At 40.0% G+C, this 143309-nt stretch overlaps 14 protein-coding genes, 1 long non-coding RNA gene and 1 pseudogene across 16 annotated transcripts; 12 read left to right on the top strand and 4 right to left on the bottom strand.

The window, feature by feature from the left end:
* LOC18780592 (cation/H(+) antiporter 15) lies at positions 9378 to 10400 on the top strand. The gene has a single exon (XM_020562474.1). The coding sequence runs from the start codon at positions 9378 to 9380 to the stop codon at positions 10398 to 10400; it is 1023 nt and encodes a 340-aa protein (XP_020418063.1).
* Positions 21087 to 22167, bottom strand: LOC109948760 (lysine-rich arabinogalactan protein 19-like). The gene is made up of 2 exons (XM_020562473.1): positions 21952 to 22167; positions 21087 to 21332 (listed from the first exon to the last, which is right to left on the bottom strand). Exons 1-2 carry the CDS (start codon positions 22165 to 22167, stop codon positions 21087 to 21089), a joined length of 462 nt encoding a protein of 153 aa, XP_020418062.1.
* Positions 30182 to 35165, top strand: LOC18779678 (annotated as a pseudogene).
* On the top strand, positions 35346 to 37642 carry LOC18778448 (putative disease resistance protein RGA3). The gene is made up of 2 exons (XM_020562472.1): positions 35346 to 37328; positions 37631 to 37642. Exons 1-2 carry the CDS (start codon positions 35346 to 35348, stop codon positions 37640 to 37642), a joined length of 1995 nt encoding a protein of 664 aa, XP_020418061.1.
* LOC18779230 (ammonium transporter 3 member 1) lies at positions 40549 to 43556 on the bottom strand. Its single transcript, XM_007211597.2, has 3 exons — positions 43427 to 43556; positions 42144 to 42425; positions 40549 to 41127 (listed from the first exon to the last, which is right to left on the bottom strand). Exons 1-3 carry the CDS (start codon positions 43554 to 43556, stop codon positions 40601 to 40603), a joined length of 939 nt encoding a protein of 312 aa, XP_007211659.1. The 3' UTR covers positions 40549 to 40600.
* Positions 63203 to 63832, top strand: LOC109948759. The gene has a single exon (XM_020562471.1). It carries the CDS (start codon positions 63203 to 63205, stop codon positions 63830 to 63832), a length of 630 nt encoding a protein of 209 aa, XP_020418060.1.
* Positions 72232 to 74837, top strand: LOC18779515 (putative disease resistance protein RGA3; the record flags this gene model as incomplete). Its single annotated transcript, XM_007214247.2, has 1 exon — positions 72232 to 74837. A coding segment is annotated over exon 1 (2496 nt), but the record flags the coding sequence as incomplete, so codon positions are not given.
* LOC109948989 lies at positions 74882 to 75754 on the top strand. Its single transcript, XR_002271482.1, has 2 exons — positions 74882 to 75216; positions 75458 to 75754. It is a non-coding gene; the product is annotated as an uncharacterized LOC109948989 (long non-coding RNA).
* LOC109948986 lies at positions 79643 to 81272 on the top strand. 2 transcript variants are annotated; one of them, XM_020563128.1, is made up of 4 exons: positions 79643 to 80184; positions 80257 to 80358; positions 80458 to 80864; positions 80960 to 81272. In XM_020563128.1, the coding sequence occupies exons 1-4, from the start codon at positions 80107 to 80109 to the stop codon at positions 81102 to 81104; spliced, it is 732 nt and encodes a 243-aa protein (XP_020418717.1). In that variant the 5' UTR covers positions 79643 to 80106; the 3' UTR covers positions 81105 to 81272. The 2 variants fall into 2 exon arrangements, with proteins under 2 accessions (XP_020418717.1, XP_020418716.1); XM_020563127.1 differs by having other exon boundaries at positions 79643 to 80358.
* Positions 89593 to 91393, bottom strand: LOC109948758 (protein FAR1-RELATED SEQUENCE 5-like). Its single transcript, XM_020562469.1, has 2 exons — positions 89775 to 91393; positions 89593 to 89691 (listed from the first exon to the last, which is right to left on the bottom strand). The coding sequence occupies exons 1-2, from the start codon at positions 91391 to 91393 to the stop codon at positions 89598 to 89600; spliced, it is 1713 nt and encodes a 570-aa protein (XP_020418058.1). The 3' UTR covers positions 89593 to 89597.
* LOC18779035 (ammonium transporter 3 member 1) lies at positions 101412 to 105950 on the bottom strand. Its single transcript, XM_007212703.2, has 5 exons — positions 105817 to 105950; positions 104330 to 104585; positions 102933 to 103218; positions 101713 to 101907; positions 101412 to 101657 (listed from the first exon to the last, which is right to left on the bottom strand). Exons 1-5 carry the CDS (start codon positions 105948 to 105950, stop codon positions 101464 to 101466), a joined length of 1065 nt encoding a protein of 354 aa, XP_007212765.1. The 3' UTR covers positions 101412 to 101463.
* On the top strand, positions 106010 to 106934 carry LOC109948757 (cation/H(+) antiporter 15-like). Its single transcript, XM_020562468.1, has 2 exons — positions 106010 to 106055; positions 106189 to 106934. The coding sequence occupies exons 1-2, from the start codon at positions 106010 to 106012 to the stop codon at positions 106932 to 106934; spliced, it is 792 nt and encodes a 263-aa protein (XP_020418057.1).
* Positions 111927 to 113144, top strand: LOC18780823 (cation/H(+) antiporter 15). Its single transcript, XM_007214186.2, has one exon. It carries the CDS (start codon positions 111927 to 111929, stop codon positions 113142 to 113144), a length of 1218 nt encoding a protein of 405 aa, XP_007214248.2.
* On the top strand, positions 115749 to 130523 carry LOC18780880 (probable LRR receptor-like serine/threonine-protein kinase At5g63710). Its single transcript, XM_020562467.1, has 8 exons — positions 115749 to 115814; positions 116156 to 116299; positions 116521 to 116592; positions 116721 to 116786; positions 117692 to 117762; positions 128583 to 128726; positions 129005 to 129346; positions 130036 to 130523. Exons 2-8 carry the CDS (start codon positions 116208 to 116210, stop codon positions 130521 to 130523), a joined length of 1275 nt encoding a protein of 424 aa, XP_020418056.1. The 5' UTR covers positions 115749 to 115814; positions 116156 to 116207.
* Positions 131798 to 135356, top strand: LOC18780129 (putative disease resistance protein RGA3). Its single transcript, XM_007214087.2, has 3 exons — positions 131798 to 134720; positions 134806 to 134901; positions 135014 to 135356. The coding sequence occupies exons 1-2, from the start codon at positions 131902 to 131904 to the stop codon at positions 134861 to 134863; spliced, it is 2877 nt and encodes a 958-aa protein (XP_007214149.2). The 5' UTR covers positions 131798 to 131901; the 3' UTR covers positions 134864 to 134901; positions 135014 to 135356.
* LOC109948987 lies at positions 138477 to 138995 on the top strand. The gene is made up of 2 exons (XM_020563129.1): positions 138477 to 138749; positions 138833 to 138995. Exons 1-2 carry the CDS (start codon positions 138478 to 138480, stop codon positions 138924 to 138926), a joined length of 366 nt encoding a protein of 121 aa, XP_020418718.1. The 5' UTR covers position 138477; the 3' UTR covers positions 138927 to 138995.

Below are 143309 nucleotides of genomic sequence, written 5' to 3'. Positions count from 1 at the left end.
TGGTTTGCCGAGCCGTCGACGTGTAGAATCCATACGGGAGTTGAGGCGTCGAAGCGTTCGGCATCTATTTCCTTCCGCATTCCGATTTCGGTTACCGGCTCGGGTGTCAGCTGTGCTGTTGATGGGGTGAGCTCGGAGATGAAATCGGCAATGGCTTGACCCTTTTCGGCAGGCCTTGGCATGAATTGTATATCGAACTCTCCGAGTTCGATCGCCCACTTGATCAATCGGCCAGAAGTCTCTGGTTTTTGGAGCACTTGCCGAAGCGGTTAGTTAGTCAGAACTTTGATCCCGTGTGCTTGGAAGTATGGCCGAAGTCTTCGTGCCGAGACCACCAGGGCTAGTGCAAGCTGCTCTAATGGGGGATACCGAAGTTCAGCACTCTGGAGTGCCTTACTGACATAGAAAATCGGTAGCTCTGCCTTCTCTGGTTTTCGAATCAATACCGAACTGACGGCAGTGCTAGATACCGAAAGGTATAGGGAGAGAATCTCCCCAGGTAGTGGTTTTGACAAAAGGGGTGCTTTGCCCATGTAGTCCTTTAAGTCTTGAAACACTTTATCACACTCGGCAGTCCATATGATACTCTGTTTGCCCCCTTTCGAGGCTTTAAAGAATGGTACACATTTGTCGGTAGCCTTGGATATGAAGCGAGTCAAGGCCGCCACGCGTCCGGTAAGGCTTTGAATGTCCTTTGTCGTCTTCGGCCTTTCCATATCGATGATTGCCTTTATTTTTTCTGGATTCGCTTCGATACCCCTGTGACTAATCATGAATCCAAGGAATTTCCCGGAAGATACGCCGAAGGCGCATTTCATCGGGTTCAGCCTCATCCGGTAGTCTTTCAGTATGCCGAACATGATTGACAAATTGTGCAGGTGTTCTTCGGCGGTTCTGCTCTTTACTAACATGTCGTCAACGTAAACCTCCATGATGCTGCCGATGTATTTGGCAAAAATTCTGTTGACGAGCCTTTGATATGTAACAGTACAACCCTCTGTCCGTTATGAAGGCGGTGTGTTCGCTGTCAGAAGAGTGCATGAATATCTGATTGTATCCCGAATAGGCGTCCATGAAGCTGAGTAGTTCGTGTCCGGCGGTGGCGTCCACGAGCTGGTCTATCCGTGGCAAGGGAAAGCTGTCCTTCGGGCCGGCCTTGTTCAGATCGGTATAGTCTTGGCACATTCGCCAACCGCCTGCACCCTTCCGGACCATCACCGAATTCGCCAGCCATACCGGATACGTAGCCTCACTGATGAAGCCGATGGTTTGAAGTTTGTCAACCTCTGTGCGCATCGCTTCGTATCGTTCGGCATCATACGAACGGCGCTTCTGTCTTACAGGCTTATAAGAGGGGGAAATGCTGAGTTTATGGCTGATGATCTCAGGGTCTATGCCGGGCATATCTTCGTAGGACCACGCGAACACTTCCGAATGGTGCCGTAAGAAGTCTATGAACTGCGTTCGGAGGGCAGGGGTGAGTCTGGTGCCGATTCTAACCCGACGATCGGGCTGCTCCTCGCTCAGGGTTATCGTTTCCAGTTCTTCGGCAGGTTGTGTGTGAGGAGTCGGGGACTCATCCCTTGGGTTGTCAACGGGTCCCGTACCGTTCGGTATGCCCTGTACAGACATGGTCTCGTCAGAGATTTTGAAAGAGGTTGACTTGATGGCCGTGGCGTAGCAAGTCCGCGCGCTTAGCTGATTTCCCCTGACAGCTCCTATGCCGTTGGGGGTCGGGAACTTCATCAATAGCATGTGGGGGGAAAGATGTGCCTTGACCCTGGTGAGTGCCGTTCGCCCAACTATGATGTTGTACGCTGTCGGGCAGTCAACGATGAGGAACTGATCGTATACCGTCGTTCTCCTTGGCCCGGTGCCGAAGGTAATTGGCAGTTTTACACTACCGACCGGTTGGACCAGGTCCCCAGAGAAACTTAACAAAGGTGTCAACTGCCGGTTCACCTGGCTGTCCTTTATTCCCATCTCTCGGAAAGCTTCGGTAAAAATCACGTTCACCGAGCTCCCGGTATCGATCAGTACCCGTCCTACATCGTAGTCGGCAATTTCTGCTCGGATGATCATCAGGTCGTCATGGGGATAGAGGATGCCCTCTTCCTCTTCTTCGCAAAATGTGATTGGTTCCCAATGAACTTTCGGTATTTCATGGTGCCGATTCACCTCTATGCCGAATACCTGAGGAAATTGTGCGGCGCGTACGTATTGCTTCATTGAACGGTTGCTCATTCCTGCGATGGTGGGGCCACCGCTGATAGTGCTTATCATGTTTATCTGCCGAGTTGTGTTCGGCACCGGCGCCGGTGGCTGCCGGGCGAATACTGGTCTAGCTTCCCCTCTCTGATCAACCGTTCGACAATTTTTCTCAAGCTTATACAGTCTTCCGTATTATGGCTGTTGTGCTGATGGTATCGGCAGAATTTACCGGTATCCCGGTTGTCTTGCCGATTGGGTCTTCGAAGATTCGGCTTTGGTATTATTTCTTGTTCGTTCATCAGGACGGCCTCGTAGGTAGTGTTCAATAGGGTGAAGACTTCATTGCCGTGGTCACGATTCGGCAGCGGCGCTCGGTGGTCGTTGCGACCATACCTCCCTTTTCCCTTCTTCGAGTGTTCTCTTCGATCGGCACGGTCGTCTTTCCTCTTATGACCTACCAAATATGGGTCGACTCTCTCGTAGGGTGGCGCCTTTACCGGATAAGCACTTGGTTCGGCATCTCCTCGCGATGCCGAAATCGCGGGTTTCGAGTTGAAGTATTCGGCTTTGGCGTGGATCGCTGCCTGCTTCATCAGTTCGTCGTACGTGCGCCAGTTGCTGCTGTGTACTAGGTATTGGAAATGCGAGGACCGAAGGCCACTCTTGAAGGCGCCGTAGGCTGCCCTATCGTCTGTTTCCGGACACCTTGAGTACTCGTGACTGAAGCGCGCCGCGTATTCTCTCAACGGTTCGTCCTCTCTTTGCCGAATCGTGTACAGATCATCGGCAGAGTAAAGACGGTCCGTTTGGATCATGAAGTGATTGAGGAAAATCTGCTTCAGCTCGTCGAAGGAGTCTACCGTTTCCGGCTCCAACCGGTAGAACCAGTTGAGGGCTGCCCCAGTAAGACGGGAATAGCAGGCACTGCCCTTCATCGCTCAGGCCCTTGCATCCAATGGCGGACTGAAATGAGTGGAGGTGTGTTAAGGGGTCTTCCGTTCCCGTATAGAACGGTATACGCAGTTGCTGCCCTTCCCTATCCTGCCGAGAGTCTCAGATGCGCCTGGTAAATGGTCCGGGCCGAAGCTTTCCCCACTCCGGTCCTTGGGAGCGGGCGTTGTCGTTTTCCATTTTCTGGACTTTCTGAAAAAGGAGTCGGACAACGGGGTCTCGACTAGGGATTTCCTCGGAACCGTAATCTTCCGATCGCCTTTGTAGGTCTAATGGATTAACCCCCGAGTACCGTGAAGGCGTTGCTAAACGGTAGGTGGAAGTTTGCGTCCCGGACGGGATATACTCGGATTCCGACTCCTCTGCGGAGTCCAGCCCTCTGACTTTCCGAATAGGCGACTTGTCTCCTAGGACTTTCATCCGTGAGTCCCTTAGTCGAGCGCTAATCCTGATCGGAGACCTCTGTCTCTCTGCCTCCCGATCGTTATTCCGATGTTCACGGTCGTTAATCCGATGTCGGCAATCGGAGTAGACTTTCTTGGGGATGTGCGGCTGATCCCTGGGTGCCGGAACTACCAACTGTTTGGAAGGTGCGGGCGTTGCCTTCGCTACCTTCTCGCGTTTCTTCTTCCTATGGGGGGTCTGCAAGCTCTCGGAAGAGCGAGTTGTCTGGATGTTCTGCGTGTGCTGCTGGTGGAGCAGCTACTGGGTTTCGTCCACTTTGGACGAAAGAAAGTTGTTGTGCTCCTGAAGCCTCGCCATGTCCTTCCGTAGGGACGCGATTTGGACTGCCAGCTCGGCTTCGGCGGTTGTTTGGGTTGCGGGGGTGTTTCCGAAGGGAGTGCATGGGGGTAGTGCTGGGCTAGTTCCGCTCTGCCTTCCGAACGGTACCCCTTCTTCTGATAAGAACGCGGGTACTGAAGTGGTCCCCATGAGTTTTGGAGATAGTGGGTTGATGATTTTTCTGAACGTTTCCCACAGACGGCGCCAAACTGTTGATGCGAAGAAGTGGTTCAGCACGTATTTCGTCAACTTAGTGATATTATCCCTTCGGTAGGTGACTGTCTTCGGAAGATGTTCTACTTCGGAAATGTAAGTACCTACAAAAGGACTGAACATGGAGGCCTTGGGAGGTGTGCACTGTGCTCATATTTCCGATATGGGACTCTGAACATGGATTGTGAGCATGACACGTGTCCGATGGTAAAAATGGCCAAGATAGACGGCTTCGGTAGGAAGCATGCCTGTTGAACGGAAAATTTTCACAAAAGCAATTAGCCAAGAGTTTGACTTGGGTTAGAATTGAATTTGTTTTGTCCCTGCAATCTTATCAAGAAAAACATTTAAAAATAAAATAGATGTATTTCAGTGGTTTTGAAACACCAAGAGATAAGTATCTCGGTTGAGAAGTGGTCATCAGCTGGAATTCAAACTCATCATAAGATAGCCTCTATAAGAGGCATGACACGAGGGGAGGGAAAACAGAAAAGAGAGGAGAACGGCAGGAGGACAGAAAAAGAGCAGAAAGGAGAACAGTCATAGCAAGAAGAAAAATTAGCAAGCAGACTTGAGAATGGAAAGAGCCATTTCAAGGTAAAAAGATTAGTTTCATGGCACAATTTTCTGATTTTTTGCTCAAGATTTCAGTTTCCATTCAACTCAAGGGTTCCTAGCCATGATGATTTCTATCATCATAAAAAGGGTCAGTAATCTCTCTAAGGGACAGCTCCGCTCAAGTAACTCCGAGGATACGATCCGCACCCAGCAGTTTGTTTGATCAATCCACAGAAATTCTTGGCTATGATGATTGAAATCATCATAACCAAGGTTAAGAATCTCTCCAAGGCTTGGCTCCGCTAAGATAATTCCATCGATGTTTTCAGTCCACCACCAATAGGGAAGATTGTCTTCCATGATGATTTCAATCATCATATTTCCAACAGGCAACTCCGGTTAAATGCTTCCAAATGCAGGGGATGTCTCAAATCATGGAGAGTTAAGGAGGATATGGGGTCACTATGGAATCAAAATCAAAGAAGGAGGGCGTGTAAAAACCTCTATATGGAGCATTTAAAAATAAAAGGGTCTCACGGCAATTGAATTGCCTCCCTATGGGCAGCTGCCGCCAGCAAGTCAACGAAGAAAAAAAAAAAGACAAAAAAAGAGAAGGAGAAGAGAGCCAGCGGAGGAAGAGATAATGGAGCAAAAGAAAAATGGTGGGTTTGCTTCTTGTGTTTTGTTGCAAAGAAACAAAACAAAGAGGAGTTGAAAAAAACAATAAAAGGGGGCTGTGACGCACAACCCTCCCTCCCTTTGTTGGTCTGCTTTGATTGGAAAAAAAGGAGTAAGGAAGAAGAAATAATGGAGTAAAAAATGGTGGCTGACTTTGTTCTTGTGTTTTGTTTGCAAAGAGACAAAATAAGGGGCAACGTAGTAAAAAAAAAAAGAAGGTAATGAAAAAAAAGGGGGGCTGTATCGCACAGCCCCTCCTCCCTCTCTTGAATATTTCTTTGGTTTATTATGACTGGGAAAAAGAAAAGGACATGGACAATGGTACAACAACAGCAAACACAAAAAAAAAAGGAGCTGGCAAGGCATGTACCACAAGTTCTCTCTTGGGTTTCTGAAGCAAAATGACAGGTGGTTTCCTCCACCAAACTCCAAAGCCTTCAAGCTGGCAGCACAGTCTCTACATACAAAGGAGAAGACAAGAGGTCAGAAGCATGGAAACAGACAAAAAAAAAATCAAAGGAAAAGAGGAGTTCAAGGGGGGGGATTACCACGTGAAAGGCAAGAGGATTTCTTGAGTTATTGACCTTGGGAAAGTTACAGCACACAAAGGACAATAAGAGAGTTTGTCTCTTTTGGTTCCAAGTCAGCCCAGAAGCATCCAATTAATTGGAGGGTCTTCTATTGCTACTGCTATTGCTGTCCATGCAGACAAAAGTCCTAGTTAGTTCAATCAATAAATAAAATAAAAGAGAAGAACTAAGGAATGGCATGTGGGTTACCACGTGAAATCCGCTTTCGTTTGATGGTGCAACAGGTGGCTTGAGCAAAGCTATGTGCTGGTCTGGAGAAGCAAACGAAGAATAATGTTAAGACTTTCGTTTTGTGGCTGTTTGCTGGTGCACACATGTTTTCTTTTTTATAAGGAAGACAACCCAATCCTATGTGGACAAGAAGTTTACTTCACTGGATGATCCACCAGTTCCAAATCAATAAGGAGTTTAATCCACACTTCACTTCGAGAAGGATTTCTATCCTTTGGGTGTCTTAATCAAATTGAAAGACACCTGTTAATGGCACCAATACGTGAGGGATCCAGCTGGAGCAAAGCAAGGCCTTTGGTTTACTATGTTTTGCTGAATGTAAACAGAAGAAAAAAAAGAATAAAAGCTTGTGGAGGTGAACCCTCCACGTGATGACTTTTGGCTTTGAATCAAAAGCAAAGCCTTCAATCAAAATTCAGAACAATGAAGAAAGCTTTGCTCTTCTTCAGGTCAGAATCAAATTCACATGAAGTCAATTGCTGGGGCTATGACACTACATAAGCAAAACGAAATGAAGAGTAAATGTGTTGGTGAACCCACCACTTGTGAATTCAAAAGGAAGAGGACTTCTTCCTCTTTGACTTGCAGCAGAGTAAGAAAAAAAGAAGTCTTGGACTTCACGGACTTGCATATCCAAAGTGAATCCAAGATTATGAAAAAGGGATGGGCTGCAACTCTACATGCAGCAAAACAAGGAATTTGAATTATGAGTCCAAATTCTATTGCATGAAGCTTATGATAAAAAAAAAATGGTGTTGCTGTGGGGCTGGCGCTGTACAACACGTTTCTCAAGACCAATTCAAGATGGCTGGTTGGCTACCAAAGAAAATTTGATATTGGGTTCTCTTTGATTGCAACAAGGAGAAACATAAAAAAAAGGGTTTGATGCAAGATGTGTTTTGCCAAATTCTTATCTCCTCCAATAAGTCGTATGCAAGAGACCAGAGAAGAAAGAATTGGCAAGTTTGACAAAAGCTAACAAACCCAAAGCTGCCAGCTGCATCAAATCTGAACACACAAAGTTTGAGTCCAGACTCATGCGAACCAATCCAAAGGAAGTGCAGATTTCTCTAAGTTCATCCCCCACAGTTCAAGTTACCAAGCTTCTAAATAGGAAGGAGCAGAACTATGAAAAAAATAAGATAAATCAAGGAGATACAATACTTTTCTTTTGCTTCATGAAGAAGCAAAAGGCCCCATGCCAATGACAAACGGAAGGGAAAATCAAGCCACAAGAGTAGCTGGCTTGTACCGACGTCAAGAAGTCAAAGACGATAGAAAAATAGTCAGAGGCGTGATTGTTTGAGAGGGCCCATTCTTTGTAAATGTCCACTAAGCTCAGCAATATGCTTTACAATATAAAACAAGCATTGAGCTTCACGCAGATAGAAGACAAAGTGAAGGTTTGAAACCAAGGCCTTTTAAAGTCCCTCACATTACTTTTGGTTACTGCAACAAATGAAAACAAAGTGTCCAGGCACTTGTGCTCCTTTATATTCCAAGGGACGAAGATGTGAGTTCACTACTTGCAGTACCAAGCTATGCAAGCAAGTGCACAAAAGTGTCAGCAAGGGTTCACGATAACTAAATCAATTGACGGTCAAGAAGGCTCAATAAAATGCTTACGGCATTCGGGTCTATCTACCTCAATTCTCAAATGCAAGATGGCTACCAAACATGCCCACAAAATCTCAACAAGAAATATGGGAATCAATCACTGTGGCAAAGAAGCTATTCAGAAAGGAGTGCCAAGCGACTCAATCATACTGTGTCGATGACTCCATTCCAAATAAATGATTGGTCGTGCTACGAGCATTGAGCTCACTCCCAAAAGATACCAAAGGAGCATCAATATGGATTAACAGGCTTGTCAACCACAAAAGCCCATTAATCTCAAATCCTCCAAATCATGCATGGATACAAATGCAAATGTCAATTGTAGAGAATTAGTGGGTTCATCAAAATTGCTCATTATTTTTCTTGGACATTGACAAAAAGAAAAATGGTATAAAACCATCCAATTTTCCCCATGGGTCATCTACCCATGCAAATTCCAAATGAGATTAAATTCAAATATTTCAAACACAAATTCTTAATTAGTGGGCCACACTTACCCATTAATTTCCAATTTTTCCCATAGGTCATCTACCTATGAAAATCTCCAAATTGTCCCAAAGACACAAATTCTCAATTAGTGGGCCACAGTTACCCATTAACTTCCAAAATTTGGAACTACGTCGGTTTGATCCCGTCAAGGGTACGTAGGCAGTCTAACATCCCAATAGACGCAACCGCAATCAAATTTAAATATCTGGTTTATCTTAACCAAATTTTGCCAAAACACTTTCCCAAACGCAATTGTCAATGTTTAGGAAAAATTAATGGGATAATTAAAATTACTCATTATTTTTCTTGGACATTGACAACAACGAAAGTGGTACAAAACCATCCAATTTTCCATGGGTCATCTACCCATGAAAACTCTAATGAGATTAAATCCAAGTCTCTCAAACAGAAATTCTCAATTAGTGGGCCACACTTACCCGTTAATTTCCAAATTCCGAACTACGTTGGTTTGATCCCTTTGAAAGGGTACGTAGGCAATCTAGAGATTCAATCTAGATACAACCATCCCAAATGCAATTCCATATCGAATCCCTGGTTTATTCAGCTAAATTCACTCAAACACTTCTCAATACAATTCAAATCAAATTTCCCTCGCAATGAGTCATTTATTCATTGCGATTCTTTGAACTACGAGTGGCTTGATTCCCGCAAGGGATACGTAGGCATCCTGAGGTTGGACTTGGGAGCAGTTGCAAAATCAAACACACACGTTCTGTTTCTTTATGATGGAATCAAAGGGTGTTCCCTTGAAGCAAGGGATTGTAATTAAGAGACTTGCGTCTCGAATGGGTCGAACGTAAAATAATAAAACCCCGTTATTTAATTCGTGGTGGTGAAATTATATTAGGAGGATCACATTTTCCTTCAACAATGCCGAAGGGGTTCTGTGATCAGTATCGATCCTGTCCACGTGTTCGGTGGTCATAGGCCGTTTATTTCGGTATAAACAGAATCCTTACTTGCTTCCATTCAACAAGCAATGTTTCAAGCGTCATCAATCTGTTGGAGATTTCCAATCCCACCAAACAATCCCCGATGTTCGTCTTTGCGGTCCATTTGGTGGAGCTCAGTGGCCATGCTTCTGCCATGCTCATAGTCCACGACACATGCAGCAATATTCGTAAGACAAGTAAAATTACAGCCAAAAATCAAAAGCACTCTTCGCCTTCTGACCAAATTGTCGCCGCCTTTGAAAAACTTGAGACCGAAAGTGAAGAAAGCAGCTTGTTCGTGGAGGCACTAACTGTTGTGTCCTCTCACGCCTCCATGCATGAGGACATTTGCAACCTTGCGGACGACAAGAGTGCAGACCTCATAATCATTCCTTTCCACAAGCAATCCACCATTGACGGGGGAATGGACAACGGAAACCCCTCTTTTAGAGGCATTAACAAGAACCTTCTAGAGAACGCTTCTTGTTCGGTGGCCATCTTCGTGGATCGTGGACTCACCGATTCATCTAACATTAAAAATGAAGATGGCCATGGCTGCTGCCGCTGTGCCATGCTCTTCATTAGTGGGTCAGATGACCGCGAGGCATTGGCATATGCATGGAGGATAGCCAGCAATCCTAACCCTAAACCTAATATCAGCTTAACCGTGGTTCGTTTCATCGTCAGTAAAGATGCGGCAGTTCATTCAGATCTCCCTCCCAACAATCCTAATAATAATGATCACGATCATGATGAGGACGAAAAGAAGAATATTTTAGAGGTGATAGAGGAAAATGAGAAGGAGAAACAACTAGACGACCAATATATAGAGAGCTTTGTGCTCAATACTAGGGACCAACCTTCCATAAAATTAATTCACGAGGTGTTGAACAATGGAGAAGAAACTCTCAAATTGATAAGCGCCATGGGAAATGACTATGATCTTTATATCGTGGGCAGAGGGCAAACAGGTTCCTCACCACTCACGTTCGGGCTATCCGAGTGGGGTGACTGCCTGGAGCTCGGACCCTTGGGAGATGCATTGGCATCGTCCAACATTGTGGCCAGCGCCTCGATTCTCATAGTGCATCAAGGTCGTGCTGTTGGCAAGTCCTTATTTAGTTAGGATTTTGGTTCCTTATTTTATTAGAATTTTGGTTACTTACCAATTATTATTTAGTCATATTGTAATAGAGATTTACTTCCTATTGTAATTTAGATATATTTCCTATTTTATTTAGGGTTAACACAGCTTTGTACTTGTATAAATACCTCCATATTGGAGAAGAATAACAATATGAGCATATCTGAGCATAATTGAATATTTACCCTACTTTGTTTGACATGGTATCAGAGCCTAGTTTCTAACATGTGATAACCTCTGTCAAATTGAGAGTCGTTGGCACTCCTCATTCCTAACCCATCATGGGTCTTCATCTTGTATAGTCATCTTCTTTTGATCAATCCTCTCATATGTGTTTTCACCACACCTAGCCTTCACATGCTTTTTTGCTATTGTTCCAAATTTTTTTATTTTTAATCTTTGTATGCCAGATGGTCTTTCTTGATGTCCCAGCTTCTTTATCTTTGAAACTTCATAACAGGTCTTTTTACTCCGTGAGCCTTGTCACCGCTTACCGTGCCGTTGCTTTCCTCCGCGAGCCTTGTCACCACTCACCGAGCCTTTCCTTTGACTGTTCTGCCGATCTCTGTCTTCTTCGGCTGTTCTCTTGAGTTGCCTTTCCGCTTCTCAGTTTTGAGCACCCTTTCTTTGTTTCTCTCTTTGCTCTATTTAGCTCTCTTTTATTTATGTTTATCTCTTTTGTTTGTCTATGCCCAATGGCTGGTGTTTGTTGTGTTCTTTCCCCACGCCATCTCTCCAGCTTTGTCACTCTAGCCTTTCCCGTTGGGTATTTATTATTTATTTTTCTATCTCCTTCCTTTTTACCCTTATGCTTATTTCTTTCTACCTTTGGCCTCTTTCCAATATTCATCCCTTTCTCTGTCTATCTATTTCCTCACAGATACCTTCCTTTGTCATTATTTTCCTTCAATCACAGCATTATTCTATCCTTTTTTCGGTTCTAGCACCTCACTTTCTTCCACTAGTTTTTTTTTAAAAATTGTCACATGCAATTTCCCATGCTTTACTTTTTAAATATCTTTAGTTTCTTCCTCTTTGATCTATGGATGTGGTTTCCCCTGCTATGCAACCAAACTCTTTTCAGGTCCTCTCTATTTCTCATCTTTCTTTTACCAACCTTTTCCATTTTGTTGTTTTCTCACTGCATTATCTCTCGCTTTCACAACTCCCTTATATAATATTGCTTCCCTTTGATGGGCACTCTATCTATTCCTATTCCACACATGAAAGGTTTCCTTTTTTCGGTGCCCTTTGCTCTAATTCCTGTTTGAGCACCTTATCTTTGTCTTTGTCTCTGTTCATGATTTGTTGGGTTTCCTCCCTTACTATTCTCTTTTTATAAAGTTTTTTCTACATGGGACAGCCGTATGCTACCACTTTCCCCTCTTGCATTTGTTTCTACCACGAGACTGGCATGTTTGAGTCTCTTTACTATTATTTCAATTTATCTTCTTCCAAATCTCGACCCTTTACCAGTGTCAGATTTGATGGAGAAATAGATGCAACTTTATTTTTCGGTGTTGCTTTCTCCAAATCTCGACTCTCATACATCGTCGATGATGTCTGTTATGTCCCTGCCTTAATACTCTTGCTGGTGCCAGTGCCTTGTATTGCTGTTGTTCGGTACCAGTATTGTTGCTCATGCATGTTATGGTGCCAGTATTGTTGCTCATGTCTTTGCTGGTGTGTTTCTGTTGTGGTCGATGTTGCCGCCGTTGATGTTGTCTTTGCTTGCTTTGCTTTCCGTTGATGTGGTCATTGTCGTTGTTGTTGCTGTGGCCTTGCCCTTTGTCTTTGCTTCTGCCTTATCTACTGTCGTGCTCACAGGATTTCTGTGTTCTACCTTATCTACTGCCTTGCTCACATGGTTTCTGTGTTCTACCTTACCTAAGTCCAAGAATTTTTCATTTTTCATTTATCAGAATTGTAATATAAACAAAAGTTCTTTTCACCAGCCATCTATGGTTCTACATACAATTTCGTTCTTCACTTACGATAATGTGCAGGTGAAGCATTGATCGATTTGCTTAGGGCACTGAATGATTCCAGTGGCCGAATAACAGATTGGAATAATAATCTCGTTAGCCCCTGTTTTAGCCGGTCTCATGTCACTTGTAGAAATGAAAATGTCATATCCCTGTAAGTTAAACTAAATTTTATGATCATGAAAAATATATATTTTATTAATATCGCCATCTTTGAAAATCATTTATCATTGCAGTACATTTAGTTTGTGAATGTACTACTTTGCAGGAGCCTGGCATCAAATGGATTTTCTGGAACGCTTTCTCCTTCGATTACTAAACTGAAATTTTTGGCTAGCCTGTAAGTCAACTTCTTGATGCATTAGTATTCTGGGGCTGATGGTGTCAGAAAATGTAACATAACTATTTCCATTGGCTGAAACCTGATTTGGATCCTAGTTTATGCTCTGGTACCTACCGAGAGAGAGAGAGAGAGAGAGGGAGAATTTAAATTTTCCCTTTATCATTGTAACTTTACATACTGTCAACTGAGTCATAGAAAAAAGTGGAATATAATACCAATGCCTTCAATTGTAGTTCTTGTTTGTTTAATTCTGAAGAATATATTTTTTTGCATCCAGTCATGAATTTTGATAAAATAACTTTATTTATGCAGGGACTTCCAGGATAATAGTCTAACGGGCCTGTTACCCATTTATCTTGCCAACATGACACATCTACAGAATCTAAATCTTGCAAACAATAATTTCAGAGGTCCTATACCCAATACCTGGGGTCAACTGTCCAATTTAAAGCATTTGTAAGGCTGCATTTCCCTTCCTAAAAGATTCCAACTTTCTTATTTGTCTATATATGTAAAATGTGTTCTTGTATTTATTGGGGAATTGCCTTGATCTGTAGCAGTTACTTATGCAGTTGTCTTATCTGAGTGTTCTACAACTGTTTATATTGGAAAGTACTATCTTGTGAACACTTTCCTGTTCTCCAGAAAAGAAAAATTAATCATCTCACTTGTGCTTCAGGGTATTGAGGGGGGTTAAAATGTAAACTGCCTAGCTAATTTCTGATTAGTTAGTAAGTACTTAGTCAGTTTATATTCAGTCCATTTAAGTCATCTGTGAGTTGAGCACCTTGAGCTCATATGCCAAGTGTAAGGCTTAGGATTGTCTCTCTTATTTCAGCGGTTGTAAAGCTTTGTAAAGCCATGTGTCATATTCACATTGGTTTATCCTTCACAACGGTTAGATTGTATTTGCTGATGTAAGAACACATTTTGGGTATGAATATAGTCTGCTCTGCTGCAACGGATAAGCAGAGGAGTAGTGGTCATAACCATATTGATTCCTTCTTACTCAAGCTCTCTCTCCCTCTCTCAGTCTTTTGCTCTCTAGCTCCCTTGACAATCCAAATCTCAACATGGTATCAGCAGTGAAGGTTGGATCTGGATAGTGGGCGTTGAAGCTGTGTGTGGGCTGAGCTTGGAAATCCAACGAGAAATTTCCGACTCAGTTCATTGATTTTGTCTCAGATGGCTGGGTCAGGTGGGAGTGATCTCAGAGCTCCAATATTCAATGGGGACAACTATGAGTTTTGGAAGATTCGAATGAGAACGATTTTCAAATCTCATGGAATCTGGGATTTAGTTGAAAATGGGCTTCAAATTCCAGATTCAAAGGGGAAGAAGGTGGATGATGCTGGGTCATCGGATTCTGAGAAGGAAGCTCTGTTAATGAAGGATGCTAAGACACTTGGGATTATCCAAGGGGCTGTCTCAGAAGACATTTCCCTAGGATTTCGAATGAAGAAACCTCAAAGGGTGCATGGGATATTTTACATCAGGAATTTCATGGTGATAAGCAGGTCAGATCCATCAAATTGCAGGGTTTGCGTCGTGATTTTGAGTACACAAGGATGAGGGATGATGAGACCTTGTCTGGATACCTCACTCGCCTACTTGAGCTTGTGAATTAGATGAAGGGATATGGGGAAGACCTATCCAAAGGAAGGTTAGTTCAAAAACTACTTATAAGCCTGACTAAGGAGTTTGATCCTGTCTGTTATGTAATTGAACAAACTAAGGATATTGAAATGATTGAGGTGCAAGAGGTGATTGCTGCATTGAGGGGTTTTGCTCAGCACCTTGATAGGCATGCTGAGAACACCACTAAGAAAGCCTTCAGCAGCATGAGCATAAATCAAAAGGGATCTCAGTCCAATCCTGGTTTTGGTAATAATAAATCAAAGAAGAGCTGGAAATCGAAGGGTAAGAAATGGGATTCAAAACCTCAAAATAGTGGCAACCAAGGAGGAAAGCATGAACCAGGGGAAAAATCAGATCAAGCAAAAGGGAAATGCAAGCACTGTGATAAGCTTCACTATGGAGAATGCTGGTTTAAAGGAAAGCCAAAGTGCTATGGGTGCAATCGTTTTGGGCATCTCATTAAAGACTGTGAACAATCAAATAAGACTGAGAAACTTGTGAACTTGGCTAGCAAGGTAACAGAACTTGCTACTATGTTCTATGCTTGTCATTCAGCTTCTATTGAAAAAAATATGAATGTTTGGTATGTGGACAGTGCTTGTAGTAATCATATGACTGCTCATGAGTCCTTACTTATTGATATAGATAGAAATGTGAACTGTAAAGTTAAGATGGGCACTGGTGATTTAGTACAATCAATAGGCAAAGGTACTTTGGCTATAGATGTGCAAGGGGTTACTAGATTCATTAGAGAAGTCATGATTGTACCTGGTTTGGATGAGAATCTGTTGAGCGTAGGACAGATGATAGAGCATGGGCATTGGTTGGTGTTTGGTGATAATAAGGTTGACATTTATGAAGATAAGCAATTGCAAGAGCTGATTGCAAGAGTTCAAATGAAAGAGAACATATGTTTTCCCTTAGATCTCAAATATGTCAATCTTCCTGTGGCAAATAGAGCAACATTTGGAGAACCATCTTGCTTGTGGCACAGAAGATTTGGGCATCTAAACTACTGTAGTTTGAGACTCTTACAAGAGAAAGACATGGTTCAGGGTCTACCTAAGTTACAAGAATCTGAGAAGATTTGCTCGGGTTGTGCTATAGGCAAGAGTCACAGAAGTTCATTTGATAAGGAAATAGCTTGGAGAGCCTCACAATCACTAGAACTGATTCACTCAGATATCTGTGGTCCAATGCAGTCTATCACTCTTGGAAGGAATAGATACCTTCTCACCTTCATTGATGATCACACTAGAATGTGTTGGGTGTTTTTCTTGCAGCATAAGTCTCAAGCATTCAACATATTCAAAAGGTTCAAAAACATGGTTGAGCTGCAAAGTGGTTATCAAATTAAGAAGCTAAGAAGTGATAGAGGTGGAGAATATACATCTTTGGAATTTTCAAAGTTTTGTGAAGAGATGGGATTAGAAAGGCAACTAACTATAGCCTACTCTCCGCAACATAATGGAGTTGCAGAGAGAAAGAATTGTACTGTGATGGAAATGGCAAGAACAATGATGCATGAGAAGAAAATCCCTTTGAAATTTTGGGCAGAAGCTGTCAATACAGCTGTATACCTGCAAAATAGAAGTCCAACAAGTGCTCTGGATAATACAACTCCATTCGAGAAGTTCAGCGGGAGAAAACCAGGTGTCAAGCACTTGAGAATATTTGGTTCACTGAGCATTATCTTTGATGAGAAAGCAATGTGGAATTGGGAGTTGAATGAAGAAGTACAAGTGACTATTCCATGGCATGAAGAAGAAAGTTCAAGAATATCAGAAATTGATTCATATTCAAATGAATCACTTCAGTCTAGTCAATCTCCTCAGAGACCACAAGTGGCTAATGATCTGCAAACCACTCTAGAATCAGCTACACATGATTCATTAGTTTCAATCTCTGAAACTTTTGATCATACTCCACAAAAATGGAAGAACTTAAGTGAGGTCTATGCTCAATGTAAACTGAGCATTATTGAACCAGAGAGTTTCCATGAAGCAGCCAAAGATGAAGCTTGGAATAAGGCTATGACTGAAGAGATATCAATGATAGAGAAGAATTCCACTTGGAAATTGGTTGATAGACCAGGCAGCAAACCAATTGTGGGAGTGAAGTGGATATATAAAACTAAACTAAACCTTGATGGCTCCATTCAAAAACACAAGGCAAGACTTGTAGCCAAGGGTTACACACAAAAACCAGGGATTGATTTCAATGAAACCTTTGCTCCAGTAGCAAGGTTAGACACTATTAGAACTCTCATTGCACTAGCTGTACAGAAAGGCTGGAAATTATGGCAATTGGATGTCAAATCAGCTTTCTTAAATGGTGTTCTTGAAGAGGAAGTCTATGTGGATCAACCGGAAGGCTTTGTGATTAAAGGAGCTGAGGATAAGATGTACAGACTAAGAAAAGCTCTCTATGGACTAAAGCAGGCTCCAAGGGCATGGTACAGTGAAATCGACACTTACTTATATAAGTGTGGTTTTCACAGAAGTCCAAGTGAAGCAACTCTCTATGTGAGAACCAAGGAAGGTGTGGGAACATTAATTATATCAATCTATGCAGATGACATAGTATATACTGGAAGCAGTGATGAAATGGTGAAAGAATTCAAGGCTGAGATGATGTGCAAGTATGAAATGTCTGACTTGGGTTTACTCCATCATTTTCTTGGTATGGGAGTAACACAAATTGAAGGGAGCATTTTCATCCATCAAAAGAAGTATGCACTCACTCTCCTAGATAAGTTTGGACTCAAGGATTGCAAATCAATGAGCACTCCATTAGTTGCCACTAATAAATTGCAAAGAGAAGATGGAAGTGAAGCAGCAGATGAAAGCTTGTACAGAAAAATTGTAGGACGCTTGCTATATCTAACTGCAACCAGACCTGATATCATGTTTTCAGCTAGCCTGCTTGTAAGATTCATGCACACTCCTTCTAAGATGCACTATGGAGCAGCCAAAAGAGTTCTAAGGTACATACAAGGCACAATTGATTATGGAATTGAGTATGTGACTGGAAAGTCTGCACTTCTAGTAGGATATTGTGATAGTGACTGGAGTGGATCAGAGGAAGATATGAAAAGCACTTCCGGATATGCATTTTCATTTGGAAGTGGTGCATTTTCGTGGGCATCAGTCAAACAACATAGTGTGGCCCTTTCAACAACAGAAGCAGAGTATGTGAGTGCAGCAGAAGCTACATCACAAGCCATTTGGCTCAGGTTTGTTCTTGAAGACTTTGGGGAAGAACAGACTGCTGCAACAACTGTGTTCTGTGACAACACTTCAGCAATAGCAATGGCTAAAAATCCTGTATTTCATCAGAGGAGCAAGCACATTAAGAGGAAGTTCCATTTTATTAGGGAAGCAATCCAAGAAGGACTGATTGAACTGCTCTACTGCAAAGGAGAAGAGCAAATTGCTGACATCTTCACCAAGGCACTTCCCAAAGACAAGTTCAGCTATTTGAGGAATATGCTTGGAGTGAAATCAGCTAGCACTTTAGAAGGGAGTGTTAAAATGTAAACTGCCTAGCTAATTTCTGATTAGTTAGTAGGTACTTAGTCAGTTTATATTCAGTCCATTTAAGTCATCTGTGAGCTGAGCACCTTGAGCTCATATGGCAAGTGTAAGGCTTAGGATTGTCTCTCTTATTTCAGCGGTTGTAAAGCTTTGCAAAGCCATGTGTCATATTCACATTGGTTTATCCTTCACAACGGTTAGATTGTATTTGCTGATGTAAGAACACATTTTGGGTATGAATATAGTCTGCTCTGCTGCAACGGATAAGCAGAGGAGTAGTGGTCATAACCATATTGATTCCTTCTTGCTCAGGCTCTCTCCCTCTCTCAGTCTTTTGCTCTCTAGCTCCCTTGACAATCCAAATCTCAACAGTAACCACATATCTGGACATATTCCGGATTCACTTTCAAACATTAGCGGGTTGACTGAACTGTAAGCAATTCCTTTTTTTCGAAATCCTGCTGTTTGACTTATTGCCTAAATATAATTGCATGCCCATCTGAGCTTGCACACTGTGTGATATTCTTTACCATTTATAAATTCCTTTTTTTTTTGGGCAGGGATCTTTCATCGAATGAGTTAACCGGAAGAGTTCCAATGCAATTCTTTACAATTCCAAAATTCAAGTAAATCCCATTAAACTCTGATTCTCATTTCCTTTTATATTCCCTTGTATTGATGTATTGGCATCAGCAATAATTACGAATTCTTATTGTAAGAGAGTTAATGGGGATTACTTATATATATCCGTGTTTCTATAATATGGTTAACCACACACTACTACATTTTACTCTTTGCGCGACGAACAACAAAACGTCGCGCAAAATCTTATTTAGTCGCACTAAATTAAGCGCGACAAAATATTCGTCGCGCATATTCCGTCGCGCGAAGATCGTAAAGAAAGCCTTTGCGCGACGACGAATAACCCGTCGTCGCGCAAAACTGTGCGACGAGTAAACCATCGTTGCACCAACGGTGTGGAGACGAAATAACGGTTCGTCGCATAAATATTTGCGCGACGACAACGTATTCGGCGCGCGTATATTTGAGCGACGACAAAACGGTTCGTCGCATAATATTTGCGCGACGACAAAGTATTCGGCGCACGTAATTTACGCGACGACAGGGATAGCGCGACGAAATATAATTCGTCGCGCAAAACTTGTTCGGGAGACGTATATGTTCGTCGCAGAACCATTCGCGCGATGAGAAAGGTTTCGTCGCTCATACCTTTGCGCGACGCAAATATCTGTCGTCGCGCGACGAAATATTGCGACGCGCAAAGAGACGTATGTATTCGTCGCGCAAGAATTAAAAGTAATAAAAAAGTTGATTTTTTATTTTTTTGACATGTGGGTTTGCGCGACGAAATATAATTCCGTCGCGCAAAAATAATATTACAATTTTTTTTTTTTTTTTTTTTTTTGTCAATAAAATTGGTTTTTTTTTATTGATTAAATGAAATTGCAATAAAAATAAATTAGAATAAAATTTTGTTATAAAATAAAATAAATGTATTACAAATAAAATAAATGTTTATGATGAAAATAAAGACACTAATCAAATAATGAAGCAAAATCAACCGGGTCGTCGCCAGTATGCGGCTCGGAGGTCTGGGCGTCCACCGGGGCAGTGGTCTGGTGGGCATGCTCGGGGTGGACGGGCTGGGAGGTCGGCACATCAAAATGCGGGACTGGAATGCCGGACTGTGCGAGGGACTGCAGAATGACCGACATCTGGCTCTGAAGAGTGGCCACCTGTGCTGTCAAAGCAGTGACCTGACTGTTTGACTGCGCTGATGAACGGGGTCTGGGTTCCCTCATCCTGGCATTCCCCATCCCTCTACAATATGTCCCCGGTCTCCTCCCTAGAGTCTGATCCAATGTCTCCGTCAAGATCTGAAACCCAGCATCCTGTGGAGGATCCACAGACTCGATCGGAGTATCGGGAGGAAGTTGGGAGGCAGACTCCTGAAGAACCAACTGGCTCCTCTCCACCATCGTCGTCTGTTTAGCATAACATAAAATATAAATTCAAACATTCATATAATAACCTTTAAAGTTGAATGCGCAACATAAGAATTAAAATTAAATAATACTTACATGAAGGGACTCGGCCAATTCATTCCCAGGTCAAACATAAACGTCGCCAAAGACGTCGATCTCTGGGAATTTGGACCCCCCCTAAATTGAACACAAGAAGAAAAATATTAGAACGAAAAAATAAATTAAGAATAATGAAAAAGTAAAAATTAAATAAAAATTATTTTATTATTACCTGACGCCGGGCATCCATCCTATAGGAGAAGGGCCTGGAACCCGAATGATGGAGAAGAGTCTTCTTCGTCCTATTGCCCTTATTGACTTTGGCTTTGTTCTGTTATACAAAAAATAAAATGTATTAGTCGAAATTGAAATTAAATATAAAAAATTAAATAAACAATAGTAAGAAAATAAAAATAAATATAACAAATTACCACAAAAGCGGGCGCCTGAAAATGAGCGCAGAGCCACGCCCAACTATCCTCCCGCCCCTCAAGCTCTTTCGGGCAACCCTCTTGAAGAGCAACTTGCGGATCATCGAACGCCTCAAAATGGTGGTGCAAGTCGCTCTTCCACTGCTTGTACCTCTCAGAGAAGAGTCTGTTGACGTACGCCAACGACTCTTCATCAAGGTCCTCCAAGTTGTAGTTCGTCTGCAATAAATTAATTACATACATTTAAATAATATAAATATAACGTTTGAAAGAAAAAGAATGAAAAGGCCTACATACCGACAACTGGCCGCGAACCTGAGTCTTGGTCTCGTCAGGCATCACCTTCCAAGACTTCCATTGCATCGGGCAATAGCTCCGAATGACATGACCAATGTCGTGGGCCAAGGAGCTATGCAACTCCGCCGTCGGTGCAGCCCGATGTCGCTCGTCGTATTCGATGTTGATACGACTGTTGGTCACCCGGGTGACCTTCGCCGTCTTCAACTGCCGACACGGCCCTCGGGTGTTCCTCTTGGCTGCAAAGAAAGATGACATGAATGTTAAATAAATAACAAATTTAACAATCAAATACACACACACACACACACACACACACACACAAAACAAGAAATAAAAAATAAAATTAACTGGAGAAAAAGGAAAGCTATACCTGGCTGTGACCCCGACGCATCAGTGGATGTGGTCTCGGTGGTGCTGGAGGGGCCGTTGACGCCGCCTGGCACTAACAGGCTGCGCCACTGATGACGCGGATGAGGCAGGCCCCTGGGACCCCGCAGGTCCAACTGCCAAGTGGTCCATCAGTGCCGGCGCAGTGGCAGGAGATGCTGGAGCAGTGGCAGCAGATGTCGGCTGAGTCGGGGGCGCCGTACTCTGCGTGGTCGTCACCGCCCTACGACGTGTAATCAGGTCTGACATCTGCACATTTTCATTAATACACATACAAATTAATAAAATATACGAATATTTGAAAACACATACAATTTCATTCACATTATTGACCTAGGGTTTGCGAGTTCGGAGTATTCGGGACTCCGATCCACGATCCGTCGAATCGTAGACGATCCCAGAAATACAAGGTACACCATACGTGAGTTTGAGTTTGATCCAACGGTCCGAACATAACAACCTCGGAAATCGCACAATAGGCAAAATCCATTCGAGGCGCAAACGGTAACCAAATTCTAATCCGAAAACACCTATGCGCTCTGACAACTACAGGAATGCACTAGGACCGAATTCGGGTTGCTACAGGAACCCACGCGCCGCCCCACGCGCCGGCAGCGCGCGGGTGTCCAAAGCGATACCAATCGCCGGAAAATGCTTAAAACTAAGGGGCAAGGTTCCTATCCTAGGTTCAAAACATCAATTGGAGCCACTTTTGTTCTCGGACATACCCCGAAAAATGGCCGGAAGTGGCTGGAATTGAAAATCAAAATCCGGCCGAAACTTAGGGTTTCAAATTAAGTGCCCTAGTGCAACAAATTCAGAAATCCTACCCAACCATCAGCTAAAGCGTTAAAAATAGGATAGAAACCATACCTGAGTTGTCGGAATTGGTCGCCGGAGGAGGGAGAACACGGCGGAGCCGATTCGGTGAAAACCGAAGAAATCGCAGCGGCTGGCTTGACGGCGACGGCGGGGGAGCTCTGGGGTACCACCAACGTCGCGGGCGCGGTCCAAATCCACCGGGGTAGGAGGCTGAGCTGACGGCGGGGAGAAATTTCAGAAATCTGGGGAAGAAGGAGGCCATCGCGTGGTTTCTGAAATTTTATTCGTTTTTGCGCGACGAAGCCAAAGTAACGTCGCGCAAGAAATTTTAAATGGCTATTGCGCGACGAAAAACAATTAAGTTCGTCGCGCAAAGTCATTCATCCGCCAAAATTTGGTGAAAGTGTCGTTTTTGCGCGACGCACAAATGTGAGTGTTCGTCGCGCAATGTTGGCAGTCCGCCAAAATTTGGGATTTAGGGTTTAGCGGGCGAATTTTTATTCTTGCGCGACGCACAAGCATATGTTTCGTCGCGCAAAGATGGCGGCCGCCAAAATTTGGGATTTAGGGTTTAGCGGGCGAGATTGAAATCTTGCGCGACGTACATTAATATGTTTCGTCGCGCAATGTTGCGAATAGCCTGAATTTGGGTACTAGGGTTTGCGCGATGCATACCAGAGCGTCGCGCAAAAACTCGCAAAAAAAATGACATGATGTCTGTCCAATGAGACAGGGCTGGCTGAGATTGCGCGACTTACTACTAGCGTCGCGCAAAATCTCAAAAATGTCAAAGTCTGGCTGATATTGCGCGACGACGTTAAGAGGTTTCGTCGCGCAATACCTCGCAAGAAAATTTCTGCTAAGTGTCCAGGGAGGAAGACAGTCAAATGTGAAATGTGAAATATTGGCTGATATGGCGTGACGAAGGGAATCTAATGCGTCGCGCAAGACCTCGCAAAAAAATTTCCGCTAAGTGTCCAACGAGGGACAGAGTGAAATGTGAAAGTTATGGCTGGTATGGCGCGACGAACTGACTTGTATTCGTCGCGCAATTCAGTCCTTGGCAGGCCTTGCGGGACCAAATAAGTTTATTCGTCGCGCAAACCCTTTACCCTAAACCCTAAACCGCAGAAACCCTCAACCCGAAACTAGTTTTCATGATCCAACCAGCAAACTTGCTTTTTTACACTTCGAGATCTTATATGCCAAAAATCGACAAAAACAAAGTTTAAGAGATCGAGTAACAGGACGAAACTTATCGACGGTTGTAAATGAAAAGTCATGATTTAACGGTTATTTTAGCTCTGATTTGTATAATTTTTTGCAGCTACTTTTCTTTACCCTATTTGAATACAATTAGTGAATTTGATCTTCAATTTCAGATGTTTACACTAGGGTGATATGACATAAGGTGATGTTATATTTAACGAACGTATACGTAAACTATTTATTGTTTGTGAATATATGGTTGATATGGCAAACGCATTCTACAAAATTAGTTTCAGCAATCCAGCCGTCAAACTCGTTTATTTGTACTTCGAGATCTTACACCCCAAAAATCGAAAAAATAAAACATTCAGAGATCAAGTAACGGGACAAAACTTTTGAACGGTTATAAATGAAAACTGATGATTTAACGGTTATTTTAACTCCGATTTTGATGAATTTTTACACCTACACTCCATGACCCTATATGAATACAATACTCTAACTCGATCGTCAATTTCAAATATATATGTGTATATGTAATATATATTATAAAATGATATATATTTGCGCGACGAACATAGTTTTATCGTCGCGCAAACCTTTGCGCGTGACGGAAGACACGTTGTCGCGCAATGTTTTAACTTCACGCGACTAGTGTATTTTGGGACGCGAAGACTTTGCACGACGAGGTTTTCTTCGTCGCGCAAAAATAGCACGACGAGGTCCACTTCGTCGCGCAAGGGTGTTATGTTTTGCAAAATGTTTATTGTCAATAGTTTTCAAACTCTATATAAAAATGTTTATTGATCAATGTTTTATAACAAATTTTGTATCATTTTCATTTTATAAATTTGTTTTGTCAAAAACAAAAATTAAAAATGATTATTAAAAGGGTTTGGATATATTGATTTACCAATGTTTTATAACTAAATTTATTTGAATAAAGTGTCAGTTTTCCACATATATAAGGTTTGGATATTTGTACTATATATATTCAAACATTTGTATTACACAAAGTCTGTACAGTAACATAATAAAATTACAACAAATTTAATTATTCATCATCTGAACTATAATAACTTTCGTTATCGTCGCTATCATCACTTTCGGTCTCCCAATCCTCCTCCTCCTCGTCTACTATAACTACATCATCTTCGCTGCTCATGCCCACTGCAACATCGAATCTTGGAAGATCCCCGAGGTCAATTGTAATTGACTGAATCGGTATTTCGATTGAAGACACTCCTTGGATTTGAAACGGTTCTTGTATAACATGTGTATCTCGAAGTGTTTCCGCATCATTTTCCATTGATGATTCTAAACGTTGGTCAGCCACATTGTCGACGTCGTTGTCAGTTAGGTCTAGTTCTGGTATAGCATACACGTTCCTATGATCCATCTTCTGAACAACTTTCCAACTGCTGCCGGCTTTAGGGTCATCTAGATACACAATTTGTGTTGCCATGTTCGCCAAAATGTAAGGGTCGTCATCATACCAAGTTCTGTTAATGTTCACAGATAGTAAGCCATGGTCGATTTTAACACTTCCCGGCCTATTTGGGTTGCTATCAAACCATCGACACTTAAACATGATCACTTGGTATCGATCTTTGTAAAGCAATTGAACGACATTTGTGAGTTTGCCATAGAAATCAATGTTCGTACTTTCGCCTCCACCTGGGACATGGACACCGCTGTTTTGCGTACACAACTTGTCATCTCGTGCAGCCCCCAAAAATTTAACGCCGTTAATATAACAACCCGAAAACAATTCAGCGCGAATCGGGCCGAAGGCCAAGTTATATAACTCATCACTGTAAGTGGGGGAATTCGATGATTTCAACTTATTCACCTAATATAATAGAAAATCATTCACATGTTAGTCTAATGAAATTAAATACTACAATTTATATTTGTCAAATACAAAACACTTATAACTTACAGATTCCAAAAACCATTGTGGAAATAATTCACGTTGTTTCTAGGCAACTAAATGTGATGGATGTTCTCGCTTCATCATCTCTTCATGCTCATCTAAGTATGCCATTATCTCATCACAATTGTTCAGTACGAACCAATGCGCTACTTCCATGTCATTTCTAGAAAATGACTCCCCTCGTCCAGGATCTCCAAAGGGCCGTGCGCTTTGGGCAAAAACAGAAAGTTTTTCCTTTCTCATACCTCCGTCGTTATTACGCTGAGGACGATTGAAAGCCGTCTCCACATCTTTTAAATACATTCCACAGAAAGTAAGCGACTCATATTGAACCCAAGCCTCTATAATTGATCCTTCGGGCTTCGCCCTGTTGCGTACACTTTTTTTCAGCTCTCCGAGAAGCCTGTCAAAATAAAAAGATATGATACAAATTAGCAAGCCTGTGATAATGATGCATACACAAACGAAAATGATTATATACCTTTCTATTGGATACATCCAGCGATAGTTGACAGGACCAGCAAGCAATGCCTCTTCTGGCAAGTGAACCATCACGTGCATCATACTTGTGAAGAAAGCTGGAGGAAATATCATCTCAAACTTGCATAGGACTTGGACAATGTCATGGCGCAACTGAAACATGTTCGTCCTTCGCAATGTTTTTGCCGTCAGTTGGGAAAAAAATCTGGATAACAAGATGATTGGCTTCACCACATCTTCCGGCAGTAGGTGTCGAATACCCACAGGAAGTAGGCGTTGCATAAACACATGGCAGTCATGGCTCTTAAGTCCAGTAAATTTACCCCCATCGACATTCACGCAACGTGCGATATTAGAAGCATACCCATCGGGAAATTTGACAGACGATACAAACTTTAGAAACTCTTTTTTGTCATTCGGTTTCATAGAGAAGAATGCAAGATCCCTTCTAGCTTTATCACTGTCCCTATTCATCCATAAACCCCTTCGTATGCCCATTCTTTCCAAATCAAGACGAGCTTTGATCGTATCCATCGTCTTCCCCTCGATATCTAGAATCGTGCCCACCAATGTGTCGAATACATTTTTCTCAACATGCATCACATCTAGATTGTGCCTCAATTTCAGTTTCGACCAATATGGGACCTCAAAAAACATAGGCTTGTGCGTCCAGTTCAAATGTGTAGAAGGTCTGGTCCGACTAACTGTTTTCCCGAACGGAGCAAAATCCAAACGGTTCAGCTGTTCCAAGATCTCATCACCGGACCATTCTCTAGGTCTGAGGCGACGCTCTGTGTTCCCGTCGAACTCTTTATCTTTTTCTCGCCACTCGTAGTCCCATGGCAACCATCTCCGATGACCAAGGTAACAAACTTTTCCCGCGTGCCAACTAGAAGTTACATCTTCCTTGCATACAGGACATGCCATATAACCCTTTGTGCTCCACCCAGAAACCATTGCATATGCTGGAAAATCATTCACAGTCCACATAACTGCTGCTCGCAAAGTGAACATCCTCCCAGTTGATTTATCGTACGTGCGAACACCGTTTGTCCATAAATCCTTCAGCTCATCAACCAGAGGCCTTAAGTACACATCAATTGACCTGCCAGGATCCTCAGTTATCAAAACAGTCATCATCATGTATTCTTTTTTCATGCATTTCCAAGGCGGCAAATTATATGGGAATGCGAAAATCGGCCAAGTGCTGTGGTGTTGGTTTAGAACCCCATACGGATTGAATCCGTCAATGGCAAGTCCCAATCTAACATTTCGGGGATCAGCAGCAAACTCGGGGAACGTTCGATCAAACTCTTTCCATGCCTCCCCATCTGCAGGATGCCGCATCACATCATCGTCTACCCGTTTTTCCTTATGCCATCTCATGTCTGTGGCAGTATGCATCGACATATACAATCGCTGCAACCTAGGTTTAAGGGGCAGATAACGCATGACTTTTTGTGGTATCTTAGTCGTTCAATTCTGGGATGTCATTTTGAACCTCGACTCATTACATATAGGGCATGTATCCAACGTTTCATGCTCTTTGTAGAATAACATGCAATTGTTTTTGCAAGCGTGGATTTTTTCATAACCCAATCCAAGACCATGCAACACCTTCTGTGCATGTTTATGATCTTTCGGCAAACAATTGTCCGTCGGAAGCATTCTCTTGAAAACCCCCAAAAAGTAATCGAAACACAAGTTCGACATACGATACTTTATTTTTCCGTGCATTAGCTCCACAATGGCAGTGAGAACGGAAAAGCTCTCACACCCCGGGTATAACTCTTGGTTGGCATTTTTTAACAGTTTTTCATACTGTTCAAACTCCGCACTGTCTATTGCTGTAGGCACGTCATCTTCCCCTTCCTGATTGATGTTGGTCGATGCGAATGGAAAAGCATCCTGTATAATACCCATGACTTGATCATTAGGATCCACAATAGGTTCAACATTGTCCACTCTTGGGGCATTTGAAGACGAAGCATGGTCTACTTGTTCGCCGTGAAGATTCCAAATGCTATATGTTTCAATCATTCCATTCCTTACTAAATGAAATCCAACATTTTCAATTGTCTCCCACAACGTGTTGTTACACCTCCTACAAGGGCAACGGATTCTAGTTGCACCCGGGTTGTGTCTACGTGCAAACTCAATAAAATCCTCGATTCCATCCAAGTATTCGTCTGCGCATCTATTCGGGTTCTGTATCCACCTTCTGCTCATAATTCCTGAAACCACAATCACGACACAACAATCACAACAACTTCATACGAAGTTATAATGTCACCTTATGCCTCCGGTAAGGGCCCTATCCCATTCGGGAATGCATAGTCCTGTCACGTAACCTACGGCTACATGAGATTAGATTTCGACGTGGATTAATTTCGGCAGCATCTCGACACAGTTCTTGAAGTGGGCATAGGTATAAATACCTACGTACCACCCGAAGAACGTACCGAGATGACACCGAAATCTCCACAATCGAAACCTAATCCTGTAGCCGAAGATTATGTGACAACACTATGCATTACCAAACTGTCCAAATAATGGGACAATTCAAGAATTAATTGGACCGCAGTCATGCCTTACGCATCCATGCACGAAATCCAACTAATCTCGAACGGGAAACTACGTGTTACTAAACATAAAAATAAAAGTACGAAGTTAATTTCAATTAACTTCGTACATCACAAATACATTGTGCTACGTCACGCACAATTTCACAACATTATACACATATAACTTCACAAAAAAATTACAAACTTAACAAACAAACTTTTACTCATGACATACCTTCTCAATCGTTCTCCACTAATCACAGATATCCCTAACGAGAACAAAATTAATAGTGTTAGTACGAATTTACATTAATACATTTAAACTAATGACAAAAAATACATACCCAATTAACGTACTGAATTCACAGCAGAGCAGCGGCAGGAGGAGTGAGAGAGAGGAGAGAGAGGCAGAATGCAATTTCTGCATTCTGCCTCTGCAATGGCAGATACTAATATGAAGAAGAAGGACTTTGCGCGACGAACAGTTGAATTCGTCGCGCAAAAAAGCCGTCGCAAAAGGGCACTTTTTCGTCGCACAAAACAACATTTCCGTCGCGCAAATACGTGCCGACATCTGCTTTTTTGCGCGACGAAAAACACTATGCGTCGCACAAAATTCGTCGCGCAAATTATATTTTTCGTCGCGCAAAATTTTAATTTCGTCGCGCAACATGTTAATTTCGTCGCGCAAGAACTCACCGGCATTCAACTTTTCGCGACGAAGAAAATCCGTCGCGCAAAAAAACATTTTATCCGCCTTTCATTTTGGCGCCAAAAAGAAGTATCCCTCGTTTTCTTACGCGACGGTACATTTTTTCGTCGCGCTAAGTTGTCTTTTGAGACGAAAACTCTCGTCGCGCAAATGTTTTACCCGCCAAAAAAGGAGCCAATTTTCTGTCCATCTTTACGCGACGAATCTTTTATTTGTCGCGCAATATTGTCATGCGCGACGATTTTTGTCGTCGCGCAAGATTTTGGTGCCAACAAAAAAAAACCATTTTTTTTTCTATTACCTTTGCGCGACGAAATGAATTTAGGTCGCGCATACACTTTTTGCGCGACGATTATTTTTGTCGCGCTAGTTTTCTGTTGTTTGCGCGACGGAAATTTTTTTTCGTCGCAATAGTGTTGTTTGCGCGACGGAAACTTCTTCGTCGCGCAAACTTTCGTCGCGCAAATAGTAAATCGTACTAGTGACATTAGTGGATAACCAGATTTTGCACGGCCAGTTTACCAACATGCACTGGCCGGGCTACCTTGGTTATCCGCAAGTACGGTTAACCCTGTTATAGAAAATTGGATATATTTATATCATACTCATATAATATATATTATTTTTAAATACATCCTTGTTTTGTGTTTGTCTGCATGCTAAAGGAGTTATGCGAAGGATTTCTTTGTTTAATTCCTTCACTGGAGAGATAGGTTTATGTGGCTAGAGCTAGGGGAAAAAGATGATTTTATAGGAGGGATACGGGTGGAATTAATAAAAAGAGTGGGAATTGATTCGGTTATGTTCTCTCGTTCCTGAGGGAATTGAAACCACCAGCTGCACTGAGCTGGGTTTTGAACCGTATGACCTTAATTTTTGTCAAAATCCTAACCAAACCAGCTGGTTCGGTCTGGTTCAGTCTGGTTTCGCCCACCCCTACTGTTGGTGTAGGACTGGGCTGACTAAGAGGTTTGAGAGAGTTCCAGCACTAAAGCTGTATGATAATGTCTTTATCATGAAATGGTGCTATGGTCATTAAGAGACGAGTTTAGTTCTTCTTCTATTACAGTAAGTTCGAGGTATAGGATCTGACTTCTGGACTGCCATTTATAATAGTTTCATTTTGGATGTATGTATATTATTTTTCAAATGCTTAAATTCCTACTTATTATAATAAAAAATGGCGTAAACTCCTTTGGTTCCAATGTTGTGTAATTTGGTTCTAGATGACCTTTCCGTTATTATAATATTTTCCTTCAGCATTGCGTCTACATTCTATAATTTGCAACTTACTGTATACTTGTCCAGTATACAGTAAATAATCACTTACCAAGTTTGATTTATGTATTCGTTTAATCTGTATTCAAAAGTCCAAATGTCTAAAGTCGCATCACGAGCTACACAATCTTGTCAAACTAACATCTACTCCACCCCCTTTTCTTATTTTAATGTAATTTTAGGTGAAGATGAGTGCAAAATTTCCTTTGGCCAGTTAAGAAGATTTTCTTGGCGTGAAATTCAGCTTGCTACGGATAACTTCGATGAAAGCAACATAATTGGACAAGGGGGCTTTGGAAGAGTTTACAAAGGTGTCCTCTCAGACAATGTAAAGGTTGCAGTGAAACGCCTTACAGATTATAACAGTCCTGGTGGAGAGGCTGCATTCTTGAGAGAAGTACAACTCATTAGCGTTGCAGTTCACAAGAATCTTTTACGGTTGATTGGATTTTGTACAACTTCATCCGAGAGAATCCTTGTTTATCCATTCATGAAAAATCTTAGTGTTGCGTATCGCTTGAGAGGTATGTCCTAAAAGAGCATTGCTTGAGTTTACTTTTCTATTTCCCCTCTGCATTTTTTCAGTGTGAGTGGCTCTGAACACAAGCATGTTTTACAACCATGGTTTGAACTTCTTTTTGTGCTTGGTAAGTGATTAGAAGCCCTAATTCAGTGTTCAGTCCCAAAAGAAAGAAGAAAAAATCATTGCTGTTGCCAAGTTCTGTTCCATTTGAGAGCCTGTAATTTTACTTCTGTTTTCGTGGTTTAATTTAGCAATAGAATTCTGCAACATATTATGACATGAGGTACCATCCTTGAAATTTTTTCTGAGATGCTCCCTAATCCTTACTTCCTTTGTTGTTTTTCTTGGTAATTTTACTTACACCCATATTAGGTATCGTACGGTCAACCTCACCTTCGAGCCCATACTTATGGAGGAGGTCTTTCATCGCACGTATTGATATATAACCACCATTTTGTGATTCAAATTCCCAAATACAAATTTCTATTTTCTTCAACCAACTCAATATTCAAGTAAGGACATCCTGAACACCCCCCTCCCTACTTCTTAAGGGGGGAGATAGGATTTACATCATTTGTATTTTATGCTTGTTCATTTGAAGGTTAATCATCACTTAATTCTTTGGAATGGCATATCACGATTCTCATATATCTACTGTTCAATATTTTTAATTCATAACATTTTCTTCCTGATATATGTGTTAGATTTAAAACCTGGTGAGAAAGGCTTGGACTGGTCAACAAGGAAACGCATCGCTTTTGGTGCAGCCCATGGCTTAGAGTATTTACATGAGCATTGTAATCCTAAGATTATACACCGTGACTGAAAGGCTGCAAACATTCTTCTAGATGATAATTTTGAGCCCGTTCTTGGAGATTTTGGGCTAGCAAAGCTGGTTGATACAAAATCAACTCACGTTACCACTCAAGTGTGTGAACAAACATATTCAGAGAGGAGTGAAGACGATATCTAAAGAAGAAGAAGAGGAAGGAAATAGAAACAGAGAGAAAATTGTAAATTCTGATTTCTGTATTGCTTAACCACATTCACCAGCACTGTTACACTTTATATCAGTTTATGCAAAGCTTACCCGTATAACTAATCTAACTGTGTAACTAATTCTACTAACAACCCACGTGCCTTGCACACCTGATTTACTAACTGTTTAATATCACAGTTAACATTTTCCCTACCCTGTTACATCCCCTAATCGAAGATGACTACAATGTCTTGAGAATATAGGACTATGTAATCCTTTTGTGAATACATCTGCCACTTGTTCTTCTGTAGGGACATACTGTACCAGTAAGTCTTTCTTCTGAACTTTCTCTCGCACAAAATGATAGTCAATGTCCAGATGTTTGATCTTGGAATGGTAGACAGGATTGGAGCTAAGTGCTAAGGCAGATAGATTGTCACAATACATTACAGGAGGATTAGGTAGAAAGAATTTCACATCCTGCAACACCTGTCTGATCCAAGCAATATCTGCAGCAGTGTTTGCCAAGGCTCTATACTCTGCCTCTGTGGAGCTCCTGGAGACTGATCCCTGCTTTTTGGACTGCCAAGAGATGGGATTAGGTCCTAAAAACACTACAAAACCTGTGGTAGATCTCCTTGTGTTGATGTCCCCAGCCCAGTCAGCATCACTATATGCTGACAACTGCCATGGATCACTTACTCTAGTACTGCTACTCGTAAAATTGATGCCAAAGCTCAGAGTACCTTGAACATATCTTAAGATTCTTTTGACTAGCAACCAATGAACATCAGTAGGATTATTCATATATTGACAGACTGTGTTTACTGCATAGGCCAAGTCAGGTCTTGTGAATGTCAAATACTGTAAAGCCCCAACAACACTTCTAAACATGGTGGGATCAGATAACGGTTCACCACAATCTGTCAAAATTTGATTATGTGGTTTACATGGAGTTGAACAGGCTCTGCACGACTGCATTCCAGCTTTATGCAACAGGTCCTTAGCATATTTCGTTTGACTCACAAACAAACCTCCTGAGGCAGGATATGCAATTTGCAATCCTAAGAAATAAGCAAGGCGACCCATATCTTTCATTTCAAAAACTGAACTCAGGTTATCAACCACACTTTGTACCAAATCTGCATTAGAGCCAGTTAATATAATATCATCGACATATAGCAGCAACACGATCACATCTAAACCTTCGTGTTTCACAAACAGACTCGGATCAGAGTGGGATATTTTGAACCCCAGTGCTGGCAGATATCCTGTGAATTTAGCATTCCAAACCCTTGGAGCTTGCTTTAGACCATATAATGATTTCTTGAGCTTACACACATACTCTGGATGAGCAGGATCTTCATACCCTTGTGGTTGACGCATAAACACCTCCTCCTCTAAATCTCCGTGAAGGAAGGCATTTTTCACATCGAGTTGCCTTAGTGACCACTGATTCATAGCAGCAAGACTTAATACCAACCGAACTGTGGTATGTCTGACGACAGGGCTAAATGTTTCCCCAAAGTCTAAACCAGGTTGTTGACTAAATCCCTGAGCAACCAGCCTAGCTTTGTACCTTGCAACAGATCCATCTGAGTTCTTCTTTATTTTATATAGCCATTTACTTCCAACTATATTTTTGTTGCCTGGATTAGGCTCTAAACTCCAAGTACCTTGGGATTGAAGAGCCTCAATTTCCTCCTGCATAGCCTGCCGCCATTCAGCTGAGTACGAGGCCACCTTATAACTACACGGTTCATCGAGCTCAACACCAGCAGTTAAACAGGTGAAATAGCCTTGATAATCTTGAAACTGTTTCAGCTTAACAATACCCGACTTGGATCTAGTCTGCATTGCATGAGTGTTTACTGGTTCTGGGTTAGGAGGAAGTGGAAGAGGGGAAGAGGCGTCATAAGGTAGGATAGCCTGTAGTTGCTGGTCACTAAAGGCATGCTGATCATTCTCAAACTGTTCAGAGGGAGATGCAGCTGATATAGGTCCAATTCTAGGAATAGAATGAGCAGGTATAAAGCTGGAGCTTACGGAGACCCCACCCACAGATATATCAGGACCTGCAGAATCAGACTCTAACTGAGATGGAAGAGAAATTATAATTGGAGATGTGTTCATACCAGAAGATGAAGTAGAGGACTGCTGTGGAGTGATGGGAGGCACAAAAGGATACACAGACTCATCATGGATGACATCCCTAGAAATCACACATTTTGCATTTGCATAATTATATCCAATAACCCCTTTATATCCAGTAGCATATCCTAGAAATACACACTTAGTTGTGCGAGGTTGTAGCTTGTGTACATTATAATGACGAAGATAAGGATATACCGCCGTACCAAAAACCCTCAATGAGTGAATACTAGGATCCTTTCCAAACAACCGAAAATACGGAGCTTGATTATCCAAGGTAGAACTTGGCATTCGATTTATTAAATAGGCAGCATGAGCAGTCGCATGAAACCAAAACTTTCCTGGTAAAGAAGCTTCAGTCAACATAGTAATAGCAGTTTCGATAATATGCCTATTCTTTCTCTCGGCCATTCCATTTTGTTGAGGTGTGTATGGGCAGGACACTTGATGAAGAATACCTTTGGATGACAGAAACTTAGAAAACAAGTGGCTACTATATTCACCACCCCCATCACTCTGCAGACATTGAATGGTTGCCTTAAACTGATTCTGAACATATGCAGTGAAATGAAGAAACTTAGAAAACACCTCTGATTTATTGAATAGTGGAAAAAGCCACAAGTAACCAGTACACTCATCCAGAAAAGATACAAAGTACCTATAGCCATCTAGAGACTTGAAATGGGAAGGTCCCCATACATCACTATGGATTCTTGGACATCTACTGTGATATTAAACAGTTAGTAAATCAGGTGTGCAAGGCACGTGGGTTGTTAGTAGAATTAGTTAGACAGTTAGATTAGTTATACGGGTAAGCTTTGCATAAACTGATATAAAGTGTAACAGTGCTGGTGAATGTGGTTAAGCAATACAGAAATCAGAATTTACAATTTTCTCTCTGTTTCTATTTCCTTCCTCTTCTTCTTCTTTAGATATCGTCTTCACTCCTCTCTGAATATGTTTGTTCACATGGTATCAGAGCGGGATATTTTGAACCCCAGTGCTGGCAGATATCCTGTGAATTTAGCATTCCAAGCCCTTGGAGCTTGCTTTAGACCATATAATGATTTCTTGAGCTTACACACATACTCTGGATGAGCAGGATCTTCATACCCTTGTGGTTGACGCATAAACACCTCCTCCTCTAAATCTCCGTGAAGGAAGGCATTTTTCACATCGAGTTGCCTTAGTGACCACTGATTCATAGCAGCAAGACTTAATAAAGTGCGTGGTACCATGGGTCATATTGCCCCAGAATATTTGTCCACTGGAAAATCGTCAGAAAAGACTGATGTTTTTGGATATGGTATCACACTTCTCGAACTTGTCACTGGTCAGCGTGCTATAGATTTTGCTCGGCTTGAAGAAGAGGAGGATGTTCTTCTGCTTGATCATGTAAGATTTATAGTCTCCTATATGACTTCCTGAACTCTTTGGACATATCTAGGAGGAGGGGTGAACCTTGTTTTGAACATTAAGGAAGATGTTAAGAAATTCACTCGGACTCTCCGAGTTATTCAAGCTGAGCTTGAGGATGCAGAGCAACGCCAACTGACGGATCCAGCTGTCAAAATCTGGTTGGATGAGCTGAAAGATGTATCCTACCAGATGGTGGATGTGCTGGATGAGTGGAACACAAACATTCTCAAACAACAAGTTGAGAAGCAAGAAAGAGAAGGTGATCCAAATGCTCATGTTACAAAGAAGGTACGTTTCTCTAGTTTCCCCCGTTTCTTTTGTGTTGGCAAAGTCAGTGACATTGCTCCGAAAATAAAAGATCTGAATGATAAGTTAACTGAGATTTATGAGGAAAGAAAAAAGTACCAGTTTCTAAGCAAAGAATTAGGCATTCAACAACCTCAACAACCTCAACGACCTCAAACTGCATCTTTTGTCGATATATCTGGGATATTTGGTCGAGAAAATGAAAAAGAGGTTTTGATAAAACACTTGTTGAGTGATAGTACTGCGGAAGGGAAGGGGCTCCCTATCATCCCTATTGTCGGGATGGGAGGCATGGGAAAAACAACTTTAACCCAACTAGCCTATAATGATGACCGAGTCAAAACCCATTTTGAGTTGAGGAAATGGGTTTGTGTTTCAGACCCTTTTGATGAGATTAAGATTGCCAAAGCCATTATTGGTAAAAACGCCCCAAATTCAAATGAGTTGGATGAGGTCTTGGAATGTATGTCTACATCCATCCAGGGCAAAAGGTTTCTCCTTGTCCTGGATGATGTATGGACCGATGATCCTAAAAAGTGGGAACAATTAAAGGTACCATTAATCCAAAATGGTGCTAAAGGCAACAGAATATTGGTGACCACAAGAAAACATGAGGTTGCTGACATGATGAGAGCAACAAGAAACAAGATCAATCTGGGAGAGTTGAATGATGAATGTTGTTTGTCAATCTTCAATCACATGGCCTTTTGGGATAGGGATGTACATGAGTTTGGAGATATTAGTAAGGAAATTGTAAAGAAGTGTAAAGGTTTGCCTCTTGCTGCAAAGACTTTGGGTAGTCTCATGCAGAATAAGACAAAAATTGGAGAATGGAAAGAAGTTTTGCATAGTAAGATATGGGATCTAGAGAAGGTCGAGCAAGAAGTTTTCCAACCCCTATTCCTAAGTTATAATGATTTGGCCCCAACAATTAAATGTTGCCTTTTATATTGTGCTACTTTTCTAAAAGATCACAAGTTTGAACGAGATGATTTGATTAAACTTTGGATGGCACAAGACTACGTTATTTCGAAAGGGAATAAAGAAAAGGGAACAACGGGTGATGCAGTTTTTGACAACTTAGTGGCACGGTCATTTTTCCAAGATTTTGAGAAAGATCCTGACACCGGTACCATTATAGGTTGCAAAATGCATGATATTGTGCATGACTTTGTACAATTTCTCACCAAGAATGAGTGTTTGATTATCGATCATGGTGAGGAAATTACCAGTGAATCAAAGGTATTTGGTGATAAGGTTCGTCATTTAACCTTGAGATATATTCCTGAAGGTCCACTTCCACTTTTTATCTCATCTTACAATTGCAAAAATCTTCGCACGCTCGCAACTTTTGATTCAAGAATTACTACCATAGACCCAAATTTAATTTTACAATTGAAATGTCTTAGGACATTAAATTTGAATCGTAATTCCATCGAAGAACTCCCGAAGCAGATTGGTGAATTGATACATTTGAGGCATATTGATTTGTCTTCCAATCATATACTGAAGAAATTACCAGACACTATTTGTGGTTTGTACAATTTGTCAACCTTGCGCCTTGTGCTCTGCTCTAACCTTACAAAACTGCCTGAAAACATGGGAAACTTGATTAACTTAAAGCATCTTTATGTTGAGTATTGTGGTCTTCTGGAGTCGTTCCCCAAAGTGATAGGGAGATTAACAAGTTTGCAAACACTAGATGTGTGTTCGTGTAATGGCGACAAAGATGAAGCATTCCAAATTGGGGATCTGAGAAACTTGAACCTTGAGGGAAGTCTGGAAATACAACTTGGGGGGGATGCGACAGATAAGAGCGAGGTTGAGAAAGCACAATTGTGGGACAAAAAGCTATTTAATCTCACTGTTAATTTTGCAGGGCGGACGAACAGTAGTAGTAGTAGTAGTGTAGAAATACTGAATGCCTTACGACCGCACCCAGGGGGAAGAGAGAAGTTTTTTTTTCATAATTTTTTATTTTTATTTTTAATTATTTACAAGATATATAATTTTTTTATAATGAATTTTCTATTTTTAAAATACCATTGAAAATAAAAAGACTAAATTACCCTTCAAAATAGATGGAAAATTGGATGATGTTAAAGTCAAGTGACAAATGATAGATTTTGAAAAATTCAGGTGACATTTCTCTTAAATTTTTTTTTCAGGTGACAAATTGAAACTAAGGTATAAGTTCATGTGACATTTCTACAAATATCCCAATTATAAATCCAAAAAATAAACTATAAATAACCATAATGTATATAAATTTATAAATAATCATAATCAATATAAATTTAAACAAATTTAATCATCTCCACTCCGTTAATTGCTTAAATTGATATTAGAAATTTAATAGCAGTTGTAAATTTGTAAAAGACAAAATTGGGCCTTCAAAGAATATACCCAATTGCAGTCCCAGACACACACAGATTTCAAACATTACAAAAACCCAGGAAATGTAAAAGAGAAAATGAAAAAAAATCCAATATTGTATGTCAAATATTTATAGAAAAAATGAAAATTTTCCGCTGAATTCAAGCTTTATCCTAACCTATAAACTACTCAAATATTGTCAAATAATCAAAACTCACATACAATCTAACAAAAACACAAGATGTTGAGAATCTCAATGATGAAATGATCACTTATGATGAAGAAGTTCATAGGAGAAATATGATCAGTGATGAAATGGTTTGGGCAAGAGATGGGTGGGTTTTGCTGGAAATTGCTCAAGTTTGTCGGAGATGGTTGAGTTATCGTCGAGGTGATGGAGGCTCAACATTGGGGATGAAGATTGGAGGAGACGACTGCAACCTAATCTGTCAGGGTTGGGTTGCACTCGATTGTAGCATATCCGAGTTTATCCCTTTGTTTTTGTTAGGGGTGAGCACGATCTGGTACTCACCCCAAACCGGAACTAGCACTATTTATTTGGTTTGGTTTGGTTTGATTTTGATTAAAAAAAATAAAAAAATTATTCATTCCAGTGCGGTCTGATTTGCCCATAAGTTGGTTTTGGACTGAAATTTTTGTTTTTTGGGTATACTAGTGATTTGCCCCCAGAACTTGTACTTTGGTTTCAATTGACCCCCTATCCTGTTTTTTTTATATAGAAAATTAAGAATATGAACTTCTTTTTTTCGCCAATTTCCCCCCTGCCATCTAAATCTGCAATATTTCATCCAATTTGCCTTAAATATGAGGGCAAAATGGTCATTTTATATGTTAAAATAATTAAATACACAAATACATTAATATGAAATCTAAAATGAAAGAAAACATATTTTAATAAGAGAGAGGCACATCCAACCAATCACTCTCTCCCTCACCCCCACCCTCTCCATCTATTTTTTCTGGCCCCTCTACTCTCCCTCTCTCCATATGACTTCGAATGGCCCTTCCACCCCACCCCAACCCTCCCTTCTGTTTTTTCTTCTTCCTCACAACCTCCCACCCCAAATGCTATCCGGTGGCATGGACTTACACTCTATTAGATTTTATCTGATTTTGATCTTCATTTTCCAAATCCAAGTGGTTAAGATTGAATTTTTTGATATAGTGATTGATGGGCCATGTGCGTATCTGAAAAAAGCTTGAGGTGGGAGGGTATTGAAAAGGATGGATCGACAGAAATCTTTTCGAGTGTGGAGGTATTGAAATTGACAGATGGGGTGGGAAATTGAGGGAGTGTGTGTGTGGGGAGAGAGAGAGAGAGAGAGAGAGAGAGAGAGAGAGAGAGAGAGAGAGAGAGAGAGAGAGAGAGAGAAAGAGAGAGAGAGAGGAGGCGGCGACGGCGGAAAGGGAGGAAGGTCTGTTGGGGATGATGGTGATGAGTCTGTGGTTGAAAGAACAAAAAGGGAGAGGAGGAGGGAGGGGTCTGTGGATTGAAGGGTGTGGGGGTGGGGGATTGGTCTGGGAGTAAAGGATGGTGGTCATGGGAGAATGGGAGGAGAAAGGGAGGAGATGGAAGGGGTTGGCATTAGGTTTACTCTTTTTCTTCAATTTTTTCAAAAAAAGTAATTTTTTAAAAATGATTTAACTGAAAATTGGATGAAATGTTGAGAATTTAGACGATAGGGGGGAAATTGGCGGAAAAAAAAAGTTCATATCCTTAATTTTCGAAAAAAAAAGGATAGGGGGTTAATCGAAAATTAGGTACAAGTTCAGGGGCAAATCACTAGTATACCCTTGTTTTTTAAATATTTTTTTTTTGAATTTTGAATTTTAAAAATTCACAAGTGACCTAATTTAATGCAAAGGGAGGTGATTGGGCCTAAAAAATATAGGTGATTTAGAGAAAGATTAGTTATAGGCTTACAAATTTAGTAATGGGGTTAAATATTTATTAAAATTTTAAAAAATACATGGTTGGTCTGGTTTGACCCAGTCAAGCTTTTTCACTACAAGAATCATAACTAAAACTGTACAAAATTGCGGTTTTTTGTCGGCGCAATTTTTCGGTTTTCCAGTTTGAATGTCCATCCCTAGTTTTGGGGGGATTCCTAATCCTACTAAAATTGAGTTTGACAGGAATAGAATTTAGAACTAATCCAATCCAAGTGGACTTGGGCCACTAAACACAGGAGTATGATTATGGATCCAATCCAGTGTTTTTATCCATCCACCAAATGCAAAAAACAAATTTCTTGTAACGAGGATATCATTGTTTAGCTATTCTCGGTCAATAATGCAATGACACGTGGAAGAATTATCCCGCATGTTATTGCTCTATTGATCGAAGATAACAAAAAGTGTTATTTCTGTTGCATGAAAGTCTCTCTCCACCAAATGGAGCCTTTGTAGTTACTAATAAAGATCCAAGTACTAATGCTAGGGTTCAAGTAAAGGTAACACTATTCGAGAGGGCTCTAGTGATTATATTTTGTAAATTAAAAAAAGGGGCTAATAATCTTAAACATGTTAAAAATGGTTTGGTGTTCCAAATTTCCCTGAATAAGTACCGGAGGCAATAGGCAGTTTACATAAAACATTGAAAAGATCACCAGAAAATAAGATAATAATTGACAATAACACCTATTTTTCGTACTTCGTTTTTTCCTCTTTTCATTTTTGGCCTTTTTTTTCTTTTTTCTTTTTGGAACAGATTATTAACATAAATAATATATAACTTTGAGTTAGACCACCTGAGTGGCACCACTGGATGGATATTTTTGAGCGTGTGACGTATCGTCGGAGTAAAGCTCATGCCTAGTAACATCATACTTCTCCCCATCACCCCACAATGCATATGCCTCTTCTCCATGCACTGCGTCATCCCCAATCAGTAACTGTTCCTCCGGCATGCGCAACGGAACTATACACCGTAAGACTAGGCAAATAATGGAGGTGACCACAATATTCCATCCAATGATAAATAGGGCTCCCACAATTTGTTTGAGGATTTGCATTAATCCTGAGCCTCCGTACACGCCTCCGCGCGAGTTTGTGACGGGCAAAAAGAGTGCACATAGTTCAGGCTCAGCGAAAAGCCCCGTTAAAACGCCGCCAAGAAACCCGGCCACGGCGTGGGTGTGAACTACACCAAGGGTGTCGTCAACTGCAGATAGCAGTTTCCACCTCTTGTCCACTATCATCATGGTGAACCATGGCACACTGCCTGACATAACTCCCATCACTATAGCGGCCCATCCTTGAACCAGACCTAAATAATTTACATATTTAAACAATAATATTGTATCAGTCTATGAACAAACAAAAGTAAAATAAAAGCTAGCTAGTTAATATGGTTAATTAAATGACTGTGCATGGTCAACACAACATGCCATGAGTCACCTCTCCTGTTAAAAACTGGCTAAATAATATATATAAAGAGATGCAAATATATTTAGAGAAAACGTTAGAGAACCATATGAGAATTTTTTTAAAGGAAATTGGCCTTGTTTGGTATCCTACTCAAAAAAAAAAAAAAAAAAAAAATTCAAAAACTATGATTCTTTTTTAAAATATGAGTTTTCAAATGGTGATTTTAAGATTCAAAAACTTTTTTGGTATTGAACTCCAAACTATTTTTAAGATCTAAAAAAATTGAAATTAAAATCAGAAACCCTAAATTCTCAAATTGAAACCTCCAAAATAAAAGGAGAGAGAGAGAGAGAGAGAGAGAGAGAGAGAAGTGGAAGGAGAGAGAAAGAGACAGGGAGAGGGAGGAGAGAGAAAAAAACTATAAAACCTCTTCTTCTTTTTTTTTTTAATAAAGGGGTGCTTTTGAATTTTTCTTGAGTTTGAGTTTTTAAAAAGGGGCATATCAAACGAGTTTTTGTGGTTTTAAACTTCAAAATTTGTTTTTGAGTTTATAAAATTGAATCCAAGTAGGATACCAAATAGAACTAGAACGTGGTCTGTGAGGGAACGTAAATATGAATAGTCAAAAGTCAAATAAACTTATTTTTTCTGGATTAATTAATGGAAGGCAATGCGTTTTGTGACGAGTAAGTAAGTATATTAATTTTGTTTTTATTAATTGGGATGATAAATATAAGTCAACTTTGCTTTGTTTTTTTTTGGGTCAAGGTTTGAAAAGGAGGGGAGTTTTCTCACATATACTCTTATTGTTTTGCAAATCAAGTTCCTTTTTCACTAGATTAAACCCATAGGCATATAATTCAACTTTACTCAACTCTGGAAAAAAGTCAACTTGAGAACTTACGTAATACGTACCTGCAGCAGGAGTAATGCAGACGAGGCCAGTGATCATTCCTTGGACAGCTCCAATGACGGAAGGCTTCTCAAAGAAGATGACATCGAGCCAAGTCCAAACCAAGAAGCTCGTGGCGGCGCAGATGTTGGTGTTGAGGACGGCCATGGATGAGTCCGTGTTTGCCACGTACGGGTCTCCCCCGTTGAAACCTGCCCATCCCATCCACAGCAACCCGGCTCCTGCTAACACCAGAAGTACGTTGTTTGGTGGAAATCTCTCCCTGTCCTTCTTCACCCTTGGTCCTACCTATTCATCATCACCATTTCATTTTCATGAATTAACAAGCAATAATAACTAATTAATACTCTCTTTTGTATATATATAATTTTGCAATATAAGCGATAATATAAACTACAAAAGAGAGGGAGTTTTTCACACACACCATCAAGGTGTTATGAGGATTTGACTCTGAGACCACTGATCTGTAAGTTAATACTCTTTTCCACTAGACTAGACCCATTAACCTTTTCGTATGTTAAAATAACTTAAAATAATTTAGACTATGATTTCCGTAAGATGCTATTAGAAAAACTGAAAATGAAACACCACGTCCGTCACATTTCATATATTTGTTTTTGTTTTTATTTTTGATGTCCACATCTATATATGGTCCACCCTTGTCAATGCATCCACGCTTCATTAATTCTTTAAGCTCCTAGTCATATCAACATTTTGTCGTTTCCTAACCTGAACTATACATATTGATAAATATTGTGATCCATATACATATAAAATAAAACTATTTGTAGGTCATCATCGTTAATATTATAACTTTGTAACCCAATTAAAATAATAATATTCCAACCTAGTAGACTTTACTCTAAAAGATAGTTTGCGAATAGAAAATATGTGATCACTATGCACGAAGTCTTAAGGCATGAAATGTGAAGTCTAAGTAGTCTGCATTGATTCATCCACAGATACTTTTGAATAATTAAGAAGCCAGTTTTAATTCAAGTAACCTAAGGGAGGACTTTTTGTTTCTTCTTCCACCTTTTCAGGGGATCTTGTAATTGAATCTCAACAATTTGATCCTATTAATTCTTTAAAGAATATATATATATATATTCGATCCTATTGATTCTAGTGTAACGGTGATTTGGAAAGATTCTGATCCTATTGATTCTAGTGTAACGGTGGTTTTGAGTTTAGCCACTGTTAAATCCAAAGAAAAAAACGAAAGAACTTAAAGCCACTATTTTATAATTACAAGGAATTAATGCACTATTTAGTCAATAATTACCAGGCCAGTAGACGTTGACTAATGGAGAGAAAGAAAACGAGCAATAGTGACGCAGCACAAGCAAATCAAGTTCCTTTATCCAGATCCCGCTACGTCCTTTTTCTAGCTCAACCGCGATAAAATCTGCCATCTGTTCTACATCAGTGCAGCAGATTTTGTCACAGTTTCAGGAATTACTTTCTGAAAAATTGCCAAACGAGCTGCCACCTATGCGGGACATACAACACCGAATTGACTTGGTGCCTGGAGCTAGCCTTCTGAATCTGCCCCATTATCGGATGAGCCCCAAGGAGAATGACATCTTAAGAGAGCAGATTGAAGAATTACTGCAGAAGGGATTTATCAGGGAGAGTTTGAGTCCCTGCGCAGTTCCTGTTTTGCTGGTTCCGAAGAAAGACAAGACTTGGCGAATGTGTGTTGATAGCCGAGCAATCAACAAGATAACAGTCAAGTACAGGTTTCCCATTCCACGGTTGGAGGATATGCTGGATGTTCTTAGCGGCTCAAGGGTGTTTTCCAAGATAGATTTGCAAAGCGGTTACCACCAGATTCGCATCAGACCTGGCGACGAATGGAAAACAACGTTCAAGAGCAAAGACGGATTATTTGAATGGTTGGTGATGCCATTCGGATTGTCAAATGCGCCTAGCACTTTCATGAGACTCATGAATCAGGTTCTTCGACCATTTATTGGCTCTTTTGTCGTAGTTTATTTCGATGACATCTTAATTTACAGTACCACAAAAGAGGAACATCTTGTGCATTTGAGACAAGTTTTAGATGTTTTGAGAGAAAATAAACTGTATGTGAACCTAAAAAAATGTACTTTCTGCACAAATAAGCTACTGTTCTTGGGTTTTGTTGTTGGTGAGAATGGTATCCAGGTAGATGACGAGAAGATCAAGGCAATCCTTGACTGGCCAGCTCCAAAAACAGTTTCTGAAGTTCAAAGTTTCCATGGTTTGGCCACCTTTTACAGAAGATTTGTGAGACATTTCAGCTCCATCGCTGCACCTATCACATAGTGTTTGAAGAAGGGCCGGTTCAGCTGGGGAGAGGAGCAAGAGAAAAGCTTTGCAAATATAAAAGAAAAGCTTTGCACCGCGCCGGTTCTAGCCCTTCCAAACTTTGAGAAAGTTTTCGAAGTTGAATGTGATGCCAGCGGTGTGGGAGTCGGAGCTGTGCTTTCACAAGACAAGCGGCCAGTTGCGTTCTTCTCTGAAAAGTTGAGGGATGCATGTCAAAAGTGGAGTACTTATGACCAAGAGTTCTATGCGGTTGTTCGAGCTTTGAAGCAATGGGAGCACTATCTTATCCAGAAGGAATTTGTTCTGTTTACAGATCATCAAGCGTTGAAGTATATTAACAGCCAGAAAAATATTGATAAGATGCATGCTAGATGGGTGACTTTTTTGCAGAAATTTTCGTTCGTTATCAAGCATAATTCCGGCAAGACAAATCGTGTGGCGGATGCGCTGAGTCGAAGAGCTTCATTGTTAGTCACGCTGACTCAAGAAGTTGTGGGGTTTGAATGTCTGAAGGAATTATATGAAGGTGATGATGATTTTCGGGAAATTTGGACTAAGTGCACCAATCAAGAGCCGATGGCAGATTACTTCCTTAATGAAGGTTATTTGTTCAAAGGCAACCAGTTATGTATTCCAGTTTCCTCCTTAAGGGAGAAGCTCATTCGGGACTTGCATGGTGGAGGGTTGAGTGGCCACCTAGGCCATGATAAAACAATTGCAGGGATGGAGGAGAGATTTTACTGGCCACAGCTCAAACGAGATGTTGGAACTATTGTGCGCAAGTGCTACACTTGTCAAACTTCGAAGGTGCAGGTACAAAACACTGGATTATATATGCCATTACCAGTTCCTAACGATATTTGGCAGGATCTTGCTATGGATTTTGTCCTCGGATTGCCCCGAACACAAAGGGGAGTGGACTCTGTATTTGTGGTGGTTGATCGGTTCTCAAAAATGGCGCATTTCATAGCCTGCAAAAAGACTGCTGATGCATCAAATATAGCCAAACTGTTTTTCAGGGAGGTTGTTCGCTTGCATGGGGTTCCTACATCCATTACATCCGATCGTGACACCAAGTTCTTGAGCCATTTTTGGATCACCTTGTGGAGGCTGTTTGGGACTACTTTGAATCGTAGCAGCACTGCCCATCCCCAAACCGATGGCCAGACTGAGGTTACAAACCGGACATTGGGCAATATGGTACGCAGCGTCTGTGGAGAGAAGCCAAAACAATGGGATTATGCACTACCGCAGGTGGAGTTTGCATATAACAGTGCAGTCCATAGTGCCACTGGGAAGTCTCCATTTTCCATTGTTTATACTGCTATACCTAATCATGTTGTAGATTTGGTGAAACTGCCTAGGGGCCAGCAAACCAGTGTGGCAACAAAAAATTTGGCAGAGGAAGTAGTTGCCGTTCGAGATGAAGTCAAGCAGAAACTTGAGCAAACTAATGCAAAGTACAAAGCTGCTGCAGATAGGCATAGGTGAGTTAAAGTGTTTCGGGAAGGCGATTCTGTGATGATATTTCTGAGGAAGGAGAGGTTTCCAGTTGGCACATATAGCAAGCTTAAACCAAAAAAATATGGTCCTTACAAAGTGCTCAAACGGATCAATGATAATGCCTATGTTATTGAGTTACCAGATTCCATGGGAATTTCCAATATTTTTAATGTTGCAGATTTATATGAGTTCTGTGAAGATGAGGTCCTTTATCCAGATCATAACTCGGGGTCGAGTTCTTCAGCGGTGGAGGGGACTGATGTAGAACAGATGGCAGATTTTATCGCGGTTGAGCTAAAAAAAGGACGTAGCGGGAATTTGCAGATTTGTCGTCCGAGCTCAGATTAGGACGCAAAATACCATTTCGAAAAGGGAACGACGCCACGAGTCAAACTCACAGCCTAGCTGTGATGTATGATGGATTTTGGCATTCTGAGGTCGTTTGGCCTTCCAAAACTGCTTTCAAATTTCGTAGTTAATTATCCGAATAAATTCTGTTTTCAGTTTCGGAGTTACGTAGTTAAGCCTCCGAATTAATTCTGTTTTTTTAGTTTTAATGTAATAACTCCCCTGGCAGTTCAAGGGTTGAGAATTGTGTATTTAGACTGGTTTGTCTGTCGTTTTTCATTATCTCAGATTTTAATACAATTATCCCAATAAAATTCCTCTTAATTTTTGGTGGAATCCAGATATCTTGTTACTTAAGGTTTCGCTTGAAACCTTTGTTGCTTGTGCTACGTCGCCTTCTTCTTTTTGATTCTTGGGATGAGAACGCATGTCGTTGTTGTCTTTCGCAGTACAAGCCTTCTAATTGTCATGTCAATTGTTGCCCTGGCTTTCCTCGCTAAATTTGTTGCGACTTTTGTCGCTGCCATCATCAACAAAATGTCGGTGAGGGACAGTTTGGCTTTCGGACTAGTCATGAACACCAAAGGCCTGCTGGCTATAATAATCCTCAATTCTGGGCGGGACTTACATGTATGTATATACTATTATGTACAACTATTTCATTATTGCATGTGCAGTTGCCTCTTCCACACCCACATACACACAATATTCCATGATTAATTAATCAAGTTGGGGATAATATTGGTGTTGCTGGTAATGGACCGCTGGCCCGTCTCTCCGAAATTTAACACAATGATACCAAGTGTTCTCCTAAATAATAGTACACATAGATTACATCTAAGAAATATATATCTTAAAACCATGTGTTAAATTCCTGATTTTATATTGTTTTAATTGGCAAATATATATATATATATATATAAATGCAGGTTTTGGACCACAATACTTTTTCAGTAATGATGCTTGCAATTTTGATAATGACGGCAGCGGTTGGACCCATTTTGGCTTTGATTTACAAGTCGAATGTGCCATCTAAGCAGCACACGCACAGAAGCATAAGAAGCATACAAGCCAACTCAGAGTTTCGAATCCTTACTTGCTTCCATTGAACAAGCAATGTTTCAAGCGTCATCAATCTGTTGGAGATTTCCAATCCCACCAAACAATCCCCGATGTTCGTCTTTGCGGTCCATCTGGTGGAGCTCAGTGGCCATGCTTCTGCCATGCTCATAGTCCACGACACATGCAGCAATATTCGTAAGACAAGTAAAATTACAGCCAAAAATCAAAAGCATTCTTCGCCTTCTGACCAAATTGTCGCTGCCTTTGAAAAACTTGAGACCGAAAGTGAAGAAAGCAGCTTGTTCGTGGACGCACTAACTGTTGTGTCCTCTTACGCCTCCATGCATGAGGACATTTGCAACCTTGCGGACGACAAGAGTGCAGACCTCATAATCATTCCTTTCCACAAGCAATCCACCATTGACGGGGGAATGGACAACGGAAACCCCTCTTTTAGAGGCATTAACAAGAACCTTCTAGAGAACTCTTCTTGTTCGGTGGCCATCTTCGTGGATCGTGGACTCACCGATTCATCTAACATTAAAAATGAAGATGGCCATGGCTGCTGCCGCTGTGCCATGCTCTTCATTAGTGGGTCAGATGACCGCGAGGCATTGGCATATGCATGGAGGATGGCCAGCAATCCTAACCCTAAACCTAATATCAGCTTAACTGTGGTTCGTTTCATTGTCAGTAAAGATGCGGCAGTTCATTCAGATCTCCCTCCCAACAATCCTAATAATAATGATCACGATCATGATGAGGACGAAAAGAAGAATATTTTAGAGATGATAGAGGAAAATGAGAAGGAGAAACAACTAGACGACCAATATATAGAGAGCTTTGTGCTCAATGCTAGGAACCAACCTTCCATAAAATTAATTCACGAGGTGTTGAACAATGGAGAAGAAACTCTCAAATTGATAAGCGCCATGGGAAATGACTATGATCTTTATATCGTGGGAATAGGGCAAACAGGTTCCTCACCACTCACGTTCGGGCTATCCGAGTGGGGTGACTGCCCGGAGCTCGGACCCTTGGGAGATGCATTGGCATCGTCCAACATTGTGGCCAGCGCCTCGATTCTCATAGTGCATCAAGGTCGTGCTGTTGGCAAGTCCTTATTTAGTTAGGATTTTGGTTCCTTCCTTAGTTAGGATTTTGGTTTCTTATTTTATTAGAATTTTGGTTACTTACCAATTATTATTTAGTCCTATTGTAATAGAGATTTACTTCCTATTGTAATTTAGATATATTTCCTATTTTATTTAGGGTTAACACAGCTTTGTACTTGTATAAATACCTCCATATTGGAGAAGAATAAAAATATGAGCGTATCTGAGCATAATTGAATATTTACCCTACTTTGTTTGACATAGTATCAGAGCCTAGTTTCTAACATGTGATCACCTCTGTCAAATTGAGAGTCGTTGGCACTCCTCATTCCTAACCCATCATGGGTCTTCATCTTGTATAGTCATCTTCTTTTGATCAATCCTCTCATATGTGTTTTCACCACACCTAGCCTTCACATGCTTCTTTGCTATTGTTCCAAATTTTTTAATTTTTAATCTTTGTATGCCTGATGGTCTTTCTTGATGTCCCAGCTTCTTTATCTTTGAAACTTCATAACAGGTCTTTTTACTCCGTGAGCCTCGTCACCGCTCACCGAGCCGTTGCTTTCCTCCGCGAGCCTTGTCACCACTCACCGAGCCTTTCCTTTGATTGTTCTGCCGATCTCTGTCATCTTCGGCTGTTCTCCTGAGTTGCCTTTCCGCTTCTCAGTTTTGAGCACCCTTTCTTTGTTTCTCTTTTTGCTCTATTTAGCTCTCTTTTGTTTATGTTTATCTCTTTTGTTTGTCTATGCCCAATGGCTGGTGTTTGTTGTGTTCTTTCCCCACGCCATCTCTCCAGCTTTGTCACTCTAGCCTTTCCCGTTGGGTGTTTATTATTTATTTTTCTATCTCCTTCCCTTTTACCCTTATGCTTATTTCTTTCTACCTTTGGCCTCTTTCCAATATTCATCCCTTTCTCTGTTTGTCTATTTCCTCACAGATACCTTCCTTTGTCATTATTTTCCTTCAATCACAGCATTATTCTATCCTTTTTTCGGTTCTAGCACCTCACTTTCTTCCACTAGTTTCTTTTTAAAAATTGTCACATGCAATTTCCCATGCTTTACTTTTTAAATATCTTTAGTTTCTTCCTCTTTGATCTATCGATGTGGTTTCCCCTGCTATGCAACCAAACTCTTTTCAGGTCCTCTCTATTTCTCATCTCTCTTTTACCAACCTCTTTCATTTTGTTGTTTTCTCACTGCATTATCTCTCGCTTTCACAACTCCCTTATATAATATTGCTTCCCTTTGATGGGCACTCTATCTATTCCTATTCCACACATGAAAGGTTTCCTTTTTTCGGTGTCCTTTGCTCTAATTCCTGTTTGAGCACCTTATCTTTGTCTTTGTCTCTGTTCATGATTTGTTGGGTTTCCTCCCTTACTATTCTCTTTTTCTAAAGTTTTTTCTACATGGGACAGCTTTATGCTACCACCTTCCCCTCTTGCATTTGTTTCTGCCACGAGACTGGCATGTTTGAGTCTCTTTACTATTATTTCAATTTATCATCTTCCAAATCTCGACCTTTTACCAGTGTCAGATTTGATGGGGAAATAGATGCAACTTTATTTGGGTGCTGCAACTTTATTTTTCGGTGTTGCTTTCTCCAAATCTCGACTCTCATACATCGTCGGATTTGAGGGGGAGTGACATCGCTGCTTATCTATTCCACTGCAATTTAGCTACCTATCTGCCATGACTGATTCTTCTACATTTGAGCGTAAGTCAGCTTCTGTTTCTTAAGTGCCACTTCTCTTATGGTTCTGATGACCCGTTCTCTTCAGGGGAAGAGGGGGAGTGAAGATAAGTTGTTTGTGCGATAATGGAAGTATTTGTCATTGTTATTGCTGCTAACTACTATGTCCTTTGCTGGTGCCAGTACCGTTGCTCATCCCTGTTATGTCTCTTGTTGGGGACAATATTATTGCTCCTGCCTATTATGACTCTTGTTGGGGACAATGTTGATTACTGTTGATGATGCCTATTATGTCCCGGCCTTAATGCTCTTGCTGGTGCCAGTGCCTTATATTGCTGTTGTTCGGTACCAGTATTGTTGCTCATGCATGTTATGGTGCCAGTATTGTTGCTCATGCCTTTGCTGGTGTGTTTCTGTTGTGGTCGATGTTGCCGCCGTTGATGTTGTCTTTGCTTGCTTTGCTTTCCATTGATGTGGTCATTGTCGTTGTTGTTGCTGTGGCCTTGCCCCTTGTCTTTGCTTCTGCCTTATTTACTGTCGTACTCACAGGCTTTATGTGTTCTACCTTATCTACTGCCGTGCTCACATGGTTTGTGTGTTCTGCCTTACCTAAGTCCAAGAATTTTTCATTTTTCATTTATCAGAATTGTAATATAAACAAAAGTTCTTTTCACCAGCCATTTATGGTTCTACATACAATTTTGTTCTTCACTTACGATAATGTGCAGGTGAAGCATTGATCGATTTGCTTAGGGCACTGAATGATTCCAGTGGCCGAATAACAGATTGGAATAATAATCTCGTTAGCCCCTATTTTAGCTGGTCTCATGTCACTTGTAGAAATGGAAATGTCATATCCCTGTAAGTTAAACTAAATTTTATGATCATGAAAAATATATATTTTATTAATATCGCCATCTTTGAAAATCATTTATCATTGCAGTACATTTAGTTTGTGAATGTACTACTTTGCAGGAGCCTGGCATCAAATGGATTTTCTGGAACGCTTTCTCCTTCGATTACTAAACTGAAATGTTTGGCTAGCCTGTAAGTCAACTTCTTGATGCATTAGTATTCTGTGGCTGATGGTGTCAGAAAATGTAACATAATCCATTGGCTGAAACCTGATTTGGATCACTAGTCTGTGCTCTGGTACCAAGAGAGAGAGAGAGTGACAGGACCCGCCCCGGAATTTTCCGAAAACCGAAGTGGACCCCGTCTTTATTCTGACATCTTTCCGATGCCGGGCCCACTTACTAAGAAACCGAGACTTTCTACTAAAAATTTGGCAGAGTCTCCCCTGTAATTAAGCAATCCCAACAAAAACTATTCAACCTGCAACATACATAAAATAAAAATCCCAACCAGCAGCATGCTTTCTTAATTCTACAAGTCATACTAGAGTGGCCTCCGGCCTCACAAGTAAAATCTACCATGGGCAATACAGAGCATCTACTGAATTTAAATTATAAGAACAGTTGAGTAGAAGAAATTACTCAGTTCCTAACTAGAAAGATTCACAGTTCGAGCCTCGTACACCACTTGCACGCTTCCTGGAGCGACTACTAGCTGGGGGCGCAAAACAGAAAATATGTGAGTGGACAAAAACCAGATTTGCAGTTAAAAAATATATAGTAACCCCACCATGTAAAAATAATGCTCAAGTCATGCAGGTTCACAATTCAATAAATAATTACTCAAAACAACATTCATTAAAACTCTTCTAAAACACCAGTTATCTCCTTCAAAAAGAATCCCATTCTCTCAATCTTACAACTCCTGTCAAACCACCGAAAAACTCTAATTCTTCACTCACTCAACTATACGTATACATAAAAATATACATATATATATAACTATAAATAGCTATACGATATACTCATCACATCACCTAGGTACCGGGGAAACAATCCAACTGGGGGATCGTTTGACTAGTCCGCAGGATTTCCAGGTGCTATCCTACGTCTAGGGATGAGCGGTCCAACTAGGGGACGAAACTCCAAAGCTCCCACACCGGAACATCTAACGCCATGTGTAGCTCCCAAACTATGTCTTACGCGCGCAGACTGGATCATCACACACCGGAACATCCAACGCCATGGTGATGACCCAAAACACTACACAAAGTCTTTCCATACGCCGGAATATCCAACGCCGCATATGGAAAGTGTCTCACATGCCGGAACATCCAACGCCGCGAGTGATACTGATAACTGGGGAAGGTACTTACATAGTGTAATCATACAACTTCTCTCAAAAATCAAATTCTTCCACAACACCCTTCAACAACCCAAGTATTTCGTCTATAGATAATATATAAATATACTTCCCCACAACCATATAAAATGCACTCTCAAAACCCACAATGCCAAACTCACAATATATTGCCAAGCGCTATACAACCAACATAATCAACTCATGAATATAATATATATTCAATAAGCCATTAAAACATTATGCAAAAATCTTTCATCAATTAAAACCATGCATATGATTGAAAACAAAGTCCACTCACAAGTATTCCCACGCTGCCTGACCACGTGAGGGTCCTGCCTGCTGAGTACGTGTAGTCGAAACACCTATTTCGAGATACGAACCGTTACTTAATATAAAATTACGTCGAAGCGGAAATCACAAATTGAATGCTTAAATCCCAAATTCCCCATACGTGCACGTTGAAGAAGGTATCCTAAGGTCCGATTACAGGTTTAGGAATCGTTCGCGATTTTACAGTTATCGCTAACCCGCAAACTTTGCATTATTGAATCGGAACATCCGGGGCTCCGATTCATAATTCGTAAAGTCCCATATGGTCCTAGAAATACCTAGAACAACATATTTTAATTCGGGAAAGATCTAACGGTCGGAACCTATCGAACCCGGATAACGCACAATATGCGAAAATCCGTTCGATAGCCAAACTACATCCGAATTGAGATCCGCGAATTCCTATGCGCTCGTGACAACCTGAGGATCTCATTGGATTAATTTACAACCGCACCAGCCTCGCCCACGCGCCGCCACAAGCGCCGGTAGCGCGTGGGTGTGTAGAGTAATTCCGGGAACGAAAAAACTCCACAGCCGAGCTCACCTTTCCTACCCTAGCTTCTACTCAAGGTCAAGATCACTTCATTCAACTACGGGAAGGTCCAATTCGGGCGGCAACTGGCCGAAATTTCATTTTGAAATCCGGCCAAAACCTAGATTTTCTAATCGATTTCCTAGACAATGAATCGGTCCAAACCTATACAACAGTCAGCTAGGACTCGAAAAATGGATGAGAAACCATACCTCACTCACCGGGTTTGGGGGGCGGAGGAGGCGGCGCGACGGCGGGAAAGCTCCGGTTCAAAACAGTCGAGCTCGCGGTTTGAGTTCGTGGTTTTCGACGGGGAAAACGGGCAGGTGTTGATCGGGACGTCAAGGTGGATCAATCGGGACCGGTCTCGTGTCCTGCCGTCGCCGGAGCTGAGAGAACCGAGGAGAGAGAGAGTCGGTGTCGGGGAGAGAGAGAGACTGAGGAGAAAGAGAGTGTCGAGCGCGCGCGAGGAGAGAGAGAGAGAGAGCTGAGGTGAAAAATCTGATTTTTACCAAACTTTTTGAAATGTTTACAGTTTTGCCACTGATAGTGTTTTTCCCGTAACTTTTTCGTTACAATTCCGATTCAAGCCTACCGCGTGTCTACGAATTCGTCTCAGTACTACCTACTCAGAAATACTATCCGTGGTCCCAAAATCCTTCTGATTAAGAAAGTGACCAATTTACCCCTACCCCAAGGGTAAATTCGTAATTTAATATAAATAGGTTAAAATAGACATTTAATTTGGAGTCGGGGTGTTACAGAGAGAGAGAGAGAGAGAGAGAGAGAGAGAGAGAGAGAGGGAGAATTTAAGTTTTCCCTTTATCATTGTAACTTTACATACTGTCAACTGAGTCATAGAAAAAAGTGGAATATAATACCAACGCCTTCATTATTGTACTTGTTTGTTTAATTCTGAAGAATATATTTTTTTGCATCCAGTCATGAATTTTGATAAAATAACTTTATTTATGCAGGGACTTCCAGGATAATAGTCTAACAGGCCTGTTACCCATTTATCTTGCCAACATGACACATCTACAGAATCTAAATCTTGCAAACAATAATTTCAGAGGTCCTATACCCAATACCTGGGGTCAACTGTCCAATTTAAAGCATTTGTAAGGCTGCATTTCCCTTCCTAAAATATTCCAACTTTCTTTTTTGTCTATAAATGTAAAATGTTCTTGTATTTATTGGGGAATTGCCTTGATATGTAGCAGTTACTTATGCTGTTGTCTTATCTGAGTGTTCTACAACTGTTTATATTGGAAAGTACTATCTTGTGAACACTTTCCTGTTCTCTAGAAAAGAAAAATTAATCATCTCACCTGTGCTGCAGGGTATTGAGGGGTGTTAAAATGTAAACTGCCTAGCTAATTTCTGATTAGTTAGTAAGTACTTAGTCAGTTTATATTCAGTCCATTTAAGTCATCTGTGAGCTGAGCACCTTGAGCTCATATGCCAAGTGTAAGGCTTAGGATTGTCTCTCTTATTTCAACGGTTGTAAAGCTTTGTAAAGCCATGTGTCATATTCACATTGGTTTATCCTTCACAACGGTTAGATTGTATTTGCTGATGTAAGAACACATTTTGGGTATGAATATAGTCTGCTCTGCTGCAACGGATAAGCAGAGGAGTAGTGGTCACAACCATATTGATTCCTTCTTGCTCAGGCTCTCTCTCCCTCTCTCAGTCTTTTGCTCTCTAGCTCCCTTTGACAATCCAAATCTCAACATGGTATCAACAGTGAAGGTTGGATCTGGATAGTGGGCGTTGAAGCTGTGTGTGGGCTGAGCTTGGAAATCCGAGGAGAAATTTCCGACTCAGTTCATTGATTCTGTCTTAGATGGCTGGGTCAGGTGGGAGTGATCTCAGAGCTCCAATATTCAATGGGGACAACTATGATTTTGGAAGATTCGAATGAGAACGATTTTCAAATCTCATGGAATCTGGGATTTAGTTGAAAATGGGCTTCAAATTCCAGATTCAAAGGGGAAGAAGGTGGATGATGCTGGGTCATCGGATTCTGAGAAGGAAGCTCTATTAATGAAGGATGCTAAGGCACTTGGGATTATCCAAGAGGCTGTCTCAGAAGACATTTTCCCTAGGATTTCGAATGAAGAAACCTCAAAGGGTGCATGGGATATTTTACATCAGGAATTTCATGGTGATAAGCAGGTCAGATCCATCAAATTGCAGGGTTTGCGTCGTGATTTTGAGTACACAAGGATGAGGGATGATGAGACCTTGTCTGGATACCTCACTCGCCTACTTGAGCTTGTGAATCAGATGAAGGGATATGGGGAAGACCTATCCAAAGGAAGGTTAGTTCAAAAACTACTTATAAGCCTGACTAAGGAGTTTGATCCTGCCTGTTATGTAATTGAACAAACTAAGGATATTGAAATGATTGAGGTGCAAGAGGTGATTGCTGCATTGAGGGGTTTTGCTCAGCGCCTTGATAGGCATGCTGAGAACACCACTGAGAAAGCCTTCAGCAGCATGAGCATAAATCAAAAGGGATCTCAGTCCAATTCTGGTTTTGGTAATAATAAATCAAAGAAGAGCTGGAAATCGAAGGGTAAGAAATGGGATTCAAAACCTCAAAATAGTGGCAACCAAGGAGGAAAGCATGAACCAGGGGAAAAATCAGATCAAGCAAAAGGGAAATGCAAGCACTGTGATAAGCTTCACTATGGAGAATGCTGGTTTAAAGGAAAGCCAAAGTGCTATGGGTACAATCGTTTTGGGCATCCCATTAAAGACTATGAACAATCAAATAAGACTGAGAAACTTGCGAACTTGGCTAGCAAGGTAACAGAACCTGCTACTATGTTCTATGCTTGTCATTCAGCTTCTATTGAAAAAAATATGAATGTTTGGTATGTGGACAGTGCTTGTAGTAATCATATGACTGCTTATGAGTCCTTACTTATTGATATAGATAGAAATGTGAATTGTAAAGTTAAGATGGGCACTGGTGATTTAGTACAATCAATAGGCAAAGGTACTTTGGCTATAGATGTGCAAGGGGTTACTAGATTTATTAGAGAAGTCATGATTGTACCTGGTTTGGATGAGAATCTGTTGAGCGTAGGACAGATGATAGAGCATGGGCATTGGTTGGTGTTTGGTGATAATGAGGTTGACATTTATGAAGATAAGCAATTGCAAGAGCTGATTGCAAGAGTTCAAATGAAAGGGAACAGATGTTTTCCCTTAGATCTCAAATATGTCAATCCTCCTGTGGCAAATAGAGCAACATTTGGAGAACCATCTTGCTTGTGGCACAGAAGATTTGGGCATCTAAACTACTGTAGTTTGAGACTCTTACAAGAGAAAGACATGGTTCAGGGTCTACCTAAGTTACAAGAATCTGAGAAGATTTGCTCGGGTTGTGCTATAGGCAAGAGTCACAGAAGTTCATTTGATAAGGAAATAGCTTGGAGAGCCTCACAACCACTAGAACTGATTCACTCAGATATCTATGGTCCAATGCAGTCTATCACTCTTGGAAGGAATAGATACTTTCTCACCTTCATTGATGATCACACTAGAATGTGTTGGGTGTTTTTCTTGCAGCATAAGTCTCAAGCATTCAACATATTCAAAAGGTTCAAAAACATGGTTGAGTTGCAAAGTGGTTATCAAATTAAGAAGCTAAGAAGTGATAGAGGTGGAGAATATACATCTTTGGAATTTTCAAAGTTTTGTGAAGAGATGGGATTAGAAAGGCAACTAACTATAGCCTACTCTCCGCAACAGAATGGAGTTGCAGAGAGAAAGAATCGTACTGTGATGGAAATGGCAAGAACAATGATGCATGAGAAGAAAATCCTTTTGAAATTTTGGGTAGAAGCTATCAATACAGCTGTATACCTGCAAAATAGAAGTCCAACAAGTGCTTAGGATAATACAACTCCATTCGAGAAGTTCAGTGGGAGAAAACCAGGTGTCAAGCACTTGAGAATATTTGGTTCACTGTGCTATATCCATATTCCTTCTCAGAAAAGACACAAGCTGGAAGAAACTGGAATGAAGGGAGTATTTCTCAGATATGGGATTTGTGAGAAAGGGTATAGAGTCTTTAATCTAGAAACTAAAAAGATTGAACTCTCAAGGAGCATTATCTTTGATGAGATAGCAATGTGGAATTAGGAGTTGAATGAAGAAGTACAAGTGACTATTCCATGGCATGAAGAAGAAAGTTCAAGAATATCAGAAATTGATTCATATTCAAATGAATCACTTCAGTCTAGTCAATCTCCTCAGAGACCACAAGTGGCTAATGATCTGCAAACCACTCTAGAATCAGCTACACATGATTCATTAGTTTCAATCTCTGAAACTTTTGATCATACTTCACAAAAATGGAAGAACTTAAGTGAGGTCTATGCTCAATGTAAACTGAGCATTATTGAACCAGAGAGTTTCCATGAAGCAGCCAAAGATGAAGCTTGGAATAAGGCTATGACTGAAGAGATATCAATGATAGAGAAGAATTCCACTTGGAAATTGGTTGATAGACCAGGCAGCAAACCAATTGTGGGAGTGAAGTGGATATATAAAACTAAACTAAACCTTGATGGCTCCATTCAAAAACACAAGGCAAGACTTGTAGCCAAGGGTTACACACAAAAACCAGGGATTGATTTCAATGAAACCTTTGCTCCAGTAGCAAGGTTAGACACTATTAGAACTCTCATTGCACTAGCTGCACAGAAAGCTGGAAATTATGGCAATTGGATGTCAAATCAGCTTTCTTAAATGGTGTTCTTGAAGAGGAAGTCTATGTGGATCAACCTGAAGGCTTTGTGATTAAAGGAGCTGAGGATAAGGTGTACAGACTAAGAAAAGCTCTCTATGGACTAAATCAGGCTCCAAGGGCCTGGTACAGTGAAATCGACACTTACTTATATCAGTGTGGTTTTCACAGAAGTCCAAGTGAAGCAACTCTCTATGTGAGAACCAAGGAAGGTGTGGGAACATTAATTATATCAATCTATGTAGATGACATAGTATATACTGGAAGCAGTGATGAAATGGTGAAAGAATTCAAGGTTGAGATGATGTGCAAGTATGAAATGTCTGACTTGGGTTTACTCCATCATTTTCTTGGTATGGGAGTAACACAAACTGAAGGGAGCATTTTCATCCATCAAAAGAAGTATGCACTCACTCTCCTAGATAAGTTTGGACTCAAGGATTGCAAATTAGTGAGCACTCCATTAGTTGCCACTGATAAATTGCAAAGAGAAGATGGAAGTGAAGCAGCAGATGAAAGCTTGTACAGAAAAATTGTAGGAAGCTTGCTATATCTAACTGCAACCAAACCTGATATCATGTTTTCAGCTAGCCTGCTTGCAAGATTCATGCACACTCCCTCTAAGATGCACTATGGGGCAGCCAAAAGAGTTCTAAGGTACATACAAGGCACAATTGATTATGGAATTGAGTATGTGACTGGAAAGTCTGCACTTCTAGTAGGATATTGTGATAGTGACTGGAGTGGATCAGAGGAAGATATGAAAAGCACTTCCGGATATGCATTTTCATTTAGAAGTGGTGCATTTTCGTGGGCATCAGTCAAACAACATAGTGTGGCCCTTTCAACAGCAGAAGCAGAGTATGTGAGTGCAGCAGAAGCTACATCACAAGCCATTTGGCTTAGGTTTGTTCTTGAAGACTTTGGGGAAGAACAGACTGCTGCAAAAACTGTGTTCCGTGACAACACTTCAGCAATAGCAATGGCTAAAAATCCTGTATTTCATCAAAGGAGCAAGCATATTAAGAGGAAGTTCCATTTTATTAGAGAAGCAATCCAAGAAGGAGTGATTGAGCTGCTCTACTGCAAAGGAGAAGAGCAAATTGCTGACATCTTCACCAAGGCACTTCCCAAAGACAGGTTCAGCTATTTGAGGAATATGCTTGGAGTGAAATCAGCTAGCACTTTAGAAAGGGAGTGTTAAAATGTAAACTGCCTAGCTATTTCTGATTAGTTAGTAAGTACTTAGTCAGTTTATATTCAGTCCATTTAAGTCATCTGTGAGCTGAGCACCTTGAGCTCATATGCCAAGTGTAAGGCTTAGGATTGTCTCTCTTATTTCAGCGGTTGTAAAGCTTGTAAAGCCATGTGTCATATTCACATTGGTTTATCCTTCACAACGGTTAGATTGTATTTGCTGATGTAAGAACACATTTTGGGTATGAATATAGTCTGCTCTGCTGCAACGGATAAGCAGAGGAGTAGTGGTCATAACCATATTGATTCCTTCTTGCTCAGGCTCTCTCTCCCTCTCTTAGTCTTTTGCTCTCTAGCTCCCTTGACAATCCAAATCTCAACAGTAACCACATATCTGGACATATTCCGGATTCACTTTCAAACATTAGCGGGTTGACTGAACTGTAAGCAATTCCTTTTTTTCGAAATCCTGCTGTTTGACTTATTGCCTAAATATAATTGCATGCCCATCTGAGCTTGCACACTGTGTGATATTCTTTACCATTTATAAATTCCTTTTTTTTTTGGGCAGGGATCTTTCATCGAATGAGTTAACCGGAAGAGTTCCAATGCAATTCTTTACAATTCCAAAATTCAAGTAAATCCCATTAAACTCTGATTCTCATTTCCTTTTATATTCCCTTGTATTGATGTATTGGCATCAGCAATAAGTACGAATTCTTATTGTAAGAGAGTTAATGGGGATTACTTATATATATCCGTGTTTCTATAATATGGTTAACCACACTAGTGGATAATCAGATTTTGCACGGCCAGTTTACCAACATGCACTGGCCGGGCGACCTTGATTATCCTCAAGTACGGTTAACCTGTTATAGAAAATTGGATATATATATATCATACTAAAATATATATATATATATATATCATACTCATATAATATATATTATTTTTAAATACATCCTTGTTTTGTGTTTGTCTGCATGCTAAAGGAGTTATGCGAAGGATGTCTTTGTTTACTTCCTTCACTGGAGAGATAGGTTTATGTGGCTAGAGCTAGGGGAAAAAGATGATTTTATAGGAGGGATACGGGCGGAATTAATAAAAAGAGTGGGAAATGATTCGGTTATGTTCTCTCGTTCCTGAGGGAATTGAAACCACCAGCTGAACTGAGCTGGGTTTTGAACCGTATGACCTTAATTTTTGTCAAAATCCTAATCAAACTAGCCGGTTCGGTCTGGTTCAATCTGGTTTCGCCCACCCCTACTGTTGGTGTAGGACTGGGCTGACCAGCCCATTAAAAATTTAGAATTCTAACTAAGAGGTTTGAGAGAGTTCCAGCACTAAAGCTGTATGATAATGTCTTTATCATGAAATGGTGCTATGGTCATTAGATTGCTGCAGGGAGTGGATCTAGCAGAGAGATGGGCAGAGTGGGAGCAGCTTGAGGATGTAAGGAATCGCGAATTCTCACTCCTGTCTCATCACCAGTTTGCCTGGGCTGAAGAGTCTACACATGATCAAGAAGCTATACAATTGTCCAAGGCAAGATAGTAGTTGTTTCCTACATTCCCTAATTTAGAATTAACCCAAATATTACTAATTATTGTACCATATATAGTATAAATGTATATGTGTGTGAAAAGATAAGAGAAGAGAGGAAAAGAAAGTTGTGGGATATCATATAGCCAAAGATAAGTTTTCATTTCATATAACCACTACGTTTGCGTGGGTGGATATGTATGTGGTCTATGAGACATTTGTGGGAGCATATATTTTCGTCTCCAATCAGGGCACGCCACGTGGAAAAGAAGATTATCTCTTAAATTAATTAATTAAACCAGTTTATCTGGCTAATTAATTAATTGGGATAAATATCTTAATTAATATGATATTATCTTTATTTAAAGAGATAATATCATTAATTCAGATATTATCCTAATAAAGAGAAGATAACATCATTTAATTCAGATATTATCTTCTTAAGAGATAATATCATTAATTTGGATATTATCAAGTCCGACTCGATCCCTACGAAACCTACCCCCGAGGCTCCTATAAATAGACGACCTCATTCATCATTCAAGGTACATCTAAACCTACTCCTAATACCCGAGAAAAATACCTGAAGCTCTCTCTCCCTCTCCACTCTCCATATTTTCTCCACACGGCTCCGGCCACCACACATGGCTCCGGCCGCCCGGTTCACACTATACATACAACTCCGTACCCTTTGCTTAGCTATTGTTTTCCTACAAACACTCGAACTAACTTAGGCATCGGAGGGCCTTTGGCCAACACCCCCGGGTGTGGTCTATTTACTCCAATCTTTTTTACAGGAAACGAGGAAGAGAGAGAAGGAAGGTCGAAGGTGGAGGGATCTAGAAGCGAATATTCTCCCGTGAGATTATTTGCACAAACATTTGGTGCTCTCGTTGAGAGCACGAGTTATACTCAACACGTGCTCAAGGAATCCGTTCCTCCTATTTTCCAATCCACCGAAGCCTTCCAAACAACCATGGTTGGAAGCAAGTGCATGAAGAGTAAGACCGCCGCGATGGCTCAATCCGTGACGGCCCAAAGCTACTCTTCCCACGATCGCACAATCGACATGGCGGCTCCACCACCTCTCGCCACCATGAACCCTCAGCAGCCACCCCGTGTGACTGGAATCATCGTGCCACCTGCCAGACTCGCAGCGAGGGCCACCGCACCGGCCTCTGCCGCCGTCGTACCATCTCAAGGCCCCGTGGCCGGATCTAGCCACCTTCATAGCACCGCCGTTGAGCATGGTGGAACCTCGCATCAAGGTGGGCTCACTACCACCGCCGACTTTGGCCCAATCTTGGAGCAACTTCAAGCATTCCCTCCATTGCCTCCACGCTCGACACGCGCACCCACGTACACATGTAATGAAACCCTAGCCCGTGTGCAATTAGGCTCCACACATTTCTTTCCTCCCGATCCACGAAGTCAAGTAGACCTTAATCTGAGAGTTGACCAGCTAACTCAGAGAATGGACGACCAAAACAATTTAATGAGGCAATTCCTCAATCAAATAAACTTGGCTCAAAACCTTGGCGTTGGACAACAGGGCGAAGAGAGAAGGATGAACGAACGCACCGATAGGCAGTTCGGTGGGAACCAAGCAGGTCGAGCAAGAGTAAGCAGACAAGGAAATGCAAAACAACGCAATCAGCTCGCCAACATGTCGCAAGCATCCGCAAGCCACACTCAGAGCAGACGAAGTCTGCCATCCAGATTGAATTTAAGGACCAACGTGCACAATATGTTAGGCCCACAACTTGGCATCCATGCCCACCTAGGCCCCCAAGGAGGTCAAACTGATAATCATCACAATGAGAACAGTGAAGAAATGCGCTTTACTACTTTCTCTCGAAGAACCACTTCTCGTCGCCAAGTTACAGAAAATTCCTCACAAACGTAGTCCACCAACACGCCGTCTAGGCAGCGCAACCGAGAAAGTCGACCCTTGCAAACCAACGAGGAAGTTAATCAGCCTCGCCCAAATCGTAAAGGTCATCAACGTGGCCGACCAGCCATGTGTGCAGAAGACGTTGAGAAGCTTGTGAATAACCGACTTCAAGACTTAAAGATTGGAGAAAATTTCGAAGATGCACTACGCATGGAGGTAGACCAAGCAAACTCCTCACCTTTCACCACCGAAATCGAGCAAGCTGCTCCCCCGAAACGATTCTCAACGCCCTCTTTCACATGCTTCGAAGGGGATTCCGATCCCGAAAGCCATCTGAAGCATTTCAAGAGCCTTATGATCCTACAAAAAACTAAAGATGCGCTAATGAGCAAGGTTTTTGCAATGACTTTGCGAGGAGCAGCTCAGGACTAGTTTCACACCCTGCTATCCGAGTCGATCAGCAGCTTCAAGGAGCTTGCATATGTCTTCACCAAAGAGTACACTTCTTATCGGACGATCAAGAAGAACCCTGACCATCTAACATGCACAAGAAGTCCGATGAATCCCTCCGAGACTACATCAAGAGGTTCAAAGCGGAGAGGGCAAACATTGTAGGATGTGATGGCCAAATTGCGTCCTCCGCCTTCAAGAGGGGGTTGCCAATTGAATGTGAGCTGTATCGCGAGCTGACCATCTCTCCCCGCCAAACATTGATAGAAGTCTTTGCTACAGCAGAGCGCTACACACTATGGGACGACGACCAGATTGTCGCGAAGAAGGCTGATCAAGCAAATAAGCAGGCAAGCAAAGAGAACGGCAAGCACAGATCACAGCCTCAGGAATGTGCTCTAGCAACAGAGAGCTACACCAAGTTCACTATCCCGATACACCAGATCCTAGCCCAAGTAAAGGACATGCCTTGGTTGAAGAAACCATCACCTTTAAAGGGAAACCTAACCGAGAAGGATACTAGTAGATATTGCAGATTCCATGAAGGGTACGGTCATTACACAAACGACTGCTTCGCTCGAAAAAGGCACCTCGAAGATCTAGTCAGAGACGGCCATTGCATGGAATTCATCTCAAGGGGGGCTATCCAGCAAATCAAGGATTGTGACGCAACTAACAATGAGCCTCCACGAAAAAAGCCATATGGATCAACACGATCCTAGCTGACTCCAAGAGCCCGGGCTGACCACCAGGGGGCAGAAGAGAAAGATCAAGCAGGCAACTTTCGTCTTCCAAGCGGTCACTAGCTACCAAATTATGGAAGAAAAACCTTTCATCATCTTTCAATGGGAAGGAAGTTCCAAGGCAATGTAATGCCCATCACCTCCAAGGGGACTATCCATAAAACTCTTCACCTATCAGCTGGGCTCTAAGCAGGCACCCAAGCCTCCCTCACCGACACGTCTCCGGACGTTGGCCAAACAGGCCACACTCAACGACATGTCTCTGGACGTAGGCCAAACGGGTCACACTCATCGACACGTCTCCGGGCGTAGGCCAAACGGGCCACTCTCATTGACACGTCTCCTGACGTAGGCCAAACGGGCCACTCAACGACACGTCTCAGGACGTAGGCCACACGGGCCACTCTCAACGACACGTCTCCGGATGTAGGCCAAACGAGTCATACTCATCGACACGTTTCCAAACGTAGGCCAAACGGGCCACTGTCTCATCGATACGTCTCCTGACGTAGGCCAAACAGGCCACACTCATCAACACGTCTCCTGACGTAGGCCAAACGGGCTACTCTCATCGACACGTCTCCTGACGTAGGCCAAACGGGCCACACTTATCGACACGTCTCTGGACGTAAGCCAAACGGGCCACACTCATCAACACGTCTACTGACGAGACGTAGGCCAAACAGGCCACACTCATCGAACGTCTCCGGACGTAGGCCAAACAGGCCACACTCATCGACACGTCTCTGGGCGTAGGCCAAACGGGCCACTCTCACCGACACGTTTCCTGACGTAGGCCAAACGGGCCACTATCATCGACACGTCTCCGGACGTAGGCCAAACGGGTCATACACATCGACACGTCTCTAGACGTAAACGAGTTATACACATTGACACGTCTCCGGACGTAGGCCAAACATGCCACTATTATCGACACGTCTCCTGATGTAAGTCAAACAGGCCACTCTCATCGACACGTCTCTAGACGTAGGCTAAACATGCCACAACTCAGAAACACTCAAGCAATTCACAAGACATTATGCGAATTGAAGTTATTCAACAAAAAAAAACTGAAATTTCCATAGCAAAGTGATCAACCGGCCAAGTTCAACAAAAAGAAGATGGTCAAACAAGACCGATTATTCTAAACAGAGAGCAGACTACAAAAGCTGAAAAGAAATAAATGAGTCTTCATCTACTCCGAGACGCTAGCAAGAGATCCTTGATCTGCAGTCTCTTCCACATCCGTCTGATCAGCCACGTTCTCAGCAGCTCCACCTGCCTGATTCGCGACATCTTCCACCACCTTTTTTTTGAAGCATGTGAAATGTTGTTTCCCTTTGTTTTTCCAAGAAAAGACTTGAGAAAAGACCAAGATCGCCAGCTGACAGATTTGATTAACCAGCTCAGCACAAGTGGATGGACTTGACAGAAAGTTCGTCTTAAGCAGATCAGGCATGCATGCATCCCCTGCAAGGGCGGATTTGTCCACTTCCGGATTAGTCGCTGACGTTGCAGAAGAGCCCTCGACCCGGGCAGATGACTCTTTCATCTTCTTGGTCGCCGCTGTCCTCACTTCCAAATGAGCCAACGACGCTGAATCTACTCCACACTTGACTGCTCGTGACTCAACTACTGGATCATGACGGTTGGGTAGATGAGAAGACCTCCCAGTTCGACCTTCATCCTTTAACTGGTGCAAAAGACCGAACTTCGAAGAAGAATATCTGCATCTCATTGCCTCACAGCAGGTGAACTAGATCGCGCACGGACTACTTTACGAAGCAGATCATGGTCTCCAAGCTTGTCTGCAGGAGGCTTGAGTGGAACATCCCGAATATTGCGCATATCACCAATCTGCTTACTATCTGCACCAACGAGATGTTTAACCCTAGCTGACGACGGGGGAACAACTCCTACTTGACTCTTCTCAACAGAAGGAATCCTTGGCTTCTTCTTAACGGTGACACATCCTTCGCCCGCGAAGTCGCAGCTTCATTTATTGAAGACTTGACATCAGCCTTCCTTTTTTATGGGGGTCCGGCAGAACACTCCTCCTACCCAGCCGGCAGATCATTAGAGACTAGACCATTCTGCTTCCATCTCTCAACACCTTGGGCAGGGGGCAGACCACCAACTTTTTTCGATACTCGCTCAGCAGCAACCAGCGGCCACCGCCGCTCCAACCGTCTTTGACCGCCAGTCACAACGTCAACCAGCCTAGTCCTACCCAGCTGGTCCTCACCCCAAAAAAGAGAAGATGAAGAAAATATATACGTGCTCGACTTATCTTGGAATGCACGGCAACTCCTCTCTTCGACAAGCAGTACAAAATTTTCCAATATCTTTCTCAAGCTAGAAAGTAGAGAAATTAAGTTTGCGATGTGAGAAAGAGTGAAGAGAAGCCATGTATTTATACAAGTTGGACAACCCGGGTCAAGAAGGAATCGCAAGCTCATTCCTACTGGGAATCCAACTCCAACTACAGTCAGAAGCCTACACCAATTGAGAATCCGATCTGCAAAAGGAGTCCAACTCACAGAAGAAAGCCCAAACAAAGTTGGAGAGTTCGAAAAAAATAATTTCATCTCCTACCTACCGCACAAGCGCTACGCAGAAGCTGGGGGGCATTTGTGGGAGCATATATTTTCGTCTCCAATTAGGGCACACCACGTGGAAAAGAAGATTATCTCTTAAATTAATTAATTAAACCAGTTTATCTGGCTAATTAATTAATTGGGATAAATATCTTAATTAATATGATATTATCTTTATTTAAAGAGATAATATCATTAATTCAGATATTATCCTAATAAAGAGAAGATAACATCATTTAATTCAGATATTATCTTCTTAAGAGATAATATCATTAATTCGGATATTATCAAGTCCGACTCGATCTCTACGAAACCCTACCCCCGAGGCTCCTATAAATAGACGACCTCATTCATCATTCAAGGTACATCTAAACCTACTCCTAATACCCGAGAAAAATACCTGAAGCTCTCTCTCCCTCTCCACTCTCCATATTTTCTCCACACGGCTCCGGCCACCACACATGGCTTCGGCTTCCCGGTTCACACCATACATACAACTCCGTACCCTTTGCTTAGCTATTGTTTTCCTACAAACACTCGAACTAACTTAGGCATCGGAGGGTCTTTGGCCAACACACCCCAGGTGTGGTCTATTTACTCCAATCTTTTTTACAGGAAACGAGGAAGAGAGAGAAGGAAGGTCGAAGGTTGAGGGATCTAGAAGCGAATATTCTCCCGTGAGATTATTTGCACAAACAACATTGTTGATTAAATTTTGAATGGGATTGATTTAATATACTTTTAATCTTCATCTTTACTTAGGTTTAATAATCATCAAGAAGGTTTATGTCCACAACGGAATCCTTTTGGAGCAAAACTGAATGAGTTTCACTTAGGTGCATACGTTAAGAAAAAATTTCGGTGTCGAAACAAATACGATAAAACTCTCAAATATGTATTCTTCTCCTAGTTACAAATAGGATTTACGAGAAGTGGACCTTAAGTAAAGTAATTAAACCTAATAAAGTCCAAATAGGAGACTACAAATTAGGTTATATTTAGAATTCACACTAACACTCACGCTCAAATTGGTGAACACATACCTCCAATCCTCAACTTGACCAATGAGTTGTAGCACACCTTATTTTTTTTTAATTGTCTTGGACAGAATATGGACTAATTGGTCTTTAGTCTTCACAAATGGAATATTAATTGTCTTCATTTTTTTAATGAAATGTCTACCGCTTCAACATGTACGATCATTATTTTGTACATTATCAATCACAATAGTTCATAGATTCCTTGTACCATTATTCTGTATTCCACCATCTTTTGCTTATTGCTATGCCAAGTGAGAAATTACCTCCAACCAATGTACTTGATGTAGAGCTCATGGCAATGATACTACCTGCCCAATCAACATCGGTGTACCTTTTCCACATTTAAATGCCCATGCTTAGAGAACATAAGTCATTTTCTTGTTGCTAACTTCAAATATCTAAGTATATGACTTACATCATTTACATGATCTTTACTGGGAACATGCACGAACTGACTAAACTACACTCACATGTTAACCATGTGTTTTAGTTAAGAAATTGTTAAGTCATCATGTGCAACTCACGTGCTCTCTGTTAAGTCTGTTAGTGAGAGAGCTGTATTTGTTAAGTTTGTTAGCGTAATATTAGGAGATGTGCACTGTACTAAAGCTGTGCTTTTACCAATTTTCATTTACAATCTAATCAGAAATACAGGTTTACATGGCTCTCTTCCTTCTTCTCTTGAAATCCCTGAATCTCATCCTCTTCTTCTTGTTAAGATGGTATCAGAGCCCATCGTGGCTTGACACTTTCGATCCGCTTCTGATTTTTCTGAACTGTCTCCTCGCTGTGCTCTTCTCTTGCTCTGTCTCTATTGTTCCTTCTTTTTTTCTGTCTTTTCTCTAATTTCTGTTCATCAATGGCGACTTCTTCTTCTTCCTCTTCGGTCAAAGTTGACGGTTTGCTTGGGATGATTACTCGTCGTCTCAGGGACGATAATTTTCTCAAGTGGAGTTTTCAATTGGAATCTGTTCTTCAGGGTTATGATCTGTTTGGGCATTTTGACGGAACTGAAGTTGTTCCTCGCTTTGCTATTGTTGATGAGGAGGGTGTTACATCTGAAGTTACTGCTGCTTACAAGGAATGGATTCTCGCTAATAAGGCTTTACTCAGTTTGCTCATTGCCACTCTCTCTGATGAGGCCATTGAGTATGTTATTGGCACCACGACTGCTCGTGACGCTTGGTTAGGTCTCATTACCTATCCAAGAAAGTGGCTTTGCTTGGTCAACATGTTAAGTCGTCCATTTGGCATCACAGACTTGGCCATCCAACGAATGAAGTGGTGCAATCAATGCTTAAAGCCTCTGGTTTGCAATGTGCAAATGATTCTTCCAATTTGAATCCCTTGTGTTCAGCTTGTCTTCAAGGGAAGATGCATCGGCTTCCATTTCCTGTTAGACATTGTAGGTCTGAAATTCCTTTCATACCGTTCATAGTGACGTATGGGGTCCTTCCCATTACAAATCTGTTGAAGGTTACAGATATTTTGTTTTCTTCCTTGATGAATGTACTGGATATTTGTGGGTTTATCCCATTTTCAATAAATCAAAAGTTTTCTCCAAATTCCTACAGTTTCATGCTTTGATACAAAATCAATTCAGTGCTGCTATTAAGTGTTTTCAGAGTGATGGTGGTGGTGAGTTTCTTAGCAAGGTTTTTACAGATTTTTTGGCTTCCAAGGGAATTGTGTGTCGTTTGTCTTACCCGTATACTCCGCAGCAAAATGGACTGGCAGAGCGGAAGAATAGGCATATTATTGAAACAGCCATTACCCTGTTAACTATAGCAGCCTTGCCAGGTCAATTTTGGTTTCATGCTACTGCTCATGCTGTGTATCTTATAAATCGAATGCCCAGCTCTGTTTTACATCATCAATCTCCTTATTTTCGTTTATTTGGTCATCATCCTGATCTTGCTTCTTTGAGAATATTTGGTACTGCGGTATATCCGTATCTAAGACATTATAATGTGCATAAGTTACAACCGTGAACCACTCAGTGCGTGTTCTTGGGATATTCACCTGGTTACAAAGGAGTTATTTGCTACAATCGAATTACTGCAAAATGTGTAATCTCAAGGCATGTTCCTCATGATGAAGCTGTATTTCCTTTTAAGCACATTAACCCTAGCATATGTAGGCAGTCTTCTCAGTTTTCTTCTACTGCATCAGTAGCTTCTGTCATTGTTTCTTTGGCTTCAAGGCCTTCTCAAGCTTCTCTTAATTCTCAGGATCCATCGTCTCTAGCCTCTGATACACAAGTATCTACTTCTCAATCTCAGTCCATCTCATCTACTCCTGGGTCTTTATCTCCTATCCAACATCAAGCTTCGTTGGATGATATTCCAGTGGCTTCTGCAGGTTCTGTACCTGTGTTGAATGAACAACAATTACAGGTTATGTTTCAGTTTGAGGTCTCTAATGTTTCCTCTTCTTCTGTTAGTACTGTGGACTCATCGGTTTCTTTATTTCCTATCAATGATCATCCTATGATTACTCGGGCCAAAAGTGGTATAGTTCAAAACAAAGAGTTCCCAGATTATCAAGGTTATTTTACCTGTCTTCATGCTATTCCGGAATTAGATGAGCCTTCTAGTTTTAAGGTGGCTTCGTTTTCTTCTGAGTGGAGGCAAGCTATGAAAGAGGAGATTGATGCTCTTCATATGCAAGGCACATGGATCTTAGTTCCTAGTCCAGGTGATAAAAAATATTATTGGTAGTAAGTGGGTTTATAAAATAAAGAGAAATCCAGATGGTTCAGTGGGTAGATATAAGGCCAGACTTGTTGCTCAGGGGTTCAGTCAAGAGCCTAGTTTTGACTTTGGGGAAACCTTCAATCCTGTTGTTAGACACACAACAGTGAGGTTAGTATTAAGCATAGCTGCTATGAACCAATGGAAACTATGACAACTTGATGTCAAGAACGCTTTCCTACATGGCGATCTTGAAGAAGAAGTTTTTATGAAACAGCCTCCTGGTTTTGAAGATTCTACTCATCCACAGTTTGTATGTAAACTGAAAAAATCTTTGTATGGTCTTAAACAGGCTCCAAGGGCATGGAATGCTAAATTCACAGGTTACTTACCTACTCTTGGCTTTAAATCTTCACATTCAGATCCAAGTCTGTTTGTGCAGCATACTGGGAATGATATTATCATTCTACTCTTATATTTTGATGATATCATTATAACAGGTTCGAGTGATCAGTTGATTCAAAGAGTGGTTACAGACTTAAGTGAGGTGTTTGAAATGAAAGATATGGGGCAACTCACCTTTTTCTTAGGTCTGCAGATTTCCTATAATTCCTCTGGTGACATATTCGTGAGTCAAACTAAGTATGCCAAGGATCTACTACATAAAGCAGGCATGAGTTCATGTAGAGCCTGTGCAACACCATGTAAGCCACACACTCAAGTGTTACAGACTGACGGTGAGCCCTTGGCTGATCCTACTGTGTTTCGCAGTCTCGTAGGTGCTCTACAGTATCTAACATTTACATGACCTGATCTGGCTTATGCTGTGAATCATGTGTGTCAATATATGAATAATCCAACTGAGGTTCACTATCTTTTGGTGAAGCGTATTCTCAGATATGTACAGGGTACATTAGAGTATGGAATCAGTTTTACAAAGGGTCCTTGGCAGCTTAATGCATACAGTGATGCAAACTGGGCAGGGAATATCAATACTAGAAGGTCTACAACCGGATGTGTAGTATTCTTGGGTTGTAATCCTATCTCCTGGCAGTCCAAGAAGCAAGGTTCTGTGTCTAGGAGTTCAACAGAGGCAGAATACAGGGCCCTAGCAAACACAGCTGCTGACTTGTCATGGATTCGACAGGTTCTCTTGGATCTAAAGATGTTTTTGCCAGATGCTCCTACTATGTACTGTGACAACTTATCAGCACTAGCTTTAAGCTCAAACCCAGTATACCATTCTCGAATTAAGCATTTGGATATAGACTTCCACTTTGTGAGAGAGAAGGTACAAAGAAAGGATCTTATTGTGCAGTATATACCTACTGAAGAACAAATAGCAGATGTTTTTACAAAGGGGTTACACAGTCCCATTTTCTTACAACACTGTCTTCATCTTAGACTGAGGAGTTCAGCTGGGTAGGGAAAATGTTAACCATGTGTTTTAGTTAAGAAATTGTTAAGTCATCATGTGCAGCTCACGTGCTCTCTGTTAAGTCTGTTAGTGAGAGAGCTGTATTTGTTAAGTTTGTTAGCGTAATATTAGGAGATGTGCACTGTACTAAAGCTGTGCTTTTACCATTTTTCACTTACAATCTAATCAGATATACAGGTTTACAGGGCTCTCTTCCTTCTTGCTTTCTCTCTTCCTTCTTCTCTTGAAATCCCTAAATCTCATCCTCTTCTTCTTGTTCAGATCACAGTATATGTCACAAGGTGTGTGTGACAAGTAAATCAATTGTCCAACCAATCTTTGATACATTTCTTTATTCAAGTAGGTAGAGTTCAGGTAATGCTTCATGTAACAGTATAAGGAAAAAGTTTATATGTATAAAAACTCGATCAATTATTAAGCCAGATGTCATCCACGCCTTAACAAGGCGTTAATCTTGTCTTGTATGGTAAGGTCAAGAAAGACAGTCTGGCACATTCACCAGCCCCAGATTAGATATTTCTTTTATAATATGTCAACATGTCACTTTAAAATATAGTGTCCCTGTTATGCATCTTAAAAATTGACTCGGAGTTTGCCTTGAAGACTTACTCAGCATATAAACTGGGCAGAAGAAAGGGAACACCACAACACAAACAATTATCCCCAAATCAGTTCTTGTTCATAAACACTGCTGTCAACCATTTTCTGAAGCTCAAAATAATGGCTGATGCGCTCATTTACGTGCTGCTAGAACGGTTGGCCTCGACAACCTATGAATACATAGAAGGAGGGGTGAAACTTGTTTTGAACGTTAAGGAAGATGTTAAGAAATTCACTCGGACTCTCCGAGTTATTCAAGCTGTGCTTGAGGATGCAGAGCAACGCCAAGTGACGGATCAAGCTGTCAAAATCTGGTTGGATGAGCTGAAAGATGTATCCTACCAGATGGTGGATGTGCTGGATGAGTGGAACACAAACATTCTCAGACAACAAGTTGAGAAGCAAGAAAGAGAAGGTGATCCAAATGCTCTTGTTACAAAGAAGAAGGTACGTTTCTCTAGTTTCACCCGTTACTTTCGTCTTGGCAAAGTCAGTCGGGTGATTCTTCGCCATGACATTGCTCTGAAAATAAAAGATCTGAATGATAAGTTAACTGAGATTTATGAGGAAAGAAAAAAGTACCAGTTTCTAAGCAAAGAATTAGGCATTCAACAACCTCAACAACCTCAACGACCTCAAACTGCATCTTTTGTCGATATATCTGAGATATTTGGTCGAGAAAATGAAAAAAAGGTTTTGATAACAAACTTGTTGAGTGATAGTAGTGCGGAAGGGAAGGGGTTCCTTATCATCCCTATTGTCGGGATGGGAGGCATGGGAAAAACAACTTTAACCCAACTAGCCTATAATGATGACCGAGTCAAAACCCATTTTGATTTGAGGAAATGGGTTTGTGTTTCAGACCCTTTTGATGAGATTAAGATTGCCAAAGCCATTATTGGTAAAAACGCCCCAAATTCAAATGAGTTGGATGAGGTCTTGCAATGTATGTGTACATCCATCCAGGGCAAAAGGTTTCTCCTTGTCCTGGATGATGTATGGACCGATGATCCTAAAAAGTGGGAACAATTAAAGGTACCATTAATCCAAAATGGTGCTAAAGGCAACAGAATATTGGTGACCACAAGAAAACATGAGGTTGCTGACATGATGAGAGCAACAAGAAACAAGATCAATCTGGGAGAGTTGAATGATGAATGTTGTTTGTCAATCTTCAATCACATGGCCTTTTTGGATAGGGATGTACATGAGTTTGGAGATATTAGTAAGGAAATTGTAAAGAAGTGTAAAGGTTTGCCTCTTGCTGCAAAGACTTTGGGTAGTCTCATGCAGAATAAGACAAAAATGGGAGAATGGAAAGAAGTTTTGCATAGTAAGATATGGGATCTAGAGAAGGTCGAGCAAGAAGTTTTCCAACCCCTATTCCTAAGTTATAATGATTTGGCCCCAACAATTAAATGTTGCCTTTTATATTGTGCTACTTTTCCAAAAGATTACCAGTTTGAACGAGATGATTTGATTAAACTTTGGATGGCACAAGACTATGTTATTTCGAAAGGGAATAAAGAAAAGGAAACAACGGGTTATGCAGTTTTTGACAATTTAGTGGCACGGTCATTTTTCCAAGATTTTGAGAAAGATTTTGACACCGGTACCATTACCAGTTGCAAAATGCATGATATTGTGCATGACTTTGTACAATTTTTCACCAAGAATGAGTGTTTGATTATCGATCATGGTGAGGAAACTACCAGCGAACCAAAGGTATTTGGTGATAAGGTTCGTCATTTGACCTTGAGATATGTTCCTGAAGGTCCACTTCCACTTTTTATCTCATCTTACGATTGCAAAAATCTCCGTACGCTCGCAACTTTTAATTCAAGAATTACTACCATAGACCCAAATTTAATTTTACAATTGAAATGTCTTAGGACATTAAATTTGAGTTTTAATCCCATCGAAGAACTCCCGAAGGAGATTGGTGAATTGATACATTTGAGGCATATTGATTTGTCTTCCAATCCTATACTGAAGAAATTACCAGACACTATTTGTGGTTTGTACAATTTGTCAACCTTGCGCCTTATGTACTGCTCTGGCCTTACAAAACTGCCTGAAAACATGGGAAACTTGATTAACTTAAAGCATCTTTATGTTAAGTATTGTGGTCTTCTGGAGTCGTTCCCCAAAGTGATAGGGAGATTAACAAGTTTGCAAACACTAGATGCGTGTTCATGGGGTGGCGACAAAGATGAAGCATTCCAAATTGGGGATCTGAGAAACTTGAACCTTGAGGGAAGTCTGGAAATACAACTTGGGGGGGATGCGACAGATAAGAGCGAGGTTGAGAAAGCACAATTGTGGGACAAAAAGCTATTTAATCTCCGTGTTAATTTTGCAGGGCGGACAAACAGTAGTAGTAGTAGTAGTGTAGAAATACTGAATGCCTTACGACCGCACCCAGATTTGGAATCTTTAGAGATTTTGGAACATAATGGCACCACGTGGCCCAATTGGATTCAGTCTTTACACAATTTGAGATTCCTTACTGTTGCTTGGGGGACACTGTGTGAATTTTGGCCTCTTGGGAAATTGGAATGCCTTGAAAGACTGGCCATATTCGGTATCGAAGGAATGAAAAAGGTCGGTGTTGAATTTTTGAGATTAGAACATCAAACCTCATTCAGAATCAGATTATTCCCAAAATTGAAACGACTCCACTTTTACCACATGTCGAATTGGGAAGAGTGGGAAGGCGTGGAAGAGTGGACCAAAGAAGATTCTGAAATTACAATCATGCCATGCCTTTCTGAGTTAAGAATTGGCGACTGCGAATTGCTAAAAGCACTGCCAGACTTCATCTTCAAAACACCACTGCGGACTCTTGACATCACCAAATGTCGGAGACTTGCAGAGCATTACGAAGAAGGCAGTGGAGAGCGGGCCAAGATTTCTGCTAAGATCCCAAACATCCGCATTTCCTCCGGGTAATTGAACTCCAACAATGATCTTGAGATGGTGACTCGCTAAAACTGTAAGTAATTGTTTGCATTTATGATATCATGATTTTTCTATGAAGAGGATTTTTCAAATGAGTATGAAAGGTACTTTGATCTGCCTAATTTAGTGAATCTCCCTAAATTAATTTACACGTGGTTTGTTGTTTTGTTTAATCTGCATGTTTTAGTTGTTTCTCAAAAAATTTAATTCCCGAATTGAGAAATGATTGCTAGAAGCAAATTAATTGATCAACTATGTATGTGTCATCATTTCAGGGACCCTATTGAAGCAATTAGAGTGATGTAAATCATCAAGTGTCAGCCTACGGAAGTTCCAATAACAGAAATTTTGATTATTTTCATCACTGCCTTGACAGAGACATGGTGAATTTGGAAGGTCCACTGAGCTTGATGATTGCCCTGATTTTTTTGTTTTGTAAGCACCTTATATTTAACTAATCTACTGGTGTATTGATCATTTGCAAAACTCCCTTTGTGTCATTAATTTGTAAAATGTACTCTTGAGGAACTGGTGAATTTGGGTTTGGCTTTCTCTTATTTTATTGTGTATCAGTTCCCAGTTTTTCTGTTCCTTTAGAAGATGTGTTTTGTTTGCCTTGAGTAACTTTGATTTGGTGTGTGTTCTTAAGCTAGAAAAGTCGTTAATATCGTTAACCTTGCCTTCAATAACTAATTCATAGAAGAAGAGGTAATTTGTTTTGAACGTGAAGAAAGAAGTTGAACAATTCGTTGGCAATCTCAAAGCTATTGAAGCGAATGCAGAGCAAATGCAATGTCTTCCCTTAATGTAACTTCGCCGAGACTACAATGAGTGGAAAGTTATAAGGGGTAAGTTATAAGGGATTCACTTTATAGCCATCAGATCAATCCAAGGGCTGGGGAGAATTGAGATAAAGTTTCACAGTTGGGTAGGTGAGGAACCGAAACCCGAATTGAATATCCAGCACGTCCAAAAAGAAGAAGAAGAGGGAAACACGTCCGAAAAAGAAGAAGAAGAGGCAAGTTCGAAGTTTGAACAGAAAGAACTCATCTCTCTAAAACCCAGAGGTCTGAGATACCCAATGAAGGCAACGGCTAACGACAGTTGAAGGCAACGATTCGCCATTCCGTTCTCCAGACCCTGAAAAAGTATTTATTTGGAGTAGAAGGGGCAAAGGTGTGGATTCCAAATCAGTGAAGGGGTGAAGCAGTGGAAGGGGAAGGGGAGAAGCTGTAATCGTTGGAAGTGGTAAGTTCCATTTGTGGAGCAAAGAAACAGAAAGACCCGACACAGACCCCTTGCAATAACCAGCATTTGGTGAGTAATTTATGAAATTTGAGTTTAGGGTTAGAGTAATGGTTTTCCCCAATTTGTAGCATAAATTTTGTTGGATTTGGCATCTCTTCGTTGTGCTTGAGTTGCATGTTAATTTTTGCTTAGGTATATGTTAAAAAAAGAATGAAAATCAAGTCAATAACAAGTGAATAACATGTCAATAATGATATGAATAAGATAATGGTGTTGAATTGGAGGAGGCCTTCAAAACCTTCCACATTTGAAGCAGTGCATAGTGCAGATGAAGAAGAGGCGGTAGAATATATATATATATATATTTTATGAAGTAAATATGATTTCGTTTGTTACTAAATTTGCCTGACAAACATTTGAACAGATAATAATAAACTCACGAATAGAAGTGCAAAGCAATTGATGAGTAATTTAAGGAATTTGAGTTTAGGGTTAGAGTAATGTTTTCCCCAATTTGTACCATCAATGTTGTTGGATTTGGCATCTCTTATTTGTGCTTCAATTGCATGTTAATTTTTGCTTGGGTATATGTTAAAAAACGAATGAAAATAGAGTCAATCACATGTCAATAACATCTCAATAACATGTCAATAACATGTCAGTAATGATATGAATAAGATAATGGTGTTAAATTGGAGGAGGCGCTCAAAACCTTCCACATTTGAAGCAGTGCAGAGTGAACAGTACCGCTCTGGCACTAGAATTTATATATTTTGTGAAATAAATATGATTTCATTTGTTACTAAATTTGCCTATGAGAAATGAGAACAGATAATAATAAACTCATGAATAAAAGTGCAAAGCATTTGAAATGAAGGTTGATCTATGACGATTGTGGGTGACTGAAGAAAAAGCTAGAAAGAAAGAAGGATGTGGCAATTGCTTAGCAAGCAGATAGCAGAGTAGATGCTTTGCTTTGCTTCCTTCCACTATATTTCTTATTTATTTATTTTGTGTTGTGTATGAGATGACAATAATTGTCATGTGTGTGAAGTGCAGAACGTGCCTACATTGCACTCACACGAGTATGGATCCATAAATAAAACACGTGAAATTGTTTGTAATTCACATAATCATTGCATTAACAGGTATTTGCACAAATTTTGTCATATTGCTTTGATGATGTTAAAGCTTGTGATCAGTAATCCGTATGCTCATGTACTTTGTAAAATTTGTAATGTGCCTGGTTGACTAGTTGTGATTGTGCAAATACGTGGTAGTATATGTGTTCACGTTATTTCACATTGTATTTCAGGAAATGGGATCCAACGTGGAGCTGGTATGGCCAGAGGCAGAGGCATATTCGTCACGGGTGAACAACTGCTCACATGCAAATTCATCTCTAGCTGCAATTCGAGTGAAGTTGAGTGCGGAACAATTAGAACAATTCAAGACATCATGCTTTGGCCATCTTCTGAATATAGATAAGATTCAGTTTAGCGGGCAGATTGTGCATGGGGCTGTGTTGCGTAGAGTAGCGGGGCAGGGTGTGAAAGACTTGGATGGACTGAGTTTCTTATTAGGGTGTGACGTTGCTCAGTTCAGTCGTCAGGATTTCTGTTTGATCACAGGGCTTCGTTTTGGGGAAGTGCCTGAAGTTTCCAGTGGAGGGAGTGATGTAAGCAGACTTCAGAAAAGATATTTTATAGACGAAGGAATTACATGCAATGCTTTAGAAGAAGCATTTATGAGGTGCACAGAGGAAGATGACATCTACAAGCTAGCTCTTGTTTACTTTGCTGAGTTAGTGGTTTTGGGAAGGGACAAACATTTGAACATCAATCTAAATTACCTGACCCTTGTAGAGGACTTGGATGCGTTCAACAGGTATCCGTGGGGTTCGGTGTCCTTTGACAAAACCCAAGACAGTCTATTTTCTGCACCAACAAAGTATGTGAAAAGCTTGCAAAATGAAGAGGGAAGAGGGAAGGGGAAAAGTAAGGTAACGGGAACAAGCCGGATAAATGAGAAGGGCAGGAAGGATAAGCGTGGTGAAGCGCAAAGGAGTGGCTGGAGTTTTAAAGGTTTCACGTATGCTTTCCAGGTACATGGTAATAATGTTCATGTGAGTTATGTTTTGTTTTTATTTAAAACATAAATAATGACTTTTGTCCTGTGAATTGTGTAGATTTGGGTATATGAATTAATTCCTAGAATGGTGGACCTGAATTACTGCAAGGTTGTTGATCCGACCGCTGTCCCGCGTATTTTGCGATGGAGAACTACTACGTCTGTTCCAGAGATGAGAAAGTTGAACAATTATTTTTTCCAGAGCAAACAGGTTTGTTTTGCAGCCCTTAGAACTATTGATAAGATTGAATGAAATTTTGAAGTTGAATGATTTAATATGACTGTGGTTTGTATTCTGAAACAGTCAGTTCAGTTGCGGGCGCTATGTCCGAGTGAAGAGGAAATGAGACAGCCATATTGGAGTTGGCCACAGGATCGCCCTGCTGTTGTCTCGGCAGAGTCAATTCCTTCTTCATGTGGTGATCTTGATCAGTTGAACAAGGTGGTAAGCTTGTTGAGGTCCGAGTTGTTTCAAGTAAAGCGGGAAAAAGACGTCCTTCACTTAAAGGTCATACGGATGGAAAAACTGTTGGACCAATGTTTAGGTCCTCAGTTTGAGCAGGAAGTAAGGAGGGACCTAGCTTTACTGAAACAGAGGACGAAGCGTTGTGTCGTCTCACATCTATTTAGGGGATATCGGGAATTGGATGACATTCAATGGGATGAAGGGCCAAGTAACAGAAATGAGGGAGAGGAAAAGGAAGATGAAGGGATTAAAGGGGGTGAAGGGCCAAGTAATAGAAATGAGGGAGATGAAAAGGAAGAGGAGGGGATTGAAGGGGGTGAAGGGCCAAGTAATAGAAATGAGGGAGAGGAAAAGGAAGAGGAGGGAATGAGGGAGAGGAAAAGGAAGAGGAGGGGATTGAAGGGGGTGAAGTGCAAGGAAAACCAAGTGAGGTAGATGAAGGGCAAAGGAAAAGAAGTGAAGGAGAGCAAGTGCAAGTAAAAAGTAGCAAAGGAGAGGAAGCCCAAAGACGGGGGAGTGAGGGAGAGGAAGTGAAAAGAAAAAGCAGTAAGGGAGAGAAATTGCAAAGGAAAAAAAGGGAGGGCAAGGAAGTGAAAACACAAAGAAGTGAGGAAAAGGAAGTGCAAAGAAACGAATGTGAGAAAGAAGATAATGAAGTTATGTTGCTTGGGGGTGACACTGGCGAGAGCACGGAGGGGACACTGCTTGAGTTTACTGTCGGGGACATTGATTTGGATGAACCTACAGCTGTGCTATCTCAGTTGAACGTGTGGTTGAATGATAAAGGTAAAGCTCTGGCACAAGGGGTCCAATTACGGAAAAGGAAGAGGATCATTCCTTTGTGGAAGATCGTTGAAGGCAGTGAATTGGTTCCAAAAACTGGGGCACAGACAACCGGACTGAAGATGTTAGACCCAATGAAGGCGATTCCGCATGATGATCTGGTGAAATTGCTGAAACTTTGTTGGGAATGGCGCCATGACCCAAAGTAAGTCCCTTGCAATTATAAGATAGAAGCATGACTGTATATAATTTTTTATATACAGTGTTCTAAAACTGTTTTATATTCATAGTTTGGTGATGCAATTTGGCAACGTGGAAGCTGAGATTGAATTCTTCGCTTCCCTCGTGAAAGCTGATGGTTGGCTGAAAGGAGATGTAAGTGTAATTGATTATGCATTTGTTTTAATGTACATACATTATGAGATTGACAAGAAAAACATGTTGCAGCACATTGATTTGGGGTTGTATCTCATCCGGAAACGACAACAACAATTGGAGACAGATTCGATAGAAGTAGCGGACTGGACAACGACCGATGTTTTTTTTATGGTATGTCATCGGCCTTGACCAAGTGCCGTTAATAATTACACATTTTCCATACACACACTAGTGGAGGTGTTTAACCATTGATTGTTTTGTATTTCACAGAATCACATTCGTACTTGCTTTGCGGATAATAAAAGAAAAAAACAGCAGCTTGGGTGGAAAATCAGAAAAAGTTTACTAAACGTTGTAAATGGGAAGGTTCCTCCGTGTGGGTTGGATTGGCAGACCGTCTATAAGGTGTATACCCCATTTATGTTGACGAAGTACAAGCATTGGGTGGCTGTAATGATTGATCTGGTATTGTGTGAAATCAAAGTGTACGATTCAAAGGTTTCACTAATTCCAGATGACATCGTAAAGGAAGAACTCGGCCCGCTATCAATTACGCTTCCAAATCTTCTCAACACCATCGACTTTTATGAAGAAGGTGTTTATGCAAACAATTGCAGCCGAGATTGGTGGTGTCCGTGGCCAATAGAGCGTGTGGATGTTCCACAACAGTCTAATGAGTAAGCACAACTTGCAATTTAATTTTATTACTTTCAATTGTCAATTACGTTAGAATGTCATTAGTTTAATTGATCGAGTTCTTGTTTTGCTTCAGAGGCGATTGTGGCATGTTTGTGTTAAAGTACATTGAGCTTTTCAGCGCTAAGCTTCCGTTAGCTACTTGCACCTCGCACAACATGCCTTTTTTTCGGTTGAAATTGGCTGCGGAGATAACAAGGGGAGATGCTTACTTCCCATGATATTGGTTGAAGATGACAAATGGTACATGAGAAGGTTTTGGGAATGTCCATTCTCAAACTAATGTAAATACACAATAGAGACGTACGGGTCCTTATCGAATTCTACCGCTAACTCCTTCATGACGTTTACATGTTTGTTAACCAAACTGCATTGAATTGGAATTTTAAGACTGCATATGTAAATTGGGATTTGAAGATGGCTTTTTAAGTGTATTACATCATTGCAAAGTGATATGTCATTGTTGATGCAAGCCACCATTAATCGCAATGTGTTGCATCATAATAGGTGTCTAAACATGCGAAAGGTTTTCGGCAGCTCAGTAGTATAAAAGTAGAAACATAGACAATATACACAAAATGAACAAGAATTCACAAACGCACCGACAAGCAATACACACACAACAGACATACAATATACACAAAATTGGCCTGCCATATACAGAGAATAGACATGCAATATACACACAGTAAACATGCAATATACACACAATAGACATGCAATATACACACAATACTCCCTTAACACACACAATAGACATGCCCTTGCCCACAATAATGATGCAATCTACTTCAGTCCCCAAGTATACCAACCATAGGGAAGTCGTATTGAATAGGATATTAAACTTAACAGTTGTTCTTCCTACTAAAAGAAAGAATAAGGTCCGTTTCCCCCCTTCATTCTTACTTGAGTGATACCTGTGGCCCCAATAAACATCCAATTTCGGGGCAATGATATTCCATATACATGCAGCAAACTATCAATAAACCTTCAATAAACCTTCAAGAAACATTCAATATCGTTTCTATAACATGCGAAATACATGCAGTTACCAAATATTACAAAATGGGTAAAATGGTCTCATTGGTGGTGCGTGCAACATGTGTTGTGCGGGAGAACTTTCACAATCTTTTAAACCGTGCAGTTAAATGATCATTAAAAGAACAAATAAATGACATTGATACACTAATAAAACTAATACCAAGTCCTTTATGGACTTCAGCATGTTCAGCACTCTAGCATCATACGTGTCATCTTGATGTTCTGCTTCAGCGGAGGTTACATCAACCCATTCGAATCCATTGCAACTGGTGGCTCCCTAATTGCAGGCATCATATATGGAATATAATTCTGTCAGAGTTAGACATGGGTTTATTTTGACCCACATACATATTATTGAAATTAAAACTTACATAGGAGGTTAGACACTTCCAGAATGGCTTCCCTCGATTTTTGTCAGATTTTGAAACCCGAAGCACCATTGTAGCTCCACAATACTGACACCTCTTTGTTTGAGCGGGAGATGAAGACGAAGACATGTTGAATCTTCTCAGTTGTACCTCTTCTCACTCAGATCTTCTCACTGAAACCTCTTCGGACTCATACCTTCTCACTCATAGTTGTCATTCATACCCCTTCACTCATAACCCTAAACTTGTCACTCAGCTCTCTCTCATCTCTGCCCAAATCGAGTTATATTTCTTTTTCTTGGGATCATTTGGTGGGTTGGTCACGATGTCGACACCTGTACCGTCGGCATTGCGACATCTTTTAGCCCGAAAAGCAATATAAACTACTTCACTACCAAATATATTTTTGGAAAAATGAGGGGACACTGCTTCAAATTTATTATTTTATATATATTTCATTAAGGCAACTAGTTGGATAAGAATCCGTCATTATTGGTTCCATTTCAATAACATTACTAGGGGTAGTTGGGTGTGGGAAAATGAAAAAGTATATGATGGGACCTTCTGTCACTACTCAGTAATCCATCACATTTGTATCAATGAATTTGATACTGGGATAATCCCACAAATGGCTATGCAAATAGCCATTTAATGAACTTTTTGACTGTCTGACTCTGTATGCACCGTTATGACGTTTTCCCTTCTTTTGTGTTCAGTTTTAATTCACTTGGGTTCAGTTTCTTGAAAAAGGGTCAACTTGGAAAAACCCCAACTGCAAACACCTTTTCAAAACACTATAAACAGAGGCTAAAACAAAACGTGTACCCAAAATATTCTCATTTATCCCCTCTGCCACTCCTCAAATCGTTCCATTCCAAAAACTTTTCAATGAATTCGAAACACTTCACTACAGTTGGAGGAAAGAGAAGGAAGCATCTCCATTTCGATATGCCCCAAGCCTTCATCCCGGAGTCCGCTTGGTTTCAAGTGATGTTATACGTGGCAACCGAATCATCGGAAGATCTCTTCCGTATGGCATCTGTGTGCCCATTGTTCCAAACTTTGGCAAACAGTCCACAAGTGTGGAACACCATTTCAATGGCAAAGTACCCATACCATCCTATCTGGTACCGTGCCAGACCTGCGGTCCAGCATTTCTTGCAACAATGCAGGGCTTGCGATAACCCTGAGTCCATATTTAGAGAAGCATTCCAAGGTTTTTTCAGGCACGGTAAGGTGGAAGCGTTGTATGGGATGCGCATTGCAGCCACGGCAGGCCATATGGAAGCGGCATATGTAGTTGGACTACTTGGTATGTCCGGAATTGGTCAGTCAAAAGAGGATGCATTACAATTCTTGTGTTCTTTGAATCAACGTAACAACATTGATATGAAAGGAACCAGGGATGCTTTGACAGGAAGATGTCGCGGAGCATTTGTTGCAAGACATATCGTAGATATGTTTGACTATGGGAAGATTCAGTTCAATTGGTGCAGCGCTTGTAACAACAATGAATGGTATTTTGTTATTCCAGGCTGGCCTAGTGAAGACAAGATAAATCCTGCGTTGTGGACTTGTTGCAACCGATGCAAATGGCACCGTGAGAGTATTTTTTGGTGCAAAATCCTGCGTGAGTATGTTGTGCGAGGGAATCACGTATTTTTGCATTAGTTTTAGTACGAATTTACGGTTTTGATGCATTGTGGACTTGCTTCTCTTCACTTCTAGGTTGGCTGGCTACGTTATACCTAGCTCAGTTTAAATGTTGTTCAAATGTTGGTATTTTGTCATAAACCGTTTTATATATAAATGTATAATATTTATTATATAGCGGAATGATTACTTACATCATAGACGGCTAGGAATGACATTTTACTGACACAGATATTTTGCTCACCGACCCCAATCTTCATATTTGGTAAACGAAAAGTCATGCATGGAGTAAATAGGTGTCTTTTCACCAGTGCTTGGGAATGACATTTTCCCACTTAGCATATCCAAAAGGATTTGGTTACACGTTTCTTAACCTAGGGGGTTGAACAGTGAATGACGTAGACTATTGTTTTGTGTGGAAGGAGTACAATGGATGACTTGTATATTTCCATATTATGTTTCAAAACATCCCTTCAACCTAAAAAATAAAAAAATTAACAAATTGAAGAACAGAGAAACCGATGAGCACTACAAATGGCCTATTCGCACGGAAAATAAAATTGTTTTCAACAAGTTGGACTAAATATAATTAACAAATGGACAGCCTAAAAAGTAATATCATAATAATTATAATAATTGTGGATAAATAATAATAAAATACTAATGTAGCATAACCATTAAACAGGGAATGCAGTAGGAAGATGAAATCGCAATAAGTTCGTAGAAATTTTCAGATCGTTTTTCTAATTTTTGTGTATTTAGTTATGAATTTTCCAAGAAAAAAGGTAATAAAATAATAATTTAGGGTAAAATGGGAGGATGTGGCCATGTTCGGTAACGTACACTTGTGCAAGTAGTCAAAAGTGACTGGCTGAGATCGCGCCAGGTGTCATATTCTTGTTAATTTTGGATTCTTTTGTTCAAAAATCTTTGAAACTAGGTAAGAAATAGTAGGAAAATCGTAAAAATGCCCCAAAAATTACTCCGGCCTACTTGTGACGTCATAAAAGTAGGAGAACCTATAAATCATTCGTCTCGCAATGAAATAATCCAAATTGTGTTACATAACTCACTTTCCTCTTAACCCTAAGTATTGATGTTTGTTAACTTCAACTTGAATAACCTACTTCAACAAGCATCTCCCGTTAATGTTGGGAATTAATTTTACAAATGCGTAACAATGAATCGGAGAATTCAGCAACGGAGATGGAGTGTCAATGAGTTCGTAGCAATTTTCGGAAATAATTTTGAATTTTTGTGTATTTAGTTATGAATTTTTCAAGAAAAAAGGTAATAAAATAATCATTTAGGGTAAAATGGGAGGATGTGGCCATGTTGACTGACGTACACTTGTGCAAGTAGTGAAAAGTGACGGGCTGAGATCGCGCCAGGTGTCATCTTCTTTTACATTTTGGATTCTTTTGTTCAAAAATCTTTGAAACTAGGTAAAAAATAGTAGGAAAATCGTAAAAATGCCCCCAAAATTACTCCGGCCTACTTGTGACGTCATAAAACTAGGAGAACCTATAAATCATTCGTCTCGCAATGAAATAATCCAAATTGTGTTACATAACTCACTTTCCTCTTAACCCTAAGTATTGATGTTTGTTAACTTCAACTTGAATAACCTACTTCAACAAGCATCCCCCGTTAATGTTCGGAATTAATTTTAAAAATGCGTAACAATGAATCGGAGAATTCAGCAACGGAGATGGAGTGTCAATGAGTTCGTAGCAATTTTCGGATAATTTTTTTTTTTTGTGTGTAATTAGTTCTGATTTTTGTAAGGAAAAGTAATAAAATAATAATTTAGGGTAAAATGGGAGGGTGTGGCCATGTTGACTGACGTACACTTGTGCAAGTAGTCATCAGTGACGGGCTGAGATCGCGCCAGGTGTCCTCTTGCTATTATTTTGGCTTTTTTAGTGCAACAATCTGTGGACATAGGTAATAAATTGTACGAAAATCCAAAAAATGCCCAGAAAATGAGAAAATGAAAATTATTTATACATAACTCACTTTCCTCTTAACCCAAATTCACGTTAACACGTATATTTCGGATAATATTCGAAATATAATTTCTAATAATACAATATTTAGTTTCACTATATACAATAATATGTTTTGTTATAATAATGTACATAAATAATAATTGCACATGCTTTGAAGCCATCATTGCAACTACGCCTATAGCTTTCAAGACGTCAGTTCGTATTCAATAAGTTGTCCACATGCAACTGCACCTACAGTTTTCAACACGTCAGAGGTATTCAATAAGTTATCCACATGCAACTGCACCTAGAGTTATTAACACGTTACAGGTATTCAATAAGTTGTCCATATGACGCCTCATTGGGAATCAGTAATATATTTTCAATCATGTCAATCACATAAATAATGCCATACTTTTTCTCAATAACCTCACACAAGTGAAGCAATTTTAAAACCCTTAGTGAATATTTGTCCTAGTCTATATGAGTGATTATATAATCAGTTGCATAATATTTTTTTCACAGTATATGTTAACTTTGAGAGGGATTCCACAAACATAAAATATAAAGAAAGCAAGAAATAGTAGGAAATGAACCAGTACAAAAAACAATATATAAAGTGTACATAATAATTCCATAACCTTGTCACAAACGCACTCACAAAAGCTTTTCCATAAACCTTGTCCTAACATATAATAAATAAAGGCAACATTGCATATGATGCAACCATGTCCAAATCTGATACGTGATAAAAAACAAATGGACATGGCAGCAACATATGACTTAAGTAGATGGGCTCTTTGCATCTTCTGTTTTCGTAATTAAAGACATCAAAATATTAAGGTTTAAATCTTCCATAGTAGTTAGCATCAAAATAGCTTTGAAGCAGAGTGTAACGAAAATTCCAATTCCACTTATTTGCCTCTGCTCAAACACGAGAACCAAAATGGTTACTTCCCTTGCTGAGTATATTTGGTGACGTCGGAAACGGTAATAGATGACCAATCAAACCCGGGTACGACGAGTTTTGCATAGGATCGGAAGTAGTCGAATCCAGCTTGCATCACACGCTTCTTTGACTCCACTGCATTAGATGAGTTCTTGTATTTTTGAAGAGCTACACTCCGAAGTCGTTTGTGTCTACGCTTCATGCGCTGCAACTTCGCCCTATCCAGATTGGCCTGCCTTTTGTCATCTTCAATTTGGCCTTCCACAAATTCCAACCGTGCCCTTGCCCTTTGGATTTCATCACCAAGTTGAAGATGCCTGTCCTTCCAAAAAGCAACAACTCTTTCAGACTCAAAACTTCCAACAAAATGGTCATTCTGTCTAGCAATGTGACATTGCTTGTCTGGTGACTCACTTGCGTGTCGAAGCCGGTCTTTGTTTGGAGGGGTGTTTATTATGCTCACATCAAACTTGGTTGTGCTTATGCTCATTCTTTGGGGGGAATGAGTTTGTTTGCTTGAGAGAGTATCGGTAGATGGAGACAGATTCGGTGATAGTAATACCAAGAAAAGGGTTCCCTTTATATGAAAGGGGTGATAGTAATACCAAGAAAAGGGTTCCCGCCAAAAAATATTTGGTTGACAAAGTAGAAATTATTTTTTGGTCTGATACAATCTAAGTTTAATCCTAACTAGTTTGGTTGAGTTAACTAAGTAGATGTCACTTCCATTGACTTTGTTTCAACCACTATCAGTGGTGTCAGGAGAGTGTGAGGTTGACATGCTTGAAAAGCAAAACCTGACACCTATTTTTAAAAAATTCCCGCCAAAAAGTACATATGTTGACTACACACAAGCTTTGGTATGTTGGTCTATAAACCTATGTTCCCTTTCTCAAACGAAATTGCATATGCAATCCTCATCCTCCCAAAACAAAGAGGATTATTCAAGCATGTCAACCTCTTCAGGCGCCAACAACACAATCGAACATGAGAAATTGGAGTCGTAGGTTCTATTTCCACATTGTACTCGCCGACCCCTTCCTTTTTCAACATCATTTGGGAGTGAGGGGGACTCCGATGATCCATTACAGGCAATACATGCAGTCAGTGGCAAGCTGGATTATAATTCCAGACTGATCAATTCATGGCACGAGAAATGTGTTGAAGACGAGGCAATTTTGGCTGATCTTAACATTAGGGTGAACAAAGCGTTATCCCAAAAGAACAAGTACTTGAAGCTGAGTCATAGCAAGAAGCTGAAAGCTGAGGAGTTGGATACAGTAATGAATGATGAAATCAAAGGTTGTTTGATGAACCATATGCGATGCGAAGAGCACCATACTGAACTGGAGTTGGCATTCAACGAAGGATTCGACAAATTCCGAGCATTTGCGGCAACTACTCATACAAGTTATGATTGGAACTATGTGTCCCCTGATGCTGTGAGAGAGATACTAGACGATGGGGGTGACATGAATGAGCATAAGCACGTCAAAGCTGCTCGGAAGAAGCCGACCGATACGACTAAGTGATTGCGGCTACCGCTGTTCAGTTGGTTGAGGGTGACCGTGGTATTGCACATATACTCCCTTAATGTCATTATCTAACTTAAAATAACACAAATATCAGTTTCATTTGCTTCATATATAATTATTGGGACTATGTATTGCAAGTCATCATGTGTTATAATGTCTAACATTATATTTTGCAAATATGGAAATATTATTCAAGAAGCAGTCAATATCACAGAAAGCCGGGAATCAGTAAATGCTCCTTATCATGTCCATTTACATTAAAGAGCTGGAGTACTAATGTGTTAAAAAAAAAACTGACACGTGAGTCATAAGTTACATAACATGTGCTATACATTGTTTACTGAATGGTTTATGGTTTATTTATATATAATAAAATTCCAAATATTGCTGAAGATTTATTTCGTGTATATCACTAGGGATATGAGTGGCCATAAGCATGTGAGACCTGCTAAGAAGAAGCTGACGAGTACGACCCAGTGATTGTGGCTACCGTTGTTCAGTTGGTTGGGGAGATCGTGGTATTGCTATGAGGAAGCACATAATATGTTTTGCAATCAAATGTTCTTTTGTGTGTGGAATTATGAGTATTTATGTAAGTTAGTGTACCCTTTAATATTTTTCACCTATGTATCGAAATGTAATTAGCTGCAATGTTATGTTTTTTTTTTACCCGCTGGTTTCTATTTGCTCTGTTCCAACAAAGTGCTTCGAGTATCCTTCACTTACAAAAGTGTACAAAATCGTGCCCCTAATAACCAGTCGGAAAAAGTGGCTGCTGCTGGAAATGATTACTGGTAATGGAAACAACAGCTGGCTGCTGTAATTGCTGCATTACCCTGAGGATTTGAAAAATGAATCTCTGTTAAAACAAATTTCACCCTAAACTGCCCATTTAACATGGTAAGAGTCATTGCTTCTTCACATAACTACAAATTTCATACTTGATCAAATGTCTATGAAAATTTATAAATAGGGAGAAGACGTAAAATGAACATGTCTCCAAATGTCTTGGAAGAATGAAACCAAGCAAATTTTCATTTCAATTACCAGTGGACATAGTAAGAGCTCATCGGTGGACATGAACAAAAACACAATAACATTCAAAAACTGAATCTATAAAACTTCGCTTGATCATTAATCTTGATAACAACCACATTTCGTCTAATACAAATATCAATCATTCAGTTGGTCTGTGCATCCTGTCAAAATCGTCGAATAATGGGTCACTACGATGTATTGGAGTTGATTCGTCATTGTTCGACGGTGATGTCCTGCATAAACATCAAACACAAGCACATAAAAATTTTACCTTTTCATATTTTAGATGTTATTACAAATAGTGTTAGCATCTTACGGTGTGTTCAAGGCTGGGCATTGTCTTCTATCATGACCAATGTGTCCACACTCCCGACAGTGTCTAATCCCTCGCTTCATTGCCTTTTCCTTTGCTCCCGTTACTCCTTTCGACCTTCCTTTGCACCTCACTCTCTTAGGGTCTTTCATATATTGTGTTTGAGAGCTGGACCCTCCAACTTCGTTATTACTTGGTCCATCCTTCAGCAACTTCAACTTCACCTGCAAACTTTTTAGAGTCTCTGACAGTAGCTCACATCCTTCTTCACTCATTAATGCATCCTCAACCACATCTGAAGCAAGTCGAGACATTGTACTCCGCTTTATTAGAAGGCCAGGATCTGCACAGTCTTTAATTTCGTTGCCATTTGCATCTGACACCAATCCACATTTCGCAGTTTTCTTCCACCTCTTCAAAATATATTTATCGGGCATATATTCAATCTGGTCCCTTCTGAACAATGCTAGGATGTGCTTGCAAATAATTCCAACAAATTCAAATCTTTTGCAGCTACACGATGCGTGGTCAGAATCTTTGACATATACGACTTCTGCCACCCTTGTTTCCCAATTTTTCCTTTCGCTCACGTTGAACACAACTTTACAAGCATCCTCTGTTTTGAGCTCTAGGAAACATGCTGTACTTTGTATTAGTTCTTGCTCAAACTTTTGAAACATTGTCCTTGTGTACAAGGTAGCCATTTGTTTGTTCATTGGCATCGGTAGAAGACATTGAGCCACTTCAAATGCATCTACGTGATCAGCAACTAACTCTTTTTCACGTTGATGAGAAAGTGCCCTCTCAAATCGTATTATGAAATCCATCAACGAATTTCTCCTTGATATGTATTGCTTGAAAAAACCATGAGAACCTTCCGCTCTTTGGCTGCTTGACATTCCAGCGGCAAAAAATTGTCGTGCGTAGGCTGGAACCCAAGATTCCCTTAAATCAAACATTGAACTTAGCCATGGATGGTCAGTCAAACCAGCCTTTGTAACCACAATATTCCATTTTGCATCAAACTCATCCTTATTGTCAGTATCCCATATGGTTTTCTGAAATTCAGGCCAATACTCCTTATAAGCGTCACGTGGTAACTTAACAGAGAACTTTGATGTGATGTGCCATATGCAAAGTCGATGAAATGTACTCGGGAAGGCTATTGAAATCGCTATGGCCATTGCCGCATCTTGATCTGTAATGATCGTTTTAGGTTCCCCACCTGGCATGGCTTTCTTAAACTCCTCAAACATCCAAACAAACGACTCAGTCGTTTCCTTGCTCAAAAATGCGCATGCTAACACAATTGTCTGACCATGGTTATTAACTCCCAACATTGGTGCAAATGTCAAGTCGTATCGATTCGTGTTGAATGTGGTATCGAATACAACAACATCTCCAAAAAACCCATACGCCCGTCTAGAAGTTGCATCTGCCCAAAAACATCGACTAAACCTGTCGTGCCCATCTCCCTCAATCTTGAAATAAAAAGCCTCATTTTTTTTCTGTTCAGCCATAAAATACTCGGTCACTAGTTCAACATCGTGGTTCCTCAGCTTCCCATTCACACTACATTCAAGATTGTAGATATCTTTTTTGATAAAACCGATTTTATCCATTCCTCCGGATTGCACCTCGAAAATACTTACCTTCTGATGAATGGGAATATTAACTGAACCCAACTGTTTTGTGAGTACTTTTGTAGAATCTGAAATATGACGGTGTGATCTCAATAAATGCATTCTTTCTGAGGGTGTCATCTTATGATTGTGTCCCTCTGCAAAAAGAGAAATGGTATACTTCTTGCTCCCATTTCTCTTCACAACCACAATCTTTGCTTTGCAATTGCATCTACTTATTCCCCGTTGTCTTTTTCTCTCCCGAGTTTCATCCTTCCTGTATGCACCTTGTTTGCAACATACAAATTCTTTCCTCAAAATCTCTTTCTTATTTTTCCCCCAAAAGCTAGAATGAAGTCGAATACCAAAACCAGCCAAGAATGCATATCTATTATAGAAATTGTAAACGAGGTCAAGCGAGTCAAACTTCATCCCAACTGCTGGTGTTTCCTCATTTCTTACTTCAGGAATATAAACCCTCCCATTAGCTGTTGCACATTCATCACTCTCTGAGCCCCCAGACATTTTATCTACGTATATTATTGATCCACTTCTATATTACTGCATAGCAATTATTCATTCATTAATCAGTCATTACTGCATCACAACATATCAATGCATTCCACTTACACAAAACATTGCCCAAATTGACACAAAATACGCATAGCCTAACTTCCGATTACACAAAACACAAGCAAAATTTCATACAAGTTACGTCATCTCTTGGGAAATAATCTGGTCAAAATAACATTAGAACCAACATGTTCAACTAAGAACACAAATGTAATTCAAACCACCAATTACAGAACTTCACCCAATATCCTCTCCAACTGCTTACTCCTAATGTCATTAAGCCTAAGTTTAGGTTCTTTTACCTACATTTCATAATTTTCCACCCCGACCAACAACAATGAACTAAGTATATTGAATATTCATAAGGAAATGACACATTATTGATGCCACAAATGACGAATTTCCCACCCTCACAAAAAATAAACCTAACCCAATAAAATCAATCCAGCAAGTGAACTTACCTCTCAAAATCAATCGGGAGCTCTGAAGTCAGTCAGCTTGAAACAATGTGGTGGACATTACAGAAGACTCTTTGGTATTTGAGACTCCATCTCTACCAAAATCAAGGAACAACTGCTGCTGCGGCTTCTAGCTACAAAAACAGATATGCTACTTTGCTTTCATCTGGAATCTTGTCAGCTGAATGAAAAAGAGAAGGGGTTTTCACTTGAGCCATAGAATCAAAACAGGGCAACAGCTAGGTAAGAGCCATTCTTCGTAATACCCAGGATACCATAGATCGCAGGCCTCCCAACGAGCTAATGACAGTGGAGTGACTATAAGGTTTGGGAGATTTGGATCCTTCTAATTGTGGGTTTGCTTTACATTCAAAAAGAAAGGATTGTGTTCTTTAGTTTTTCACAGAGAGGGAAAGAGGGGAACAACTGAAGTTGGGTTTCTAACGGGTTAGATTTCAACCCGATTCTACATGCACCCTCTTTTAAAAACTCACCGTTGGATGAAATCCAACGGCTCTTACATACCCCTCAAAAACACCCCTTATAACTTCCCACTCACTATAGAAGCTCCCATGTAACTTTGCTCTAAATATACTTCACGAGGCCCATTGGTCTCTTGGATATGGAACTTATTAGTGCAACAAGCCTTTGGTCCAATATCCATTTGTTTCTTTCCTGCAGCATTGGTCTCATTTTTTGTGCTTGGCCATGGTCTTGGAAATTGCCCAATAAATTATTGGCTTCTTTGAGTTCCTAATGATTCAGGATTTCCATCTCCTCATCCTCTGGCGTGAGTGAAGGGGCTATAGTAATAATAGTAATATTAGTAAGCTAGTATTAATTTTTTATGCATTTGTTTATGTCTTTAATGTTCGGGTTTTGAATAGTATTGGTTACTTTTAGTGCTATCTTTTATAAACTCTTATGGTGCTTATTATCTTTAAGAATATTGCTACTCTTACCACATTTGTATATCACATCTTTATACCATCTTATGTAACAGCTGAGGTACACAACCACATCAATTAAAATTATTTAATATTTTCTTTTCTTTTATGATTTATTCTAGTATTTGTTTTTCTAATTGTCTTAATTAAAATACACTTCATTGATTTAATTGATGTGGCATATAATATGGGTATGCCACATCATGCGGTATAGAAATGTGGGATAAAAATGTGATAAGTGTAGCATTACTCTATTTTTAATAAAGCATCTATTCTCCCCAAATAAAAAACCTACTTTTAGTGGTATATTTGGATCTTTTTAAGGTTAGAAAATAGTTTCTTTAAAGAAAAAAAAAAAACATAAACACGCTAATTAAAATCGTGTCGTTTTCTTTTACAGAAGTTTATAATCTCCACAATTTCTATGTTTTGTAACCTATACACTTATTATGGTAATTAGCAGTACAGGTGCTTTATGAAGCACAAAAGATACTTTTAAGAACAATTTCTATTGTCTTTCTCTACTTCTCACTTTTCTATACAATTTGTCTCACATAACTAAAATAACTTGGCTGCAAAAACAACACTATTAAGTATTTCCAAAAACTAGAAAAAAACTTTATCATTGGAAAGACATTTAATCGATTCTTGTAGACCTTAATGACCAACTATGTATTTAATCGATTCCTGATTTTTTTGTTTTGTAAGCACCTTATATTTAACTAATCTACTGGTGTATTGATCATTTGCAAAACTCCCTTTGTGTCATTAATTTGTAAAATGTACTCTTGAGGAACCGGTGAATTTGGCTTTCTCTTATTTTATTGTGTATCAGTTCCCAGTTTTTCTGTTCCTCTAGAAGGTGAGTTTTGTTTGCCTTGAGTAACTTTGATTTGGTGTGTGTTCTTAAGCTAGAAGCTAGGTCTTCATTTTATTTGGGAGAGAATAACTATAAAAGAAGAAGAAATAGGAAGAAGGAATTAGAAGCAATCATATTTACCTATGATGACAATGATGAATGAAGTTAGAAATTTTGTTTTTGTATTGCTTTTTATATATATATTTTTTTATGATTTGAACAATCCTATGAAGACTTGTATTTTGTGTTTTGTTTATGGAGACTTGTATTTTGTGTTTAGTTTTATGTTTTGCACTTCTGATGGATGATTATGACATGATGGATGTAATATTAATTTTTTCTATTTATATTATTTTTAAATATATATTATTTTAATCACCGTATCGATGTTGTACCCCTATCCTAGTTTTTTGGAATTTTGCCTTATCGATGAATCTTATCGTATCATATCAACATACCCGTGCAACATAGATGACCAACGGTTCAAGAAAAAGGGAATTAAATGCCTTCTGAATATTCGATAATAATTTTTTTTATGAAAAAAGTACAAAGCAATTATGGTTCTGAATATTGGTAAATCTTCTCCAGTGACTAAATGCAACAACAACACGAATCTTCTCCACAAAATTACTATAATCCCTGACTCAGCAACCAAAAGCACACCTACTCGAACCTCTAATACAAATTCGCTGCGCATCAGCAAAAATGAGAGATCCGTAAAAGCTAAAAAGAAATAAAACCTCCTAAACATAAATAAATAAACACACACACACACACACACACACACCAAATTGCTATACAGTTCATGGATTCATGGAAATTATTAGACAAAAACAAATTAAGAAGCAAGGCCATCGCTCCACATCCTCAACAGCCGACAGAAAGCCACAGCTTCACCGGTTAAACCCAAACGCGATGCAGCCCGACATTTTTCCCATCTTGTGGCTCTAAACCATGTTGAAGGATGACAAATGGAGCCAAATTCTCATGTACGTGGGTTGAAAGATGACAACTATCATGACGACTACATCATTTCACAACAGTTGATTTCACACCACCAAAAAAAAAAAAACAAAAACAAAAACAAAGAAGTATCGAGGGGAATAGGGATGTAAGGAGATGAGAGGAGAGGGGAGGGGAGGGGAGGATAGGAGAGTAGGGAAGAACTAGTGGAGAGGGGAGGGAGGGAGGCCACTGACCCCAAGGGGTTCCTTAGGATTTTCTCTCTTTCCTTAGGGCTGAACCATTTGTACATAGTTAAGGTCTATAAATTGGGGTTAAATATCTTTTGAATTTGACTTTGGATTCAACTGATGTCTATTTACAGATTAATTGAATCCCTCTTTGTAAACATTGGTACTAATTAAGAGATTCAAGTAAGGTTCAAGCACTACTTGAAGGGAATTAATAAGGTTTAATTGTGTAGTTCTTTTGAATCTTTTAGTCTGTTTGGGGACCGGAATTGAATTGGATTATGAAGTAGGATTGAATTGCATTGGATTGGAGTGGATAACACCAATCAAATCCTATGTTTGGTGTCAAACTGGATTAAGTTAAACATGCCATTTTAATTTTGAACTTTTCTACATAAAAAATAACAATTTTGTAATAAAATAAATAAAAACAGTAATTTTCCAATACCTGGAGATAAAAAGTCAAATTCTCATAAAATAAAAATCATAAAAATTATAAAGAGATATTTGTAGAAATGTCACCTGAACTTATACCTTAGTTTCAATTTGTCACATGAGAAATAAATTTAAGAGAAATGTCACCTTAATTTTTCAAAATCTAAAATTTGTCATCTGACTCTAACATCATCCAATTTTCCATCTATTTTGAAGTGTATTTTAGTTTTTGCATTTTCAAGGGTATTTTTAAAATGAAAAAAATTGTTATTTAAAAAAAAAAAAGCTTAAATGTAAAAATGGATGGGGGGTTAAATGTAAAAACCTAAGTTTTCCATTTTTAACATATTGGCAAATTTTAAAAACTGATCAGACAAAAAATAAATAAATAAATAAATAATTAGTGAAAGGAAAAAAACTTGAAAAAAGGAAGGGGGTTGTCGGGGGAAGGAAGGACCCAGCAACGGAGAGGTGGGAAGGATGGGCATGGCCAAATGGGAGAGATGGAGACAGAGAAGTAGGGTGACCCTCGAATGGGCAGAGATTGGGGTGGAGATGGGTTGGAAAATCTAGGGTGAGCAACTAGGGATGGTGGGGCAGGGTTTGTTCTTGTGAGAGGAAGAGAGAGATATATATTAAGGGGTGAGATGGATCAGAGTTGGGGTGGTGGGTTGTTGTTGGGGAGAAAGAGAAGAGAGAACAATGGTGGCTGGCGGTTGGGATTGGAGGATTGGAGGTGGTGTCATTCATTCTTTTGATTTTTGATTTTTATGTTCTAAAAAAAATTATTTATTTATTAAGTTAACTCTTATTTATTTATTTATTTTAAATTGTATTTAAATAGAGTAGTGATGGTGGGTGTGGAAGATAAAGAGGGAGAAGAGAGAAGTTTTTTTTCACAATTTTTTCTTTTTATTTTTAATTATTTAAAAGATATATAATTTTTTTTTTATAATGAATTTTCTATTTTTAAAATACCATTGAAAATAAAAAGACTAAATTACCCTTCAAAATAGATGGAAAATTGGATGATGTTAAAGTCAAGTGACAAATGATAGATTTTGAAAAATTCAGGTGACATTTCTCTTAAAAAAAAATTTCAGTTAACAAATTGAAACTAAGGTAGAATTTCAGGTGACATTTCTACAAATATCCCAATTATAAATCCAAAAAATAAACTATAAATAACCATAATCTATATAAATTTATAAATAATCATAATCAATATAAATTTAAACAAATTTTATCATCTCCGCTCCGTTAATTGCTTAAATGGATATTAGAAATTTAATAGCAGTTGTAAATTTGTAAAAGACAAAATTGGGCCTTCAAAGAATATACCCAATTGCAGTCCCAGACACACATAGATTTCAAACATTACAAAAACCCAGGAAATGTAAAAGAGAAAATGAAAAAAAATCCCATATTGTATGTCAAATATTTATAGAAAAAATGAAAATTTTCCGGTGAATTCAAGCTTTATCCTAACCTATAAACTACTCAAATATTGTCAAAGAATTTAATAATCAAAACTCACATACAATCTAACAAAAACACAAGATGTTGAGAATCTCAGTGATGAAATGATCACTTATGATGAAGAAGTTCATAGGAGAAATATGATCAGTGATGAAATGGTTTGGGCAGGAGATGGTTGGGTTTTGCCAGAAATTGCTCAAGTTTGTCGGAGATGGCTGAGTTATCGTCGAGGTGATGGAGGCTCAATGTTGGGGATGAAGATTGGAGGAGACGACTGCAACCTAATCTGTCGGGGTTGGGTTGCACTCGATCGTAGCATATCCGAGTTTATCCCTTAGTTTTCGTTAGGGGTAAGCACGATCTGGTTCTTACCCCAAACCGGAACTAGCACTATTTATTTGTCTGATTTGGTTTGGTTTTGATAAAAAAAAAAAAATTCATTCATTCCAATGCGGTCTAATTTGCCCATAATTGGGATTGAAATTTTTGTTTTTGGGGTATACTAGTGATTTGCCCCCAGAACTTGTACTTTGGTTTCAATTGACCCCCTGTCTTGTTTTTTTTTTATTTTTTTATTTTTTTTATATAGAAAATTAAGGATATGAACTTCTTTTCATCCAATTTGCCATTAAATATGAGGGCAAAATGGTCATTTTATATGTTAAAATAATTAAATACACAAATACAATAATATGAAATATAAAATGAAAGAAAAAATATTTTAATAAGAGAGAGGCCCATCCAACCAATCACTCTCTCCCTCACCCCTACCCTCTCCATCTATTTTTTCTGGCCCCTCTACGCTCCCTCTCTCCATATAACTTCCAATGGCCCTTCCACCCCACCCCAACCGTCCCTTCTCTTTTTTCTCCTTCCCCACAACCTCCCACCCCAAATGCTATCCGGTGGCATGGATTTAAATTCTATTAGATTTTATTTGATTTTGATCTTTTTTCCAAATCCAAGTGTTTAAGATTGAATTTTTTGATGTTTTGGTTGATGGGTTTTGTGTGAATTTGGAAAAAGCTTGAGATGGGAGGCATTGAAAGGCTTGGATCGACTGTGAGCTTTTCGAGTGTGGAGATATTGAAATTAACAGATGGGGTGGGAAATTGAGGGAGTGTGTGTGTGGAGAGAGAGAGAGAGAGAGAGAGAGAGAGAGGCGGCGACGGCGGAAGGTCTGTTGGGGATGGTGGTGATGAGTGTGTGGTTGAAAGAACAAAAAGGGATTGTTTGGGCCAAAATCTTGCGCACCCAGCCCAAACGCTACAAAGCCCAGAATAACAAAGACAACAATGCTGGACCCGAGAAGTCTGGACTCTGAGAATAAACATGAACCAAAGGTCCAAAATCCAACAAAAGCCCGGCCTAGAACCTATCTCAAGCTTGGGTTTCGAAGAAACTAAATTGGGCTTGGCATGATCAAAGTAAAAAGTAGAAACTCAAAAGAAAACAGACCCACGTGATTGTTTTTCTCTGACTTAGAAAAGTCAAACAAAATCAACTAGGTTGATAAGAGAGTTGACAGAGGGAGGCAGAAAGAAAGGATGTCTCTGAAATCTCTACCACCACAAAGATCAAAACCCTTTTATATATTCAGAGATATTGTTTCTACTCCAAAGAAAGCACCATCTTTCAAGGGATACGCAGGCTAAATTTCCCAAAAAAAGATAAGCAGGAAAACAAGGAGTTGTTCAAACTGGAAAAGCAAACTGAACATCACGGTTTGAGCTCTCACAAAGGGGCAGTTGGAATTAAAGAGGGGTTAGGTTCTCTTTCAAAAAAACAGAGAAGTGATTGGTCTTAAAAAGAACTGACTATCGAAAGCCTATCTGCCAGCAATTGATAAAAACTTCTTCTTCTTTGTATAGAAAAATGAAAGATCTTTTTGAGAATTTTTGCCACCCATTATTAAAAGAAAGAAACCCTACTTCAAAGCATTTCTTATAAATATAGGAAAAGTTAGACAATCAAAAGACGATCAAAATAAAAAATAAAAAAAACATCAACCAAAGGCAAAAAAAAAACTCAAAATGATCACTTGATCACTGAGAACCTTCAAAACAAATTGGGGCAACCAAAGGCTCATTTGAACCACAAAAGAAGCCAGCCGTAGATCAGAACTTCCAAGTTCAAACTCAGAGAAATAAGTCATCCAATACGAGACTCCTCTCGTTACAAATTTGGTTCAGCAAAAGCCCAAGCAGAGTTTAAGTTTTCACAAATATGAAAACCTCAACAAATTTTACAGTGCAGTTCCAGCTCATTAAATCCTCAAGTCCAGCCATTTCTACCCCTTCAGACTAAAGAAACCGCAGTTCTGCCTGTTCAAAAGCCTCCCAAGGCTTGAAGTATATTAAAGCTCTGCCAAAATTGAACCTTGGTATCGATTTACAGCTAAAGCTAAGCAGTAGAAGTTGTTAACAGCTCAGTCCGTCCTGGATTAGAAGTTTCTACCCAGGCAGAAATGGGATTCCAGCCATCTTTTTGTCTTTTTAGAGTTGGTTTTTCCTTCTTAAATTTGTAAAAGGCAGTTCTGCCTAAAACAGTCCACTTTATTATCATCTATTCTGGCCAGAACTACCAATTTTATACTGTGATAAATTATGAAGTCCTCACCAGCCTGAGGCAGGAAAAGAACTTACTTGGGAGATATTCTTCCCCCAAATTCATAATCGTTTGTTTACAAATTAGTAACTTGGGGCGCAAGTTATCTGTTTCAAAGAAGTCTGCTAGGATTTTTCATTGCTATTAGTGGCACGCTCGCACACCAAAGAAAGTTGGCTTGTTGACCAGTCAATGGTTTTCAAGGCAATGGGGAACTTTGCCCTTCCATCACAGGAGTAGAAATCAAAACGGGTGAACAGGGAGAGGAGGAGGGAGGGGTCTGTGGATTGAAGGGTGTGGGGGTGGGGGATTGGTCTGGGAGTAAAGGATGGTGGTCATGGGAGAATGGGAGGAGGAAGGGAGGAGATGGAAGGGGTTGGCATTAGGTTTACTCTTTTTCTTCAATTTTTTCAAAAAAAGTAATTTTTTAAAATAATTTAACTGAAAATTGGATGAAATGTTGAGAATTTAGACGATAGGGGGGAAATTGGCTGAAAAAAAAAGTTCATATCCTTAATTTTCGAAAAAAAAAGGATAGAGGCTTAATCGAAAATTAGGTACAAGTTCAGGGGCAAATCACTAGTATACCCTTGTTTAAATTATTTTTTTTTTGAATTTTAAAAATTCACAAGTGACCTAATTTAATGCAAAGGGAGGTGATTGGGCCTAAAAAATATAGGTGATTTAGAGAAAGATTAGTTATAGGCTTACAAATTTAGTAATGGGGTTAAATATATATTAAAAATACGTGGTCAGTCTGGTTTGACCCAGTCAAGCTTTTTCACAACAAGAATCAGAACTAAAATTGTACAAAATTGCAGTTTTTTGTCGGCTCAGTTTTTCAATTTTCCAGTTTGAATGTCCACCCCTAGTTTTGGGGGGATTCCTAATCCTACTAAAATTGAGTTTGACAGGAATAGAATTTAGAAGTAATCCAATCCAAGTGGACTTGGGCCACTAAACACAGGAGTATGATTATGGATCCAATCCAGTGTTTTTATCCATCCACCAAATGCAAAAAACAAATTTCTTGTAACGAGGATATCATTGTTTAGCTATTCTCGGTCAATAATGCAATGACACGTGGAAGAATTATCCCGCATGTTATTGCTCTATTGATCGAAGATAACAAAAAGTGTTATTTCTGTTGCATGAAAGTCTCTCTCCACCAAATGGAGCCTTTGTAGTTACTAATAAAGATCCAAATACTAATGCTAGGGTTCAAGTAAAGGTAACACTATTCGAGAGGGCTCTAGTGATTATATTTTGTAAATTAAAAAAAGGGGCTAATAATCTTAAACATGTTAAAAATGGTTTGGTGTTCCAAATTTCCCTGAATAATTACCGGAGGCAATAGGCAGTTTACATAAAACATTGAAAAGATCACCAGAAAATAAGATAATAATTGACAATAACACCTATTTTTCGTACTTCGTTTTTTCCTCTTTTCATTTTTGGCCTTTTTTTTCTTTTTTCTTTTTGGAACAGATTATTAACATAAATAATATATAACTTTGAGTTAGACCACCTGAGTGGCACCACTGGATGGATATTTTTGAGCGTGTGACGTATCGTCGGAGTAAAGCTCATGCCTAGTAACATCATACTTCTCCCCATCACCCCACAATGCATATGCCTCTTCTCCATGCACTGCGTCATCCCCAATCAGTAACTGTTCCTCCGGCATGCGCAACGGAACTATACACCGTAAGACTAGGCAAATAATGTAGGTGACCACAATATTCCATCCAATGATAAATAGGTGCACATAGTTCAGGCTCAGCGAAAAGCCCCGTTAAAACGCCGCCAAGAAACCCGGCCACGGCGTGGGTGTGAACTACACCAAGGGTGTCGTCAACTGCAGATAGCAGTTTCCACCTCTTGTCCACTATCATCATGGTGAACCATGGCACACTGCCTGACATAACTCCCATCACTATAGCGGCCCATCCTTGAACCAGACCTAAATAATTTACATATTTAAACAATAATATTGTATCAGTCTATGAACAAACAAAAGTAAAATAAAAGCTAGCTAGTTAATATGGTTAATTAAATGACTGTGCATGGTCAACACAACATGCCATGAGTCACCTCTCCTGTTAAAAACTGGCTAAATAATATATATAAAGAGATGCAAATATATTTAGAGAAAACGTTAGAGAACCATATGAGAATTTTTTTAAAGGAAATTGGCCTTGTTTGGTATCCTACTCAAAAAAAAAAAAAAAAAAAAAAATTCAAAAACTATGATTCTTTTTTAAAATATGAGTTTTCAAATGGTGATTTTAAGATTCAAAAACTTTTTTGGTATTGAACTCCAAACTATTTTTAAGATCTAAAAAAATTGAAATTAAAATCAGAAACCCTAAATTCTCAAATTGAAACCTCCAAAATAAAAGGAGAGAGAGAGAGAGAGAGAGAGAGAGAGAGAGAGAGAGAAGTGGAAGGAGAGAGAAAGAGACAGGGAGAGGGAGGAGAGAGAAAAAAACTATAAAACCTCTTCTTCTTTTTTTTTTTAATAAAGGGGTGCTTTTGAATTTTTCTTGAGTTTGAGTTTTTAAAAAGGGGCATATCAAACGAGTTTTTGTGGTTTTAAACTTCAAAATTTGTTTTTGAGTTTATAAAATTGAATCCAAGTAGGATACCAAATAGAACTAGAACGTGGTCTGTGAGGGAACGTAAATATGAATAGTCAAAAGTCAAATAAACTTATTTTTTCTGGATTAATTAATGGAAGGCAATGCGTTTTGTGACGAGTAAGTAAGTATATTAATTTTGTTTTTATTAATTGGGATGATAAATATAAGTCAACTTTGCTTTGTTTTTTTTTGGGTCAAGGTTTGAAAAGGAGGGGAGTTTTCTCACATATACTCTTATTGTTTTGCAAATCAAGTTCCTTTTTCACTAGATTAAACCCATAGGCATATAATTCAACTTTACTCAACTCTGGAAAAAAGTCAACTTGAGAACTTACGTAATACGTACCTGCAGCAGGAGTAATGCAGACGAGGCCAGTGATCATTCCTTGGACAGCTCCAATGACGGAAGGCTTCTCAAAGAAGATGACATCGAGCCAAGTCCAAACCAAGAAGCTCGTGGCGGCGCAGATGTTGGTGTTGAGGACGGCCATGGATGAGTCCGTGTTTGCCGCGTACGGGTCTCCCCCGTTGAAACCTGCCCATCCCATCCACAGCAACCCGGCTCCTGCTAACACCAGAAGTACGTTGTTTGGTGGAAATCTCTCCCTGTCCTTCTTCACCCTTGGTCCTACCTATTCATCATCACCATTTCATTTTCATGAATTAACAAACAATAATAACTCATTAATACTCTCTTTTGTATATATATAATTTTGCAATATAAGCGTAATGTAAACTTCAAAAGAGAGGGAGTTTTTCACACACACACACTATCAAGGTGTTATGAGGATTTGAATATGAGACTACTGATCTATAAGTTAATATTCTTTTCCACTAAATTAGACCTATTAACTTTTCGTATGTTAGAATAACTTGAAGTAATTTAGAATATGATTTCCGTAAGATGTTATTAGAAAAACTGAAAATGAAACACCACGTCCGTCACATTTCGTATATTCAATTTTGTTTTTGTTTTTATTTTTGATGTCCACATCTATATATGGTCCACCCCTGTTAATGCATCCACGCTTCATTAATTCTTTAAGCTCCTAGTCATATCAACTTTTTGTCGTTTCCTAACCCGAACTATACATATTGATAAATATTGTGATCCATATACATAGGGCAAAATAGTATTTAAAAATGGGGCAACATATAAAATAAAACTATTTGTAGGTCATCATCGTTAATATTATAACTTTGTAACCCAATTAAAATAATAATATTCCAACCTAGTAGACTTTACCCTAAAAGATAGTTTGCGAATAGAAAATATGTGATCACTATGCACGAAGTCTAAGGCATGAGATGCGAAGTCTAAGGATTCTGATGATCCATGATTCATCCACAGATACTTTTGAATAATTAAGAAGCCAGTTTTAATTTAAGTAACCTAAGGGAGGACTTTTTGTTTCTTCTTCCACCTTTTCAGGGAATCTTGTAATTGAATCTCATCAATTTGATCCTATTAATTCTTTATGGAATATGTATATATTCGATCCTATTGATTCTAGTGTAACAGTGGTTTGGAAAGGTTCTGAGTTCGAGTCTTAGCATCCGTATAGTATGTGTGAGTTTAGTCACTATTAAATTCAAGAAGAAAACGAAAGAAATTAAAGCCACTATTTTATAATTACAAGGAATTAATGCACTATTTAATCAATAATTACCAGGCCTGTAGACGTTGACTAATGGAGAGAAAGAAAACTAGCAATAGCGTAGTTAATTATTTAATTAATTTACCCAGTAAGCAGTAGTGAAGACAGCAATCCCGGAAGAAAGATGAATGACATAACCACCGGAATAGTCCATGACACCCCAATGGAACAAGAACCCTCCACCCCACAAGCTGAAAGCTCCGACAGTGTACGAAAATGTAAGCCAAAGCGGCACGAACATCATCCACGCCTTGAAGTTCATCCTCCCAAGCACCGACCCCGCCAGCAGTATCAGCGTAATGGCTGCAAACACGCACTGAAACCACACCTGTCCCGTAAATCTTTCCTCAAAAGTAGCAGAATCTTTCTTCAATACCTTCATTCTCACTCACTGAGGGCGTGCCTAGCGCAAACTAAGCTTGCCTACCATGTTCTTATATCATATCAAGCACCAACAATAATACAACTCATATACCATAATTTTATATCTCTTTCTTTAACTCATACCACAATTCTATATACATTAATTTGTAAACTAATTTATATGGTAGCTTGAGTCGGACATCCACATCTCTTATTCAAAATTTCATTCTTTCAATTATTTTTAGTAATAATAAAACATTAAGAAAACTTACTTTAACACAGAGAAAGAGGCATCAGAATCATTCCAATTCCTTCTTTTCTTGCGTTTACTTACACATGGTTATTAGAATGATTCCAATTTCTTACTTCTCCCTGCGTTTACTTACTATTTTCCAAATATCAGGCTATGGTGAAAGGTGTTCGTGAACTGCTATATATGGTTGAAAAGGCTTATGGGGGAGCTGCGTTTTCCTACTGAGGATACTATGTAGTTGTATTGTGATAATTAGTTAGCAATTAAGATTGCTGAAAATCCAATTCAATATGATAGAACAAAACATGTAGAGATTCATCAGAACTTTATTTATGGAAAATTGGAAGAGATCGAAAAGCCAACCAATCCAATTCAATTCAATAAGAAGATTCTAATGCATATATGGATGCCACCAAAAATAAAAATAAAAGTCTAATAATGCGTGGATGCCAACCAAACTGAACTAACAGCCAACAAATTAAGAAGAGTTTACAGCTAGTTTAGGCGCAACTAATTAACTAATTAATCCCTCAGTATTGAAACTTTGATTTCTATTCATTCCTCTTTAATTTTTGTTGTCTGATAACAATCACTTTTCTTTTCTAGTTTCATTGTCATAGTCTTTGTCTTTGTCTTTGATGGAAGTGGTGTTTCTAGCGATTTGGACTTCATCCAAGGCAAAAGAAAGACGTCCTGATGTAGCTTGGGAGGGCTGACAGAAACCTTGAATTCCTATTATCTAATTTGTAAATAGAGTTTGTAGCTCAAGTAGGTAAGGACAGTTTCTTTTGCATTTGAGGTCTTTTGTTTGAATCCTCCAATTCTTTAACAACGCTTTTATAAAAAGAAAATTGTAAATATAAGTATCGTACGTAATGGATGATGCGCTACGAGACAATGGCGGGGTAGTAGAAGCAGATGTTACGAGGGTATGTTATAATAAAACGATAACACACGTGACTGGGGTGTGGAAGGCTGAGAATGCCTTGCTTTCAACTCTTCCTCTCTTCTTCACCCAACTAGGTCTCATTATGTTTATATGCCACCTTCTCAAGCTTCTCCTTGCACCTTTGCACCAACCTCGCATCATTGCTTACATTATTGTAAGTAAGCTGTAATTCTATTCTATATCTCTATGCTCTATGCTCTATGCTTTATGATCAGAATTTTATAGCGAGAGACAAACGATTACCTGGTGAAACACGAATTTTCATTGAGAATATCACATCTATAAATATAATATTGATATTTTAATGACAAAGACAAATAATAATACATTGGCACGCACATTGCAGGGTGGCATAATTTTGGGTCCATCTTATGTCCAGAAAACCCAGTTCTCTCGCAAATACCTATTTCCAGTCAAAAGCACATTGACCATAGAGACAATGGCCAACTTGGGGTTGATATACTACATGTTCCTCCAGGGCTTAGAGGTCGATTTCAAGCCAATTTTGCAGGCCAGAAAAAAGTTTGGAGCATTGCCGCTGCTGGAATTCTGGTTCCCCTCCCTCTTGGCTATCTCCTGCATAAAACCCTAACACCCAACTCCCGCCCACTAAAGGCTACCACTTATGGTCCTTTCTTCTGGGGCATCACCCTTACCACCACCAACTTCGCCGAACTTGCCCGAGTACTTGCCAATGCCAAGCTACTGCACAGTGACGTTGGCCGGACCGCCCTCTCCGTAAGCGTCATCAACGACCTTATGTCTTCAGTTCTTCTTGTCATCACGGTGGCCACAATCAGCGATGGCAAACTTTACACAGTGTTGTCCACTTTCACATTGATCATATTCTGTGTATACGGGCTTCGTCCAGCGCTGTCGTGGATGGTTAGCAACACGAGCTTTTTTGAAGAAAAGTACGACCTGGACAGCCAAATATGCTTTATCATGGCCGGGGTTCTACTGTTTGGGTTCATTAGTGATGCGTTCGGGTCACACTCCATTCTTGGGGCCTTCATGTTGGGAGCCATTTTGCCCAAGGGAGAGCTCAAAACTGCAATCACCGAAAAGGTTGAGGACTTTGTGTCAAAAATCTTGTTGCCACTCTTCTTTTTGATTCTTGGATGAGAACGCATGTCGTTGTTGTCTTTCGCAGTACAAGCCTTCTAATTGTCATGTCAATTGTTGCCCTGGCTTTCCTCGCTAAATTTGTTGTGACTTTCGTCGCTGCCATCATCAACAAAATGTCGGTGAGGGACAGTTTGGCTTTCGGACTAGTCATGAACACCAAAGGCCTGCTCGCTATAATAATCCTCAATTCTGGGCGGGACTTACATGTATGTATATACTATTATGTGCTAAAATATGAATATTATGAGAGAATATTTGTTTGTGGGAATTTTCTGTGTATTCTTCTCATTGTAGGAAGTCATATTTATAATACAACGAAACCTAAATGGGCAAGTAAATAATAAATTCCTAAATCCATTTACAGTAGGAAATCAGGAATTAAAATAAATCAATTACAATTATAATAGGAATTCTTGGTGTGTAAGGAAAGTAAGTCAATATCCACAAGTCATGCCAACACTCCCCCTCACGTTGGTGCATAGATGTCGTCAATACCCAACTGATCTAGTGAATTGTGGAATGCTTTACTGGAAATTGCCTTTGTCAAAATATCCGCCAATTGATCCTCGGATTTCACAAAAGGAAACTGAAACACTTTAGCCTTAAGCTTCTGTTTGATGAAGTGTCGATCCACCTCAACATGTTTAGTACGTTCATGCTGAACCGGATTCTGTGCAATGGCTATAGCAGCCTTGTTGTCACAAAAGAGATTCATTGTGGATGTAGGTTTATACCCAAGTTTAGTAAGCAACTTTCTTAACCAAAGAAGTTCACAAATGCCTTTAGTCATGCCTCTGAACTCGGCTTCTGCACTGGATAAAGCTACTACATTCTGTTTCTTGCTCCTCCATGTCACCAAATTACCTCCCACGAATGTGAAGTAACCCGATGTGGATTTTCTATCTGTTACATTACCTGCCCAATCTGCATCTGAATAACCATCAATATTTAGATGACCATGCTTTGAGAACATATGTCCTTTTCCAGGTGCAGACTTCAAATATCTAAGTATCCGAAGAACTGCATTCATGTGATCTTCACTTGGAGAGTGCATAAATTGACTAACAACGCTCACTGCATAAGCAATGTCTGGTCGAGTATGTGACAAATAGATCAATCTTCTCACTAACCTTTGGTATCTTTCTTTGTTAGTTGGAACTTGATCCGGATATTCTCCAAGATGATGATTCTGAACAATAGGAGTGTCCGCAGGTTTGCAATATAGCATTCCTGTGTCTGTCAACAAGTCCAAGACATATTTCCTTTGAGAGAGAAATATGCCTTGCTGTGATCGAGCCACCTCAATTCCCAAGAAATACTTGAGTCCACCTAGATCCTTCATCTCAAACTCCGTAGCCAGATAGTCTTGTAGCTGTGATATTTCCTGTTTATCATTCCCAGTAATAATCATATCATCAACATAGATTATTAATGCTGTTACCTTCCCTTTTCGATGTTTCAAGAACAGAGTATGATCTGAGTTACACTGTTTGAAACCATTGTTCTTCATTGCCATGGTGAACCGTCCAAACCATGCACGTGGTGATTGTTTCAATCCATACAATGCTTTTCGTAACCTGCAAACTGTTCCAATCTGAGAAGTATTATATCCAGGAGGAATGTCCATGTACACCTCCTCCGTGAGTTCACCATGTAGAAAAGCATTCTTTACATCAAATTGGTGTAGTGGCCAATCCAAATTAGCTGCAAAGGACAATAAGACTCTGACGGTGTTTAACTTTGCAACTGGAGCAAAGGTTTCTTCATAGTCTATACCATAGGTCTGTGTGTACCCTTTTGCCACAAGTCTTGCCTTGTATCGCTCGATAGATCCATCTGCATTGTGTTTTATAGTAAACACCCATCTACATCCGATAGTTTTTTTTCCTCGTGGTATAGTCTCCAATGTCCAAGTTTGATTTTTCTCAAGAGCTTTCATCTCCTCTTTTATAGCTTGGACCCACTTAGGATCTTTCAATGCTTCAGAGACCTTTGTTGGAATATAGATAGCAGACAACTGATGCACAAAAGCCTTGAGTGGTTCAGACAGCTTCTCAGTGGATACATGATTTGCAATTGGATACTTGGATGTCTTGCCAATATCAGGTGAATAACGGTTTGGTGGCTTCCCACGATTTTGCCTGAAAGGTAATTGATATCGAATAGTTTTATCATCTAAATGTACAAGTCTAGTAGGAGTAGTTACCTCAAGGATATTCTCAGGAGATTGGTGTGTTGGTACTATTGAGTTAGAGAGGGGGTCTTCATCTTGTTGTTTTGTATTGCCTGTAGGTGTGAAACTTAGATCAGAAATATCTTCGCATGGATCAGGTGGGTTAGGCAATTGATCGCTATGAATGGGCGATTGGTCGCTTTTCGACAGAGAGTAATCTCGTGCTCCAGACTCGGGATGATCAATCATTTCTGTACAGAGAATAATTTCTTTGTTTTCCAAGTTGCTTCAATTCTGCTCTTCACTTTGTATCTCCCCCTGAAGCGTAGAATTGGATGATGGTCATGGAAGAACATCTCAGATTCCATAAAGGTCACATCCAAAGTGACATAGGTTCGTTGGGTAGGAGGGTGATAACAGCGGTAACCTTTCTGATGAGTGGCATAACCCACAAAAACACAACGAAGCGCACAGGGATCAAGTTTGCTACGTTGATTTTTGTGGAGATGAACGAAAGCCACACATCCAAAGATTCGAGGTGTGAGTACCAAAACAGAGGGCAGAGGTCTGTGTTCTGCAAGCACCTATAAGGGAGTTTTAAAGATCAATACACCAGAAGGCATGCGGTTGATCAGGTGAACTGCGGTGACAATAGCATCATCCCAGTGATGACGAGGAACATGAGCGCCAATCAGAAGTGCTCGGGCGGTTTCAAGAAGATGTCGATTCTTTCGTTCAGCAATGCCATTTTGCTGCGGTGTCTGAGGACAAGTCGTCTCATGGATAATTCCATGTTGTTGGAAGTAAGTCTGAAAGTCATGATTGACAAATTCTCCACCATTGTCTGAGCGAAGAATCTGGATTTGAGCATTAAACTGAGTTTTCATCTGTTTATGGAAAGACTGAAAATGGAAAAACACTTCATTTTTATTCTTCAACAAATAAAGCCATGTCATCCGTGTACAATCATCGATGAATGTGACAAACCATCGAACACCAGAAGGAGCAGTGATAGGCGAAGGTCCCCAGACATCAGAGTGAATTAAGGTAAATGAAGTAGTACACTTGTTCGTACTCAACGGGTAGGGCACACGGTGACTCATGGCCAAAATACAAGTATCACATGTGAAGTCGAAGTCCTTGAAACCTGAGAATAAATCTGGTATAAGATGCTTCATATATCGAAAAGACGGATGTCCCAATCGACGGTGCCACAACCAGATTTGCTTTTGTTTGCTATCAAAGGGATGTGTCACACTGTTAGCCACGCCGGGACTGAAGTCATCGACATAATATAGCCCCCCTCTCTTAGTACCACGACCAAGAATCTCCTTAGTGTGAATATCCTGAAGCAAACAAAAAACTCGGGTAAATGAGTACACAACAATTCAATTGTTCAGTAAGCTGACTAACTGACAACAATTTAGTGGATAAAGATGGAATAAGTAAAGTATTAGACAGTGTGAGAGAGGATGAAAGTGCAACAGTGCCAGCCCCTGTCACAGGATAAGTAACACCATTGGCATTTGCAATACAGGTTCGTCGAGGTTGTGTAGTATTCAGAAAATCATCAGGATCAAACGTCATATGATCAGTTGCACCAGAATCAATTATCCAGCTCCTGGAATCAATCTTATCGGAAGTATGGAATCCATAACCAGTACCATTACTGGTCATATTGCATTGTCCTCGATCTGTAAAAGCAGCCCACCAATCGGGGTAGCCATGCAATTTAAAACAAGTCTCACAAGTGTGTCTCGGATCACCACAATATGCGCAATCTGGTCCATGTGTCGGGGTCGTTAGTCGAGAAGTCATAATCTGTGCAACGGAAGATGCATAGGATACAGGTTGAGTAGGAATTTGGATCGGAATTTGAGCCTAAGTCGGGGCCGGAGTCGGAGTCGAAATCAGTATCGGGGTCTGAATCAGAGACAAATTCGAGGTCGGGGTTGTCATCAGAGTGGGGGTCGGGGTCGTCTTCGGAGTCGGGGTCGGGGTCGTCATCATCATAGTCGGGGTCGGGGTCAGGGTCGTCAAAAGAGGATCCTGATTCTGGATCGGGTTCGGGGTCAAAGTCTGCATCTGTAGGAGCTGAGCCATCTGGGCACTCAACTCAACGATGGTTGGTTGAGAATGAGAGAAGGAGTCGGTGGTGCTACCTCCATGAGGGTTGAAAAAATCATCAACCCCCATAGCGGCGGCGGGGGTTTGAAACTAGAGTCAGCAATTCCAAGATCGCCAATCTGATACCATGCTAAAATATGAAAACTATGAGAGAATATTTGTTTGTGGGAATTTTCTGTGTATTCTTCTCCTTGTAGGATGTCATATTTATAATACAACGAAACCTGAATGGGCAAGTAAATAATAAATTCCTAAATCCATTTACAGTAGGAAATCAGGAATTAAAATAAATCAATTACAATTATAATAGGAATTCTTGGTGTGTAAGGAAAGTAAGTCAATATCCACAAGCCACGCCAACATTATGTACAACTATTTCATTATTGCATGTGCAGCTGCCTCTTCCACACCCACATACACACAATATTCCATGATTAATTAATCAAGTTGGGGATAATATTGGTGTTGCTGGTAATGGACCGCTGGCCCGTCTCTCCGAAATTTAACACAATGGTACCAAGTGTTCTCCTAAATAATAGTACACATAGATTACATCTAAGAAATATATATCTTAAAACCATGTGTTAAATTCCTGATTTTATATTGTTTTAATTGGCAAATATATATATATATAAATGCAGGTTTTGGACCATAATACTTTTTCAGTAATGATGCTTGCAATTTTGATAATGACGGCCGCGGTTGGACCCATTTTGGCTTTGATTTACAAGTCGAATGTGCCATCTAAGCAGCACACGCACAGAAGCATAAGAAGCATACAACCCAACTCAGAGATTCGAATCCTTACTTGCTTCCATTCAACAAGCAATGTTTCAAGCGTCATCAATCTGTTGGAGATTTCCAATCCCACCAAACAATCCCCGATGTTCGTCTTTGCGGTCCATCTGGTGGAGCTCAGTGGCCATGCTTCTGCCATGCTCATAGTCCACGACACATGCAGCAATATTCGTAAGACAAGTAAAATTACAGCCAAAAATCAAAAGCACTCTTCGCCTTCTGACCAAATTGTCGCTGCCTTTGAAAAACTTGAGAACGAAAGTGAAGAAAGCAGCTTGTTCGTGGAGGCACTAACTGTTGTGTCCTCTTACGCCTCCATGCATGAGGACATTTGCAACCTTGCGGACGACAAGAGTGCAGACCTCATAATCATTCCTTTCCACAAGCAATCCACCATTTACGGGGGAATGGACAACGAAAACCCCTCTTTTAGAGGCATTAACAAGAATCTTCTAGAGAACGCTTCTTGTTCGGTGGCCATCTTCGTGGATCGTGGACTCACCGATTCATCTAACATTAAAAATGAAGATGGCCATGGCTGCTGCCGCTGTGCCATGCTCTTCATTAGTGGGTCAGATGACCGCGAGGCATTGGCATATGCATGGAGGATAGCCAGCAATCCTAACCCTAAACCTAATATCAGCTTAACTGTGGTTCGTTTCATCGTCAGTAAAGATGCGGCAGTTCATTCAGATCTCCCTCCCAACAATCCTAATAATAATGATCACGATCATGATGAGGACGAAAAGAAGAATATTTTAGAGGTGATAGAGGAAAATGAGAAGGAGAAACAACTAGACGACCAATATATAGAGAGCTTTGTGCTCAATACTAGGAACCAACCTTCCATAAAATTAATTCACGAGGTGTTGAACAATGGAGAAGAAACTCTCAAATTGATAAGCGCCATGGGAAATGACTATGATCTTTATATCGTGGGAAGAGGGCAAACAGGTTCCTCACCACTCACGTTCGGGCTATCCGAGTGGGGTGACTGCCCGGAGCTCGGACCCTTGGGAGATGCATTGGCATCGTCCAACATTGTGGCCAGCGCCTCGATTCTCATAGTGCATCAAGGTCGTGCTGTTGGCAAGTCCTTATTTAGTTAGGATTTTGGTTCCTTATTTTATTAGAATTTTGGTTACTTACCAATTATTATTTAGTCCTATTGTAATAGAGATTTACTTCCTATTGTAATTTAGATATATTTCCTATTTTATTTAGGGTTAACACAGCTTTGTACTTGTATAAATACCTCCATATTGGAGAAGAATAAAAATATGAGCATATCTGAGCATAATTGAATATTTACCATACTTTGTTTGACATGGTATCAGAGCCTAGTTTCTAACATGTGATAACCTCTGTCAAATTGAGAGTCGTTGACACTCCTCATTCCTAACCCATCATGGGTCTTCATCTTGTATAGTCATCTTCTTTTGATCAATCCTCTCATATGTGTTTTCACCACACCTAGCCTTCACATGCTTTTTTGCTATTGTTCCAAATTTTTTTATTTTTAATCTTTGTATGCCAGATGGTCTTTCTTGATGTCCCAGCTTCTTTATCTTTGAAACTTCATAACAGGTCTTTTTACTCCGTGAGCCTTGTCACCGTTTACCGTGCCGTTGCTTTCCTCCGCGAGCCTTGTCACCACTCATGACCGAGCCTTTCCTTTGACTGTTCTGCCGATCTCTGCCTTCTTCGGCTGTTCTCTTGAGTTGCCTTTCCGCTTCTCAGTTTTGAGCACCCTTTCTTTGTTTCTCTCTTTGCTCTATTTAGCTCTCTTTTATTTATGTTTATCTCTTTTGTTTGTCTATGCCCAATGGCTGGTGTTTGTTGTGTTCTTTCCCCATGCCATCTCTCTAGCTTTGTCACTCTAGCCTTTCCCGTTGGGTATTTATTATTTATTTTTCTATCTCCTTCCTTTTTACCCTTATGCTTATTTCTTTCTACCTTTGGCCTCTTTCCAATATTCATCCCTTTCTCTGTCTGTCTATTTCCTCACAGATACCTTCCTTTGTCATTATTTTCCTTCAATCACAGCATTATTCTATCCTTTTTTCGGTTCTAGCACCTCACTTTCTTCCACTAGTTTCTTTTTAAAAATTGTCACATGCAATTTCCCATGCTTTACTTTTTAAATATCTTTAGTTTCTTCCTCTTTGATCTATGGATGTGGTTTCCCCTGCTATGCAACCAAACTCTTTTCAGGTCCTCTCTATTTCTCATCTTTCTTTTACCAACCTTTTCCATTTTGTTGTTTTCTCGCTGCATTATCTCTCGCTTTCACAACTCCCTTATATAATATTGCTTCCTTTTGATGGGCACTCTATCTATTCCTATTCCACACATGAAAGGTTTCCTTTTTTCGGTGCCCTTTGCTCTAATTCCTGTTTGAGCACCTTATCTTTGTCTTTGTCTCTGTTCATGATTTGTTGGGTTTCCTCCCTTACTATTCTCTTTTTCTAAAGTTTTTTCTACATGGGACAGCCGTATGCTACCACCTTCCCCTCTTGCATTTGTTTCTGCCACGAGACTGGCATGTTTGAGTCTCTTTACTATTATTTCAATTTATCTTCTTCCAAATCTCGACCCTTTACCAGTGTCAGATTTGATGGGGAAATAGATGCAACTTTATTTTTCGGTGTTGCTTTCTCCAAATCTCGACTCTCATACATCGTCGGATTTGAGGGGGAGTGACATCGCTGCTTATCTATTCCACTGCAATTTAGCTACCTATCTGCCATGACTGATTGTTCTACATTTGAGCGTCAATCAGCTTCTGTTTCTTAAGTGCCACTTCTCTTATGGTTCTGATGACTCGTTCTCTTCAAGGGGAGAGGGGGAATGAAGATAAGTTGTTTGTGCGATAATGGAAGTATTTGCCATTGTTATTGCTGCTGACTATTATGTCCTTTGCTAGTGCCAGTACCGTTGCTTATCCCTATTATGTCTTTTGTTGGGGACAGTATTATTGCTCCTGCCTATTATAACTCTTGTTGGGGGCAATGTTGATTACTATTGATGATGTCTGTTATGTCCCTGCCTTAATACTCTTGCTGGTGCCAGTGCCTTGTATTGCTGTTGTTCGGTACCAGTATTGTTGCTCATGCATGTTATGGTGTCAGTATTGTTGCTCATGCCTTTGCTGGTGTGTTTCTGTTGTGGTCGATGTTGCCGCCGTTGATGTTGTCTTTGTTTGCTTTGCTTTCCGTTGATGTGGTCATTGTCGTTGTTGTTGTTGTGGCCTTGCCCTTTGTCTTTGCTTCTGCCTTATCTACTGTTGTGCTCACAGGGTTTCTGTGTTCTACCTTATCTACTGCCGTACTCACATGGTTTCTGTGTTATGCCTTACCTAAGTCCAAGAATTTTTCATTTTTCATTTATTAGAATTGTAATATAAACAAAAGTTCTTTTCACCAGCCATTTATGGTTCTACATACAATTTCGTTCTTCACTTACGATAATGTGCAGGTGAAGCATTGATCGATTTGCTTAGGGCACTGAATGATTCCAGTGGCCGAATAACAGATTGGAATTATAATCTCGTTAGCCCCTGTTTCTTGTAGAAATGGAAATGTCATATCCCTGTAAGTTAAACTAAATTTTATGATCATGAAAAATATATATTTTATTAATATCGCCATCTTTGAAAATCATTTATCATTGCAGTACATTTAGTTTGTGAATGTACTACTTTGCAGGAGCCTGGCATCTAATGGATTTTCTGGAACGCTTTCTCCTTCGATTACTAAACTGAAATTTTTGGCTAGCCTGTAAGTCAACTTCTTGATGCATTAGTATTCTGGGCTGATGGTGTCAGAAAATGTAACATTGGCTGAAACCTGATTTTGGATCACTAGTATGTGCTCTGGTACCGAGAGAGAGAGAGAGAGAGAGAGAGAGAGAGAGAGAGAGAGAGAGAGGGAGAGAGAGAGGGAGAATTTAAGTTTTCCCTTTATCATTGTAACTTTACATACTGTCAACCTGAGTCATAGAAAAAAGTGGAATATAATACCAATGCCTTCATTATTGTAGTTCTTGTTTGTTTAATTCTGAAGAATATATTTTTTTGCATCCAGTCATGAATTTTGATAAAATAACTTTATTTATGCAGGGACTTCCAGGATAATAGTCTAACAGGCCTGTTACCCATTTATCTTGCCAACATGACACATCTACAGAATCTAAATCTTGCAAACAATAATTTCAGAGGTCCTATACCCAATACCTGGGGTCAACTGTCCAATTTAAAGCATTTGTAAGGCTGCATTTCCCTTCCTAAAATATTCCAACTTTCTTATTCGTCTATATATGTAAAATGTTCTTGTATTTATTGGGGATTTGCCTTGATCTGTAGCAGTTACTTATGCTGTTGTCTTATCTGAGTGTTCTACAACTGTTTATATTGGAAAGTACTATCTTGTGAACACTTTCCTGTTCTCCAGAAAAGAAAATTTAATCATCTCACCTGTGCTTCAGGGTATTGAGGGGTAACCACATATCTGGACATATTCCGGATTCACTTTCAAATATTAGCGGGTTGACTGAACTGTAAGCAATTCCTTTTTTTCGCAATCCTGCTGTTTGACTTATTGCCTAAATATAATTGCATGCCCATCTGAGCTTGCACACTGTGTGAAATTCTTTACCATTTATTAATTCCTTTTTTTTTTGGGCAGGGATCTTTCATCGAATGAGTTAACCGGAAGAGTTCCAATGCAATTCTTTACAATTCCAAAATTCAAGTAAATCCCATTAAACTCTGATTCTCATTTCCTTTTATATTCCCTTGTATTGATGTATTGGCATCAGCAATAATTACGAATTCTTATTGTAAGAGAGTTAATGGGGATTACTTATATATATCCGTGTTTCTATAATATGGTTAACCACACTAGTGGATAACCAGATTTTGCACGGCCAGTTTACCAAAATGCACTAGCCGGGCGACCTTGGTTATCCGCAAATACGGTTAACCCTGTTATAGAAAATTGGATATATATATATATATCATACTCATATAATATATATTATTTTTAAATACATCCTTGTTTTGTGTTTGTCTGCATGCTAAAGGAGTTATGCGAAGGATGTCTTTGTTTAATTCCTTCACTGGAGAGATAGGTTTATGTGGCTAGAGCTAGGGGAAAAAGATGATTATATAGGAGGGATACGGATGGAATTAATAAAAAGAGTGGGAAATTATTCGGTTATGTTCTCTCGTTCCTGAGGGAATTGAAACCACCAGCTGAACTGAGCTGGATTTTGAACCGTATGACCTTAATTTTTGTCAAAATCCTAACCAAACTAGCTGGTTCGGTCTGGTTCAGTCTGGTTTCGCCCACCCCTACTGTTGGTGTAGGACTGGGCTGACTTCTGGACTGCCACTTATAATAGTTTCATCAAGCACGAGTATCATTTTGGATGTATATATATTATTTTTCAAATGCTTAAATTCCTACTTATTATAATAAAAAATGGCGTAAACTCCTTTGGTTCCAATGTTGTGTAAAAATTGACCTTTCCGTTATTATGATATTTTCCTTCAGCATTGCGTCTACATTCTATAATTTGCAACTTACTGTATACTTGTCCAGTAGTTATATTATATATCCTTAATGGTTTGCTATTAATTGTTTTATCCTTACAGTTTTACAGGAGCACGTCTTGCTTGTGGTTCTAGCTTGAAGCAGCCTTGTGCTTCTGGCTCTGTTCTCCGAGGTTTATTCTTTGTACAACTCTACTATTTCAGTTTACCAACTATGTTTGAACACTAGTACGATTTACTATTTGCGCGACGAAGACGTTTTCGTCGCGCAAACAACACTATTGCGACGAAAAAGACAGAAAAATAGCGGGACAAAAATAATCGTCGCGCAAAAAGTGTATGCGCGACCTATATTAATTTCGTCGCGCAAAGGAAATAGAAAAAAACCCGGTTTTTTTTTTGGCGCCAAAATCTTGCGCGACGACAAAAATCGTCGCGCATGCCAATATTGCGCAACGAATAAATGATTCGTCGCGTAAAGATGGACAGAAAAGGGACCCCTTTTTTTTCGCGGGTAAAAAATTTGCGCGACAGAAGTTGTCGTCTCGAAAGACAACTTAGCGCGACGAACAATTGTACCGTCGCGTAAGAAAACGAGGGATATTTTTTTTTGGCGCCAAAATGAAGGGCGGGTAAAATTTTTTTTGCGCGACGGATTTTCGTCGTCGCAAAAAGTTGAATGCCGGTGAGCTCTTGCGCGACGAAATTAATATTAGGCGCGACGAAATGTAAACCATGTGCGACGAAAAATATAATTTGCGCGACGAATGTTTGTGCGACGAACAGTGTTCTTCGTCGCGCAAAAAAGCAGATGTCGGCACGTATTTGCGCGACGGAAATGTTGTTTTGTGCGACGGAAAAGTGTCCTTTTGCGACGGCTGTTTGCGCGACGAAATTTACTCTTCGTCGCGCAAAGTCCTTCTTCTTCATATTAGTATTTGCCATTGCAGAGGCAGAATGCAGAAATTGCATTCTGCCTCTCTCTCCTCTCTCTCACTCCTCCTGCCGCTGCTCTGCTGTGAATTCAGTACGTTAATTGGATATGTATTTTTTGTCATTAGTTTAAATGTATTAATGTAAATTCGTACTAACGCTATTAATTTTGTTCTCGTTAGGGATATCTGTGATTAGTGGAGAACGATTGAGAAGGTATGTTATTGTAAAAGTTTGTTTGTTAAGTTTGTAATTTTTTTGTCAAGTTTTATGTGTATAATGTTGTGAAATTGTGCGTGACGTAGCACAATGTATTTGTGATGTACGAAGTTAATTGAAATTAACTTCGTACTTTTATTTTTATGTTTAGTAACACGTAGTTTCCCGTTCGAGATTAGTTGGATTTCGTGCATGGATGCGTAAGGCATGACTGCGGTCCAATTAATTCTTGAATTGTCCCATTATTTGGACAGTTTGGTAATGCATAGTGTTGTCACATAATCTTCGGCTACAGGATTAGGTTTCGATTGTGGAGATTTCGGTGTCATCTCGGTACGTTCTTCGGGTGGTACGTAGGTATTTATACCTATGCCCACTTCAAGAACTGTGCCGAGATGCTGCCGAAATTAATCCACGTCGAAATCTAATCTCATGTAGCCGTAGGTTACGTGACAGGACTATGCATTCCCGAATGGGATAGGGCCCTTACCGGAGGCATAAGGTGACATTATAACTTCGTATGAAGTTGTTGTGATTGTTGTGTCATGATTGTGGTTTCAGGAATTATGAGCAGAAGGTGGATACAGAACCCAAATAGATGCGCAGACGAATACTTGGATGGAATCGAGGATTTTATTGAGTTTGCACGTAGACACAATCCGGGTGCAACTAGAATCCGTTGCCCTTGTAGGAGGTGTAACAACACGTTGTGGGAGACAATTGAAAATGTTGGATTTCATTTAGTAAGGAATGGAATGATTGAAACATATATCATTTGGAATCTTCACGGCGAACAAGTAGACCATGCTTCGTCTTCAAATGCCCCAAGAGTGGACAATGTTGAACCTATTATGGATCATAATGATCAAGTCATGGGTATTATACAGGATGCTTTTTCATTCGCATCGACCAACATCAATCAGGAAGGGGAAGATGACGTGCCTACACCAATAGACAGTGCGGAGTTTGAACAGTATGAAAAACTGTTAAAAAATGCCAACCAAGAGTTATACCCGGGGTGCGAGAGCTTTTCCGTTCTCACTGCCATTGTGGAGCTAATGCACGGAAAAATAAAGTATCGTATGTCGAACTTGTGTTTCGATTACTTTTTGGGGGTTTTCAAGAGAATGCTTCCGACGGACAATTGTTTGCCGAAAGATCATAAACATGCACAGAAGGTGTTGCACGGTCTTGGATTGGGTTATGAAAAAATCCACGCTTGCAAAAACAATTGCATGTTATTCTACAAAGAGCATGAAACGTTGGATACATGCCCTATATGTAATGAGTCGAGGTTCAAAATGACATCCCAGAATAGAACGACTAAGATACCACAAAAAGTCATGCGTTATCTGCCCCTTAAACCTAGGTTGCAGCGATTGTATATGTCGACGCATACTGCCACAGACATGAGATGGCATAAGGAAAAACGGGTAGACGATGATGTGATGCGGCATCCTGCAGATGGGGAGGCATGGAAAGAGTTCGATCGAACGTTCCCCGAGTTTGCTACTGATCCCCGAAATGTTAGATTGGGACTTGCCATTGACGGATTCAATCCGTATGGGGTTCTAAACCAACACCACAGCACTTGGCCGATTTTCGCATTCCCATATAATTTGCCGCCTTGGAAATGCATGAAAAAAGAATACATGATGATGACTGTTTTGATAACTGAGGATCCTGGCAGGTCAATTGATGTGTACTTAAGGCCTCTGGTTGATGAGCTGAAGGATTTATGGACAAACGGTGTTCGCACGTACGATAAAGCAACTGGGAGGATGTTCACTTTGCGAGCAGCAGTTATGTGGACTGTGAATGATTTTCCAGCATATGCAATGGTTTCTGGGTGGAGCACAAAGGGTTATATGGCATGTCCTGTATGCAAGGAAGATGTAACTTCTGGTTGGCACGCGGGAAAAGTTTGTTACCTTGGTCATCGGAGATGGTTGCCATGGGACCACGAGTGGCGAGAAAAAGATAAAGAGTTCGACGGGAACACAGAGCGTCGCCTCAGACCTAGAGAATGGTCCGGTGATGAGATCTTGGAACAGCTGAACCGTTTGGATTTTGCTCTGTTCGGGAAAAAACAGTTAGTCGGACCAGACCTTCTACACATTTGAACTGGACGCACAAGCCTATGTTTTTTGAGCTCCCATATTGGTCGAAACTGAAATTGAGGCACAATCTAGATGTGATGCATGTTGAGAAAATGTATTCGACACATTGGTGGGCACGATTCTAGATATCGAGGGAAAGACGAAGGACACGATCAAAGCTCGTCTTGATTTGGAAAGAATGGGCATACGAAGGGGTTTATGGATGAATAGGGACAGTGATAAAGCTAGAAGGGATCTTGCATTCTTCTCTATGAAACCGAATGACAAAAAAGAGTTTCTAAAGTTTGTATTGTCTGTCAAATTTCCCGATGGGTATGCTTCTAATATCGCACGTTGCGTGAATGTCGATGGGGGTAAATTTACTGGACTTAAGAGCCATGACTGCCATGTGTTTATGCAACGCCTACTTCCTGTGGGTATTCGACACCTACTGCCGGAAGATGTGGTGAAGCCAATCATCTTGTTATCCAGATTTTTTTCCCAACTGACGGCAAAAACATTGCGAAGGACGGACATGTTTCAGTTGCGCCATGACATTGTCCAAGTCCTATGCAAGTTTGAGATGATATTTCCTCCAGCTTTCTTCACAAGTATGATGCATGTGATGGTTCACTTGCCAGAAGAGGCATTGCTTGCTGGTCCTGTCAACTATCGCTGGATGTATCCAATAGAAAGGTATATAATCATTTTCCTTTGTGCATGCATCATTATCACAGGCTTGCTAATTTGTATCATATCTTTTTATTTTGACAGGCTTCTCGGAGAGTTGAAAAAAAGTGTACGCAACAGGGCCAAGCCCGAAGGATCAATTATAGAGGCTTGGGTTCAATATGAGTCGCTTACTTTCTGTGGAATGTATTTAAAAGATGTGGAGACGGCTTTCAATCGTCCTCAGCGTAATAACGACGGAGGTATGAGAAAGGAAAAACTTTCTGTTTTTGCCCAAAGCGCACGGCCCTTTGGAGATCCTGGACGAGGGGAGTCGTTTTCTAGAAATGACATGGAAGTAGCGCATTGGTTCGTACTGAACAATTGTGATGAGATAATGGCATACTTAGATGAGCATGAAGAGATGATGAAGCGAGAATATCCATCACATTTAGTTGCCCAGAAACAACGTGAATTATTTCCACAATGGTTTTTGGAATCTGTAAGTTATAAGTGTTTTGTATTTGACAAATATAAATTGTAGTATTTAATTTTATCAGACTAACATGTGAATGATTTTCTATTATATTAGGTGAATAAGTTGAAATCATCGAATTCCCCCACTTACAGTGATGAGTTATATAACTTGGCCTTCGGCCCGATTCGCGCTGAATTGTTTTCGGGTTGTTATATTAACGGCGTTAAATTTTTGGGGGCTGCACGAGATGACAAGTTGTGTACGCAAAATAGCGGTGTCCATGTCCCAGGTGGAGGCGAAAGTACGAACATTGATTTCTATGGCAAACTCACAAATGTCGTTCATTTGCTTTACAAAGATCGATACCAAGTGATCATGTTTAAGTGTCGATGGTTTGATAGCAACCCAAATAGGCCGGGAAGTGTTAAAATCGACCATGGCTTACTATCTATGAACATTAACAGAACTTGGTATGATGACGACCCTTATATTTTGGCGAACATGGCAACACAAATTGTGTATCTAGATGACCCTAAAGCCGGCAGCAGTTGGAAAGTTGTTCAGAAGATGGATCATAGGAACGTGTATGCTATACCAGAACTAGACCTAACTGACAACGACGTCGACAATGTGGCTGACCAACGTTTAGAATCATCAATGGAAAATGATGCGGAAACACTTCGAGATACACATGTTATACAAGAACCGTTTCAAATCCAAGGAGTGTCTTCAATCGAAATACCGATTCAGTCAATTACAATTGACCTCGGGGATCTTCCAAGATTCGATGTTGCAGTGGGCATGAGCAGCGAAGATGATGTAATTATAGTAGACGAGGAGGAGGAGGATTGGGAGACCGAAAGTGATGATAGCGACGATAACGAAAGTTATTATAGTTCAGATGATGAATAATTAAATTTGATGTAATTTTATTACGTTACTGTACAGACTTTGTGTAATACAAATGTTTGAATATATATAGTACAAATATCCAAACCTTATATATGTGGAAAACTGACACTTTATTCAAATAAATTTAGTTATAAAACATTGGTAAATCAATATATCCAAACCCTTTTAATAATCATTTTTTATTTTTATTTTTGACAAAACAAATTTTTAAAATGAAAATGATACAAAATTTGTTATAAAACATTGATCAATAAACATTTTTATATAGAGTTTGAAAACTATTGACAATAAACATTTTGCAAAACAGAAAACCCTTGCGCGACGAAAAGGACCTCGTCGTGCTATTTTTGCGCGACGAAGCAACCCGCGTCGTGCAAAGTTAGCGCGTCCAAAAATACACTAGTCGCGTGAAGTTAAAACATTGCGCGACAAAGTGTCTTCCGTCACGCGCAAAAGTTTGCACGACGATAAAACTGTGTTCGTCGCGCAAATATATATCATTTTATAATATATATTACATATACACATATATATTTGAAATTGACGATCGAGTTGGAGTATTGTATTCATATAGGGTCATGGAGTGTAGGTGTAAAAATTCATCAAAATCAGAGTTAAAATAACCGTTAAATCATCAGTTTTCATTTATAACCGTTCACAAGTTTTGTCCCGTTACTTGATCTCTGAATGTTTTATTTTTTCGATTTTTGGGGTGTAAGATCTCGAAGTACAAATAAACGAGTTTGACGGCTGGATTGCTGAAACTACTTTTGTAGAATGCGTTTGCCATATCAACCATATATTCACAAACAATAAATAGTTTACTTATACGTTCGTTAAATATAACATCACCTTATGTCATATCACCCTAGTGTAAACATCTGAAATTGAAGATCAAATTCACTAATTGTATTCAAATAGGGTAAAGAAAAGTAGCTGCAAAAAATTATACAAATCAGAGCTAAAATAACCGTTAAATCATGACTTTTCATTTACAACCGTCGATCAGTTTCGTCATGTGACTCGATCTCTTAAAGTTTGTTTTTGTCGATTTTTGGCATATACGATCTAGAAGTGTAAAAAAAAAAGTTTGCCGGTTGGATCATGAAAACTAGTTTCGGGTTGAGGGTTTCTGCGGTTTAGGGTTTAGGGTTTAGGGTAAAGGGTTTGCGCGACGAAACAACGTATTTGGTCGCACAAGGCCTGAATTGCGCGACGAATACAATTCAGTTCGTCGCGCCATACCATAACTTTCACATTTTACTCTGTCCCTCCTTGGACACTTAGTGGAAATTTTTTTAGGGTTCTTGCGCGACGCATTAGACTCCCTTCGTCGCGCCATATCAGCCAATATTTCACATTTCACATTTGCCTGTCTTCCCCCCTGGACACTTGGCGGAAATTTCCTTGCGAGGTATTGCGCGACGAAATCTGTCTCCGTCGTCGCGCAATATCATTCATACTTTGACATTTTGGAGAGTTTGCGCGACGCTAGTTTTACATCGCGCAATCTCAGCCAGCCCTGTCTCATTGGACAGACAGACATGTCATTTTTTTTTTGCGAGGTTTTGCGCGACGCTCTGTATGCGTCGCGCAAACCCTAGTACCAAATTCAGGCGCGACGCTCTGTTTGTACGTCGCGCAAGAATTCCAACTCGCCCGCTAAACCCTAAATCCCAAATTTTGGCGGACGCCATCATTGCGCGACGAAATATGTGTTTGTGCGTCGCGCAAAAATAAAAATTCGCCCGCTAAACCCTAAATCCCAAATTTTGGCGGACTGCCAACATTGCGCGACGAAACATGTGTTTGTGCGTCGCGCAAAAATAAAAATTCGCCCGCTAAACCCTAAATCCCAAATTTTGGCGGACTGCCAACATTGCGCGACGGACATATACGAATATTCGTAGCGCAAAAACGACACTTTCACCAAATTTTGGCGGATGAATGACTTTGCGCGACGAACATTAATTTTATTCGTCGCGCAATAGCCATTTAAAAATTCTTGCGCGACGCTACTTTTGCTTCGTCGCGCAAAAACGAATAAAATTTCGGAAACCACGCGATGGCCTCCTTCATCCCCAGACTTCTGAAATTCCTCCCCGCCGTCTCTCTCCCCGCCGTCAGCTCAGCCTCCTACCCCGGTGGATTTGGACCGCGCCCGCTACGTTGGTGGTACCCCGGAGCTCCCCCGCCGTCGCCGTCAAGCCAGCCGCTGCGAATTCTTCGGTTTTCACCGAATCGGCTCCGCCGTGTTCTCCCTCCTCCGGCGACCAATTCCGACACCTGAGGTATGGTTTCTATCCTATTTTTAATGCTTTAGCTGATGGTTGGGTAGGATTTCTGAATTTGTTGCACTAGGGCACTTAATTTGAAACCCTAAGTTTCGGCCGGATTTTGATTTTCAATTCCGGCCACTTCCGGCCATTTTTCGGGGTATGTCCGAGAACAAAAGTGGCTCCAATTGATGTTTTGAACCTAGGATAGGAACCTTGCCCCTTAGTTTTAAGTATTTTCCGGCGATTGGTATCGCTTTGGACACCCGCGCGCTGCCGGCGCGTGGGGCGGCGCGTGGGTTCCTGTAGCAACCCGATTTCGGTCCTAGTGCATTCCTGTAGTTGTCACGAGCGCATAGGTGTTTTCGGATTAGAATTTGGTTACCGTTTGCGCCTCGAATGGATTTTGCCTATTGTGCGATTTCCGGGGTTGTTATGTTCGGACCGTTGGATCGAACTCAAACTCACGTATGTTGTACCTTGTATTTCTTGGATCGTCTACGATTCGACGGATCGTGGATCGGAGTCCCGGATACTCCGAACTCGCAAACCCTAGGTCAATAATGTGAATGAAATTGTATGTGTTTTCAAATATTCGTATATTTTATTAATTTGTATGTGTATTAATGAAAATGTGCAGATGTCAGACCTGATTACACGTCGTAGGGCGGTGACGACCCCGCAGAGTACGGCGCCCCCGACTCAGCCGACATCTGCTGCCACTGCTCCAGCATCTCCTGCCACTGCGCCGGCACTGATGGACCACTTGGCAGTTGCACCTGCGAGGTCCCAGGGGCCTGCCTCATCCGCGTCATCAGTGGCGCAGCCTGTTAGTGCCAGGCGGCGTCATCGGCTCGGCAGCACCACCGAGACCACATCCACTGATGCGTCGGGGTCACAGCCAGGTATAGCTTTCCTTTTTCTCCAGTTAATTTTATTTTTTATTTCTTGTTTTGTGTGTGTGTGTGTGTGTGTGTGTGTGTGTGTGTGTGTATTTGATTGTTAACTTTGTTATTTGTTTAACATTCATGTCATCTTTCTTTGCAGCCAAGAGGAACACCCGAGGGCCGTGTCGGCAGTTGAAGACGGCGAAGGTCACCCAGGTGACCAACAGTCGTATCAACATCGGATACGACGAGCGACATCGGGCTGCACCGACGGCGGAGTTGCATAGCTCCTTGGCCCACGACATTGGCCACGTCGTGCGGACCCATTGCCCGATGCAATGGAAGTCTTGGAGGGTCATGCCTGACGAGATCCAGGCGGAGGTTCGCGGCCAGTTGTCGGTATGTACCTTACATTTTCATTATTTTTCTTTAAAATTGTGTATATTTCTATTACTTAACGTATCTAATTAATTGATTGCAGACGAACTATAACTTGGAGGATCTCGACGAAGAGTCGTTGACGTACGTCAACAGACTCTTCGCTGAGAGGTACAAGCAGTGGAAGAGCGACTTGCACCACCATTTTCAGGCCTATGATGATCCGCAAGTCGCTCTTCAGGAGGGTTGCCCGAAGGAGCTTGAGGGGCGGGAGGATAGTTGGGAGTGGCTCTGCGCTCATTTTCAAGCGCCCGAATTTGCGGTATTTTTTTAATTATATTTGTTTAATTATTACTTATTACTTATTAATGTTTATTTTATTTTTTTATTTCATTATTATTTAATTTTTTATATTTTAACTAATACGTTTCATTTTTTGTATAACAGAATAAAGCCCAAGTGAATAAGGGTAATAGGAAGAAGAAGACCCTTCTCCACCATTCCGGCTCCAGACCCTTTTCGTATAGGATGGATGCACGGCGTCGGGTAATAATCACAAAATTTTTATTTCATTTTTAATGTCATTTTTATTAATTTATTTTTTTCATACTAATATTTTTCTTCTCTTGTTCAATTTAGGAGGGGTCCAAGTTCCCAGAGATCGACGTCTTTGGTGACGTTTATGTTCGACCCGGGAATGAGTTGGCCGAGTCCCTTCATGTAAGTATTATTTAATTTTAATTCTTATGTTACGCATTCAATTTATATGCATGTTTTAATTTATATTTTATGTTATGTTCAACAGACGACGATGGTGGAGAGGAGCCAGCTTGTTCTTCAGGAGTCCGCCTCCCAGCTTCCTCCCGAGACTCCGATCGAGTCTGTGGCTCCTCCACAGGATGCTGGATTTCAGATCTTGACGGAGACGTTGGATCAGACTCTCGGGAGGAGGCCGGGGACATATTGTCGAGGGATGGGGAATGCCCGGCGGAGGGAACCTCGACCTCGTTCATCGGCGCAGTCAAACAGTCAGGTCACTGCTTTGACAGCACAGGTGGCCACTCTTCAGAGCCCGATGTCGGTCATTCTGCAGTCTCTCGTACAGCTGGCATTCCAGTCCCGCGTTTTGATGCGCCGACCTCTGAGCCCGTCCATCCCGGGCATCCCCACCAGACCACTGCCCCGGTGAACGCCCCGCCCTCCGAGCCGCATACTGGCGACGACTCGGTTGATTTTGATTCATTATTTGATTAGTGTATTTATTTTATTTGTAATACATTTATTTTATTTTATTTTATAACAAAATTTTATTCTAATTTATTTTTATTGCAATTTCATTGTTTAATCAATAAAAAGAAACCAATTTTATTTTAAAAAAAAAAAAAAAAAAAATTTGTAATATTATTTTTGCGCGACGGAAAATATTTCGTCGCGCAAACCAACATGTAACAAAAAAAAAAAATCAAATTTTTTTTATCTTTTTAAATTCATGCGCGACGAACACATACGTCTCGCAAACACGTTTTGCGCGACGAAACATTTCGTCGCGCAAGATATTTGGCGACGACATATATGTTCGTCGCGCAATTATATGTGCGACGAAAACTTTCTCATCGCGCGAATTGTTCTGCGACGAACATATACGTCTCGCGAACACATTTTGCGCGACGAATAATATTTCGTCGCGCAATTCCCATCGTCGCGCAAATGTACGTACGCCGCATACTTGATCGTCGCGCAAATACTTTTGCGACGAACAGTTGTATTCGCGCGAATTGTTCTGCGACGAACATATACGTCTCGCGAACACATTTTGCGCGACGAATAATATTTCGTCGCGCTAATGTACGTGCACCGCATACTTTATCGTCGCGCAAATACTTTTGCCACCAACAGTTATTTCGTCTCCACACCGTTGGTGCAACGATGGTTTACCCGTCGCACAATTTTGCGCGACAAAGGGTTTTACCTCGTCGCGCAAAGGCTTTCTTCACGATCTTCGCGCGACGGAATGTGCGCGACGACTTTTTTGTCGCGCTGAAATTGGGGCGACTAAATCATACTTTGCGCGACGTTTTTTTCTTCGTCGCGCAAAGTGTAAAATGTAGTAGTGGAATAACCTAAGATTTTAAAATTTGGCAGTTTCAACCAAGAAATCAAAACTTGGAACGGTTATAACTTCGGCAAGTTGTGGTGTAACAGTAATTCTTTTGATTGGGGCTCTTTTCGCTTATCGATATTATCGCATGCACAAACTAACACATGATGTCGTTGTTGATGTTACAGGTAAATTTTCCTTACCTTTTACTTTTGAGATGACTTTCAGTTTGTACTAAGCATCATTATGGAAATTTAAATTTGAAATCATCTCAACCTAGTTAAGTTAGAATCGATCCCCACCCTTTGTAAGTCAGATGTGTAAATAATCACTTACCAAGTTTGATTTATGTATTCATTTAATCTGTATTCAAAAGTCCAAATGCCTGAAGTCGCATCACGAGCTACACAATCTTGTCAAACTAACATCTACTCCACCCCCTTTTCTTATTTTAATGTAATTTTAGGTGAAGATGAGTGCAAAATTTCCTTTGGCCAGTTAAGAAGATTTTCTTGGCGTGAAATTCAGCTTGCTACAGATAACTTCGATGAAAGCAACATAATTGGACAAGGGGGCTTTGGAAGAGTTTACAAAGGTGTCCTCTCAGACAATGTAAAGGTTGCAGTGAAACGCCTTACAGATTATAACAGTCCTGGTGGAGAGGCTGCATTCTTGAGAGAAGTACAACTAATTAGCGTTGCAGTTCACAAGAATCTTTTACGTTTGATTGGATTTTGTACAACTTCATCTGAGAGAATCCTTGTTTATCCATTCATGAAAAATCTTAGTGTTGCGTATCGCTTGAGAGGTATGTCCTAAAAGAGCATTGCTTGAGTTTACTTTTCTATTTCCCCTCTGCATTTTTCAGTGTGAGTGGCTCTGAATTTACAACCATGGTTTGAACTTCTTTTTGTGCTTGGTAAGTGATTAGAAGCCCTAATTCAGTGTTCAGTCCCAAAAGAAAGAAGAAAAAATCATTGCTGTTGCCATGTTCTGTTCCATTTGAGAGCCTGTAATTTTACTTCTGTTTTCGTGGTTTAATTTAGCAATAGAATTCTGCAACATATTATGACATGAGGTACCATCCTTGAAATTTTTTCTGAGGTGCTCCCTAATCCTTACTTCCTTTGTTGTTTTTCTTGGTAATTTTACTTACACCCATTAGGTATCGTACGGTCAACCTCACCTTCCAGCCCATACTTATGGAGGAGGTCTTTCATCGCACGTATTGATATATAACCACCATTTTGTGATTCAAATTCCCAAATACAAATTTCTGTTTTCTTCAACCAACTCAATATTCAAGTAAGGACATCCTGAACACCCCCCTCCCTACTTCTTAAGGGGGGAGATAGGATTTACATCATTTGTATTTTATGCTTGTTCATTTGGAGGTTAATCATCACTTAATTCTTTGGAATGGCATATCACGATTCTCATATATCTACTGTTCAATATTTTTAATTCATAACATTTTCTTCCTGATATATGTGTTAGATTTAAAACCTGGTGAGAAAGGCTTGGACTGGTCAACAAGGAAACGCATTGCTTTTGGTGCAGCCCATGGCTTAGAGTATTTACATGAGCATTGTAATCCTAAGATTATACACCGTGACTTAAAGGCTGCAAACATTCTTCTAGATGATAATTTTGAGCCCGTTCTTGGAGATTTTGGGCTAGCAAAGCTGGTTGATACAAAATCAACTCACGTTACCACTCAAGTGCGTGGTACCATGAGTCATATTGCCCCAGAATATTTGTCCACTGGAAAATCGTCAGAAAAGACTGATGTTTTTGGATATGGTATCACACTTCTCGAACTTGTCACTGGTCAGCGTGCTATAGATTTTGCTCGGCTTGAAGAAGAGGAGGATGTTCTTCTGCTTGATCATGTAAGATTTATAGTCTCCTACATAATTAGTTCATTTCTCAAGTTTTCTCTGCCTTTCTCTGAAGATTTATATAATCCTTCATGGGATTGTTAGAAAAGGATGTCTACCCCTTTTAGTTGGTGAGCATGCCACTATTCAATTTTACGAACTAGTAGTAGAAATTATGGGTCAATGGAACCTTTTCTCTAGGCTGGGGATAATACCATGAGGGGGAAGTCACAAGACCACAAATTGGCAGGACTGAATGGAGATGCTAGAAAGAAGATTGTCAGGCATGGCATGCTCCAAAAATCCCAGGCGACTTTAGATACATAGAATATTTGCATAGATTTGGGCTGGGACCTTGTCTAACATTGGGTGAATGAGAGTGTTACAAGCGGTACTTAATTTGGGCTAAAGAAACTTAACTGCAATATATTTATGCTCCATTGATAATCATGAGAGTGTGTGATGTGATAGTGACTGTGGTGTTTCTTGGGGAACAAGTAGCAGCTACACCTAAAACTCTCAAATGTGTATTCTTCTCCTAGTTACGAGAAGTGGACCTTAAGTAAAGTAACTAAACCTAATAAAGTCCAAATAGGAGACTACAAATTAGGTTATATTTAGAATTCACACTAACACTCACGCTCAAATTGGTGAACACATGCCTCCAATCCTCAACTTGACCAATGAGTTGTAACACACCTTATTTTTTAATTGTCTTGGAGAGAATATGGACTAATTGGTCTTTAGTCTTCACAAATGGAATATTAATTGTCTTTATTTTTTAATGAAATGTCTATCCACTTAAACATCTACGATCATTATTTTATACATTATCAATCACAATAGTTCATAGATTCCTTGTACCATTATTCTGTACTCCACCATCTTTTGCTTATTGCTATGCCAAGTGAGAAATTACCTCCAACCAATCTACTTGATGTAGAGCTCATGACAATGATACTACCTGCCCAATGACTTATGCTTAGAGAACATAAGTCATTTTCTTGTTGCTAACTTTAAATATCTAAATATATGACTTACATCATTTACATAATCTTTACTGAAAACATGCACGAACTGACTAAACTACACTCAAAGTATATGTCACGAGGTGTGTGTGACAAATAAATCAATTGTCCAACCAATCTTTGATACATTTCTTTATTCAAGTAGGTAGAGTTCAGGTAAAAAATATAGAATGTGAATGACAGTCTGGCGATTTATGCACTACATCTTGGTAATGCTTATTAAGCCAGCTGGCGCACTAATCTTGTCTTGTATGGTAAGGTCAAGAAAGACAGTCTGGCGCACTCACCAGCCCCAGATTAGATATTTCTTAAAAATTGACTTGGAGTTTGCCTTGAAGACTTACTCAGCATATAAACTGGGCAGAAGAAAGGGAACACCGCAACACAAACAATTATCCCCAAATCAGTTCTTCTTCATAAACACTGCTGTCAACCATTTTCTGAAGCTCAAAATAATGGCTGGTGCGCTCATTTCCCTGCTGCTAGAACGGTTGGCCTCGACAACCTATGAATACATGGAAGGAGATGTGAAACGTGTTTTGAACGTTAAGGAAGATGTTGAGAAATTCACTCGGACTCTCCGAGTTATTCAAGCTGTGCTTGAGGATGCAGAGCAACGCCAAGTGACGGATCAAGCTGTCAAAATCTGGTTGGATGAGCTGAAAGATATATCCTACCAGATGGTGGATGTGCTGGATGAGTGGAACACAAACATTCTCAAACAACAAGTTGAGAAGCAAGAAAGAGAAGGTGATCCAAATGCTCTTGTTACAAGGAAGAAGGTACGTTTCTCTAGTTTCTCCCCTTACTTTTGTCTTGGCAAAATAAAAGATCACCTTCTCCATGACATTGCTCTGAAAATAAAAGATCTGAATGATAAGTTAACTGAGATTTATGAGGAAAGAAAAAAGTACCAGTTTCTAAGCAAAGAATTAGGCATTCAACAACCTCAACAACCTCAACGACCTCAAACTGCATCTTTTGTCGATATATCTGAGATATTTGGTCGAGAAAATGAAAAAAAGGATTTGATAACACACTTGTTGAGTGATAGTAGTGCGGAAGGGAAGGGGTTCCTTATCATCCCTATTGTCGGGATGGGAGGCATGGGCAAAACAACTTTAACCCAACTAGCCTATAATGATGACCGAGTCAAAACCCATTTTGAGTTGAGGAAATGGGTTTGTGTTTCAGACCCTTTTGATGAGATTAAGATTGCCAAAGCCATTATTGGTAAAAACGCCCCAAATTCAAATGAGTTGGATGAGGTCTTGCAATGTATGTCTACATCCATCCAGGGCAAAAGGTTTCTTCTTGTCCTGGATGATGTATGGACCGATGATCCTAAAAAGTGGGAACAATTAAAGGTACCATTAATCCAAAATGGTGCTAAAGGCAACAGAATATTGGTGACCACAAGAAAACATGAGGTTGCTGACATGATGAGAGCAACAAGAAACAAGATCAATCTGGGAGAGTTGAATGATGAATGTTGTTTGTCAATCTTCAATCACATGGCCTTTTGGGATAGGGATGTACATGAGTTTGGAGATATTAGTAAGGAAATTGTAAAGAAGTGTAAAGGTTTGCCTCTTGCTGCAAAGACTTTGGGTAGTCTCATGCAGAATAAGACAAAAATGGGAGAATGGAAAGAAGTTTTGCATAGTAAGATATGGGATCTAGAGAAGGTCGAGCAAGAAGTTTTCCAACCCCTATTCCTAAGTTATAATGATTTGGCCCCAACAATTAAATGTTGTCTTTTATATTGTGCTACTTTTCCAAAAGATCACAAGTTTGAACGAGATGATTTGATTAAACTTTGGATGGCACAAGACTATGTTATTTCGAAAGGGAATAAAGAAAAGGGAACAACGGGTGATGCAGTTTTTGACAACTTAGTGGCACGGTCATTTTTCCAAGATTTTGAGAGAGATCCTGACACCGGTACCATTATAGGTTGCAAAATGCATGATATTGTGCATGACTTTGTACAATTTCTCACCAAGAATGAGTGTTTGATTATCGATCATGGTGAGGAAATTACCAGTGAATCAAAGGTATTTGGTGATAAGGTTCGTCATTTAACCTTGAGATATATTCCTGAAGGTCCACTTCCACTTTTTATCTCATCTTACAATTGCAAAAATCTCCGCACGCTCGCAACTTTTGATTCAAGAATTACTACCATAGACCCAAATTTAATTTTACAATTGAAATGTCTTAGGACATTAAATTTGAGTCGTAATTCCATCGAAGAACTCCCGAAGGAGATTGGTGAATTGATACATTTGAGGCATATTGATTTGTCTTCCAATCATATACTGAAGAAATTACCAGACACTATTTGTGGTTTGTACAATTTGTCAACCTTGCGCCTTGTGGGCTGCTCTAAACTTACAAAACTGCCTGAAAACATGGGAAACTTGATTAACTTAAAGCATCTTTATGTTAAGTATTGTGGTCTTCTGGAGTCGTTTCCCAAAGTGATAGGGAGATTAACAAGTTTGCAAACACTAGATGTGTGTCCATGTGGTGGCGACAAAGATGAAGCATTCCAAATTGGGGATCTGAGAAACTTGAACCTTGAGGGAAGTCTGCAAATACGACTTCAGGGGGATGCCACAGATAAGAGCGAGGTTGAGAAAGCACAATTGTGGGACAAAAAGCTATTTAATCTCACTGTTGATTTGGATGGGCAGACAGATTTGGAAATACTGAATGCCTTACGACCGCACCCAGATTTGGAATCTTTAGGGATTTTGTGGTCATTTGGCACCACGTGGCCCAATTGGATTCAGTCTTTACACAATTTGAGATTCCTTACTGTTGATGGGGGGACACTCTGTGAATTTTGGCCTCTTGGGAAATTGGAATGCATTGAAAGACTGGCCCTATACAGTATGTCAGGAGTGAGAAAGGTCGGTGTTGAATTTTTGGGATTAGAAGATCAAACCTCATTCAGAATTAGATCACCCCAAATATTATTCCCAAAATTGAAACAGCTCCACTTTTACGACATGTCGAATTGGGAAGAGTGGGAAGGCGTGGAAGAGTGGACCAAAGAAGATTCTGAAATTACAATCATGCCATGCCTTTCTGAGTTGAGAATTGTCGACTGCGAATGTCTAAAAGCACTGCCAGACTTCATCTTCAAAACACCACTGCGGACTCTTGACATCATCACATGTTGGAGACTTGAAGAGCATTACGAAGAAGGCAGTGGAGAGCGGGCCAAGATTTCTGCTAAGATCCCAAACATCCACATTTCATCCGGGTAATTGAACTCTAGCAATCTCTTATTTACCTACTTATGTATGAATTCCAACAATGATCATATTTGTTTCCTTGAAAATCTTCAGAAGGTTACTCGCTAGGCACATGTATGAAACAGCTCTCTCGGCGGTGGTGATATCATGATTTTTCTATGAAGAGGATTTTTCAAATGAGTATGAAAGGTGCTTTGATCTGCCTAATTTAGTGAATCTCCCTAAAAATTTAATTCCCGAATTGAGAAATGATTGCGAGAAGCAAATTAAATGATCAACTATGTATGTGTCATCATTTCAGGGACCCTTTTGAAGCAATTAGAGTGATGTAAATCATCAAGTGTCAGCCTACGGAAGTTCCAATAACTGAAATTTTGATTATTTTCATCACTGCCTTGACAGAGACATGGTAAATTTGGAAGGTCTACTGAGCTTGATGATTGCCCTGATTTTTTTGTTTTGTAAGCACCTTATATTTAACTAATCTACTGGTGTATTGATCATTTGCAAAACTTCCTTTGTGTCATTAATTTGTAAAATGTACTCTTGAGGAACTGGTGAATTTGGCTTTCTCTTATTTTATTGTGTATCAGTTCCCAGTTTTTCTGTTCCTCTAGAAGATGTGTTTTGTTTGCCTTGAGTAACTTTGATTTGGTGTGTGTTCTTAAGCTAGAAAAGTCGTTAATATCGTTAACCTTGCCTTCAATAACTAATTCATAGAAGAAGAGGTAACTTGTTTTGAACGTGAAGAAAGAAGTTGAACCATTCGTTGGCAATCTCAAAGCTATTCAAGCGGATGCAGAGCAAATGCAATATCTTCCCTTAATGTAACTTTGCTCTAAATATACTTCACGAGGCCCATTGGTCTCTTGGATATGGAACTTAGGGAGCTTCTATAGTGAGTGGGAAGTTATAAGGGGTGTTTTTGAGGGGTATGTAAGAGCCGTTGGATTTCATCCAACGGTGAGTTTTTAAAAGAGGGTGCATGTAGAATCGGGTTGAAATCTAACCCGTTAGAAACCCAACTTCAGTTGTTCCCCTCTTTCCCTCTCTGTGAAAAACTGAAGCCTTTCTTTTTGAATGTAAAGCAAACCCACAATTAGAAGGATCCAAATCTCCCAAACCTTATAGTCACTCGATTGTCATTAGCTCGTTGGGAGGCCTGCGATCTATAGTATCCTGGGTATTACGAAGAATGGCTCTTACCTAGCTGTTGCCCTGTTTTGATTCTATGGCTCAAGTGAAAACCCCTTCTCTTTTTCATTCAGCTGACAAGATTCCAGATGAAAGCAAAGTAGCATATCTGTTTTTGTAGCTATAAGCCGCAGCAGCAGTTGTTCCTCGATTTTGGTAGAGATGGAGTCTCAAATACCAAAGAGTCTTCTCTAATGTCCACCACAGTCTTTCAAGCTGACTGACTTCAGAGCTCCCGATTGATTTTGAGAGGTAAGTTCACTTGCTGGATTGATTTTATTGGGTTAGGTTTATTTTTTGTGAGGGTGGGAAATTCGTCATTTGTGGCATCAATAATGTGTCATTTCCTTATGAATATTCAATATACTTAGTTCATTGTTGTTGGTCGGGGTGGAAAATTTTGAAATGTAGGTAAAAGAACCTAAACTTAGGCGTAATGACATTAGGAGTAAGCAGTTGGAGAGGATATTGGGTGAAGTTCTGTAATTGGTGGTTTGAATTACATTTGTGTTCTTAGTTGAACATGTTGGTTCTAATGTTATTTTGACCAGATTATTTCACAAGAGATGACGTAACTTTTATGAAATTTTGCTTGTGTTTTGTGTAATCGGAAGTTAGGCTATGCGTATTTTGTGTCAATTTGGGCAATGTTTTGTGTAAGTGGAATGCATTGATATGTTGTGATGCAGTAATGACTGATTAATGAATGAATAATTGCTATACAGTAATATAGAAGTGGATCAATAATATACGTAGATAAAATGTTTGGGGGCTCAGAGAGTGATGAATGTGCAACAGCTAATGGGAGGGTTTATATTCCTGAAGTAAGAAATGAGGAAACACCAGCAGTTGGGATGAAGTTTGACTCGCTTGACCTCGTTTACAATTTCTATAATAGATATGCATTCTTGGCTGGCTTTGGTATTCGACTTCATTCTAGCTTTTGGGGGAAAAATAAGAAAGAGATTTTGAGGAAAGAATTTGTATGTTGCAAACAAGGTGCATACAGGAAGGATGAAACTCGGGAGAGAAAAAGACAACGGGGAATAAGTAGATGCAATTGCAAAGCTAAGATTGTGGTTGTGAAGACAAATGGGAGCAAGAAGTATACCATATCTCTTTTTGCAGAGGGACACAATCATAAGATGACACCCTCAGAAAGAATGCATTTATTGAGATCACACCGTCATATTTCAGATTCTACAAAAGTACTCACAAAACAGTTGGGTTCAGTTAATATTCCCATTCATCAGAAGGTAAGTATTTTCGAGGTGCAATCCGGAGGAATGGATAAAATCGGTTTTATCAAAAAAGATATCTACAATCTTGAATGTAGTGTGAATGGGAAGCTGAGGAACCACGATGTTGAACTAGTGACCGAGTATTTTATGGCTGAACAGAAAAAAAATGAGGCTTTTTATTTCAAGATTGAGGGAGATGGGCATGACAGGTTTAGTCGATGTTTTTGGGCAGATGCAACTTCTAGACGGGCGTATGGGTTTTATGGAGATGTTGTTGTATTCGATACCACATTCAACACGAATCGATACGACTTGACATTTGCACCAATGTTGGGAGTTAATAACCATGGTCAGACAATTGTCTTAGCATGCGCATTTTTGAGCAAGGAAACGACTGAGTCGTTTGTTTGGATGTTTGAGGAGTTTAAGAAAGCCATGCCAGGTGGGGAACCTAAAACGATCATTACAGATCAAGATGCGGCAATCACATCAAAGTTCTGTTAAGTTACCACGTGACGCTTATAAGGAGTATTGGCGTGAATTTCAGAAAGCCATATGGGATACTGACAATAAGGATGAGTTTGATGCAAAATGGAATATTGTGGTTACAAAGGCTGGTTTGACTGACCATCCATGGCTAAGTTCAATGTTTGATTTAAGGGAATCTTGGGTTCCAGCCTACGCACGACAATTTTTTGCCGCTGGAATGTCAAGCAGCCAAAGAGCGGAAGGTTCTCATGGTTTTTTCAAGCAATACATATCAAGGAGAAATTCGTTGATGGATTTCATAATACGATTTGAGAGGGCACTTTCTCATCAACGTGAAAAAGAGTTAGTTGCTGATCACGTAGATGCATTTGAAGTGGCTCAATGTCTTCTACCGATGCCAATGAACAAACAAATGGCTACCTTGTACACAAGGACAATGTTTCAAAAGTTTGAGCAAGAACTAATACAAAGTACAGCATGTTTCCTAGAGCTCAAAACAGAGGATGCTTGTAAAGTTGTGTTCAACCTGAGCGAAAGGAAAAATTGGGAAACAAGAGTGGCAGAAGTCGTATATGTCAAAGATTCTGACCACGCATCGTGTAGCTGCAAAAGATTTGAATTTGTTGGAATTATTTGCAAGCACATCCTAGCATTGTTCAGAAGGGACCAGATTGAATATATGCCCGATAAATATATTTTGAAGAGGTGGAAGAAAACTGCGAAATCTGGATTGGTGTCAGATGCAAATGGCAACGAAATTAAAGACTGTGCAGATCCTGGCCTTCTAATAAAGCGGAGTACAATGTCTCGACTTGCTTCAGATGTGGTTGATGATGCATTAATGAGTGAAGAAGGATGTGAGCTACTGTCAGAGACTCTAAAAAGTTTGCAGGTGAAGTTGAAGTTGCTGAAGGATGGACCAAGTAATAACGAAGTTGGAGGGTCCAGCTCTCAAACACAATATATGAAAGACCCTAAGAGAGTGAGGTGCAAAGGAAGGTCGAAAGGAGTAACGGGAGCAAAGGAAAAGGCAATGAAGCGAGGGATTAGACACTGTCGGGAGTGTGGACACATTGGTCATGATAGAAGACAATGCCCAGCCTTGAACACACCGTAAGATGCTAACACTATTTGTAATAACATCTAAAATATGAAAAGGTAAAATTTTTATGTGCTTGTGTTTGATGTTTATGCAGGACATCACCGTCGAACAATGACGAATCAACTCGAATTCATCATAGTGACCCATTATTCGACGATTTTGACAGGATGCACGGACCAACTGAATGATTTATATTTGTATTAGACGAAATGTGGTTGTTATGAAGATTAATGATCAGGTGAAGTTTTATAGATTCAGTTTTTGAATGTAATTGTGTTTTTGTTCATGTCCACCGATGAGCTCTTACTATGTCTACTGGTAATTGAAATGAAAATTTGCTTGGTTTCATTCTTCCATGAAATTTGGAGACATGTTAATTTTACGTCTTCTCCCTATTTATAAATTTTCATAGACATTTGATCAAGTATGAAATTTGTAGTTATGTGAAGAAGCAATGACTTTTACCATGTAAAATGGGCAGTTTAGGGTGAATTTTGTTTTAACAGAGATTCATTTTTCAAATCCTCAGGGTAATGCAGCAATTACAGCAGCCAGCTGTTGTTTCCATTACCAGTAATCATTTCCAGCAGTAGCCACTTTTTCTGACTGGTTATTAGGGGCACGATTTTGTACACTTTTGTAAGTGAAGGATACTTGAAGCACTTTGTTGGAACAGAGCAAATAGAAAGCAGCGGGTAAAAAAGAAACATAACATTGCAGCTAATTACATTTGGATACTTAGGTGAAAAATATTAAAGGGTACACTAACTTACATAAATACTCATAATTCCACACAGAAAAGAACATTTGATTGCAAAACATATTATGTGCTTCCTCATAGCAATACCACGATCTCCCCAACCAACTGAACAACGGTAGCCACAATCACTGGGTCGTACTCGTCAGCTTCTTCTTAGCAGGTCTCACATGCTTATGGCCACTCATATCCCTAGTGATATACAGGAAATAAATCTTCAGCAATATTTGGAATTTTATTATATATAAATAAACCATAAACCATTCAGTAAACAATGTATAGCACATGTTATGTTACTTATGACTCACGTGTCAGTTTTTTTTGAACACATTAGTACGCCAGCTCTTTAATGTAAATGGACATGATAAGGAGCATTTACTGATTCCCGGCTTTCTGTGATATTGATTGCTTATTGAATAATATTTCCATATTTGCAAAATATAATGTTAGACATTATAACACATGATGACTTGCAATACATAGTCCCAATAATTATATATGAAGCAAATGAAACTGATATTTGTGTTATTTTAAGTTAGATAATGACATTAAGGGAGTATATGTGCAATACCACGGTCACCCTCAACCAACTGAACAGCGGTAGCCGCAATCACTTAGTCGTATTGGTCGGCTTCTTCCGAGCAGCTTTGACGTGCTTATGGTCATTCATGTCACCCCCATCGTCTAGTATCTCTCTCACAGCATCAGGGGACACATAGTTCCAATCATAACTTGTATGAGTAGTTGCCGCAAATGCTCGGAATTTGTCGAATCCTTCGTTGAATGCCAACTCCAGTTCAGTATGGTGCTCTTCGCATCGCATATGGTTCATCAAACAACCTTTCATTTCATCATTCATTACTGTATCCAACTCCTCAGCTTTCAGCTTCCTGCTATGACTCAGCTTCAAGTACTTGTTCTTTTGGGATAACGCTTTGTTCACCCTAATGTTAAGATCAGCCAAAATTGCCTCGTCTTCAACACATTTCTCGTGCCATGAATTGATCAGTCTGGAATTATAATCCAGCTTGCCACTGACTGCATGTATTGCCTCTAATGGATCATCGGAGTCCCCCTCACTCCCAAATGATGTTGAAAAAGGAAGGGGTCGGCGAGTACAATGTGGAAATAGAACCTGCGACTCCAATTTGTCATCTTCGATTGTGTTGTTGGCGCCTGAAGAGGTTGACATGCTTGAATAATCCTCTTTGTTTTGGGAGGATGAGGATTGCATATGCAATTTCGTTTGAGAAAGGGTACATAGGTTTATAGACCAACATACCAAAGCTTGTGTGTAGTCAACATATGTACTTTTTTGCGGGAATTTTTTAAAAATAGGTGTCAGGTTTTGCTTTTCAAGCATGTCATCCTCACACTCTCCTGACACCACTGATAGTGGTTGAAAGAAACTCAATGGAAGTGACATCTACTTAGTTAACTCAACCAAACTAGTTAGGATTCAACTTAGATTGTATCAGACCAAAAATTAATTTATACATTCTCAACCAAATATTTTTTGGCGGGAACCCTTTTCTTGGTATTACTATCACCCCTTTCATATAAATTCTCGTTCCACACAAAACTCACTCCTCCACCGAATCTGTCTCCATCTACTGATACTCTCTCAAGCAAACTAACTCATTCCCCCCAAAGAATGAGCATAAGCACAACCAAGTTTGATGTGAGCATAATAAACACCCCTCCAAACAAAGACCGGCTTCGACACGCAAGTGAGTCACCAGACAAGCAATGTCACATTCCTAGACAGAATGACCATTTTGTTGGAAGTTTTGAGTCAGAAAGAGTTGTTACTTTTTGGAAGGAGAGGCATCTTCAACTTGGTGTTGAAATCCAAAGGGCAAGGGCACGTTTGGAATTTGTGGAAGGCCAAATTGAAGATGACAAAAGGCAGGCCAATCTGGATAGGGCGAAGTTACAGCGCATGAAGCGTAGACACAAACGACTTCGGAGTGTAGCTGTTCAAAAATACAAGAACTCATCTAATGCAGTGGAGTCAAATAAGCGTGTGATGCAAGCTGGATTCGACTACTTCCGATCCTATGCAAAACTCGTCGTACCCGGGTTTGATTGGTCATCTATTACCGTTTCCGACGTCACCAAATATACTCAGCAAGGGAAGTAACCATTTTGGTTCTCGTGTTTGAGCAGAGGCAAATCAGTGGAATTGGAATTTTCGTTACACTCTGCTTCAAAGCTATTTTGATGCTAACTACTATGGAAGATTTAAACCTTAATATTTTGATGTCTTTAATTACGAAAACAGAAGATGCAAAGAGCCCATCTACTTCAGTCATATGTTGCTGCCATGTCCATTTGTTTTTGATCACGTATCAGATTTGGACATGGTTGCATCATATGCAATGTTGCCTTTATTTATTATATGTTAGGACAAGGTTTATGGAAAAGCTTTTGTGAGTGCGTTTGCAAGGTTATGGAATTATTATGTACCATTTATATATTGTTTTTTGTACTGGTTCATCTCCTACTATTTCTTGCTTTCTTTATATTTTATGTTTGTGGAATCCCTCTCAAAGTTAACATATACTGTGAAAAAAATATTATGCAACTGATTATATAATCACTCATATAGACTAGGACAAATATTCAGTAAGGGTTTTAAAATTGCTTCACTTGTGTGAGGTTATTGAGAAAAAGTATGGCATTATTTATGTGATTGGACATGATTGAAAATATATTACTGATTCCCAATGCGGCGTCATATGGACAACTTATTGAATACCTGTGACGTGTTAATAACTCTAGGTGCAGTTGCATGTGGACAACTTATTGAATACGAACTGACGTCTTGAAAGCTCTAGGCGTAGTTGCAATGATGGCTTCAAAGCATGTGCAATTATTATTTCTGTACATTATTATAACAAAACATATTATTATATATAGTGAAACTAAATATTGTATTATTAGAAATTATATATCGAATATTATCCGAAATATACGTGTTAACGTGAATTTGGGTTAAGAGGAAAGTGAGTTATGTACAAATGTTAACGTGAATTTGGGTTAAGAGGAAAGTGAGTTATGTACAAATAATTTTCATTTTCTCATTTTCCGGGCATTTTTTGGATTTTCATGTAATTTATTACCTATGTCCACAGATTGTTGCACTAAAAAAGCCAAAATAATAGCAAGAGGACACCTGGCGCGATCTCAGCCCGTCACTGATGACTACTTGCACAAGTGTACGTCAGTCAACATGGCCACATCCTCCCATTTTACCCTAAATTATTATTTTATTACTTTTCCTTACAAAAATCAGAACTAATTACACACAAAATAAAAAAATTATCCGAAAATTGCTACGAACTCATTGACACTCCATCTCCGTTGCTGAATTCTCCGATTCATTGTTACGCATTTTTAAAATTAATTCCGAACATTAGCGGGAGATGCTTGTTGAAGTAGGTTATTCAAGTTGAAGTTAACAAACATCAATACTTAGGGTTAAGAGGAAAGTGAGTTATGTAACACAATTTGGATTATTTCATTGCGAGACGGATGATTTATAGGTTCTCCTAGTTTTATGACGTCACAAGGAGGCCCGGGTAATTTTCCCAACCTATAATAGGAATTTCCTACTATTTTTTTACCTATTTTCAAGGATTTTTCCACTAAAATAGCCAACCCTAATTGCAAGAAGACACCTGGCGCGATCTCAGGCCGTCACCTTTCACCACTTCCACAAGTGTACGTCAGTCAACATGGCCACATCCTCCCATTTTACCATAAATTATTATTTTATTACTTTTTTTCTTGGAAATTTCACAACTAAATA

The sequence above is a fragment of the Prunus persica genome, chromosome G4, assembly GCF_000346465.2.
Source record: "Prunus persica cultivar Lovell chromosome G4, Prunus_persica_NCBIv2, whole genome shotgun sequence".
NCBI classification, from domain to species: Eukaryota; Viridiplantae; Streptophyta; class Magnoliopsida; order Rosales; family Rosaceae; genus Prunus; species Prunus persica.
This window is presented reverse-complemented; position numbering and strand designations above follow the sequence as displayed.

What these genes read in the sequence shown, in the direction of transcription:
- LOC18780592 (XM_020562474.1), top strand. Translation starts at nt 9,378, where the DNA reads ATGTTCGTCTTTGCGGTCCATTTGGTGGAGCTCAGTGGCCATGCTTCT.
- LOC109948760 (XM_020562473.1), bottom strand. Translation starts at nt 22,167, where the DNA reads ATGGCCTCCTTCTTCCCCAGATTTCTGAAATTTCTCCCCGCCGTCAGC. An exon ending in ATTCCGACAACTCAGGTATG is followed by an intron (nt 21,333 to 21,951) that starts GTTTCTATCCTA and finishes GAAAATGTGCAG; the next exon opens with ATGTCAGACCTGATTACACG.
- LOC18778448 (XM_020562472.1), top strand. Translation starts at nt 35,346, where the DNA reads ATGGTGGATGTGCTGGATGAGTGGAACACAAACATTCTCAAACAACAA.
- LOC18779230 (XM_007211597.2), bottom strand. Translation starts at nt 43,556, where the DNA reads ATGGCAGATTTTATCGCGGTTGAGCTAGAAAAAGGACGTAGCGGGATC. An exon ending in AGTCAACGTCTACTGGCCTG is followed by an intron (nt 42,426 to 43,426) that starts GTAATTATTGAC and finishes ATGAATAGGTAG; the next exon opens with GACCAAGGGTGAAGAAGGAC. An exon ending in CTGCATTACTCCTGCTGCAG is followed by an intron (nt 41,128 to 42,143) that starts GTACGTATTACG and finishes TAAATTATTTAG; the next exon opens with GTCTGGTTCAAGGATGGGCC.
- LOC109948759 (XM_020562471.1), top strand. Translation starts at nt 63,203, where the DNA reads ATGCACAAGAAGTCCGATGAATCCCTCCGAGACTACATCAAGAGGTTC.
- LOC109948986 (XM_020563127.1), top strand. Translation starts at nt 80,107, where the DNA reads ATGCAATTTGGCAACGTGGAAGCTGAGATTGAATTCTTCGCTTCCCTC. An exon ending in CGACCGATGTTTTTTTTATG is followed by an intron (nt 80,359 to 80,457) that starts GTATGTCATCGG and finishes TGTATTTCACAG; the next exon opens with AATCACATTCGTACTTGCTT. An exon ending in GTTCCACAACAGTCTAATGA is followed by an intron (nt 80,865 to 80,959) that starts GTAAGCACAACT and finishes GTTTTGCTTCAG; the next exon opens with AGGCGATTGTGGCATGTTTG.
- LOC109948758 (XM_020562469.1), bottom strand. Translation starts at nt 91,393, where the DNA reads ATGGATAAAATCGGTTTTATCAAAAAAGATATCTACAATCTTGAATGT. An exon ending in TGCCCAGCCTTGAACACACC is followed by an intron (nt 89,692 to 89,774) that starts GTAAGATGCTAA and finishes ATGTTTATGCAG; the next exon opens with GACATCACCGTCGAACAATG.
- LOC18779035 (XM_007212703.2), bottom strand. Translation starts at nt 105,950, where the DNA reads ATGATGCGAGGTTGGTGCAAAGGTGCAAGGAGAAGCTTGAGAAGGTGG. An exon ending in GCCTTCCACACCCCAGTCAC is followed by an intron (nt 104,586 to 105,816) that starts GTGTGTTATCGT and finishes TTTTGAGGAAAG; the next exon opens with ATTTACGGGACAGGTGTGGT. An exon ending in CTGCATTACTCCTGCTGCAG is followed by an intron (nt 101,908 to 102,932) that starts GTACGTATTACG and finishes TAAATTATTTAG; the next exon opens with GTCTGGTTCAAGGATGGGCC.
- LOC109948757 (XM_020562468.1), top strand. Translation starts at nt 106,010, where the DNA reads ATGCTTTATGATCAGAATTTTATAGCGAGAGACAAACGATTACCTG. An exon ending in GAGAGACAAACGATTACCTG is followed by an intron (nt 106,056 to 106,188) that starts GTGAAACACGAA and finishes TCTTATGTCCAG; the next exon opens with AAAACCCAGTTCTCTCGCAA.
- LOC18780823 (XM_007214186.2), top strand. Translation starts at nt 111,927, where the DNA reads ATGACGGCCGCGGTTGGACCCATTTTGGCTTTGATTTACAAGTCGAAT.
- LOC18780880 (XM_020562467.1), top strand. Translation starts at nt 116,208, where the DNA reads ATGACACATCTACAGAATCTAAATCTTGCAAACAATAATTTCAGAGGT. An exon ending in ATTAGCGGGTTGACTGAACT is followed by an intron (nt 116,593 to 116,720) that starts GTAAGCAATTCC and finishes TTTTTTGGGCAG; the next exon opens with GGATCTTTCATCGAATGAGT. An exon ending in TGTCGTTGTTGATGTTACAG is followed by an intron (nt 128,727 to 129,004) that starts GTAAATTTTCCT and finishes ATGTAATTTTAG; the next exon opens with GTGAAGATGAGTGCAAAATT.
- LOC18780129 (XM_007214087.2), top strand. Translation starts at nt 131,902, where the DNA reads ATGGCTGGTGCGCTCATTTCCCTGCTGCTAGAACGGTTGGCCTCGACA. An exon ending in AACATCCACATTTCATCCGG is followed by an intron (nt 134,721 to 134,805) that starts GTAATTGAACTC and finishes GAAAATCTTCAG; the next exon opens with AAGGTTACTCGCTAGGCACA.
- LOC109948987 (XM_020563129.1), top strand. Translation starts at nt 138,478, where the DNA reads ATGAGTGAAGAAGGATGTGAGCTACTGTCAGAGACTCTAAAAAGTTTG. An exon ending in TGCCCAGCCTTGAACACACC is followed by an intron (nt 138,750 to 138,832) that starts GTAAGATGCTAA and finishes ATGTTTATGCAG; the next exon opens with GACATCACCGTCGAACAATG.